At 38.8% G+C, this 106,754-nt stretch overlaps 1 protein-coding gene across 3 annotated transcripts; it reads right to left on the bottom strand.

Moving 5' to 3' along the window:
* Positions 1-2,152: 2,152 nt before the first annotated feature.
* On the bottom strand, positions 2,153-102,585 carry USP3 (ubiquitin specific peptidase 3). 3 transcript variants are annotated; one of them, XM_082619641.1, is made up of 15 exons: positions 102,392-102,585; positions 74,838-74,898; positions 71,413-71,544; positions 57,090-57,173; positions 53,911-53,992; positions 52,297-52,379; positions 50,577-50,690; positions 47,898-48,011; positions 39,189-39,335; positions 35,443-35,549; positions 35,185-35,265; positions 7,861-7,979; positions 6,557-6,670; positions 6,306-6,373; positions 2,153-5,016 (listed from the first exon to the last, which is right to left on the bottom strand). In XM_082619641.1, the coding sequence occupies exons 3-15, from the start codon at positions 71,439-71,441 to the stop codon at positions 4,851-4,853; spliced, it is 1,308 nt and encodes a 435-aa protein (XP_082475767.1). In that variant the 5' UTR covers positions 71,442-71,544; positions 74,838-74,898; positions 102,392-102,585; the 3' UTR covers positions 2,153-4,850. The 3 variants fall into 3 exon arrangements, with proteins under 3 accessions (XP_082475767.1, XP_082475766.1, XP_082475768.1); XM_082619640.1 differs by lacking the exon at positions 102,392-102,585 and adding an exon at positions 101,234-101,521; XM_082619642.1 differs by lacking the exons at positions 74,838-74,898; positions 102,392-102,585 and adding an exon at positions 73,782-73,862.
* Positions 102,586-106,754: the final 4,169 nt, after the last annotated feature.

The raw sequence follows: 106,754 nt of genomic DNA, 5'->3' as shown, positions 1-106,754 counted from the left end.
TTCACCTTCCTAAAAGGCAGAGCCGTGTTAAGTGTGCTGGCCTCAGGGGAGAGTCATTATGGTTCCTCGTGGCTTCCAAGCTGCACTCCCGCAGCTCTGCTCGAACAGCAAAAGGTGGGCAGGGTGAACGTTCAGAGCCTGGCCTCTTCGCTGCTCGTCCCGCAAGGTTGTAGGGAGCACCCCAGAATGCAGGGTGGGTCCCTGTGCCTGCCTGCCTGCAGGGAGGGATCTGGCTTAGGGCCTGGGGGTTGCGGCAGCAGCTCCTCCCAGCTCCTCCCTTTCCGCCCTGTGGAGCTCAGCTCCGCGGCTGCAGCAGTAGCCGCTATGGCCTCTGACCAGCACAGCTGCCAAAAGGAGACGTGTGACATGGGAACTGGAGGCAAAACCATTTGGGCTGCAGGCGCCTTTGTCTTCAGTTTCAGAAGACTGATAGAAACAGGCAAATAAGTAACACAGAAAAACGATGGGTGTGGACACAGGGTGGGTCTTGGTTTTTTTGCTTGTTTGCAGGGGACATGGGGGCGGAGAGGGGTGTAAAGCAGAATATTTTTTAACAATGACACTTGTTTGCCTGTTTGGCTTTAAAAGGCGATCCTTTGCTCGGAGCCCCAAACCTAGTTCCTCAGGGTAGAGTCTGGCTCCAAAGGAGTCAAGTGGACCTCATTTTTATAAAATCAGTGTCACAAGGAAAGACAGGATGAAGTCACTCATTTGCGGGTGAGCTCCCTCAGGACCTGAATGCAGGCACTAGAGGATCTCTCCCACCACCCCCCTCCCCTGCCCCTCCAGGTCACTCCATCTGGGCCCATGTGCACCAGCAGCCCCAGATGGCAAGGGGTCTGTAAAAACCTACTACTACCGGTTGACTGACTCTAACGGCCTGTAGCTTGAGCTAAGTACATCATCACTTACTGTGCTCCACTGAAAGGTGTTCAGAAATAATAGTCAAAAGGAAAGAGGCCAGATCTTTTTTTTTGTCTGATAACAAACGATATAAAGAGCAATTATGAAAAACAGACATTTACATATACTTCTAAAGTCTTATGAGAATATCCTGTTGGCACTGGATAACCAATCATAGGCGCAGCTGCAGTAGCAGGATAGGCATATGCCTGTTGGTTCATACCACTGTGCATGTTTGCAACATTACTTCCATATTGCTGAGTGCTATCAAAACCATTCTGGTGGGCCTCCCTGGTGGCGCAGTGGTTGAGAGTCCGCCTGCCGATGCAGGGGACACGGGTTCGTGCCCCGGTCTGGGAGGATCCCACATGCCGCGGAGTGGCTGGGCCCGTGAGCCATGGCCGCTGAGCCTGTGCGTCCGGAGCCTGTGCTCCGCAACGGGAGAGGCCACAACAGTGAGAGGCCTGCGTACAGCAAAAAAAAAAAAAAAAAACCATTCTGGTAAGTCCCTGTTGGATTACCAGTCCTAAAACTGGAGACCAGATCTTTAACGATACTTTCCATAAAACAGTTCAGGTTGGTGAAGCAGAAAAGGGATGTGATTACAACTTAAATGAAATCAGTCACTCGCACAGTTAATCCTCTCAGCATCATACAGACTAGGCTTTAGTGGAAATGATTACGTCACACACAACCAACCAACAGAGGGCAGTCTGGAGTCCGTCACGGTCAGACCTGAGGGGGAAGGTACTGCACCCAGTGAGGTGATGCACAGACCTTGGACCACAGCATGACGCCACCCACGCCCACCCCTTCCAGTGCTATTGGCACCCTCCTGCGGCCATATGCTCATCCCTTGGGACCCATGCCCTGGATGCAGGAATGGACTTTGCTCAGGAGCTTCTCCAGGGCCTGTGTGAAGAGGCCACTCCAGCAACGGGGGGGATGTGAGAAAGTTTAGGGGGGACGGTGGAGGTGGAAGTGGGATAAGTATATCTAAATAGACTTATGTACATACACTAAACCAGTGAAGAAGAGGTTTGGCTTTAAGAAATAAGTATGTCCCCAACCCCAGAAACCAAGCTGCTGAGCAGGTTCCACAGGTGAGATACACATTTAACACTTAACCAGGGCCCATATACTTTACTGGTTTTATTCTATTACATTTGTCATCACTAGACACTGAGTAGAATACAGTGGATAAGCAAAAGTTTCTCCACCATGGAGAGAGATTTGTGTTGCCACAAACTGTTTCTGTCACCCACCTGTGTGGGAGGACTTCTGAGAAAGTTTTATTGTTCCGAGGGGCCCTGTGACTCGGCGTGAGGCCCTGCCTCAGCGCTGCTCTGAGCGAGAAGCCACAAACACGCTAGAGACAACACGGCACAAGGGAAGAGCCCCGAAGAGCACGAAGTCAGCTTTTGAAATAGGCGTGATAAAGCTGCACAGTTAAATTTTCAAAATACAGATAGGCACATTTACATCACTGGTGTTCAAGTGCACAGTTCACATGGATCCAATCACTTTTCCAAAGAACCTTCATGATATCCTTCAAACATGTCTGCTATAGTAAAATCAAGAAATAAAAACTACAGAATTCAGAGAGATGTGTTCATTTCCTAAGCCAACAGTGTTGCCTGTGTGAGGACCACTTCCCCCAACAAGTAGTCTAGTCTGTTGTAAGTTCCATTTGGTATAAAGGCCACTTTCCTCCATCAACACTGCCCGAGGCTTTCTTGCTGGAGTTACAACTGCTGCCTGTCCAGAGACTAATGATTTAAGTGCAAATGTTAGAAGTTACAGCTGTGTACCTTCTAAACAAAAGAGCCTGGATTCATAGGAGCAAGATCAAAGGAGATGCACGTTTCAAGTTCAATGACATGTGGTGTTAATGCACTGATACAGTAGATCAAATTATGTGAAACTGTCATTTCTGTAGATCAAAAACAGTCAAATAGAATTTCACATGGCTCGACCTGTGTAATTTAACATGTGAACTGTTTTAAATACATTTCCCTCTTAATTCTAGGCTCTCTGTTTCTAAGTTGTAAGACTTAAATACGATGGCAGAGCTTTTTTCTCTGGAGTGGAAGTGCAGACCAGCGCTGTCTGAGAGGGTTCTGCACACAGGTGGAACTGTCCCAGACCTGGGCAGTCCTGTGTCACGTGTGGCTGCTGAGCATTTGAAATGTGGCCAGTGTGGCTGGAGAACTGAATTTTTAATTTATTTTTAATTAAAATTAACATTTAACTAACCATATGTGGCCAGTGACTGCTGTATGGGACAGTACAAGTTCAGACATAATTGTAATTTGCTTCTAGTTAAAGTATATAGCAGATGTGTTCTGCTCTGAGAAAATATGGGATTTATCCGGCTAATATTAAAGTGGAAATAGAGCACATCTGCTCCTGCAACTGCAAATATCCAACCTAGGAGGAGAGCCACCCAACTTTCTTTTACATTCATACACTTAAGAAATTATCTGGACTATTTTTTTCTTTTAACAGAAAAACAAGAATGGCAAAAAGTCTGGTTGGCTGGCTTAACATGAAATACATTCTGCCCCTTGTAACAACTTGTAGAGAATTGGGAAGGGAGGAAAATAATGATTGGGACAAGGAATGAACATGAAAATGTGCATGGTCCTATCCCACAGGCCTAGCTGGAGCTCCTTCCTTTTCTCTAATTTGCACATCATGCCACCAGCACCCCAAGATCCACAGGCTGGCTTGGAGCACTTGCAGAAAGCACAGTTACCTTCATTAGATGGGATTCTGGTTCCAGATTTCAGTTTGAGTTAAATCTAAATAGTGCTGGTGCCTATTTTTCTTGAAAATTTTAAAACAGACTACTAACCTCAAGAATAGAAACTCTACTTATTCAAAGTGAAAATATTTTCAATTGCTCTGCTATGAGGATAGGCCAATGAGAATTGTTAAAAGTTAAGACTAGTAAAGACTTTAGTTTCCTTCTGTGGAAGCAGAGCCCACAGTATTCCCCAGTGCTTAGCTGATGGTCAGAATCAACTCTGGAGGGCAGCATCACAACCTCAGGTGACCGAGTAAGTACGACTACAGTGGACATGAAGTGAATCCCAGTGCTACAACTAACGGGGAGCTGGGTGCTGACTCAAAAAGGCGAACAGAAGCTATGGTCTCATGGCAGTGGATAAATAACACCTGGATAACATGTAGCCGAGTCATGGAATTTTTTAAACACTTAAGTGTATTTGGCCTTACTGGGAGTTTTTAGTACCCCTATCTCTATGAAAATACCCCAAAACCAAAAAAAAAAAGGTAATTCTTGAATTTGCAATATAGTTACAACTGAACCAACAAATTTAGTTAGTTAGTGCTGATAAACAGCAGCTTTGAGAGATACGAAGAGCAGCAATTACCTGGTCTACTACTTAATGATGCCCTTTCAGTTATCTTTTACAAGCAAAAAGAATGATTACTGAGCAGTCACTGAAATCTTGTGGGCCACAAATTACGTGCACACATGATCCTTGATTTTGAGCCAACCTGATCTCCGTTACAGCTGTGAGAAGGCAGCAGGTGGTTACGTTGCTCTTCACCATCAGGAACATATCTTCCTTTCAGCATGTGACAATAACAATGCATTGATGTAAATGTGCCTCAAAGTGAGAACTGAACATTAATATAAGAAAGTCAAATAGAACTAAGTTCTTGAAACTACATATAAAAACTGAATTATTACAACTAAAGCAGCAAATCAAAATATCTGCTGAGGTTTTCTGGTAGAACTAAAAAAAAAAATTAGTTGGTGCCCATGTTCAATAAGTCACTACCATTGACAAAATAAAACTAAACCCAAAATAGGAAACTGAAAAGTGCATAATGAAATTAAATCTTGGATCAAGTATTTATGGAAAATTGGAAATGTTTGTCCGGTATAGTTGACGAATAATGATTTGGAGGAGGTATTAAAGTTTATCCGACCCAGCTTTGGCCTGGCGTTCCACATAAAAAAGGATGTAGGCCTTGGCCTTCACGACGGTGTCTTCATCAGTCAGTGTTACAGTACTGTCATTGAAATGGAACCAGCGGCCTTCGTGAGTTGCATATGCTGTGTAATGTCCAGAACCGACCCTGTAAGGAAAGGTCAAATGATCAAAGAAAAAGACTACAGAAATCACAAAAGAATATATGCAGCCATATAAATTATTAGGTAGACAATAAATTTTAATAAGTACTGTAATTAGAGAATAAATCCTAGAGGCTTGTAATTTAAGATGGTTGCTTGGGCTCATGTGTGTATCTTCTCAAAACTCATTGAAATGACAAGGAATATATTGACACTGGGAAACAGGGAAGAGTGCCATGGACTGACCAGAAATTGAGGATTTTTTAGGACACACAAAGCAGTGTTTACATGGTACTGGATTAACAGAGAAACCAAACAGTGAAGGAGCTCTCAACCTAAACAGCAGAGGTCAAAGCCTATGGAAACATGGAAAACTGAGGACCAGATTTCCTATCAAAGTCTTAGAAGAAACCTGAGCATAAGACAGAAATCTGCCTCCAGGGAAGCACCTTCCCTCCTACTTTGGCCTCTCAGCATGACCCACCCACTCACACATGGAGCCCCAGAGTCAGTCCTCCCGGGTAGGAGAAAGCCTGTAGATAGAATAGAGACCTTCATAAACTGCTAGAAAAACCCTTACAACATTTCCATGAACAGAAGACATCAGACTAAGAGTGCCCCTGTCAACTACCAAAGAGAAATGCATCTGATATAATATCTTAAGTCCAAAGAAAAAAAACAAACAAATGAGCATCAGACACGTAGTGGACTTGTCACTTGTAACTATGAATGGTGAAGTCAGTGGAGCAATGTCTACAAAGTTCAGAGGGAAAAGGATTTTCAACATGGATAGTGGTTTGCCAAGTCTGAAGGTAAAACTGCCATTCTCAAGCGGACCAGAAATAAGGTATATACCCCTAATACAGACTTTCAGGGGAAAAAGTAATCGAGAATGTCATTTAACAAAATAAGAAATGCACCTTTAAAGTAGATGACATGAAGTAAAGTTATTCTAAATAATCCCCCATTTCCCCCCAATTTAAATATCAATTGGCCAAGGAAATCAACAGCTTTGGAGTAAAGACTACTCAGGATTTTGTGAACAATAGACTGGTTCCAAATGCTGGGCTCAAATGAACCCTTCTCCATTTTGGTTTCATGCGCCTTCTCTTCATGCTTTGCAACATCCTCAGGAATATTCTTTCCCACCAAGACTGACGGAAAGTTCTACTTCACCCACTTTAATGAATCTGAATCTAGTATAGGGAGTCTGGGGAGAGTTATCGGGAGTGGTACAAAATTGTGGGTCTTCACTCTGTATTCCCAGCCCTGAGAAGCCTGCTGGCATACTCACCCAGAACCATGGTGCACCACCACAGCAGCAAGGTCATAGAGGCAGTTCTCCGGGCCACTGTTCTCAGGCTACAGAACAAGGGAGAAGGTATCCCAAGACTGAGTTAGGAGCAGTGGTCAATGACATCAGCATCTCCCTACCTCAGTGACCTCTACCCTCTCTTTGTGAAGAGTTAATTTTACTGAAGAGCCATCTTTTCACCAGGCTAACGAAGGTTACTTACCTCTACTATATTATTACCTGCTACTTACCTCTAGTAAGTAGCATTTCATGTCTAGGCCTCTCAGGGGAAATTCTACATATGTATCAACTTTGTTTCTTAAATATGCTGTCCAATGAAATCTTTTCAAATGTAAGCATAGCACCTGGATGAGAGATAAAGACAAAAATTATAAACAATTTACCTTTCAATCAAAATTAGCTACTTGGTACTAATGTCTCTTAAATAATATTTTAGGTGGCCTACCAGTTTTTCTTTTGATTCTTGATATTAGTTTCTTCCATGAATACCTGACTGTGGTACTGTGATTTATAACAGTATGTTTTTAGTCTTTGTCTCCTTTCCTGGCACAGAGCTTCTAAAAGCCTTGAAATTTTCTAAGTGAGGAGAGCCATGAAGGTGTCTTTTTATGTTAATGAGGTATGGGCACTTGTTGCCAAGAGAACCAATCAAGAGATGAGAGAGTTGGAACTTTCAGTCCCACCCCACCCCCGACCCCCAAGAGGGGAGAGGGACTGGAGTTTGAATGATCAGCAGTGGCCAGTGATTTAATCAGTCAGCCTGTGTAATGAAGCCCAAAAGGACAGGGTTTGGAGAGCTTCTAGGTTGGGGAACCAGAGCTCTTCCACGTGCCACCATGCTGGGCCCCAAACTCCAAGAGGACAGAAGCTCCTTTGTTCAGGACTTTGCCCTTTGTATCTCTTAATCTGGTTGTTGATTTGTATCCTTTAACATCCTTTGTCATAAATTGTTAACCTAGTGAGCAAACGGGTTTCCTGCGTTCTGTGAGCTGCTCTAGCAAATTAATAGAATCCAAGGAGGGGGTCATGGGAACCTCTGATTTATAACTAGTCGGTCACAAGTAGGGGTAACAGTGTGGACTTGCAACTGGTGTCTGAAGTCCAGGGAAAGAGTCATAGGAACCCTCAATCTGTAGTTTGTAGCTGAGAAGCATAATGCACAAAGTAACAACCTGGCCTTGTGATTGGTGTCTGATGGGGAGGGTGACCTTGTGGGACTGAGCCCTTACCCTGTGGAGTCTGATGCTATCTCTGGGTAGATAGTGTTAGAATTGAGTTCAATTGTAGGACACCCATGGTGTCAGAGAAGTGCTTGTTAGTGGTGTGGTGGGAAAAAAAACCCTCCACACATTGTAAATAGTGATTAGGACACATTTACTTATAAATTCTTAAAGGTTTAGTTTTACTGAAAACCTTAGAGACCACTGCAGAACAGATTATATAAGTATAAAGTTAGAAAAATAATTTGTCTTCCAGTCGGTCGTAAGCACTTTTTCCCTCAAAACTGCATTATAATTTGAAACTCAACACTTACCTTGGGTAGTTTCTGAATCCAGAACTTTTTGGTGGACTTTTGTTTCTTCTTGCACTTGTGGCACATATATAACTCTGTCTCATCAAGTTCTTCTAAGTCGGTAAAACTGCGAAGACAATCTAAAACCAAAGAGATTTGGGCAGCGTTAAAACAGGATGTCTTTTATGGAGGCAGTGTACTGTAGGAAGAAAAGACTATGGACTTCGAAGCTGAACAACTCAGCTTTATTAGCTGTATGACCTTAGAAGAGTCAGCCTTTCTCAGTTGCAAAATGGAGACCAAAAAAAAAAAGTCTACATTGAAGGACTGTTGTGAGGAAGAGAAATAACATGTATAATGTGCTTGGCATCATGTCTAATAATCTGATGATGATCAATTCATGACAGATGTTATTATTGTAGTTGGGTTTACTATTATTAGTAAAAGAATTAATCTGGATAATTCTGATAAAAATGGTTCCCTAATGAAATCAAGGTTCGAAGAGCAATTTTCTCTCAGTATCTTACATAACAAAGGACAAAGCCCCAAGTTCATAAAAATGTCAAGTTTACCTCAAACATTTTCAGTCATAACTTAATAAACATACATTACAGAAGGCTGCATTATTGACCTTCCTATTATATATCTCCAGTGAATCCTTTGCTTCACACACTACTCAGAATCCCCTAGATAAACCACAGCTATATTTTTTTCTTTTAAAAATTTAACTGTGTAATCTGGGATTTGGTAAACTTTGGCCTCAAGCCAAATCCAGCCACCTGGTTTTGTAAATAAAATTTGGAACACAACCACACCCACTCATTTATATACTCTGTGGCTGCTTTTACACTACAACAGCAGAACTGAGTAGCTGTGACGTAGACCTTATTTGCTGTAAAGCCTAAAAACATTACCATCTGGCCCTTTATAGAAAAAGTTTGCCAAAGCTTGGCAAAATTAGTAATATATTCGGAAGTCCATGTATCAATAAAATGTATGTATTGTTCTGTGAGAATAAATATATTATTTTTTTAGAGAAGAATATGAATGCCTGTGTACTCACCACTCCAGTAAGGAAATGGACTCTCTCTAGTACTTGAGAAGCCAGAGTTTATGTGAATGGCATCCCCTAGAGGTGTTCAGGGGGCAGCCTGTGTGGCAGCCCTGTTAAGAGCTTCCTGAGTGTCTCATTCCAGTCAACCCTCCCCCAACCCCAGAAGCAGTCATTATCCTGACCTCTGTTTAATCATTTCTTGGCTTGTCTTTATATTCCATATATATGCATTTATGCATCTTTAAACAATATACTGTTTGGTTTGAGAAGTTGGGTTGCAAGCACAGACCTAGCGTATAAGGAAAAGCAACACTCTCGCTGTGCTCGGAGTCTTCAAGTCATAGTCAGCCTTGGCACTAGAGATTGTGAGAAAGAGCCCGTTCAGGGGAGTTAGTGGGGCAAGGTCTAGCAGGGATTAGATGTGGGCCGGGTTCTACACAGGCCAGCATGTAGCCAGAGGCCCATGTACTCTTTTCTTTTTTTAAGCATACTTTTTTTTTTTGGTGGTACGCGGGCCTCTCACTGTTGTGGCCTCTCCCGTCGCGGAGCACAGGCTCCGGACGCACAGGCTCAGCGGCCATGGCTCACGGGACCAGCCGCTCCGCGGCATGTGGGATCTTCCCGGACCGGGGCACGAACCCGTGTCCCCTGCATCGGCAGGCAGACTCTCAACCACTGCACCACCAGGGAAGCCCCCGAAGCATACTTTTTAAAGCATAACATGTTATATTAGCTTCAGGTGTATAATATAATGATTCAATATTTGTATATATTGTAAAATTATCACAATACATCTAGTTACCTTTAGTCACCATATACATTTCAAATTTTTTTCTTCTGATGAGAACTTTTAAGATTTACCCTCTTAGTGACTTCCAAATATGCAATACAGTATAAACTATAGTTAGCATGCTATACATTACATCCCTGTGACTTTATAAGTGCAAGTTTGTACCTTTTGACCCATTTTACCCACCCTCCACCCCGATTCTGGCACCCATCAGTCTGTTCTCTTTATCTATGAGCTTGTATTTTAGATTCCATACATAAGTGAGATCATATGGCATTTGTCTTTCTCTGTCTGACTTATTTCACTTAGCACAATGCCCTCAAGAGCCATGTTGTCCCAAATGACAAGATTTCATTCTTTTTCTTTTTTTTTTCTTTTTGGCTGCGTTCGGTCTTCGTTACTGCACGCAGGCTTTTCTCTAGTTGCGGTGAGTAGGGGCTACTCTTCGTTGCGGTGTGCGGGTTTCTCATTGTGGTGGCTTCTCTTGTGGAGCACAGGCTCTAGGTGCGCAGGCTTCAGTAGTTGCAGCAGGTGGGCTCAGTAGTTGTGGCTCTCAGGCTCTGGAGCACAGGCTCAGTAGTTGTGGTAATGGGCTTAGCTGCTTCACAGCATGTGGGATCTTCCCGGACCAGGGATTGAACCCATGTCCCCTACATTGGCAGGCAGATTCATAACCACTGTGCCACCAGGGAAGTCCCAAGATTTCATTCTTTCTCAGGGCTGAATTATATTCCATTGTGCATGTGAGTGAGTGAGTGAGTGAGAGAGAGAGAGAGAGTGTGTGTGTGTGTGTGTGTGTGTGTGTATCACATTTTCTTTACCCATTCACCCATCAGTGGACACTTAGGTTGTTTCCATATCTCGGCTATTGTAAATAATGCTGCAATGAACATGAGGGTGCATATATCTTTTGAAATTAGTGTTTTTGTTTTCTTTGGATAAATACCCAGAAGTGGAATTGCTGGATCATATGGTAGTTCTATTTTTAATTTTTTGAGGAACCTCTATACCGTTTTCCATAGTGGCTGCACCAATTTACAATCCCCACTAACAGTGTATGAGGGTTCCCTTTTCTCTACATCCTCCTCGACACTTGTTATTTGTTGTCTTCTTGATGACAGCCATTCTTACAGGTGTGAGGTGGTATTTCATTGTGGTTTTGATTTTTATTTCCCTGATAATGACGTTGAGCGTCTTTTCATGTGCCTGTTGGCCCTCTGTACGTCTTCTTTGGAAAAATGTCTATTCAGATCTTCTGCCCATTCCTTCAGCTGACATTTTTTAAAATTTATTCTTTTATTTATTTATTTTTGGCTGCGTTGGGTCTTTGTTGCTGTGTGCAGGCTTGCTCTAGTTGCGGCGAGCAGGGCTACTCTTCATTGTGGTGAGCGGGCTTCTCATTGCGGTGTCTTCTCGTTGCAGTTGCAGAGCACAGGCTATAGGTGCATGGGCTTCAGTAGTTGTGGCACGTGGGCTCAGTAGTTGTGGCTCATGGGCTCTAGAGTGCAGGCTCAGTAGTTGTGGTGCACAGGCTTAGCTGCTTCGCGGCATGTGGGATCTTCCAGGACCAAGGCTCGTGTCCCCTGCATTGGCAGGTGGATTCTTAACCACTGCACCACCAGGGAAGTCCCCTTCAGCTGACTCTTGGAACAACGCAGGTTTAAACTATGCAGGTCCACTCATACAGATATTTTTTTGTAGTAAATACTACAGTACTACGTGATCTGTGGTTGGTTGAATCCATGGATGCAGAACTGTGGACATGAAGGGCCAACTATAAATTATATGTGGACTAATCCCCTCATTGCTCAAGGGTCGACTGCAATCAGATTGTTTTTTTCTGCTATTGAGTTGTGCAAGTGTTTTATATATTTTGGATATTAACCCCTTATCAGATATATGATGCAAATTCAGTAGATTGCTTTTTCATTTTGTTGATGATTTCCTTTGCTGTGCAGAAACTTTTTAGTTTAATGTAGTCCCACTTGTTTGTTTTTGTTGCCTTTGCTTTTGGAGTCAGATCCAGAAAATCATCACCAAGACTGAGGTCAAGGAACTTACTGTGTATGTTTTCTTCTAGGGATTTTAGGGTTTCAGGTCTTAAGTTCAATTCTTTAATCCATTTTGAGTTAATTTGTGTGTAAGATAGTGGTCCAGTTTCATTCTTTTACATATGGCTGTCTGGTTTTCCAAACACCATTTATTGAAGAGATGGTCCTTTCCCCATTGCATATTCTTGGCTCCTTTGTAATAAATTAACTGACCATGTGTGCATGGTTTATTTCTGGGTTTTCTATTCTGTTCCATTGATCTATGTGTCTGTGTTTGTGTCAATACCATACTGTTTTGATGACTGGAACTTTGTAGTATAGTTTGAAATCAGGGAGCATAATACCTCCAGCTTTGTTCTTTTTTTCTCTAGATTGCTTTGGCTATTCGGGGTCATTTGTGATTCCATACAGATTTCAGAATCATTTGTTCTAGTTCTGTGAATAATGACATTGGTATTTTCGTAGGGATTGTACTGAATCTGTAGATTGTCTTGGGTATTATGGTCATTTTAACCATTGATTCTTCCAATCTGTGAGCACAGTATATCCATATCTTTCCATCTGTTCATGTCATCTTCAATTTCTTTTATCACTGTCTTGTAGTTTTCCAAGTACACATCTTTTAATTAATTTTTATTGGAGTATGGTTGCTTTACAATGTTGTGTTAGCCTCCACTGCACAACAAAATCAATCAGCCATACACATGCAGATATCCCCTCCCTTTTGGACTTCCCTCCCATTTAGGTTACCACAGTGTATTAGGTAGAGTTCCCTGTGCTATACAGTATGTTCCCATCACTTGTCTATTTTATACATATCAATGATGTATATGCAAGTACACGTCTTTTACATCCTTGGTTGGATTTATTTCTAAGTATTTTATTCTTTTTGATGCAGTTGTAAATGGTATTGTTTCCTTAATTTCTCTTTCTGATAGTTCATTATTAACATATAGAAATGCAACAGGTTTTTGTACGTTGATTTTGTATCCTGCAACTTTACTGAATTTGTTTAATTCTAACAGTTTTTTGGTGGAGTCTTTGGCATTTTCTATATATAATATGTCATCTGCAAATAGTGACAGTTTCACATCTTCCTTTCTGATTTGAATGCCCTTATTTCTTTTTCTTGCCTCACTGCTCTGGCTAGGTCTTCCAATACTATGTTGAATAAAAGTGACATAAGTGGGCATTCTTGTCTTGTTCCTGATATTAGAAGAAAAGATTTCAGCTTTTCACCACTGAGTATGATGTTAGCTGTGGACCTGGCATATATGGCCTTTATTATGTTGAGGTGTATTACCTCTATACCCACTTTGAGTGTTTTTAGCATAAATGGATGTTGAATTTTCTCAAATCTTTTTCTGCATGTATAGAGATGATCATATGATTTTTATCCTTCATTTTTGTAAATGTGGTATAACACATTGATCGACTTTGCAGACGTTGAACCATCCTTGCATCCCTGAAATAAATCCTACTTTATCATTGGTATATGATCCTTTTAATGTATTGTTGAATTGGGTGTGCTAATATTTTTTTGAGGTTTTCTGTGTTTATGTTCATCAGCGATACTGGCCTGTAACTTTCTTTTTTTGTGGTGTCCTTGTCTGACTTTGGTATCAGGTAATGCTGGCCTTATGAGTTTGGAAGTGTTCCCTCCTCTTCTGTTTATTGGAAGAGTTTGAGAAGGATTGTATTCTTCTTTGAATGTTTGGTTGCATTCACCAGTGAGCTGTCTAGTCCTGGACTACTGTTTGTTGGGAGGCTTTGATTACTGGTTCAATTTCCTTACTAGTAATCAGTCTGTTCACATTTCCTGTTTCCTCATGATTCAGTCTTGGTAGGTTGTATGTTTCTAGGAATTTATCCATTTCTTCTGTATTGTCCAATTTGTTGGAATGTAATTGTTCCTGTGGTCTCTTATGATCCTTTGTATATCTGTGGTATCAGTTGTAATGTCTCCTCTTTCATTTCTGATTTTATCTATTTGAATCCTTTTTTTTAATAGTTTTTAATATGTGTTTTTACTTATTTATTTGGCCATGCCACATGGCATGTGGGATCTTAGTTCCCCAACCAGGGATTGAACCATGCCCCCTGCAGTGGAAGCACAAAATCCCAACCACTGGACTGCCAGGGAATTCCCAGTCCTCTCTTTTTGGCTTGGTAGATCATAGCAAAAGGTTTGGAAACTTAGTTTATCTTTTCAGAGAATCAGCTCTTAGATTTATTAATCTTTTCTATTGTCTCTTTTGTCTCTAATTCATTTATTTCTGCTCTGATCTTTGTTATTTCCTTCCTTTTAGTAACTTTGGATATCATTTGTTCTTTTTCTAGATCCTTGAGGTGTAAAGTTAGGTTCTTTATTCGAGATTTTTCTTGTTCCTTGAGGTAAGCATTTATTGCTGTGAACTTCCCTCTTACAACTGCCTTTGCCATGTAGCATAAGTTTGGTATGTTGTATTTCCCTTTACATTTGTCTAAAGGTACTGTTTCTCTTTTGATTTCTTCTTTGACCTTCTGGTTGTTCAGTAGCAAGTTGTTTTCATCTCCACATGTTTGTCATTTTTCTAATTTTCTTCTTGTAGTTGACTTCTACTTTCATACCATCATGGCTGGGAAAGATGTTTGATATGATTTCAGTCTTCTTAAATTTATTAAGACTTGTTTTGGGAATTCCCTAGTGGTCCAGTGGTTAGGACTCCATACTTTCACTGCCAAGGACCCAGGTTCAATCCCTGGTCTGGGAACTAAGATCCCATGAGCCACACGGTATGACCGAAAAAAAAAGACTTGTTTTGTGGCCTTACATATGATCTACCTGGGGAATATTCCATGTGCACTTGAGAAGAATGTGTATTCTGTTGTTTTTGTATGGAATGTTGTGTATGTATCTGTTAAGTCTATCTGATCTAATGTGTCATTTAAGGCCAGTGTTTCCTTATGGATTTTCTGTCTGGATGATCTATGCATTGATGTAATTGGGGCACTAAAGTCCCCACTATTTATTGTATTGCTGTCTATTTCTCACTTTAAGTCAGTTAATATTTGCTTTATATAGTTAGGTGCTCCTATATTGGGTGCCTAAACATTTACAAACGTTACATCCTCTTGTTGTATTGACCCCTTTATCATTATATAATGCCCATCTTTGTGTCTTATTACAGTCTTTGTTTTAAAATCCATTTTGTCTGACATACCTATCCTAGGTTTGTTTTGGTTTCCATTTGCATGGAATATAGTTTTCCATCCCTCTACTTTCACTCTGTGTGTCCTTGTATCTGCAGTGAGTCTCTTGTAGGCAGCATATAGATGGGTCTTGTTTTTTTAACCCATTCAGCTGCTCTGTCTCTTGATGGGAGAATTTAGTCCATTTAAAGTGATTATTGATAGGTTTGTACCTACTGCCATTTTGTTAATTGTTTTCTGGCTGTTTTGTAGTTCCTCTCTGTTCCTTTCTTCTCTTGCTCTCTTCCTTTGTGGTTTGATGACTTTTAGTGGTATGCTTAAATTCCTTTCTCATTATCTTTTGTGTATTTACTGTAGGTTTTTACTTTGTGGTTACCATAAGGCTTACACATTATATTTTAGACTTACAACTTATAAGTCTATTTTAAGTTGATAACAAGTTCAAACACATTCTAAAGCTCCATTTTCCTCCTGCCCACATTTTATGTTTTTGATATCACATCTTTTTATTTAAACATCTTTATTAGAGTATAATTAATGTCACATCTTTTTATCTTGTGTATCTCTTAACTAATTATTGTGTATTTTACTACTTCTGTCTTTTAACCTTCATACTAGCTTTCTAAGCTTTCTAGCTTTCTACCTTTACTGTATATATTTACCTTTAATGGTAAAATTTATACTTTATGTTTTTGTTACTAATTAGTGCCCTTTATTTTCAGCTCAAAGAAGTCTCTCTAACACTTCTTGTAAGGTCAGTTTAGTGGTGATGAACTCCTTTAGCTTTTGCCTGTCTGGAAAACTCTATCTCTTCTTCAATTCTGAATGATAAATTTGCCAGGTAGAATATTCCTGTTGGAAGTTCTTTTCTTTCAGCACTTTGAATATATTGTGCTACTCCCTTCTGGCCTGCAAAGTTTCTGCTGAAAGATTAAGATTCTCTCCTTGTTTTTAACTTTTGACACTTTAATTATATGTCCTGATGTGAGTTTTCTATCTCTTTGTTGAAGTTCTCACTGTTGTTCATCCATTCTTCTCCTGAGGTGGTAAAGCATCTTTATGACCATTATTTTGAACTCCTTATCAGGTAAATTACTTACCTCTGTTTAATTAAGGTTTTTTTCTGAGGTTTTATCTTGTTCTTTCATTTGGAACATAGTCCTCTGTTTCTTCATTTTGCTCAACTCTATGCATTAGATACCACAGCCGCCTCTCCCAGTCTTGAAGCAGTGGACTTTGTAGGAGATGAACCATATTGCTCAACCATGCCCCAGCTCTTGGTTGTCTCAAAGCTTTGTGATTGTCTATGCAGCCGCCTATCTTATTTTCAACAGTTCCCAGTAGTTGAAGGTGTGCCAAGACCTGTCAGTGTCCCAAAGGGAAGAATCTCAGGCAGCAGCTTTTAAAGTATGCAAATATATACAGGCCTATGGGACTGCAAGCATAAGTTTCACTAGCCACCAGAGCTGGAGGTGTCCCTCCCACCAGAGTCAAAAAATTGGGGTCCAGACGAGGGTATAAACTCCTTTCTGGGAGATACCAGTGAGCCGTGGCAAGGCAGAGGGAGAGTGCAAAGATGACCTCCCTGGCCTGTGTTGTCTGAGAGTACCTCTGTAAGCCCCTAAGTGTGTGCCAAACCAGAAGCCTGCCTCTCAGGCCAAAGCTCCCAGATAAGTAAATTGGCCTCTTTTACAGGAAGACTTGGGGTTTTAGTCTGCTGTCTGTGCAGTGCCCTGGAGGTGGTAGCCTACCAAGCACTATCTTCAGTGGTTAGAGTCCTGTGGGACCCAGGAACACCAGTCCCTCCCCCCTGGCCTCCAGAGACAGGCAATCAAGGGGCATCCCGTGGGCTGCAGTCACAAAAAAATCGGGCACCAGACACGTCTAAGCGCTCCCCTTCAGGATATACTGGAACTGTGGAGCATGGCAGAAGGAGAGGACAGCACCCATCCTCCAGGTTCTCTGGAAAGGATTATAGTCAGCCCTTAGGTGTGTGTCTAATTAGAAGCCTACCCCTCAGGCTGCAACTATGATGATAAGCATATAGGCCTCTTTCAGAGAAAGGCTGAGCTCCTAGGTCTGTTGTTTCTTGCTGTGCCTGGAGAGTGATAGCTGTTTAAGAGCTCTTTCTCCATTGGTTACAGTCCTCTGGGGCCTGTGAGCATAAGCCCCGCTGGCCACCAGAGCCAGGTGACATAAAGGTGTCCCCTGACAGCAGCTACAAAAATCCGAGTGCCAGACAAGGGTATAAGCTCCTTTCCGGAAGATACTGGTGAGCTAGAGCAAGGCTCTAGCCTTGCTAGAACACAAAGGTTGCATCTGCTGGCCTCCACTCCCTGAGAGCAACTCTGTAGGCCCCTAGAACTGCACCAGACCAGAAGCCTGCCCCTCAGGCCAAAGCTCCTGGACAAGCAAAGTCTCAGAAAGACTGGGTATGTTTGTCTGTTTTCTATGCAATGCTGTGGGGATGGCAGTCTGCCAAGAACTGCCTCTCCATTGTTATAGTCTCATGGGATGCAGGAATGAATGTAAGCCTCTCTGGCCTCCAGAGCCAGGTGATAAACGGGCATCCCCTGATGGGAGCTGCCAAAACTGGGGCACTGGATGCATGTGAAAGTTCCCCTCCAGGAGATGTTGGTGCTCTGGAGTATGGCAGAGGAGAGCTTGAAGATGGTGCCTGCTGTCTGGAGCAAAACAGAAAAGGAGTGTAAAGATGGCACCAACCCAAAGCAGAACACACACACACAAACAAAACGCGGTACCTGCAGGTTTTACCAAGGCAAAGGGAGAGCATGAAGATGGCACCCACCAGCCTCCATCCCTGGAAGGTATCTCAACAGGCCCCTGCCCCTCAGGCTGATGCTTTAAGGTTAGCAAATAAGCCTCACATAAAGTCTCGGTGCTTTTCAAAGGTCTGCTTCTGCATGGGACCCTAAAGTGAGTGAGTCTGTGCCCAAGCCCTTTAAGAGCCATTTCTAAGTCTCGTGGGTCTGGTGGATGCAAGCCCTGCTGGTTTTCAAAGCTGTTTTGAGGCCTCATCTCTCAAGTGCAGGTCTTAAAAGTTGGGGTGCCTGGTGAAGGGAGAAGCTCTGGGTTTTGAGTTCCCTCCCTATGTGGGTTGCTGCCCTGGGTGTGGGCTTATGCTGAGATTGTGTCTCAGCCTCTCCTACCCACTACAATGTGGTTCCCTTCTTACTTGCCCAATGTGCAGGAGTCGCTGTTAGTTTTTAGGGTTTTTTTCAGAGCAAATTGTTCCATATGTAGCTGTAGATTTAGTGTGTCCATGGAAGGAGTTAAGCTCAGCATCTTCCTATGTCACCATCTTGAGCTGGAATCCCCAGGCATTCTTTTTTCTTCTTTTTTTTTAATTGAAGTATAGTCGATTTGCAATGTTATGTTAATTTCCGCTGTACAGCAAAGTGATTCAGTTATATGTATATATACATTCTTTTTACATTCTCTTCCATTATGGTTTATCATAGGATATTGAATATAGTTCTCTGTGCTATACAGTAGGACCTTATTATTTATCCATTCTATACATAAAAGGTTACATCTGCTGACCCCAACCTCCCACTCCATCCCTCCCACAACCCACTCCCCCTGGCAACACCAAGTCTGTTCTCTATGTCCGTTGAGTCTGTTTCTGTTTTGTAGATAGGTTCATTTGTGTCATATTTTAGATTCCACATATGAGTGATATCATATGGTATTTGTCGTTCTCTTTCTGACTTACTTCATTTAATATGATAGTCTCTAGTTGCATCCATGTTGCTGCAAATGGCATTATTTTGTTCTTTTTTATGGCTGGGTAGTATTCCATTGTGTATATGTACCACATCTTTCTTATCCATTCATCTGTCGATGGACATTTAGGTTGTTTCCACATCTTGGCTATTGTGAACAGTGCTGCCATAGGGGTGCATGTATCTTTTTGGATTAGAGTTTTGTATGGATATATGCTCAGGAGTGGGATTGCTAGATCATATGGCAACTCTATTTTTAGTTTTTTAAGAAACCTTCATACTGTTCTCCATAGTGGCTGCACCAACTTACATTCCCCCCACCAGTGTGGGAGATTTCCCTTTTCTCCACACCCTCTCCAGTATTTGTTATTTGTACAGTTTTTAATGATGGCCATTCTGACGGGTGTGACGTGGTACCTCATTGTAGTTTTAATTTGCATTTCTCTAATAATCAGTGATGTTGAGCATCTTTTCATGTGCTTATTGGCCATTTGTATTTCTTCTTTGGAGAAATGTCTATTTAGGTCTTCTGCCCATTTTTCAACTGGGTTGTTTTTCTGTTGAGTTGTATGTACTGTCTGTATATTTTGGAAATTAATCCCTTGTCGGTTGCATTGTTTGCAAATATTTTCTTCCATTATGTAGATTTTATTTTGTTTATGGTTTATTTTGCTGTGCAAAAGCTTGTACGTTTGATTAGGTCCCATTTGTTTATTTTTGTTTTTATTTCTATTGTCTTGGGAGACTGAACTAAAAGATCATTGGTGCAATTCCCTGCAGGCATTCTTGACTATATCTTTGCTCCCTGATCCCAATACCTGGAATGTACATCCCACAACTGCCTCTCCTCAACTCAACTTTTCACATTTTGGTTTTTTTTTTTTTTTTTGAGCCTTTCCCAACCTCCAGGGGAAGTGACCCTTCCCTCTTAACCTTGTCCTAATAGATTTCGTTAATACTACATTGCCAACTTGCTATTTTATCTCAAGGATGGCTCCTAGGAAAGGGTATATAGTTTTGACCTTTTATTTCCTGAAGCAAGTAACAAATATTAAATTTAGAGTGACGCTGCCCTTAGGGACCTCCGAAGTTACACATCTCTAGCTACAAGAGCACTGATTATACCACAGACTGGCTTGTACTATGAATCCCTTTAGATTGATCACTATGGTCTTGTAATCTCTGAAGCTGAAATTATGAGAACTTCCATCAGCAAGTATTTGTTGCATTGTGTGAAAAGCTGTAACCTTGCAGGGAAGGAGGGGGAGGTGGGGAATGGGATTAGACGTAGGAAAGAAAAATATAATTTTCCACATTTAAAAATCAGCATATAAACACTCAATAAACTAGGAAAAGAAGGCAACTTTTTTAACATGAAAAAGATCATGTATGAAAAATTCAAAGCAAACATCATACTGAATGGTGAAAGACTGAAAGCTTTTCCCCTAAGATTAGGAACAAGACAAAGATGCTTTTGCCACTTCTATTCAACATAGTATTGGCAATTTTAGCCAGAGCAAATAGGCAAGAAAAAGAAAAGGCATTAAAATTGAAAGGAAAAAGTAAAATTATCTGTTTGCAGATAATACAATCTTTTATGTAGAAAACTCTAAAAATAAAAAACCAAACTGCTAGAGCTAATATACCAATTTGGTAAAGTTACAGGATACAGAATCAACACAAAAAATCAGTTGTTTTTGTACACTAACAATGAACAACCCAAAAATAAAATTAAGACAATCTCATTTACAATAGCATTTTTAAAAGGAATAAAATACATAGTAAAACATTTAACCAAGAAGACAAAAGATTTGTATTAAAAACTACAAAACACTGCTGAAAGAAATTTTATAAATACCTAAATAAATGGAAAGACATCCCACGTTCATGGACTGGAAGACTTGATATTGTTAACATGACAATACCACTAATAGAAGTACAAAGATTCAATGCAATTTCTGTAGAAATCCCAGTGGCATTTTTTGCAGAAACAGAAAAGCCCATTCTAAAATTCATATGGAATCTCAAATAATCCCAAATAGCCAAAACAATCTGAAAAAGCAGAACAAAGTTGCAGGACTCACACTTTTCTGATTTCAAAACTTACTACAAAGCCATAGTGTAGTACTGACATAAATTAGTTTTCAGGGTTCTTTCAGAGGAAATTGTTCCATACGTAGCTGTAGTAGTGACATAAAGTGAAAGAGAAAAGAGAGTCCAGAAGTAAACCCTCAAATATATGGGCAATAGAATTTTGACAAGAGCAACTGGATCATTCAATGGGGAAATGACAGTCTTTTCAACAATGGTGCTAGGGAAACTGGATATCCACATGCAAAAGAATGAAGTTAGACTCTTACCTAATACCATATACAAAAATTAATTCAAAACTCTTAGAAGAAAATATAAGGGGAAAGCTTCATGACTTTGGATTTGACAGCGATTTCTTTGATATGATACCAAATGAAGGGGCAACAAAAGAAAAATTAGATAAACTGGACTTTGTCAAAATTAAAAACTTTTGTGTCTCCAAGGACACTAACAACAGAGTAAAAAGACTAACCACAGAATGGGAGAAAAATATTTGCAAATCATGTCTCCAGTAGGGATTAATAGATATATTAAAAACTCCTACAACTCAACAACAACAAAAATAAACCACTTGATTCAAAAATAGGCAAAGGACTTAGACATTTCCCCAGAGAAGATATACAAATGGCCAACTAAGCACATCATTCAACATCATTAATGATTAGTAAAATGCAGTTCAAAACCACAATGAGATACCACTTCACACTCATTATGATGGCTATTATTTTCTAAAAAAACTGAAAAATAACAGGTATTAGCTAGAATATGGAGAAATTAGAATCCTCATGCATTGCTGGTGGGAATGTAAAATGGTGCAGCCACTGTGGAAAACAGTTTGGCGGTACCTCAGAAAGTTAAAGAATTACCATATAATCTAGCAATTCCACTCCTATGTATACACTCAGAAGAATTGAAAGCAAGGACTCAAACAGATATTTGTACACTTACGTTTGCAGCAACATTCTTCATAATAGCCAAAAGGTAAAAGCAACCCAAAGTTACATCAACAGATTAATGGATAAACAAAATGTGGTGTATATGTACAATGGAATATTATTCAGTCTTAAAAAGGCAGGCAATTCTGATACATGCCATAGTATGGATGAACCTTGAAAACATTATGCTAAATGAAATATGCCAGTCACAGAAGGATAATAGTATGATTCATAGAATGTAGAATAGAGGTACCAGGGCTAGGGTAAGAGGAATGGGGAATTACTGTTTAATTGGTACATTTTCTGTTCTGGATGATTTTTAAAGTTCTGGAAATAGTGGCGATGGTTGCATAATATTGTGAGTTTACTGAATGCTACTGAATTGTACACTTAAATTATTAACATGGTAAATTTTACGTATATTTTACCAGCATAAACAAACTTTTTTTAAAAAATAAGTGAATATCAATATCTGCCTGAAGCTTTCATAAACAAATAAAGGGAGTAGGCAAGAATGATGACTCTGAGATGCATGGTCACTCAGGTTCTCCGTCCCATTAACCAGGTGGTGGTATGATTTGCTAGCAAGACATCCATTCCCCAAGTCTCCCCAGCCACATAACACTGAGAAGCAGAAACAACTTGATGTTGGGGAAGCATCTTTTTCCTATATTTAACCTGCACTGAACCACTTTCCTGTGTATGGAAGCATGCAGTCATTCAGAGGGAGTTACTAATGAGTTAGTAGGTGGCATTGTGAAAGTCTCTGTTGGTAATTATTTAGACCCTCTAATTTCAGGAATATGATACCCTTACAAATGTTGAGATTATTGAAAGAATATATCAACATTTCACAGCGACTCAGTTGCATTTTTGAGACCAAAATGTAAAATGCACAGAAGTACTGGAGTGCTCTCTGGGTTTCTTCTCCCTGCTAAGACACGGGTGGGCGCCTCTGCAGCCGCCCTGCAGGACTCCCTCCGTGGGGAGGCCCCGCCCACTTTCCACACACAGGCCTACAGTCACAGCATCTGGTCTTGGCCCTGCATCATCCTGCTCCTTTTCTGAAAACAAAGCCCCTCCCTCTAGCAACCGTCCAGTCCTTTTCTTCTCCCCAACACAGTTTCATCTTCCTCCAGCATCTTTTTGCTTTCCAACATTTTCTTCCTTTGTATTTTTCTTCCTCCCTGACTTTTTGAGAGGCTTAAACTTATGGGGTGACCACCAAGTAAGTGGTCCCACAACTGACTTATGTACAAGATAGTGCAGAGTTCCCTCCTTTTCATGTGAGGCCGTACATGATAAACCAAAATGGAACAGAAGCCATGAAAAGCCCATCAGACAATTCACACGCAAGCAATACAAGCTGAGCCTAGCTTTTCCAACATTCAGTTTTAAAAATGGTGGCCCCCGCTGCCTCTCGGAGCCCTCTCTCTCTCTGTTCTCACACCTCTCCCTGGCGCTGCCACAGGCACAGGAAACCCACACCTGTGGCTGTCCCCAGACAATGACAGGCCAGAAAACTGCTGTGCGGGGGGCAGCCTCTAGGGAATAGTTTCATTGAAGAAACGACATTGTAAATCCTTGCTGGATTTGTAGAGGACTACCCCCACTACCACAATCATCTCCCTATGGGTTTAAAAAAGCTTCTTTAGTTCTCCTGAAAAGTTAAGGCCTATTTGTAATGGTTTCTATGGGTTAAAAAAATATAAACTCACAACAATTCTAAAGTTCCAACTGCTGCCTTTTTATAAAGCAGCTTTTAAAGGAGTTTTTAAATTAAAATATCCTTAACCATGGTATTTCTGGAAATAAGCTTATAAGGGATGTTTCTTTTCCTCTTTGTGCTCTTTTGAATTGTCCCCAAATTCTACAATAAACATACAAAGAATTTTGCTTGTTTGAAACATATGCACACAAACATTTCTTTAAAAGGAGGACTGCCTAGATACAGCATCTCCTTGACATTCACAGATTTGACAACTGCCATCTTAACTATCTGAAAAGTCTGAATGACCCCAAAATGTACTACAGTGTAATATTTTGCAGCAGCATGAACATGAATCTCACCTCAGAGCTCACATGTAGAAGTGAGTCACATGGCCGGTGACCACTCTACTAGGCACCCATCACTCACACCTCAGCCAAGTTTTGTTGTTCTCTACCTACCTTCATTAAGGATCTGAGAAAACTGCTTAACGTTTTCATTTGTACTTTACTGCATTTCATGAGGGAAAAATATATGTGTGTGTGTGTGCGTGCGTGTGTGTATATATATGCCATATATATGTGTATGTGTGTGTGTGTGTGTGTGTACGCATGCCAAGGTGGCTTCTAAAACTCCTAAGATTCTTAAAGGTTTCAGGGCATATATTTCATAAATGTCAGTCTAACACATTACATAAACTGTTAAACAGCATTCTATAGAGAGCAGGGAATAACACTGATTTGTTGAAGTTACTACATCACTTCATACACTATATAAATTAAACAAAGCAGTAATTGGGAAGTATGCATAAATAATCCACATTTTGTTTTACTCCCCGAAAACAAATATATAAAGGTGACACAATAAGTTAAAAAACTCAAACAATATAAAAGAGATGAAAAATAGTCCCAGTTCCATTTCTTTCTGAATCCCACTACCCACTAAGATAGTCACTGTGAACAGGTATACGCTGCTCAAGAATTTTAATGCACGTATTTTTTTAATATTATATAAATGGAAGAATTCATGGAATAATTCTATATATATACTTCCACGGATTGTGTTTGACTCTACAATATTTTGTAGCTTTCTTTCTGTGGCCTAGCTGTTGATCAGTTTTATCTTTCTTAAATGTTACATAGCACAGTGTATTAAACCAGTGCCCTACTGGTGGACATATAAGTTATTTCTGATTTTTTGCAATAGCAATGTTTCCATGAATATCTTTTACATATGTTACTGTCCACGTTCACAAATGAAATTACTATGTCTAAAGAAAAGCCCATTAGAAATGGTGATCACTACCCTCTGAAAACAACTGTACCAATTTATACTCCTAACAGCAATATATGAGATTGCCCACCTTACGAAACTTTCACTAACAACGCATATTATCTGTCTTTATCATCTTGACTAATTTTGCTTTCCTTACACTTTCTTGAATATAAATGAGACTTAGTATTTTTCCATATGTTAAATTGACCATGTGCATTTCTTTCTTATTCATATATTTTGCCCAAGTACTTTTTTCATATATGTTACAAATATTAGTTTCAAGTTTATCATGTTTTCTACTTTGTTTATGGCATCTTTTACCATTATACAGTTAGATTTGTGAATTTCTAGCCTTCATGATATACTTACAAAGCTCCCTCCTACAACACGATCAAAAAGATGTTTTACTATAATGTCCTTGTGGTTTTATTTTTCACACTAAATCCTGAAGTCTTAAATTAATCTGGGAAAACATATGAGTTAGGAATGAAATTAATGATTCCCACATAAATTTTCATTTACACTAATACAACCTGTTGACTAATTCCTTATTTTCTCCACTAATGTGAAGTGTCTCCTTTGCCATGTAGTAAATTCCCATATACATAGTACTTCTAGGACACTACCTATGTCATCTCTGTCCTCCATTATTTTTGTTTTAAAACTTTTTAAGTTCCTCTTAAGAATATCTGCTTATAGAAGAACTTCTGAACTAATTAGAATAAATTTAAGGAGTAATTTGGGGGAAAACTACATGTCTATCATACTGGGTCTTCCCATCCAAGAATATGACATGGCTCTGTTAATTCTAGCTTTTTCTGTCCTTTTATAAAGTTTTATAATTTCTTCATCCAGGTCTTGCATCTTTCTCAATAAATTTATCCTCAAGTACTGATGAGTTTTTAATACAACTGTGAATAGGATCTTTTGCTATGTATAAGAAAGCAGTTGTTTTTTGCCTATTTTCTATTTGGCCATCTTACTAAGCTTTTTAGCTCCACATTAAGCATTTATTTATCAAATCAATATCTGTGTTTATTTTTTGTTAACTGAGGGCTAGAAAAGCAGGTCGCCTGTGTTCCAGAGATAGCTAGGGCTAAACTTTCTTTCATAATTTCCAACTGATTCTCTTGAAATGTTGTAGGATGTACTAATTTGGTCTTTCCTCTTCACTACTTATTCTTATTTCTTTTCCTTGTCTACTGCCTTGTCCCACAGCAGCAGTCCTCCTGGCTGATTCCTGACTGTAATGGAAAGAAGTGCTTCACTATTAACTGTGATGATCACTCACAGCTTTTGATAGATAATCCTCAACAAGTTAAGAACATGTCTATTCCTATAATAATAGGGTTTATACTAGGGTTTTTTTTCTTCTTTTAATCAGTCATGAATTTGCAATTTTATCAAAACCTATTTGGGCATTTTGATTTTTGTTCTCCCAATAAATTATACTTTCTAATATTAAATCAGTCTTGCATTATTGAAATAAATCCTACTTGATCTCTGTATATTACTGTTTTAGGACACTACTGGATTCTATCTGCTAACATTTTATTTAAGATTCTTTAATTTATAGTAAGATAAAGGTACATTTTTTTTCCTTTTGGATGGTATCTTTGTTAGGGTTTAGACATGGGGTTATTTTAGCCTCCCATACACCCTTTCAGTTAAATGATTTCAAATGACAGTGGTCTTTCTCACCATCACCTTTCCTTTTTAAATGAAAACCTTAACAATTACGGATCCAAAAAGCACATAAGTAATTCTAGCCAAGTGGATATCTAAGGATGTAAAAGCAAGATGTATCAGGTGATCACACATCTCCATCCCCATTCAGTAAACAAATGTGTATTACTCAACTAAAATTCATCACACTATGGACTGTCCAAGAAAAATGACTGCCCTTAATTGATATTAGTGGTAAACAAAAAGAGAATGAAGCGTTACCACACCCCATCATATACTTTTTAAAGCTGACGTAAGCTATTTATTTGTTTAATTTTTACTGAAGTGTATTTGATTTACAATACTGTCTGGGTTTCAGGTGCACAGCAAAGTGATTCAGTTATACATACACATATAACGATTATTTCAGATTCCTTTCCCTTATAGGTTATTACAAAATATTGAGTATAGTTCCCTGTGCTATACAGTAGGATCTTGTTGGTTATCTATTTTATATATAGTAGTGTGTATATGTTAATCCCAAACTCCTATCATAATTTATCCCTTGCCCCGCTTTCCCCTTTGGTAACCTTAAGTTTGTTTTCTATGTCTGTGGGCCTATTTCTGTTTGGTATATAAATTCATTAGTATCTTTCTTTTTTAGATTCCACATATAAGCAATATATGGTATTGGTCTTTCTCTGTTGGCTTACTTCACTTAGTATGGTAATCTCTAAGTCCATCCATGTTACTGCAAATGGCATTATTTTATTTTTTATGGCTGAGTAATATTCTATTGTATATATGTACCACATCTTCTTTATCTATTCCTCTGTTGATGGACATTTAGGTTGCTTCCATGTCCTGGCTATGGTAAATAGTGCTGCAGCGAACATTGGGGTGCATACATCTTTTCAAATTATGGTTTTCTCCATATATATGCCCAGGAGCGGGATTGCTGGTCATATGGTAGTTCTAGTTTTACTTTTTTAAGGAACCTCCATACTGTTGTTCATAATGGTTGTAACCAATTTACATTCCTACCAACAGTGCAAGAGGGTTCCCTTTTCTCTACACCCTCTCCAGCATTTATTGTTGGTCGACTTTTTGATGATGGCCATTCTGACTGATGTGAGGTGATACCTCACTGTAGTTTTGATTTGCATTTCTCTAATAATTAGTGATGTAAGCATCTTTTCATGTGCTTTTTGGCCATCTGTACATCTTCTTTGGAGAAATGTCTGTTTAGATCTGCCCATTTTTTGATTGGGTTGTTTAGTGTTTTTGTTATTGAGCTGCATGAGCTGTTTGTATATTTTGAAGATTAATCCCTTGTCAGTTGCTTCATTTGCAAATATTTTCTCCCATTCTGAGGGCTGTCTTTTTGTTTTCTTTATGGTTTCCTTTGCTGCGCTGAAGGTGTTAAGTTTAATTAGGTCCCATTTGTTTATTTTTGTTTTCATTACTGTAGGAGGTGGATCCAAAAAGATTTTGTTGCCATTTATGTCAAAGAGTGTCCTGCCTATGTTCTCCTCTAAGAGTTTTACAGTATCCAGTCTTACATTTAGGTCTTTAATCCATTTTATTTTTGTGTATGGTGTTAGAGAATATTCTAGTTTCATTCTTTTACACATAGCTGTCCAGTTTTCCCAGCACCACTTATTGAAGAGACTGTCTTTTTTCCATTGTATATTCTTGCCTCCTCTGTCATAGATTAGTTGACCATAGGTGCATGGGTTTATCTCTGGACTTCCTATCCTGTTCCATTGATCTATATTTGTTTTGGGGCCAGTACCATACTGTTTTGATTACTGTAGCTCTGTAGTACAGTCTGAACTCAGGGAGCATGCTTCCTCCAGTTCCGTTTTTCTTTCTCAGGACTGCTTTGGCTATTTGGGGTCATTTGTGATTCCATTAAAATTGTAAAATTTTTTGTTCTAGTTCTGTGAAAAATGCCATTGGTAATTTAATAGAGATTGCATTGAATCTGTAGATTGCTTTGGGTAGTATAGTCATTTTGATAATACTGATTCTTCCAATCCCAGAATGTGGTGTATCTTTCCATCTGTTTGTGTCATGTTCAGTTTCTTTCATCATCGTCTTATAGTTTTTGGAGTATAGGTCTTTTGCCTCCTCAGGTAGGTTTATTCCTAGGTACTTTGTTCTTTTTGATGTGATGGTAAATGGGAATGTTTCCTTAATTTCTCTTTCTGATCTTTGGTTGTTAGTGTATAGGAGTGCAAGAGATTCCTGTGTATTAATTTTGTATCCTGCAATTTTAACAAATTCACTGATGAGCTTTAGTAGTTTTCTAGTAGCATCTTTAGTATTTTCTATGTATAGTATGTCATCTGCAAACAGTGACAGTTTTACTTCTTCTTTTCCAATTTGGATTTTTTAAATTTCTTTTTCTTCTCTGATTGCCGTGGCTAAGACTTCCAAAACTATGTTGAATAAAAGTGGGGACAGTGGACATCCTTGTCTTGTTCCTGATCTTAGAGGAAATGCTTTCAGCTTTTCACCATTGAGTGTGATGTTAGCTGTGGGTTTGTCATACATGGCTTTTATTATGTTGAGGTAGGTTCCCTCTAGGCCCACTTTCAAGAGTTTTTATCATAAATGGGTGTTTAATTTTGTCAAAAGCTTTTTTTGCATCTATTGAGATGATCATATGGTTTTTATTCTTCAATTTGTTAATGTGGTATATCACACTGATTGATTTGAGGATACTGAAAAATCCTTGCATCCCTGGGATAAATCCCACTTGATCATGGTGTATGACCCTTTTAATGTATTGTTGGATTTGGCTTGCTAGTATTTTGTTGAGAATTTTTGCAGCTATGTTCATCAGTGATATTAGCCTGTAAGTTTCTTTTTTGTGGTACCTTTGTCTGGTTTTGGTTATCAGGGTGATGGTGGCCTCGTAGAATGAGTTTGGGAGTGTTCCTTCCTCTGCAGTATTTTGGAATAGTTTCAGAAGGATAGGTGTTTACTCTTCTCTAAATGTTTGATAGACTTTGCTGTGAAGCCATCTTGTCCTGGACTTTTGTTTGTTTGAAGTTTTAAAATCAGAGTTTCAATTCTGGTACTTATGATAGGTCTGTTCACATTTTCTGTTTCTTCCTGGTTCAATCTTGGAAGTTTGTACCTTTCTAAGGATTTGTCCATTTCTTCTAGGTTGTCCATTTTATTGGCATATAGTTGCTTGTCTCTTATGATCCTTTGTATTTCTATGGTGTCCACTGTAACTTCTTTTTCATTTCTAATTTTATTGATTATTTATTTGAGCCCTCTCCCTTTTTTTCTTGATGAGTCTGGCTGAAGGTTTATCAATTTTGCTTATCTTCTCAAAGAACCAGCTTTTAGTTTCTTTGATCTTTTCTGTTATTTTCTTCATCTCTATTTCATTTATTTCTGCTCTGATCTTTATGATTTCTTTTCTTCTATTAACTTTGGGTTTTGTTTGCTCTTCTTTCTCTAGTTGCTTTAGGTGTAAGGTTAGGTTGTTTACTTGAGATTTTTCTTGTTTCCTAAGGTAAGATTGTCTTGCTATAAACTTCCCTCTTAGAACTGCTTTTGCTGTGTCCCATAAGTTTTGTATCATCTTGGCTTTCATTTTCATTTGTCTCCAGGTACTTTTTGACGTCCTCTTTGATTTTTTCAGTGATCCATTGGTTGTTTGATAGCATACTGTTTAGCCTCCATGTTTGTTTTTTTAAGTTTTTTCCTTGTAGTTGATTTCTAATCTTACAGCATTGTGGTCAGAAAAGAAGCTTGATATGATTTCAGTTTTCTTAAATGTACCAAGGCTTGCTTTGTTGCCCAACATGTGATCTATCCTGGAGAATGTTCCACATGCACTTGAGAAGGTGTATTCTGCTGCTTTTGGATGGAATGTTCTATAAATGTCAATTAAGTCCATCTGGTCTAGTGTGTCATTTAAGGCCTGTGTTTCCTTATTTATTTTCTGTCTGGATGATCTGTCCATTGATGTAAGTGGGGTGTTAAAGTCCCCCACTATTATTGTGTTACTGTTGATTTCTCCTTTTATGGTTATTAGCATTTGCCTTATATATCGAGGTACTCCTATGTTGAGTGCATATATATATTTACAATTGTTATAACTTCTTGGATTGATTCCTTGATCATTTTGTAATGTCCTTCTTTGTCTCTTGTAACAGTCTTTAAAGTCTATTTTGTCTGATATGAGTATTGCTACTCCAGCTTTCTTTTGATTTCCATTTGCATGGAATAGCTTTTTCCATGTCCTCACTTTCCGTCTGTATGTGTCCCTAGATTTGAAGTGGGTCTTTTGTGGACAGCATATATATGGGTCTTGTTTTTGTATCTATTCAATCTATGTCTTTTGGTTCGAGCATTTAATCTGTTTATGTTTAAGGTAATTATCAGTGTGTTCTTATTGCCATTTTGTTAATTGTTTTGGATTTGTTTTTGTAGGTCTTTTTTCTTCCCTTCCTCTTTTGTTCTCCTCTTGTGATTTGATAACTATCTTTAGTGTTGTGTTTGGACTGCTTTTTCTTTTTCGTGTGTCTATTATAGATTTTTGGTTTGCAGCTACATTGAGGTTTTGATATAGCAGTCTATATATGTATACAGGATTAAGTTGCTGGTCTCTTAATTTCAAATGCATTTGTACTCTCCTCTTCTCACAACTGCTGATTTTGATATCATATTTGTGGTTTGATTATTTCCTACCTTTACTGTATGTTTACCTTTATTGGTGAGCTTTCCCATTTGTAATTTTCTCATTTCTAGTGTGGCCTTTTCCACCTAGAGAAGTTCCTTTCGCATTTGTCATAAAACTGATGGTGCTGAATTCTCTTAGCTTTTGCTTGTCTGTAAAGCTTTTGAGTTCTCTGTTGAATACTAACGAGAGCCTTGCTGGGTTGAGTATTCTTGGTTGTAGGTTCTTCCCTTTCATCACTTTAAGTATATCATGCCACTCCCTTCTGGCCTGCAGAGTTTCTGCTGAAAAATCAGCTGATAACCGTATGGGGATTCCCTTGTATGTTATTTGTTGCTTAAACTTGTTGTTTTTAATATTTTCTTTTTGCCTTTAATTTTTGTCAATTTGATTAGTATGTGTCTTGGTATGTTCCTCCTTGGGTTTATCCTGTATGGGATTCTCTGCACTTCCTGGACTTGACTGTGCATTTCCTTTCCCATGTTAGGGAAGTTTTTGGCTATTATCTCTCTTCAAATATTTTCTCAGGCCCTTTCTCTCTTCTCCTTCTGGGACCCATATAATGCAAATGTTGGTATGTTTAATGTTATCCTGGAGGTCTCTTAGACTGTCCTCATTTCTTTTCATTCTTCTTTCTTTATTCTGTTCCACAGCAGTGATTTCCACCAGTCTGTCTTCTAGCTCACTTGTTCATTCTTCTGCCTCATTTATTCTACTATTGACTCCTTCTAGTGTATTTTTCATTTAGGTTATTGTATTGTTCATCTCTTGTTTGTTCTTTAAAGCTTCTAGCTCTTTATTAAACATTTCTTGTATCCTCTTGGTCTGTGCCTCCATTCTTTTTCCGAGATCTTGGGTCAACTTTACTGTTATTACTCTGAATTTTTTTTTTCAAGTAGACTGCCTATCTCCACTTCATTTAGTTGTTCTTCTGGGGTTTTATCTTGTTCTTTCACCTGGAACATATTTCTCTGCGATCTCATTTTATCTAACTTTGTTTGAGGTCTCTGTTCCCCAGCCTGCAGGACTGTAATTCTTCTTGGTTCTGGTGTCTGGTGAGGTTGGTCCAGGGGCTTGTGCAGGCTTCTTGGTGGGAGGGACTGGTGTCTGCCCCCTGGTGGGTGGAGCTGGGTCTTGTCCCTCTGGTGGGCAGGGCCATCTCAAGAGGTGTACTTATAGGTGGCTGTTGGCTCTGGATGACTTTAGGCAGCCTGTCTGATGACGGGTGGGGCTGTGTTCCCACCCTGTTGGTTGTTTGGCCTGAAGTGTCCCAGCACTGAAGCCTGTAGGCTGTTGGGTGGGGTGGGTCTCTTTGCCAAAATGGTGACCTCCAGGAGAGCTCACACCAATTGAGTATTCCCTGGGGCGTCCGCCACCAGTGTCCTTGTCCCCACAGTGAGCCACAGTCGACCCCCACATCCCCAGGAGACCTTCCAAGACCCTCAGGTAGGTCTGACCCAGGCTCCTATGACTGCTTTGCCCTGGGTCCCAGTGCACGTGAAACCTTGTGTGCGCCCTCCAAGAGTGGAGTCTCTGTTTCCTCCAGTCCTATGGAGCTCCTGCACTCAAGCCCCCCTGGCCTTCAAATCCAAATGCTCTGGGGACTCCTTCTCCTGATTCCAGACCCCAAGGCTGGGAAGCCTGATATTGGGCTCAGAACTCTCACTCCTGTGGGAATCTCTGCAATCTAATTACTTTCCAGCTTGTAGGTCACCCACCTGCCAGATATGGGATTGGATTATATTGTAGACGTGCCCCTCCTACTGTCTCCTTGTGGCTGCTTCTTTGTCTTCAGGTGTAGAATATCTTTTTGGTAGGTTCAAGTCTTTTTTGTTGATGGTTGTTCAGCAGTTAGTTGTGACTTGGTGTTTTTGTGAGAGGAGGTGAGCTCAAGTCCTTCTACTCCACCATCTTGTCTCCAGCCTCTCCCTCATTCTTAAGCAGAAGTTGAGCCCTCACAGGCAAATGTCTTTGATGCTTCATCATGAAAGATAATTGCCACTGCATGCTTCTTGTCTCTCGAGGCAGCTGGTTATATTTTTGATGTTGTACAGTTCAGTTACCTTGTGAAAGTTTCTGAAATATGCTGCCTTTTCATCTGGAAATTTTTCTAGCCCTCTGGGTCCTTTACTAGGTGCCTTCTTGAAAACCACCAGCATCGTCTGAAAATCTCATTTTGTTGCATTTCGCAGCTACTGCATGGTTTAGAAATTCTAAAGCTGACAGTAAGCTCTTTAACAAAATGAAGTCTGAGAATTCAAAGGAAAGCCAGCTGAGAATACAGGAAACATGTTTCTAGCCAAACCCTCAACACCTCAGGATGGTCTGGGCCCCCTGATGCTAGTACCAATCTTTATCAGATTTCAAGGAGCCTATGCCAAGAAAAAGACTACTTGGGATATGAGGCAAATTCCATTTGCCACTATTCTTGTTTATAGTACCAGTCAACCACCTAAGTAAGCTGTGTCATACGCTCTCCTGGATGGTCTCAAGAAAGGAACATCTCTCAGTATTAGGGCATTAAGTTTAAGTGAAATGTTACAGAGGCAATAAGAACCATGTATGACCAATTCAGGAGGGGTGGGGGGGAATCAGCACTGAAGGAAGGAGGAAAGAAACCTGAACAAATGAGTGTCTCTGGGTCTTCTAATCAGTCAAAAATCATCTGGACTAATGGTTTTGTTAAACATGAGGAATTATTATTCAAATATATACCCAGATATTTATTGAGGAACAGTATTTTTTACTACATTAATATTAGTGTTCTTATTGAAATTTTAAGATGAAGTCAATCTACTTTAGATTATATAATGTGAGGCAAATTCCTTTAAAAATTTAACTTTCACTGATTTCCCCTCTAAATGATCAAATATTTGTTTTATGCTTAAGTTAGCCTGTATTCATATGCCATAAATATAAAGGGAAAATGATCTGACAGACACTTGCTATCAAGGATACTGTGATATTTTCTTAATCTCAAATAGGCCAAAAACAGTTTTAGAGAAACATACTATAGCCACATATTTTAGGGGGAAGTGGCATGGATGGGGCTTCCTTAAATTTCTTCGGTACTCCTGTTCAAAAGAGACAATCAACACTGTTGTATAGGTGGAGAACAAACTAAAAGCATCTACAAAGTGTTTTCATATACATTTTACAGGATAATTTGATTCTATAGCAGCACCGTCCAGTAGAACTTTCTGCAACAGTGGAAATGTTCTGCACCTGTGCTGACCACTACCGTAGCCACTGGCCACACGTGGCTACAGAGCACTCTATAAGTATGGTGAGTGTAACTGAGCAATGGAATGTGAAAGTTCACTTTGATTCATTTAAATTTTAACAGGCACATGTGACTTCATGGTTGCACACTGGACAGTACAGTTTTAGACCAACAGAACCTTCTGTTTTGTAAGAAAAGTTTACCTTATATGTATATTAATCATTATGATAATACTCCCTAAAACTTTTAGTCAACATGTAATTCAGGGTAGAAACTTTTTATTTGCCTTCACTGTAGAGGTACTTAATGACAGAACACATACTAGATCCTCTTTCTTTTTTCTATCCTAGTTTCTTCTTTCTATGACTAAAAAGAACGATGAGTCATTTCAGTGGTTGGTCAAGGACAGGTCTTCTGCCTTGACTAAAGTAGTTAATACATCAAGGAAAAAATCTGTTCAGAAATCTCTCAAAGTAAATGTGAATTTTAATCTTGCAATTAAAAGCAAGGCCTCAGGCTTAGCCAACAGTTATGTCATCAAGAGAGCTCTCAGATTATTAGTCATATGAAAGAGTGAATGACACCATAATTTGTAAAACTTTTCTGAGCTTCTTTCTTCCTCTGGTTACTAGTGGAATATCCATAGAATAAATTCTATTTCATTAGATCAGAAAAAGTTTTGTTACAAACTTTCAATTTTAAACTAGTTTTAAAAAGAGGAGAAAGGTGAGAAATAGTTTATGTTTCACCTGGCAGGTCAGTATCTCTGGCAGGTATTCTTGCTAAACATTTTTTTTGTACAAGAAGAGACATTCAGGTTTGACTTTTGTTAAGTTATAACACAAATTCATTAAAACAATTATTTGCTATTTCAAGGGGGAAAAATTCTAGAACATCAAAGTATCTTTACCTCGTAATGAACAAACTGGTCCATTTTCTTGATTCTTAGAGCGCTTATTTCTGAACTGACTTGGAATATCTAATGAAAGGTCTTAAAAGGAAATAGGAAAACAGAACTGTTAAAGGCATATAACCACACTCAAAAAATAATTTCAAAAATTGATGTATTTTTAAGGATTTATCTCTTTACTGTCTTAGTTTTCAAAGGAAATATTACAGTTATTATTTTAATACAATATCATATCTCCATATGCCAAATATGTCTTACCTAGGAATGGATCAAACTTTCTAGATTCTGTCCCACATATGAGGCAGTTAACCTCATTTTGGAGAATGCCTCCGAATATAGCCGTGACAACTGTAGATGCTCCATTTCTAAAGAAAATCACACAGGAAAACATCTCAGTAAAAAACTAAAACACATGTGTGTAAAAGGTCCTATAGGTGGCTCTGTTTGGGGGGTATATATATATATATATATATATATATATATATATATATAATTTATTAATTTAAATTATAAAATAACACAAAAATTTCGAAGCTATATATAGACGTATACCAAATAAAAGGTTTAAGCCACTGTCCTTCCCCCAGCTCCTTTCCCAATCCCACTACTTTGTACAAAAGTTACTAACAAACAAACACTGAACATTTGCCATTACTAACAGATCATGTACATGCCTGTACTCAGGGCAACAGGACCCCTTTCTCCCAATTATACCCCTCAGAAAAGAGGGAACTGCCTTAGATTGGACCCTTTGCAAGACTTCTCATATTATGGGGAGCACTCTCAATTACTTTACTTTAAACAACAACCTTGATCAAAGATAGTTTCAGATTTTTTTAGATGGTCATATTTGGGGAAAATGAGGTAAACAAATTTAATACATACTTAGTAATCACTGGTGGAGATATGACTTCACATTTGAAGTGCTGGATGTTACTACCACAAGCCTTTTAAAAAGCTCACTTAAAACAATATAATAATTCCCTTGTGGAGATCAAAAAATATGTACAACACTTTAAGAACAATAAAAAACCAACTGTCCTAATGTTACTTAACCTCTCTGTGCCTCAGCTTCATCAAATGTGAAACAGGCGTAACATCTATCTACCTTAGAGGCCTGGTGACGATGAAATGGGAATATACGGACAGTGCTTTTAGACAAGTGCTTACCAAAAAGAAAGCCCTTAGAGTGTTGTAAGCATCTTTTATAACAATAATCAGGATCATACCTGTCTTTGGCTTTTCTTTCCTAAGTATGTATCTTGGACATGTAACTCACTCTTTGACAGGTGCACAGCCTGCCACGGTATGGACATGAACAGCATGCACAAGAACATTGCACACGAACAGCATGATTAGCAAGCACTTACATTATTTAGCACTTACATGCCAGGCTCCATTCTAAGTACTTTCCATGTAAATCAATTAATCCTCACAACAACGCTGAGGTAGATAAGATCATCCCCATTTTGCAGACCAGGAAGCTGAGGTTCAGAGGTTAAATAACTTGGCCCAAGTTCACACAGCTGGCCTGACCTGAGCACCTGCTCTGGACACTACGCTCCTTCTCTTAATTTAACTAATATAATATTAATGGGTAAATCAACTATACTTCAATTAAAAAATATTATTTTAAAAACCAAAATGGCTTTGGGTTTCACTGCAACAACAGGAACCCACATAAAATTGTCAACAGAATAAAGATGAATCAGAATTAAAATAAAAATATTAATGGATACTGAGGTTCATTTGTGTACTTTCATTACTAGTACTACAGTGAACACAGATATTAACTTTTGTGCACTTATGCAGTTACTTGAGCCAGTATATTGCTCTTTTTCACTAATAGCAATTTGAGGTGGTTTCTGTCACTTGCAGTCAATAGTACTCCTAATACACTGAACCGTACTTGCTCCAAATTAGACCTACTGCAATGATGAGACAGACAAAACCTACCTGAGCAATTCTATTATTTTAAAAGTTTGCTTCCTTTTCTATGAAAGGGCTTCCTTCCTTACTGGCAAAAGAAACATACTGTAGCTTTTTTGTTTTTTTTAAGCTGTTCATAGGATACACATGGCTTTAGTAAGTTACAAAGGGAAGATACAATGGGAACTGTAGGATATAAATGGCCATTTCAGGTTTTAGACTTAACATCTGTTATCACAAACAAAGGATATACCCCCCCTCAAAAAAAATCTACTGAAAAATTAAGGGACTATGACTGACCCTTTCATACTGATGTTCTCACACACTGCTGCCTTTAATTAAAATGGAAAATGCTTTATTAAAAAGCAGTACATTTAAACTCAATGTACTTCTTCCTTTATAATTCCTTCCTCTGAGGAAAAGATACTAATGAATTCCTGGCTATCTGATGTGTATGGCATTAAGCTTAGTCATTATACAATGACTTAAAACAAGATTCACGAATTATTTCAAAATCACTGTTCCATTTATCTTAACTACACGAGAGAGTTTAAACATTGGCTACTTGGACAGGCTATTATGCTGCAAAGTTCCTTTATATTGGCACTCATGATTTTCTATGTGTTAAAAAGAACACATCCACCATTTATTTCTACCATCCTCACCCCCACCTTCAGTAGGGTTCAGTGTGTTTATACAAATAAATACAAGTACAGGAGACTTTTTTTTTGTAGTTTTAGCAAATATGCTCCTTAGATCCTGAAATGCATCCTCCAGTGAATTTAAGGAAATATAAAGGAGCCTGAGTTTTGAATACTTGATGATAATTTTTTTATGTTCCTAACTAATGGAACTTAAAATTGCTATTATTTAAAATATCATGAAGGGGTATGGATTAATACTGAAAACTCATTAATTACTAAAAGAACATCTTGTATCACACAATGTGATTCCCTAAGGGTGCCCTGGGCATCAAATAAAATAACAAAGACATATATCCTCTCCCTTCACACAGACTATCCTTCATAGAGCCCAGCTCAATATCCTTTATGTATGAATATATCATCCTAAAATACAAAACAGAATTTTTCATTTAATACTATGTTTGATTTGGTGCTAGCAGCAAGATCATTTCTACCAAATCACAGGTCCTTCCCTTTCTGTACTGGATTCTAATTTGAACCATAGCTCCTAGGACCTAGGTTCAAACATTTAAAAAAGTATGGCAATTCATATTGATTGCCCATCTCTGATACAGTCAGATTAGCTGTGAGACTCCGCTGTCATTAAAAAGACCTTATCTTACACAAAATCCGATTTACGGACTGTCAGGCAACATACTACAGCAAACCCTATATATAACTTACTCTTTTCTTCTTTCTTTGGGGAGTTCGTCTTATAAATCCCTTTCCTGCATAGGTCAATATGAAACTTTTCCCAAAATTTGGACAAAAGGAGACAACTAACCAAGATCCAAGCTGAAGTAAAAGTCAGTTATCTCTCCCTCAGCAAAATAAACATTCTGATCTCAGTGTACATTTTGGGGTATTAGTACCTGGGAAAGCAACCCAAAAGGTTTGTTTTGTTCATACTGAGAGGCAAAAAAAATTCTGAAAAGTTACAAATGCCTCAATTTGATCAAAGAACAGACATATTTTTGGAAAATTTAAGTCCAAATGAGGCTTTAGAAAAATTCACATTCAAAATATTTTAAGCCTGTTATTAGTGAACAAATGTAATTATTTTAGTATATGAATATTGTCTCCCATACATTATTCAATACATTTGGAGGAAAATTTCTAAGTGTTAAATTGTACAAAATATTTTCTATTTTTTCAAGTTTAAAAATAATCTATAGCAAATAACAATTAGAACTACACCTAGATGCAAGTACAAGATGCCTTCAATCTGGAAGCAGGAGGCATGTGCTAGTCCACTTGGTCACAAAGTTCAAGTGCACAAAAGTTTCAGCAAAGGTCCAGAAAACTTTCCACCTTCCATTATAAATCTAATAAACAAGAACACCAGTAGAAATCTGAGGTCTTCCCAGAAAACAAAAGGAAACTAAATCTTACATGCAACATTTGTTACTTGCAGACAGAGTAGAATTCTCTTGCAGAACTGATGAGCGGGAAATACCGTTGAAACCGCCCTGGAGTTCCAAGTGCAGGTGGTCTAACAGGTAGCGCATGAACTCATGAGCGTCCTGCTGCTGATAGCCCCTTGAAGCAAACAGAAACAGTCACTGTGGGGCACCGCCTGCCCAGCCCAACATGCAGGAGGGCAGAGTGTTGAGAAGGGCCACAGCCCTGCGCTCAGAGCACAGGGAGGCGCCCTGATCCTTCCTCCTCACTTCCTCCTTGTTTTACACGTAAAAGCACCTTCAAGACAGAATTCCACTACTGAAAAACCAGTTTGAAAACACAGAATAGTAGAGCTAACTGGACTTCTAGTGTTCGCAACTGACCTCACTTAAGAGGAAAACTGAGGGGCAAAAAAGGGGTTGTGTGACCTGCCTGAAGTCATGCAACTGCAACAAGGAGAGTAACATGTCTCCTGGATGGACTGTGAATCTTCCCATTTCCCACATGGCCTCTCTAGAAGATGCTCAAATGTTAAAATTTCACATCTTAACCTGCACCAGAAAACTAGGTCTAAACCACCATTATAAGAAATAAGGAATTTAAATCTTTAGACTGAAAGATACTAATTTTTAAACACTGGCTGAAAGGAAGAAAAACTTTATCTAAAGAGTTAAAGATGTATAGCATTCTATACTTGCATCCTAATCTCTGATTCAAGACATTTTTTAAATAAATAAAAACTTGAAAACGCATTGACTCATAATTATGCTCTAGCCTAAAACTTTAATATATACAGCAACATATTCTGAGGTTACTTCTTACACTATATTCAGTCAGGAAATTCTATGGAATTCTTCTACTAATACAGATCAATGACAAGTGAACAGTAATGAAATCTGACAGAAAATTAAGCTGCTACAGTTGGAAGGTAACAGAGGTTTATGTAGATAAATCCAGCAATGATACCTAAAGTACATTCATAAAATTATGGATAGGAAAGACTACTGCCTACATTTTTACAGGCATGGAAGGTTCTCTTTAATCTTTGCTCTAAGTGGCAAGTTTTCTGGCCTGGTCTTGAGTCAAAACTTCTACCACTCTTCCAGGCAGTGGTTCCATAAACAAAATTTCTTTTAACCAGAGTCCCCCCGCTTTTCCTAAAACTTCTCCTGGAAATAAATTATGGAAATGATCTGCCTAATCAATGGAACTTAAATTGAAAGTCACTTTAGCATTTCACTGTAACTTTTTCTATACTATTTAGCAACTAAATATTAATATATATGTTCAAGTATTTCTTCTAAGACTCTTAAGAATAAAAATGTTAAAATTCACAGTCAAAAGTATTCAAAGTTGGTAGTTCCTTTATATATCTAAGGAGGTGCTTTAAACTTTTTCAACATAACATACATTTTTTTCGTGACTCAAAGGTAAGATCAGTATTTCAGGTCATATTTGAAATTCTATCACATATAAAAATGTTTTATTCTCTCACCAAAATAACCTAATATCTAATCATTATTTTCTAAAATGGATCATGAAAACCAGTACCTTGTAGTTATGTCAATTTGCGTTTTCATCAAACACATCCGTCCCTTTTAAAAACAATCTGCCTAATGTACATTAATGAATATTTCCAACCATACCATGATTCTCTTGATTCTCTTTCCTTATATCAAAATACATTATTTTCTAATGTTCCCTTTACCATTAGAAACACATTTGTTGACCTACGTGAGATCATGGAACACTCATTGTTTTATAAAGATAAGTTATGGGGATCTGTTTCAATTTGTGATCTTTACCAGATAACAAAAAGTCTATGTTTCTTCTAGGACTGGGACATTTTTTTGATTCTGACTAAAGAGACATTTACAATTCCATTTCTAAACATTTAAATAAAACCTTTCATTGATTTATCTGAAAATCTTAATAATTATTATTTAGTACATTAAATTCAACAGACTTAAGTTATCTTTTCAATTATTTCTCAATTATACAGTCTGGGCTTCAGAGTCTCCTCTGCAGTCAACTTAGGTTTCTTCTTTTTGGTAATCTTGTTAAAGGAAACACCCCTCACATTTGGGTGCAGTGTTCGTGTTCTATATACAAATTATTTCAGTGATGTCACCCAAACAGGTGTTTGTGAATTAGTGAGGAAATGAATTTATGAAGAACCAACTGGTATCTCTGTGACAGATCAGAATTGAGAGAGAAAATAAGACAGAGGGAAGGCATGGTGGCTCCAATTTTAACACTGTTCCTATCTTCACTTGTTTGTGACCTTCGATAAGCATTACCTCTTTCTCCTAATGTCTACAGAAAATCTGCGTCATAAAGATGCTGTGAGAAATCATCCTTGGAGAGCACACTGCAAATACAAAAAGCCTAGAAGCTCATGAGGCATCCCTTTTGAATGAGGGGGCAGAGAAGGACAGACACTGCTGAGGCACAGTGTATAGGAACACAGAGCAACTGTCTCTTCACAACAAGTTTTGATACAAGGAGGTAAGCCATATTTATTCAGATCTTAAGAACAAAGAAATGTTCCAATAAAGAATGATCAAGGAAAACATTACTCTGCACCTGCTTAGTGAAAGGCAGACACTGCAAATAATAAAACAGACATCACATAATACAGGCACACACAAGCACTTGTGTGATGCTCCAACATGCGCAACTGTGACACATGCCTGTGCATTACTGACCATTCTCTGTGTTTTGGCAAGACCCGTACATTATGTGTAAAATAGCAAAGACCAATACGGAAAAGGATATGCCTCTACAGAATCAAATTTTATCATACTAGAACAAACTTCTTCTAAAGTACCTAGGACACATTAGAATTTTAGATTCTGTTCATATTTAAAATAAGTTATTGTTTTGTCCAAATTATCTGCAAAACCAAAATCAGTTAAATTTAGCTATTCCTATCCAGTGTGAGGCACCAATCAAGGCCGAGTTTCTTCAAGACAAAAATACCAGAAAATGAAAATGACAAAAATGATGTTTTGTTTACAAACACATGCACAAAAATACAATAGCTAAATTCTTAGAACTAATACAGCATACCTGGTTTTATTGCACTTTGCTTTGTTGCGTTTTGCAGATACTGCCGTTTTTACAAATTTCAAGTCTGTGGCAACCCTGCATCAAAGTAAGTCTGTTGGTGCCCTTTTCCAACATTTGTTCACTTTGTGTCTCTGTATCACATTTTGGTAATTCTCGCAATACTTTAAACTTTTCCATTATTGTTATTATTTGTTAATGTGATCTATGACCAGTGATCTTTGATGTTACTACTGTAATAGTTTTAGGGTGCCACAAACCATATAAGGCAGCAGACATAATAAATGTTGTGTGTGTTCTGACTGCTCCACCGACAGGCTGTTCCTGCCTCTCTCCCTCTCTCGGGCCTCTCTATTCCCTGAGACACAACAATATTGAAATTTGTCCAATTAATAACCCTCAATGGCCTCTCAGTGTTTAAGTGACAAGAAGAGTCGCATGTCTCTCACTTTAAATTAAAAGCTGAAAGGATTAAGCTGGGACTTCCCTGGTGGTCCAGTGGTTAAGAATCTGCCTTCCAATGCAGGGGACATGGGTTTGGTCCCACATGCCATGGGGCAACTAAGCCTGTGCGCTCTAGAGCCCGTGTGCCACAACTAGAGAGCCCGCGTGCTGCAACTACTGAGCCCACCCACCACAACTAGAGAGAAGCCTGCAGGCCACAATGAAGCTCCCATGTGCCGCAGCTAAGACCCGATGCAGCCTAAATAAATAAATATTTTTAAAAAAACAGAAACCTAAAAGGAATAAGTTTAGTGAGGAAGGCATGTCAAATGCCGAGACAGGCCAAAAGTTAGGCCTCTTGCACCAAACAGCCAAGTTGTGAAAGCAAAGGAAAAGTTCTTGAAGGAAAGTAAAAGTGCTGCCCCAGTGAAGACACGACTGATTAAAAAAAATGAAACCCTATTGCTGATATGAAGAAAGTTTTATCAGTCTGGATAGAAGATCAAACCAGCCACAACATTCCCTTCAGCCCAAGCTTAATTTAAAGCAAGGCACTAACTGTCCTCAATTCCATGAAGGCTGAGAGAAGTGAGGAAGCTGCAGAAGAGAAGTGTGAAGCTAGCAGAGGTTGGTTAGTGAGGCTTAAGGAAAGAAGCCGTCTCCTTAACAGAAAAGTGCAAGGCAAAGCAGCAAGTGCTGATGTAGAACCAGCAGCAAGATATCCAGATCTTGCTAAGATCAGTAATGAAGGAAGCTAATAACAGATTAGCTTCCTTCACCAAATAAAAGATTTTCAGTGTAGATAAAACAGCCTTATACTGGAAGAAGATGCCATCTAGGACTTTCCTAGCTAGAGAGGAGAAGTCAACGCCTGGCTTCACAGGACAGGATGCCTCTCTTGTTAGGGGCTAATGCAGCTGGTGACTTTAAATTGAAGCATGCTCATTTATCATTCTGAAAATCCTAGGACCCTTAAGAATAATGCTAAATCTACTCTGCCTGTGTTCTATAAATGGAACAACAAAGCCTGGATGGCAGCATATCTGTTTACAACATGGTTTACTGAATATTTTAAGCCCACTGTTGAGAGCCACTGCCCAGAAAAGATTTATTACTGCTCATGGACAACACACCTGGTCACCCAAGAGCTCTGATGGAGACATACAATGAGATGAATGTTGTTTTCATGCCTGCTAACACAACATCCATTCTGCAGCCCATGGATCAAGGATGACGTCATTTTGACTTTCAAGTCTTACTCTTTAAGAAATACATTTTGTAAGGCTGTAGCTGCCACAGATAGTGATTCCTCTGATGGATCTGAGCAAAGCAAACTGAAAACCTTCAGAAAGGATTCCCCATTCTAGATGCCATTAAGAACATCATTCGTGATTCACGGGAAGAGGTCAAAATATCAACATTAACAGGAGTTTGGACGAAGCAGATTCCAAACCTCATGGATGACTCTGAAAAAAGTTGAGCACTATTTGGAACAGCTTTATTTCTCTATCTGCTAATTTACTGCAGTGGTCTGGAACCAAACCCAAACATTACTGAGGTATGCCTATATTGTTTAAATATAAAATATAAACAGCTTGGTGTTTTTTTAAAGTCCTCTATTTACAGATACCCAAAAAAGATTATTATTAAATTAAATAGGTCTTTTCAAGTGATATTTTATTATCTACAAAGATCTTTTATATTTTCTACAAAGCGAAGCAGAAGACCTAGCAAATTCAAGGAAGATTTTTCAGTCATTTCTCCATCATTTTTAAACATTTAAGAAAACTACAGAAAGCTGTTTTGGGAAGTCAATGAAGATATATTAAATTAAGTTTTACATGAAAGTAGAAATCGCACGTAAGTGACACGACGAATCAAGGGAATAAATACTACGACCTGATATGAATTATCAAGACACTTTCCTGGAGAGTGTTAGCATTAAGCTGGATTCTAAAGAAAGAGATGTGACCACAGGCAAATACCATAGACAGGAAGCAGATGACAGACAAATATATGGAGGCAACAAGATAAAATCATGTTAAGGAAAGCAAGGAGTAACAAAGGCTAGCAGAAAAGACTATCAAAATTACAAAAGCTAATTGTCTTTTGACCCAGCAATTCCTCTTTTAAATACCTGCATTATATGTATGAGATTGCCCACTTCAGCACTATTTGGAACAGCAAAGAAGAAGAAATGTAACCTATGTAATCATTGGTAGGGGACTATTAAACAAATCATGATGCAACCTAAAATGACTGAGAAAGCTATTTATATACTAACATGAATCATCTCAAAGTAGAAAAACAAGATATGTTACCATTTATGTTAAAAATTATGCACATGCTTGTATGTATATACACACAGAATATCACTGAAAGGATACACAAAAATCTGTTAACTATGGTTGCTCCTGGAAAGCAAAATGAAAGGCTGGGGAATAGAGTAAAAGAAAAAAATTTTCATTGTATAACCTTTCTTTACCTTTTGAAATTTTGAACCATGTGTATTTTTGTCTATTTTAAAAAATACACTTTAAGGTATTTTTATGAAAAAAGAAAGGACAGGAAAAGCTGGGCATACTAGGAAGCCATAAGAAGTGTGGTAAGTAGATATATGTATGCTGAGAAGTTCAAACTCAGGAACGGTTTCCCTGCTGAGTGACTGGCTTTTGGTTTGGGTGGGAAAAGAGAAAGAATAGCTCTGATGATTTCTATGTCTAAAGCTGTTGATTACATTTAGGGTACTTTTTTTTCTGCATTTATTTAACAAATGAAAGTTGTTCCTACTTCTACATGCATGATTGTATTTCAGGCTCCTCACTTTTTTTCCCCTTTGGCCATGCCGCGCAGCTTACGGGATCTCAGTTCCCCGACCAGTGATTGACCCCAGGCCACAGCAGTGAAAGCCCGGGATCCTAATCACTAGGGCACCAGGGAACTCCCCAGGCTCCTCTTATTTTATTCCAAGGTATCACACTCCCTAGATACTGTCATATGTTAATCAAGGAAAATGGGCTTTCTAAACTTTAAAAAATTTTACTTTGGGATTATAAATACAAACATAATTCAAGACCCATTGCATTTCCACTTCGGCACGTTATAAGAACTTTTACCCTGTACACATAATAGGAGTAACAATTATGAGAGGAAAACCCTACCTCACACCTGGGCGTTGTGCAGTGACCCTGTACTAAAACTTTATCCATGATATAATCTCAAGATCTATAGCTAACCAAGAGAAAATTATTCTCTGATTACATGAAAGTGAGGAACAATCTGAATTACTACAGAACGAAGAGAAAGCCCTGCTAAGAACACACAGACATCCTATCCTGATCAGTCATTAACAAAATCTAAGAGTTCATATGTAATAGGAATCACTCCGGAAATGCCATCCGAATTTCTCAACCTGGTTACCTATTGCAAAAGTTCTTTCCCTTCATTGGTAGGAATAATAGAATGAGTAAAATTAAGCAGCTAAAAACTAAATCATGCTCACAGATGGGCTAAAGAAACTAGAAAGAGCAGAGATACGGGCAGATTTAGATGAAAAGTAGAATTCTATTAAATGAAGAGGGAACTGAGTCACCATGGGAACCAAGTAGAAGAGTATAAAGGTGGTTGGTGGGCCTCACTGGGGCATGCAGACAAATACTGTTAACACATCTATCGCTGACCAACACCACGAAACCTGGGTTCTAATTCTGGTCCCAACACCTACTAGATGTATAAAACTGAACAAACTACTCTCCTCTGTCTCAGTTCCGTCTTCTTTCAGATGGGGCTAACACTTCTTACCCTGATGGGAATTTTGTTGTGTTTCTTAATGAAGATCAGATATAAATTACCTAAAGTGCTCGACACATAATAGACATTCAACAAATGGAAGCAATTTTTATATAATAACCAAACACAAAGATTAAATCCCCATCAAGAGTCTAAGTAGGTGATAATTAGAAATTTTATATCAAGTCCAGACGTGATTAGCAGTAACAATCATTTCTACCTTTCCTATTTAGAGTCAGGAAATTCTAAAATTCTTACAAAATTATTCTCTCCTCAGGAGAGATTTAAATAACATGAAGTATAAAAGATTTCCTTCAAAACAAAGACCAGGGTTAACAATAGTCAATTATGTCTGATCCTCAAGGCTCCACTCTTTGGCAAGGCAACAAATTATAGTCCTTGGAAGCTGTTACCCTTTAGACATTTCTCCATACTACCAATATATCTAAACCACTCTGAGAGAGTAAAGCAAGATACACTGCTGAGTTTTACTAGAGCGTGCTGGTTTTAAAAAAGGAGGAGAGGGCTGTACATAAGGTGCCAGAATCATGACTAGTAGGAACCATGACGTGCTTCAGAAAGATAAAAGTCAGCAGAAGGTGGCGAAGGCTGCTGTCAAGCACCGTAGTGCTTCAGGTCTGTTGCTACCTACGGGGAGGACTAGCTTAGGAGACGAGGTAGATTTCTCTGACAGCAGGGCTGTTTCCCCACTCAAGCGAGACCAGATAAAGAACACTGGAGGGGTGGGATGGGGAGGGTGGGAGGGAGGGAGATGCATGAGGGAAGGGATGTGGGAACAGATGTATATGTATGACTGATCCACTTTGTTATAAAGCAGAAACTAAAAAAAAAAAAAAAAAAAAAAAAAACACTGGAAACGCTGTGACTCTATAAGCACATTAGGAGATGATGTGTTAATTGTGTTACCTTCTGGAAAGCGAATGAATCCCAATGGACTTAACTATAGTCTTGTAAGGTCTTCAGAACTCAGACCAGAACAGTGAATACAGATACCATGGTTTTCTACTGATTACACTTGGATTTTTTTTTTAGCTGAAATAACAGGACAGTGTATGATGATAATTACTCTGTATAAGATTTTGAAAAAAATCAAGGAAATTTTGTCCAGTATGTTTTCCTAGAGCACGTAAGTTATTTATAAGGGCTTTGTTTTTATAACAACAAAATGCCCTGCCTTTTGTTAAAGAGTTTTCTAAGGTCTATCTATTACTTAAACACATTTGCCTGGTAGGATATATCCAACTTCTGCTCCTCTCCTTAAAAAACAAAACACTGGTTTCATTATTGAGAATACCACCACTCTGTTGGAAATTGTTTCAGGAACACTGTAAAGACTAAAATTAATGTTTTAAATATCCTTCATTAAATAATACTTACCTAAAATTCGGCATTATCTTCCAAATAACATAAAATAAGGACTCTGGGCTAAATGCAGTCTGGCTACCTTGCCATAATGCACAGAGTGTCTTTCTAAACTCTTCCACCAAAGACCTAGAAAAGAGCAGGGGATGATGAGACCCTCAGCATTAGTAAGAGGCTGCTATTTCAATACACAATGCCAAACTGTCTAACTCCACAAATAAAAAATGAAAACATAAGAAGAGTTTGGTCTCTTCTGAACTAAACCTGACAGCTAAGTACAGCATCTCAAAACCCATACAAATAGCAGTAATTACAGACAAAACTAGTTTTTTAACTATATGGTGAACTCTGAGTATGCCAAAGTACTGCCATACTTGTAAAATAAAGCAATGGATAAGTTACAAATCAAATTACCTAAGAATGTAATGTTTCAAAAAAACCCGTAGAACAAGTAATAGAATCTCTTTCTCCATCTCTTGCCTTTCTCCTTCCTGCCCCTCTAGGAGCGCACTTCCCAGACCTTGCTGCGTGACTGTTTGCTCCTCTCTGCCGCAGAGTTCATCTGGCCACAAAGCTTCAACACTCACCTCTATACCAATGACTCTCAAATCCAAATCTAAACTCCAGATTTTTCTCATGACCACTTTTATTCAGCTGTCTCCAGGTTCCAACAGGAGTTTTCTACTGGACTCAGTGTGTCCTAAACCTGCTCTCCCTACTCTCCCTGCTGCCCCTCAGTCTCCAATTGCCCTTTCTCTCACAGGAATACAACTTCCATTTTTTTCTTGGCACATGAGCTCCTGGAATAAAAAAAAATTTGAGTGTGCCCAACTTCTGACAAATTCCCTTAAAGAGAAAGAGTGGTCCTTCTTATTCACCCCTTCCTTCTGCCTTCCAGCTAGAATGAGGACGAAAAGGTGGTGCGCCAGCACCACTGTGCATGATGTGGATAAGAGTCTCACCCAGGGCTGGTGGGACAGAAAGCCAGAGGAGCCCAGTGATCGTGTGAAACAAACCTAGATGGATAACCTCCAACTTTTACATGAGAAGATAAACCACGAATGTTTCAGTCACCGTTAGTTTTGGTCTTCTATGCATGTAGGTAAACTTATACACCTCCTCAACTTCAATGACTGTACGTGTCAATACAGCTACCATACTCGTGGATACCTGGTTGGTATCACAGAGAATCTCACTATCTTCTTTGTCAACCCCTGTTATCCAGTAGGTTCCTGAGATACAAATCATATTTTTTACTTCCTAGTACCTGAACCCTCATCCTATGTTTGAGGAACCCCACCTTAAGAGTCAAAGCCTGCCTCCTACTGTGGAACCCGAAAAGGCCAGGTACTTGCTCTCTCTCAGCCCCCGCCCACTCCCCCTTGAAGCCGGGACTCAGGTACATGGCCTGGGTATGCCTATTTGAAGCTGGAACAGTGCCAGATTGTTTCTGGTGGCAAAGAGCACAGTCAGGAGTGCAGGGGCGGCAGTAACAGCAGCATCCACCCAGCACCCAACTCCAGCAGTGCTGGCAATGGGCACTTCGGCGCAGCATGGACAGCGGTCCTAATGGGACACCCTCATGGATGCCTAGACTCCGGGCCTGATTCTCCCCCCATCCAGTAATGGTAAGCTCACCGACAGACTTTCAATAAATTCCTTTTCTGCCTAAAATGGCCAGTGGCAATTTCTATAATTTGTAACTAAACCCTAAATGACACTAATGCATCAAGTACTACTAATTCTTCCCTTAACTTTTGTGCACGTGTATTTTTTCCTCTTCATTTCATGCCTGTTCCCTCTAACCAATTACTATAAAGTGAAAAGCCTCCTTGAATGCAGGCACGTTCCAGCTCATCTTATAAGCTGCTACCAAAGTAAACTCTTAAAACACCACTTCTAGTGATATCCTTCCATCCCTGCTCCAATGCCTGGCTGCACTGCGTACTCCACACTACACACTATTCTAACACGGCCTATCCTATTCTCCCTCAGACATCTAGGCAGAACACTATCAGATTATAAGACGGCTTTTCAGAATGTGTGGGGATGGGGTGTGTGGGAGCAGGGATGGGCAGGCAGGGAAAACATTACATTAAAATACATACAGATGATAAATCGTAGCCCTATTTCAGTAATGTTAAGATACCCCTTATGGTCATGATAATATGAATAAATCTTTCTGAACCCCAAAGAGAACATGGCTGCACTGAATTTGAATATATATTGGTTTGGTTCTCAATAATCACTTGTCAATTGTTTTCTCCTTCCATATCAACTAAAAATTGACTGTACTGCTCCATAATTAATTTGATAACTACAAATTAATTTAATTATCCAAGACAGGTTTACCTAACGCTATCAGACAAATCAATTCACAAAGACTAATGATATTCATGCCAGTCTATACCTAGAACTGTATTTTCTTCATAGATGCCAATTTTAGAATGCCCAAATCCACAGACTCAACAAGCAGAGTGCTGTATTTTGTCCTGCCTACTAGGTAAATAGAAATGAAAGAATTCTAACAATTATTAAGATTGCTAGCTAGATACTTAAACACAATTGAGAGTTGTTTTGGTGTTTTTTTTTAAAATGCATGTGCCTATTAACTCAGATAATGCAATGGAAATCACCAGTAAGAGTCATTTGTTCTGTAGCTCAAAGCCAGAAAGGACATATTCTTAGACTCACACATTGTTGTCCCCCTGGCTCCTGGTATGGTACGTTCGCCTTCCTGCTGTCTTCCCATTCCTTAACTCCACAGCAGGCAGCTCTTTGAAATAACAGCAAAACTGCTCAATGTTACTATTTTAAAAGGAAGGGAAAAAAAACTATTAGTTTTTAAATGTACTAAGAAGTAAAGAAAGCACTATGAGACCTATACAGCATATGGATTTTGAAAATGTGATATTTCTATTTCTCATTAAAATGGTACTCAATGCCATCTCTTAACATTGCATTTCTTCATTAAGCTTACTCATTTACTCCAAGAAAACAATATAAGGGGGACTTCCCTGGTGGCACAGTGAGTAAGACTCTGCACTCCCAATGCAGGGGGCCCAGGTTCAATCTCTGGTCAGGGAACTAGATCCCACATGCAAGCTGCAACTAAGAGTTTGCATGCCACAACTTAGGAGCCCTGGAGCCACAACTAAGGAGCCCGCCTGCCGCAACTAAGCCCCAGCGCAACCAAATAAATAAATAAACATTTTTTTAAAAAGGGAATATAAGTAGATGACTTTGCAAAAATAAACAAAGACCTTAAAGCAAAATCTCTGTTCCAGAAATCCCCAATTCCCCCTTCCCCTCTATAGATTGTCACCATTTCTTTCTTTTCAGGGTCTTTGTTCCCAAGTGTTCAATAATTTCCTCAAATAAAAGCCATGAAACCAACCATATTGTTTAAATACACTATACAGAGTAACAAGGAGAATTCGGTAGTGACTAGAATTTCTTCTTTGAGCAAGACTAGATAAGCTGAGAGCCAGTACCTTTAAGGAGAGATCACACATGGCTTCTGTTCCTTATTAGCAAGGTGGCCTTGGGAAAATATTTACTGTGGTCTTTGATACCACATTAAAATCTAAAAGTATGCAACTTTCTAAATAATTTCTTCTGTATAACTTAGGTCAGCCTTGTTGTCTATTTTATTTTTCCTGCTCATCTTACTCTTTTTTTTTTTTTTTTTGGCCACGCAGCATGTGGGATCTTAGTTCCCTGACCAGGAATCAAACCCGAGCCCCCTGCAGTGGAAGCACAGAGTCAACCGCTGTACCGCCAGGGAAGTCCCTGCTCATCTTACATTTTGAAGATCTTCTAAACATCTGATCTTATGACCATACTTAAGACTCAACTAATGATTGAACTAAGTTATCTGAACAAGGTTCCTTATAGCCCAGGGGTCTGCAAACTATGGCCCACAGGACAAATCTGACCCTGGGCCAGTGAGGTTTTACATTTTTAAAGTGAGTTTTATATTTTTTAAAGAGTTGTTTAAAAGGGAGAGGGGTGTTGAAGGGAGGAGAAGATGTGTAAGAAAGCCTGGATGTGGCATGCAAAGATTAAAAATATTTATTTAATCTGGCCTTTTACAGAAGTTTGCTGGCCTGTGCTCAAGCCTATTCAAGAAGGAACAGGAACTAAATAATAACAGCTAACAGTTATTTACTGCTAGGCACTGTTCTAAGCACTTTATGTAAATTATATAATATCTTCCCGACTACCCCGTGAGGTAGACTATTATCCCCGATTTCACTGATGAGAAAACTAAGGCACAGGGAACTGAGGTAACTTGCCCCAAGTTACTAGGCTAGAGTTAGTGGCAGAGACAGGATCTGAACCCAGAGCCTTTGCTCTTAACCATTCCACCAGAAACTAACGTCAGATACTTAAGTTCTGACTGTAACAGTACCTGAGTGACTGAAGGATGGCGTTCATGAAACACGTGTTCCCCAAATTCCGAAGGCCTGTGGCACAAATGGCAGTGGTGCTTCCCTGTAAAATGGAACAAGAGGTGGCCTTCAGTAATACCAAGAGAAGGCCAACTGTTTCAACATCAAAGAAGAACAAAGGCCTATATTTGAAACTCTAGCAACAAGCCAGTTCGGAATTGATACTTTTCAGTCCAACAAATATTTCAAATTCTCTTTCTACTCTCTGTAAACGTGTCTGGATATTTTTAGAAGGCTGTTTCTGACCCTAGGATTGTTCTAAATGGAAGCTTATGAGGAAGTCACCATTAATAAGTACTGCGGAGTACACAATGCAAAAACCAGAAGGTCCTTAAAAGAAGTAAGTTTAAGACTTAATGCCGTCATAAGACTCTATTAAAGCTACTACAAATTGGAAAAAATATAAACATGCCAAGTATTTCTGTCCCCCAGCTTTTAACTCTAAGCCATGCAAATGACCAATACATGTTTTCCTAGCAATGGAATATCAATCTGAAAAAACTACCTGAACTTCCCTTAAAGACTAAGGCTTTGTTTTTTGATTAGCTGTACAAATGCACTCTGATGTCTGAATACTACACATGGTTAGTGAATCTACCCATCCAACCCAAAGCATCACTTTAGCTCTTTCTTCCAAAAAATTGTAATACTTAATTAAGTGTGTGTCTAAACACAGCTAGCATGACAGCAGAGAGGTAGATGCAGGACAAAATTACTGGTATATTTTACAATATTTAGTCATCTTTAAACTTTGTTACTCCATTAATGGCCATACATTTGGTAAGAGATAGGTATCAGAATGAGGAAGCATAGTCTTTTATGGTGAAATTGTATTAATGAAGTCCTAAGGAAAAAACTTACCAAAACCTCAGACCCAAAGCATTTTATTTTTTTAAGATCTTTATTTTATTTATTTATTTTTTGGCTGTGTTGGGTCTTTGTTGCTACGTGCGGGCCTTCTCTAGTTGAGGTGCATGGGCTTCTCACTGCAGTGGCTTCTCTTGTTGCAGAGCATGGGCTCTAGGCGCACGGGCACAGTAGTTGTGGCACACAGGCTCAGTAGTTGTGGCTCACGGGCTCTAGAGCACAGGCTCGTAGTTGTGGCGCACGGGCTTAGTTGCTCCACCGCATGTGGGATCTTCCCCGACCAGGGCTCAAACCCGTGCCCCCTGCATTGGCAGGGGGATTCTTAACCACTGTGCCACCAGGGAAGCCCCAGACCCATAGAATTTGCACTAGGGACCTTTAACAGAAGGAAGCAAGGATCTTTGGGATCCTATAGAGATGGAGTAATAAGGTACATGAGTAGGCGTTAAGAACAAATGCCTGCTAAGGCAGAGGAGCACGGTGGTCATCCTGACAGAAGGAAGGCACTGACAGACAGACAGATTCGCTGGGGTATTTAGTCACGTCAAGAATCATTAGTACAAGTGGCAAACATTCTGTAAAATATTCCAAATCCAAGGCATACATTTATAAAAGTTTATAAAGGGCAACATTAATGTTAGAATTGTAATCAAACAGTGACTAGATCTCAACCAATTCTTATATTTGAATACATTTTAATTACTTACATTTACTTTTAGTAACTTGCTGTTCAGTGATGAATTTTCCAAAAGTTTTCTTTTCCTATGCCGGTCAGCTGTGAAAGCTGAGCTATTAAAGCACAAACAGACAGTCAAAAAGACATTCATACATACACAACACTACACAGCAGGACAGAGTAAACATGGCTGTTCTAAGTATCTAGGGTATGGAGCCCTGCCTGGCTGCTTAGCCAGGCCAGGAAGTGACCCGTTAGGCCACTGTGGCCCACAAGTATTTCAAGTAACTGAGGAGTTCCACTTCCCTTGGAAATCCCCTCTGCTCCTCCAGCAGGGTGGGACTGGAAGCTGCCACCCCCGGGCGCTTCCCAGAAAAGCTGGCCAAGTGGTTGTGGTCTGTTGGACAGTCCCTCTCCTCCACCGCTCTATCTACCTAATCAATGGTGAAGCTTCAAACAAGAGAACACCCGCTACTCATAAAAAAGAAAAACACTGGTCTGACATGATTATTCTGAGATTTAACATTAAGTCTTTCTTTCTTAATTTTCATAAAGGTATCATGTTTTGTTAATATGTTGTAATAGATGATGATATAATCTGAGTTTGCAGAATGATAAATAAATTATAGACGCATAGGCATATATCAATTCATTTGATTCAGCTATGCTACAAAGCATATTCTAAAACAAATCCTAATTAGCACATAAATTCTGAATTTAAATTATCTAAATGTTTCTCATTGAAAGAGATATTAAGTTTGAAATTTATTAGAAAATAATTCCTATCTTCAAAGGGTCACTTTAAAATTATTATGTATCAGGGGAACTAATCTAAAGGAAGTGAAAGTTACTATTAAACAACATAGACTTTTTAAGTCTACCAACTCTTTCCCATCTTCCAAAAGTACCAGGCTAATCCAAAGAAAATACATAATTATTTTTCTTTCCAGAATTTCCACATGAACTGTCTTCAGAGCATCAGATCTAGTGACAGTCAGCTGTTTCAAATCTAAAAATATTCTTAGGAAAAATGTCTTCAGAAATGTATGTCCCTCTCAGTGTACTGGTGACTACAAGGTAAGAAGAGATAATCCCATATGTACTACGATGTTAAGTTATTCCTTCACAAATTCTATAGGTAAAGAAGTTCAGTCACAAGCACAATGTACTGTGACAATGCCTAATAACTTTTAGTTTTAACCTATACAAAAAAAGCATTTAGCTTTTTAAAAATGTTATTAAATTTTACCATCAATGATTCTCAAAATGGCAGAATCCTTTAGATCCATGCTATTTAATATGGTAGCTGCTCACAACATGTGGCTAATAAATTTAAATTAATTAAACTTAAAAATGTAAAATTCAGTTCCTTGTCACACTAGCTAATTTTCAAGTGCTCAATAGTCACATGTGTCTAGTGGCTACCATACTGGACAGTGTAGATTAATACAATGTTTCTGGCGCGCAGTGCTTCTCCAGATGATATGCTAAACAGTCTAAAGTAAAACTCAAATGTAATCATAGTTCTTTCATTGTAGCTTCCATTACAGATTAAAGGCTATGTCTGAAAAAATAAAAATAAATTTAGGTAATGTTTATCGACATAGAAAAAGGATTGCAAAGTAGCTTTTTCAGAGGGACCAAGGAGAAGTGTAGACAAGGCAGTCTGTGACATCTTTTACCTGATGAAGAAATAAATGGAAATAAAAGATTCAATATCTGCATAAATGCATTTGATGTCCGGTTTTCCCTTTGACTTAGTTCTAATGAATTTATTTGTCATTGAGATGATAGTCTTTTCTTAGAGAAAACTATAAGTGGCAGGAAGAAATAAGTTGGTAGCTACCTACTTCTATAGCAAAGAATCAAGTTAGTAAGATCTTTACAACGACATCACCACACCAAAGAGTGATATTTACATAAATTACTGCAGGAATCTCCTACTTCACAGTTAATTGTGATTATTTCAGACCAAATTCAATATTCTAGATCTGTGTGTCTATACTTCTGTCTCTAACCCTAGATATGCTCCTGCTGCTTTGTTCAAATTAAAAGGGAGGAGGCGCTTTGAAAAAGTGAGGAGCCCCAAGATGACAAGCCAAAGTGCACTTAAACCCAGACTGTTCTAATTAGCTTAGATTTCAAAGAAATCAATTCTTCCCTTATCAGCTTATAGTCTATTTAGACAGAGACATGCACAGAGGCTTTGGTTAACCAAAGCTAGACAGTGTTTCACTCAAAGAACTTAGGTTATTCCCTCTCAGCACTCAATTTTAAAATACTCTGTTTGCTTCACATGTAAGTTTGCTAAAGGACTCCCACTTGTGGCATGTTCTCACAATACCATTTATACATTGACTGTCAAAATAAATAAGATGTTGTAAAGCAATTATACTCCAATAAAGATTTTTTAAAAAACAACAAAAAATAAATAAATTAGATGGCACCTGACGATTAGGGGTGATTTACACAAATTTCACCTGAGTCAGCGACCATTCCAGGGCCATGCTTCTATCCACTGCAGCTTCAAAGACATTGCTACTGGGGTTTCTGTTTACTGCCTGAATTTTGGGTCTAGTGAGTTTTATCTGACTAACCTATTTGGCTATAGCAAAAAATAATTCTATTCACTTAAGCAGTTTAATTTCTTTATGATGACAAACCATTTCACAGTTTCCTATACTTTCAAGTGATAAATACTGCCCCTAACAAAAAAAAGAAAAGAAGAAACTAGGATCTTGTGCTATCACATAGATGCATGCTGAACAATAATATAATTAAACCTATTTTCCCTTGATACATAAATTTCAGAGTTTCTAAGACCTCATAATACATTTGGACAAGGATTTTCTAATACCAAAGGTAACTCTATAATGATTTTGTATCATTTTTTGCCCTTCCCTTGCACTACCAAAATTCCCCTTGCAAATAATCTGAGGAGCTTATAAGTTGGTGGATAATAACTAAAAAACAGGCTCTGGAGCCCTTGCATATGGTTTATGACAAATATTAAACAAAATAAATGCTGAGCTATGATCACTGACTATGGGCATTTTCAGATACCCAACTCCAAAGTTTATTTTGTTCACATTTCAATCACACTAAAAACGTGATGAAGTTATGGAACTCATAAACAAAAATCCCACTCAGAAATGCTGAAAGACCCCTCAACCCCACTCCATCCCTTCTTTCCCAAGGCCTATTACTTACTTTTCCAAGTTCTGTAAGTGTTCTCTGACTTTCTGTACCAGTCCCAGCTTGGTGTCATTAATCACAAAATCATCACAGCGATAACTGCAAGGAAAATATTAATCAATGTGTGTAAAGAGCTTGAGGAAACCACAGTAATGAAATCACTAAAAGGCCTGTCTACTGCCAAGATGATCACATGCCTCTGCAGGCAGTTACTGTCAGTGGTGAGTTTAAAGAGGACTTGGAATCCACAATGGAATGCTTTTTAAGAGTCCTTTTCAAAAGCCACGTAGGCAATGAATACCAGTTTCTTTACACAGTTTTATTCGAAAGCTCTTCAATTCCTCTTTCAGAAATGAAATATGCTGCTACATCTGTTATATTCTTTTCAGTGGTACATAATGCATGGAACATGGAATACAAAGCACCAACTCTGTTCATGTAGCATGAAGCCTAAATCTTTAATGTGATCCTTCCCAACTCAAATTAATGGGGAGCTAGCAGGGAGGAGAGATTTAAGAGAAAAGCAGGAAAAAAGTAATTATTTGAATAAAAAAACTAAAAGCCATACATTTTACACATAATTTAATTTAAATAAACTGAATTCAGATGGTTGAGAAGAATGAATCTTTTCATTCCAAGGTGTTAGAAAACAAAAGTATAAAACAGTGGCTACATCTTTCAGGAAACCGATAACCGCTCTGAAGAAAGACATTTGAGATGTTCCTTAAAACTGATAGTGTGTGTGTGTGTTTTAGCAAGTCAATAAGCAAATAATATAAGGAATCACACATAATAAACTTTAACTTGTACATTAGCATTCAATTTTCTTCCTAGAATAAGGCCAATTTTAATAAAAACAACTTACAAGCTAGTACCAAAATATTCTTTTGAACTGAAGCTCTGTACAAAACCACTTATTATAACTACTAAAGAATAATGACAATAACATTGCCATTCTGAGCAAACAAAAAACTTTGAATGCATAGCAATTAGTAAAAATTAGGTCATCTCTAGCAGAATCCAAAAAACATTTCTTACATACCTGAAACCAGCCTATAAAAAAATTGTGAATAGGATGGGGGAAAGTAATTTTTTTTTTAAAGTGAATTCATTTTGGCAGTTTCTGCCTTCCTTCAGAGAGGTCCCTGGGCATTGTTGTTTTTTTTTTTATAGTGTTTATTTATTTTTACTTGTTGACAGTTTGCTTTATTTATTTATTTATGGCTGTGTTGGGTCTTCGTTTCTGTGCGAGGGCTTTCTCTAGTTGTGGCGAGCGGGGGCCAGTCTTCATCACGGTGCGCGGACCTCTCACTATCGCAGCCTCTCTTGTTGCGGAGCACAGGCTCCAGACGCGCAGGCTCAGTAATTGTGGCTCACGGGCCCAGTTGCTCTGCGGCATGTGGGATCTTCCCAGACCAGGGCTCGAACCTGTGTCCCCTGCATTGGCAGGCAGATTCTCAACCACTGCGCCACCAGGGAAGCCCGAAAGTAATTTTTTTAAAAAAAGATTACACACAAAAGCATGGCTTGTGTCTCTTATTCACAGAATTCAAAATGTGAGTGCTTTTGAAAACTTTAAGTAAAATATATATGTAATTATTTAACATGCCCCTCCGCATTAATTGACTGCCTATGTTGTCAATCAAGAGTCTCTAACGTATTCTCCAAGCTCCCGTGGTCAATCCCTAATGTTTCTACAAATAGCAAAAGCTACCTTTTACATCCTAGACCGTTTCTCTATGATCAAAGTACCAGCAATGGCAGGAAAATAATTCCTTATCAGTTTTATAACAAAGACATAAAGGAATTAAATTAGTGAAAAGGTTTAATTCCTTGCTTCCTCTCAGCATAAATGTTAAGAGGGTAAGGTCTACTCTGCAAATCTGGGTTTAAGGCACTTGGTTCCTCCATGGACCTCAGGCATTCACTAAAGAATGAAATTGTATTGTTACTCTAATTCCTGCTTACATTTTCATTCTATGTTTGCATAAATATATGCATGTATTTTGGTTAAAAGAATACCCAGTGTTCAAAACAAAAATAACTCCAAATGCTAGTGCTCATCTGGGGAATGAAGTCTAAAAGCAAATTCAGATCATCTTTCATGTATTTACATGCTGCTAGAATATCTCATTGAAAAGTAAACCCCTTAGCTTCTACAAAAAAAAAAAAAAAAGGTTGCTTTGTTTAAAGAAACAAATTGTTTCAGATTATATGAAATAACTGGTTTTTGTCTTATTAAAGTAATTCTTTTTGGTGTGACATGAATTCAGCCTTTAACAAATCTGTTAAAGGAATGTTTTCATATATTGAAATACAGATTCATTTACGGCCTTGCTCCATTCTGAACTAATCTGACTTAACTGGGTCTAGTTGCTTCATCTCTTTGAATGTTCATCATTAAAGTGAATAAGTTTCTCTAGACTCCAGAGCTGTCCTAATGTGACTAATGCAACTGAGGAAATGCATTTTAATCTTTTAAAATTTTAATTGATATAAAATTTTACTTAACTAAAGCAGTATAAAATATATTTCCATTAAATACTTTATGGTTTTGGTAAAACTATATTTCACTTTTATTATGACATCATATAAGATGTACTGCAGTGCACAGTGTGGGTGCACATGTCATTTCTAGGATCACACATAAGCATATCACCAGTCTAGTTTATGTCAACAGAAGGTTTCAGTTATCTTTCTATGCAAGAATGAAGCGCTGTAATGTGCTTATTTGAATATTTTCTGCAGACAGCAGGAGTTACAGTGGTACTTATGTAAATAGTAATTGGTAGTTAAACTGAAATACTTATTTTAATAATTAATATAAATTATTTTTCTGGGTTAAAAACTAACAATGAAAAAAATTTTAACTTCCAAATGAAGTTTGGAACTTTAAAAAAAGATTACACACAAATGTGTAATTGACAACACAGGCACACTAATGAGGCAGAATCGAGTGGAAAAGGTGTATCACAAATTTTACAAATAATGGCAATTACGATTTAATACAGCAGAGCCAAATTAATAAGCTGTGTAAAAAAGTTTTAAGATAATAAAGTAGATAATATTGAGTCATTTTCAGCAAATGCATAATAATTTAATAAGTTGCTTCTCTACAGTCAAAAAATAATCAGTGAAATTTGTCACAATCAATGAAATCAGAATGAAATGTATAACAAAGAAGTTTCTTAGTGATTTTAAGGATTGAGCTTGTAATTCTGGCAAGCTTTAAAATAGCTTGAATTCTTACTCAAGAAAGAAAACAATTTTTAGATGGAGAGATGAAACATTAAGTTATTATTTCAGTTAAGGGAGTTATGTTTTAGAATTTGAGATAAAGATCAAAAAGGATATTTTACAAAAAGTGAAAGATCTTCAGTTGATCCACCAAGCAATTGTTAGTGAATAAAAGACCTTTCTAACATTATTAAAGATCAATTCATTCAACATTTGAAAATTGTAAGTACTTTTACTTTTAGCTTTAGATGAGTTTTAAGATACAATGGCCAATTAATACTTTGGGTACGTTTTGTTTCAAATGACTTCCAAATTGAAATCTCTTCATCTGTTTGCAACCTTAAAAACAATCAACCGCATGCTGTAGATATTTTTTAATCTTTTACATCTGTCACTTTCAGCTAGACAGGAAAAAGTTTCTATCAAGACAGACAAGGACCTGCTACGTGGGATCAAAAACCCGGATTTAATGGAATTATTTCCCTTATTTGATCCACTGCATATTAACATATTGAAAATATCTGTGCTCTAAAGTAGACTGTATCATGGATGCAGTTATTAAAACTGTTCAGTATACATGTGCAAATGCTCTGACTCTTCACCAGTTTATGAAACTGTTAAAAGAAATAGAAGATAATGAATATAATGACTACATGTTCTTTGCCAATGTTCACTGCTTGAGTCACAGAAGAATTTTACAAAGGTTTACTGTACTGTTAACTCTAATTCAAGATTTCCCTGAAACGAAAGGAACACCTGCCAATATTGAACAAAGAGAAAACATCACAGCATGATTTACATTTTTTCAGCTATATCACAGTGCACATGAATGAGCTAAATTTAAAGATCCAAGGAGAGAATAAAAGCTTGTTTGTGACCTAGCTAGACAGGTATGAGAATTTATGTTAAAATTTAAACTATTCATAATACATAATACATAATGATTTTACACATTTCAACATGAACAAATATACAGAAGATTTTAAATGCAATGGCATTATGTAAGTTGTCTGCAAAATCTACAAGAAAAATTGAAGAATGCTTTGTTGATATGGACAAATTTGGAGTTGATTTTCAGTTTATATATGGTCCTTTGAATTTGATGTTGATAATACTGAGTGGTTACAAGAGTTAGTGGATTTACTTAAATTAGATACAGTTTTGAGACTGATATGCTTTTGCTTCGGACTCAATTATTCTAAAAAAGATGAGTCAGTCTTGTCAAAACAGATGCCAAGTATTAAAGAATATGGGGTTTTGGGGTACTTCATTCATTTATTGGAAAATTTTTAATAGTGTTTGGAATCTACATTTTAACTGCAATTTTTATGACTAAATACAGATCAAGCATTTCTGACGAAAAGTTAGCATCTGAATGGAGATGTGCTGTACGTGTAAAATACATACTGGATTTTGAAGGTTTCATATTAAAAAAAGATGCACACTATGTCTAATAATTCTATATGGATTACCATGTTGACATGATAATATTTTGGATAACTGGGTTAAATAAAATATACAGTTAAAATTAATCAACCTGTTTGTCTTTGCTTTTTTAATGTGGCTACTAGAAAATTTTAAATTACTTATGTGACGAATTACTTCTCTTGCACAGCACTGCTAGCCTAGAAAATATCTAAGACACTGGCTGTTCTACTATAATACTACCCAATATTACAAAGAGGTAATAAATGTAACTTTAATGAACTGTAAGAAATCAATTTTATTTTGGCTGAATTTGTTCTCACTAGCTTAAAAAATTTTAAGTTTTCACAATTGTCCTATTGCCGAGAGTCAATTTTAGATCTTCTTACAGTCACTATGAAGGACATTTACTTCTAAGATTCTAACTTTTGTCCTGTCTGAATTCACCACACTATACAAGCGTTATTAGATGATGATGATAAAAGGAAAAAGCACCTGCTTCCTCAGGTCAAAACGTCCAGGGGCGCCTGGCACGTGGTAGAGGGTCAATAAATGTCAGCTTCCTTTTGCTGTGTAACCAGGGCTGCCTCACAACACACCCGTCTCTAGCTGCCCCCATCCCCTGTTCTGATTTCTTCTTCCTCCCTGGCCCAGAGGTCAAAAGAAAATAAGTAACAAAAGTAGGAAGTAAATAAGAATTTAAATGTTGTCTGGTTACCTTAGTCTTTAGCTGAGACACTGCCTTCAAACTGGAAACTATCCCACTAATACTAATATTAAAAAGTCCCAAGGCAATAAGAAGGATTTAAAGTAAACAAGTTCTAAAAATCTCTTCCTGGTTTACAATTGTGTTGAAGGTATTAGGTCAGTGTTATGCTTACCTCTAACACCTGAAAAAAAAAATAAAATTTAGCCACTATTCTTAGTTTTCCCTTCAAGGAGATTACACCAGAATAAGTACAAAAAAGTACATAACTTGTAGGCTGTTTCAAAGCTTCTAGATTGCTCCTCTGAAACTTGGAATGCATTTCCCATTTTGAAATAAATATTGTTATAAAGTATGGTTAAATGCTGCAAGGTGAAAATACACCTGGTTCCCAAAATGTAACTGAAATAATATAAAAAGTTCTACTCCTCTTTTTCTTCTTTCTACTGAGAAATTGGAGCTGAGGTCCAGGTTTTGGCATCTTTTCATATAAATAGGACTTCACATGTCTAGCAAACAAAAGTCAGGAACTACCTATATTAAACAACCAACTTTTAGGCTATTATATTAACACTTAAGCAAATTTAAATTTAGTGATTTTAGGTGATTCTTCAAGTAAAGATGAGCTCTACCTCTAACAGACTACTTGTCAGACAAGGAAAACGTTTACTTCTGTATTTACCAAAAAGAAAGAACTGTTTAAGGAAATTTAAGTAAACTGAACACTAAAGACAAAAAAAAAATACTTAGAAGTCATATCAGGCAACATATTAGAGATGTTAGATAAGGAAATCAGACATAAAAAGGCAGGGAAGGAGAAGGTACTGGTATCTTTCTCTACTTCTAACACCTTGAGACAAAGTATACTATCATCTTAGCTATGTAAAAATTAGTCTCAAACCAAATTCCTTGAACCAAATATGACACTAAAGTAGTTTTAAAGTACTTCAAGCCAATAGTTAATAAACTGATTAAATGTAGAGTAGGGTATTATATATATACTGCTGTTCAGAGCAGAAGATACACAATTAATTTTACTACCTTGCACTGAAAGAACATGTAGCAGGTAGCAAGTAAATTTTCATAAGAAATACCAATTATTGGGACTTCCCTGGTGGCGCAGTGGTTAAGAATCCGCCTGCCAATGCAGGGCACACGGGTTTGAGCCCTGGTCCGGGAAGATCCCACATGCTGCGGAGCAACTAAGCCCGTGCACCACAACTGCTGAGCCTGCGCTCTGGAGCTCGCGAGCCACAACTACTGAGCCCGCATGCCACGACTACTGAAGCTTACGCACCTAGAGCCCGTGCTCCACAGCGGGGGAGGCCACCGCAGTGAGAAGCCCGTGCACCGCAATGAAGAGTAGCCCCTGCTCGCCACAACTAGAGAAAAGCCCACGCACCACAATGAAGAGTAGCCCCTGCTCGCCGCGACTAGAGAAAGCCCGTGCACAGCAATGGAGATGTGACGCAGCCAAGAATAAATAAATAAAATAAATACATTTATTAAAAAAAAAAAAAAAAAAAAAAATACCAATTATTTATACTAGTGTAATAATTTGGTAAAAAACTGATAATATCACAGCTCAAGTTATTTCAAATTCTGCTTATTCTAATAAATAGCAAAATTGTCCAATTTCTTCATTACATTGATTCCTTATGTGTACATTTTTAAGATTGTGATTTTTTTTCTTATTTCTAGTATTTAATCATGCCTAATCCTTTCTAAATATTTTTCTCTCTATAATCTCCCCTAAACCCATCTTTTTCCTCCTCCATCTCAACTAATATTTTATTCTAACCCTTGGTTATTTCCTTTAGTATGATATTCCCCTCCACCCCACCCAAATACAGTGACTTTCAAATGCACAGATATCTGTAGCCGAATTAAACTATAGTATTTGATGGTCCCTGCAATATCAACCTTACCTAAAGTTTCTTCTCTCTCATCTTTCCCTCCCAATCTTCCCTTTCATTTCAGTGTTACCTGCTTTATGTTTAGATTTAAGCTTTCATTCCATACACCACCAACTCCCTTACCCTCCCTCAGTATTTTCCATGTAGCACCATTCACTTGTTTAACAGCAAAAAATATTCCTTACTTGGTCATCCCTATCTGTACTTTTTCCCCATTCTCCAAAAACTGAAACATGCAGCATGGCTCAATTATTTTCTCATCCTAAAATTTAATGTGGGTTTACCTCCTTTTAAAAATTCTAATTTTAGAAACACTTGTTTCCTTCCTAGTTCCAGCCTGCGCCTCATGCCCTCTCTAATTATAAAAGGAAAAACACCAGTCCACTAAGACGAAATCTTCAAATTATTTTCAATGGCTCCTAATCAGATACAAAATACGCCACAAAACTGAGCATCCATCACCCCCAACACATTTACACAGTTGTACTAATTATATATGCAAGTAAATCTAAATTAATATGCATATAGTATAAAAAGAGAAAAATTTTAGAAGAATGAGCTAGAGATGAAATAAACTTTTTAAATGTCTTCATACCATCATTAAACTAGTATCTCAAAGTACAATATATACATAGGGTGAGGTTTGACATTAATGATCATGGATATAAATTCATACTTCACACAGTCTCAAACGTTTTGTCCAATTTATCAGATCTGAGTAGTCTGTGTTTTTATTAGATAGCCAATATTTTTACTTTGTAATGTATTTGATGAGCTCAGAGTAGGAGTGTATGTCAGCTTACCTTTTCCTTGTTCACCAATATTTGTCTTACTATTGTTACTGTTATTATCTTTGAGGGCTTTTTCTCATAAAAAATCTTTAAAATGTGTATCCATTTGAATCTTGGTAAAATTAAATAAATCCATGTAACTAGGCAGACAAAAACCGTTAACATACTGCACAATGCTAAAAGTGAACACGGGAGAGGACGCCACACGTGAGGCTGATTCAGGACACTCCATGTGTGGTTCATGACACATAACCGCCTAGTCTACAGACCACTGGCAGTAGGTATTTTAAATATTTGCCAATGATTTTATTTTTGCCAGATAAAAAGTTTTAATAAAAGTTCTGCTATTTTCCTCCCATACCTTCAAGTGCATTATTTTAGAGACCACTGCACTAAAGACTAGGTTCCTAACATACAGCTGGTTCTCAATGAATATTTATGTCTTGAATAAAAGCAATATATCTGCTATTTTGATTTTTTGGATGTTGTGCACATTATGTTCGAGGACCATCATGTTCATTAGACCCTGTCTCCAGGAAAACTTTTGAAGGTAAAAATTTGAGGGGGAAATGAACTGTTTACAATGTCAAGTTTTCTTCACAAAGGATCCATATCTTTGCTTTGTATCTTTCTGTAATACTTATCCCTAGATTTAGTTTATAATTTTGGTCATTATGTTGAATGTTTGTTTTTTTGTTTGGTCATTTCCATTTTTAACTAATGACTGCTAATGAAGAGAAAGCTATTAGTTTTTGCATATTTATTATGTATCACCATCTCAAAATTAATTATTAATTCTACTTGTTGTTTTCTACTGAAGTCCCCCTGAGTTTTCTCAGCATTATATAATTTGAAAGCAGAAATAATTTGTTCTTTTCTATTATTTATACCAACAATTTATTCTGTCTTATTTCAATGGCTAGAACTGCCAAAGCAATGTTTAATAATAGTGACGATGATGTAAATGATGATAGGAAGTATTTGTCTTTTTTCTGATGTTAATGGAAATAGCTTTAGTATTTCATCAATTTGCATAGGATGTCTGCTTTCTTTGGGGGGAACTATCATATTTTAATAGTTTCCTTTTATTTCAATGTTATTAGCTTTATAAAAATCAGAAATGGCTTATTTATAAATGTATTTTTGCTTCTAATGATACAATTATCTGGGATTCCCTTTAAAATGAATATGTTGGCAGACTAGTGAAATTAACTCAGTAATTATATAATTTTTCTTTTTGACACATTTTACTGGGTTAGATTTGCTTTAAGTTATACTTATTTACAACTATTTTAGTTCGTGAAATTGACTTATTTTCTTTTTGGAGTTTCTATCAGATTTTTGTCTTAAGGTTTTTAAAGTTTCATAATATTAATATACTCAACGTTAAATTTTGAGTGTGAGGCTACACTGTCTGATATAGTAGCTAATAGTACATGTGGCAATTTAAACATAATCATTAAAATAAAATAAAACATTCAATTCCTCAGTCCCACTAGCCGCTTTTAATTGCTCAACTGCTAGGATATTATATGGCGCAGATGTCACACTGAAAACAAAGAAAATCTCTCTTTCTCAGCTTTAAAATTCTAAAGCTTTTTCCATTCCTGTTGTAAGTCCTATTGAAGCTACCCAAGTCATAAGTCTCCACATCATATTCCTGAAGCACTAAGAAAATATTCCCAGACCAAATCATTCTTCACCCACATGAAACAAGAAGCAATCATCATACAAATGAACCTGAATTTTTTACGCAACAGTAAAGGAACAAGTCCTTTAATCTACTGGCTATAAGGCAATCTTTATATAGTAAGTCATGTATAATACTAATACCAAAGAAACAAAATCAAAAAACTTTAATGCAAAAAGTACCCCTCAAGAAAGGGCAATGGCAAATCAATCATTAAGTTTTAAATTCCTTTTCATTCCCTTGTATCATAGATAACATCATAATAGGACACCTAGAGTAAACTTTGACCTCCAGTTTTATTATAAATGACAGATATAGCTATAGAAAACAAAAAACAAAACAAAACCAAAAAATCTGGTATTCCAGTGACTTCATATATTTCAAACCAAGAAAAGTTAAATCCAAAGACTCTTTTAGAAAACAAGCTTATTTTTAAATTATCTTTTATTCAATTCTAATGCACGGCCATCAACTTAGCCAATTTTGGAAAATTAGAATACTTGCAGAGAAAACTAATTTCCTTTGTTAAAAGCAGACAAGTACCAGCTTATTAAGAAAGAGCCTTTTGTGGGCTTCCCTGGTGGCGCAGTGGCTGAGAGTCCGCCTGCCCATGCAGGGGACACAGGTTTGTGCCCCGGTCCGGGAAGATCCCACATGCCGCGGAGCGGCTGGGCCCGTGAGCCATGGCCGCTGAGCCTGCGCGTCCGGAGCCTGTGCTCCGCAAAGGGAGAGGCCACAACAGTGAGAGGCCCACGTACCGCAAAAAAAAAAAAAAAAGAAAGAAAGAAAGAGCCTTTTGTTTTCAGACCACGTGCTAAACAGTTTCTTTTTAATAAAACTTCAAAATACTGTTTTTAAATAAACAAAATTCTTCCTGCTCTCTAATCTTTACAACACTGAAAATTTGTGCCCAAAAAGTTTATAAGGATAGTCAACAAAAGATCTTCCCCTTTTTAATTTTTAATCACAACTGCCTTTGAAAATGATTCAGCATCCATTTAAACCCACAAATAAAAGCTTTATTTTTATTAGTTTTAATTAAAACTGCTATTTATTATAGGTGTTTAAAATCTAAAATACAAGTCTTTTTTCTAGACAAATGAATTGACTCACATTTCATAATATTTGTTTGAAGGAGTGCTTTAAAACATTACCCTGCCAGGAAGGAAAAATTCTAGTAATTTAGTTTTAATACTCCTTTCATACTTTTGAATTCTCAGAAATTCAGCTATTGTTGATAAGTTGACAAGACTATGTCAGATGTCAAAAATTATCTGTTCAGTATTTTAAATCTATTAACTCCAAATGTCTATCTACATAAGAAGTCAAATAAAAGTTCCTAATTTTAATCTTTGTTTCTTCTCAATTTTAATCTCTTTTTTGATACAAAAATATATACCACATACAATTCCATTTGTATTAACTGGGGGAGGGAATTTGGGGTAGGAGGAAAGGAAATATTACTGAACACACACACAATAATCTGAACACTTGCCCTTGTGTGAAAATCTTAAGATTTTCATTTTTATTAAAATCTTCATTTGTCTCCTAAAGGAGTGGGTTTGTGTCAAACCAAAATGATTCTCTCCCTCTTTTGAAATAATGACCCGTTTTATGTTCTGCTTGGTTAATATGTGCTTCTCCTGGACGCCCAGTTTATATCAGAAGTGAAAGGACCTGCTCTACAAGGGTGTCCCTCTCGGGAGGCAAATGGAATAGCTCACATATGCTGTGATTTGAGTCTTCTTCAGGAAAAGGGTTCTGCAGCTCTTCAGTCCTCCAAAAGGATCAGGAGGGCACAACAGTATAGATTTGGTATAACCTTCCCCATTTTTGGAAAATAGTTAACAAAATTCAGTCTTTCAAACATCTACTGCCTACTCAGCACCAGACACTGAGTACTGTGGAGGATACAAAGATCTGACATATGGTTCCTGCAGTCCCCAAGGACATTTACAAATAACTAACATGCAGCAGGAAATTATAAGTATCCCAAGGACTGTGAGTTTAGGGGAGATTACATCCAGCTACAATTGGAGCTAGTTGGGGGAGGGGGGAGTGCTAAATGATAACCTCATAAAGAATATGCAAAGACAGGACAAGGCAGGGACTCTTGGAAAAGGGAAAATACGGATAGAAAAACTGTAAGCCTCGGAGCCTGTTTCAACTTCTTCAGAGGACAGAGCACATGGAAAAGGAGCCTTAACATTAGCTACAGTCAAAATATTTTGACTACAAGCATAATAATTAATAATCAAATAGGTTAAACCTAATACACCTCTAAAGTAAACCAATTAGTCTAACCACAAGAAATTTACATACAAGGAAAATTTACAAACTGGAGTGAAATTACTAAGGTGCACTGGAAAATAACACACACACACACCGCATACAGAAGAAGAAATCCTTTTTTGTTTCTTAATCATAGTGAGGTGTGGGGAAAATGTTAATTTAAACCACAGCTTCATCAGCTTACTACCAGCACAGTTTCCTTTTAGGCTGTCAGTATAATGCTGCAGGATGATTCCCTGGCATTTTGTTCTAAACCCACAAATGAGATGGTTATGTGACCAGCTGCAGCTCCCTTCCTGCATTTCAGAAGCTCTCGGAGTCCACACACTTGGTCTCTGTATAACTTCACACAAAAGACTGGCAACTGGCCAAAAAACCCCTGCCATGGTGTATATTCCCCCAAGGTCCAAGATCTGCCATTTAATTCCAATTCAGCCGTGAAATGACTTGTACTTTAGCATACTATACCAATATAAAACAAATTAAATTCCAGTCCTAGTTAATAAAGGTATTCCTCTAAAATGCAATATACAAAGACATTAAAGTATATAGTCTATATTTTTAAAGAGACCTATGAATATAATTCCACTCCATTAAGAAGATTCCAAGATAATTCTTTAAATTTCCTCAAAGAGTTGCTACTTCCTCATAATCTTACCAACAGCAAGAAAACCCACTGCACACAGAGATTTAATTGTACTTCTAAATTTCCCCATTAAATATTTCATGCACATTGCTAACTAAAAGTCAAGAAGAATGAACGTTTTCAACATCTGGTGCGTACAGGTTGACATGACCTGCAATGATGACTGTGAGACAGATACCTCAAGAATGATCTTAATTCCTGCTGTTTAAAGAGAAATACTTACAACCTTACAGAAACACATGGTTCTGTCAATTAGATAGCTGCTGTGTCATTCTAGTATATAAGTGTCCTGAGGGAAACGGGGGGAAACTAATGAAAACACTTTAACAGCTTGGCTAATGCTTAATTTTTATAGGAAGGAGTGTTTTATGAGAGCAAATAATAATAAACTGAGCACTAGGCTCAGAAAATCTTCCCAAGATTTTCACTTTTACTGATGTCTTCATGTACCTCTAGTTTGTCTCTCTTCCACGTCCGGTCATCTTCCACACAAAGGATCACTGAAATACTAGTGATCTACAGGACTAACCCTTACAATATTTTATTCAATAGCCACAGTGTAATAATGTTAAACCTGTAAAAATGTAAACTTGGTAAGCCACTGACCTTTTTTTCTTCCTTTTGATGGGACACCTTTCTACAATACAATAAGCAGCTAAGGATAATGTAGAAAGGATTAGCACACAACTTCAGTAGAAAGTGTGACTCAAAAGCAATATTTGGACTTTAAATCCCCATCCCTGCCCAGTATTGCCTTCATGTAACATTCGAGGGCTATATGGAAAAAACAAAAATAAAAGGGCTCCTTTAAATGGCTTTTTTTCTTTCAATGTCAAAAACCTTTCGAATTCAGTAAAATGATTAAAGCCATAAAGAATTATTCATAATTTACTAGTCAAGGAAAGAAATTTGCTTCACGCCAAAGTTAAAACTGTAAAATACACTGACTCTTTGAGCATACCGAATGGATATGGATTGTTAAACATCACTTGTAACCTGAATAACCTGTTCAAAGTAGTCAAATTCTTACTTTATTGTCATTTATATGAAACAGACATGTATAGTATATTACAAAGAGAGAACAGGGCCTCCAATATCCTTTTAAAGGATGTGACACTTACAAAAAAATTAGCCTGAAAGGCTACACACAAAATTCTTGATGTCTATCTACAGAGTAGAAGAGGAGGAGTGGAACTGTGTTGGGACAGGGGAGACTGTCAAAATAATTTTTTAAACAAAGAAGTTAAAAATTTAAGATTATATAACAAAACGTTAACTGGACAGTAGGAATGTGGGTTTTTATCATATTATTCTTCAATTAAAAACAAAACAAGAAAAAGAAAAGGAATTATAATGAACAACAACAAATACTTTTCACTTCCCTGAAGCTTAGCGGGATGGGAAAGAAGAGGAGACCTAGAGGTTGAAAGGGCAACGCAAATTTACATCTGAATGAATAAGGACAAGCATTCCTGATAGCCCCAGTCCTCTGTGAATTCCAGCAGGACTCAAAGGCAGTAATGTCAGTCCCCACTGGCTTAGAGACTGGGGGGAGGGGAAAGAGCGAGGAAGATGAGAAAACGCCTGCGCACACACAGTAAAGGAATGGCATTTTCAGATAATATTAATACTTACCAGTATGTACTGTAGCTACTGCAATCCATACACACTGTGTGCTGAGCTTTTTCTTGCTTTTCTGATTTCTTATGGTTGGTTAAGGGTATTTGTGCATCTTCATAATGTTTTTTTGCATGGCCATTCACATACCTTACAAAAATCAAATGAAAATATATTTTAATCTAAATATTGCTTTGGAAGTTAAAGTAGCAGGAGATAATAAAATTATATGGTTATCAAATCAGAATAAGAAAGAATTCCTTCTAATAAAGAGCATTCAATCCTGTAAGAGCATTCATCACTTAGTGATTTATTAAGCTGAGTACTTAAAATATGCTCCTTTTTTGCAATCAAATACAGTCTATTTATTATTATACACAAGACTAGGACCAGGCAAGGAAAGGTGTTATCTATGCAAATCAGTTTCAATACCATTGAGATTATCATTTATCAACTCCTTTGCTGATACTTTTGCTATATAGCCTTTTTCTTTTTTTAAGTTTTCTTAGGCTGCTAACTCCCAACTCAGCTATTATCAAAGACAAGCTTTGCAAACTAAATTACTCAATCACTGCCCACAGGGCCGTAGGCTCTGCTTAGGTTGCTGCTTAATATAAAACATTCGAGTCAGATATGGAAACAGGATAATCTCCCATCTCTTTCTCATCAATATGGCTTCAGATCTTTCATTTGAATGCCTGAATAATCACACCACTAATATGGAAATAGGTTTGTTTAAAAGAAATCCAAACAAAACAGAAATTATCTTAAGCTTATATAAACTGTTATTTCTTACTACATGGGCAAAGATAATCAAAGGTTGACTACAGTCAGAAAAATTTTCTAACACTTTCCAACTCAGATTTAATAAATCATTTTATCACAAAAAGCAAAATGAAACTGAAGTAAGGGTTCGTCTACACCTTCACCTCAATACTGTACAGTGCCGTAACCGACCACTACGTGAAGACCCTCATAAAACAAAAACTTCCCAGGTCCTGGAAAGCTGCCAGTTTATAGAAGGTAAGGCCTAATTGTAAACTCAGAACAGTCAAAACAAATGTCGGTTAAATAGCGCCAAAGTAAACCTGCTCAGAGAGTTAAGGTGACATTTTTGTCATGATGTGCCTTAACTGTACAAGGAGCAACACTTACCTTAGGGGAAAGTAGGATAGTTTGTGCTAAGTAAGGAGGATCAACTCCAAGCCTGGCTGCTCTACCCCAGGAAACCTGGAAGCATCAGAGGCACTACTAACCTCAACTCAGAGTTTGATCACGTTTTTCCCCCTTTTTTTCACTGTAATAAACATAACCAAGACTTGTGTGTAGGGTCTTCTGTTCATAAAAGTGGACTAAAGTGAATTTTTAATTCCATTGTATATATGGCTGAGTTAAAATAAAAATAATGATTAAGAGTATAAACTCAAAAATTAGATAGCCTAGGTTTTAGCAGGCGTTATCATATGCTGGCCTGGTGAGCTTGGGTGAGTTATTTAACCTCTCTACTTCTGTTTTCTCATCTATAAAACAGAGATAATAGTACTTATATCTCATGGGTTGTTAGGTGATTAAATCATCCATGACTCAGAATGCATGAATGAATGAATAGTACATATAGTTCCTTTAGCCACCATACTGTAGCCTCCAAATGTACTAGATATTTCCATGGTTACTGTAATAAATGTCAGTGATAAAGTAAGAAGTGTATTACTGCTAACATTAAGATTAGCAATGTTTTGGCTAATATTCAAATACATGTCAGAAGTTTTAGATTTTAACCAATTTGGTCTAAAAAGGAAAAGTGTCAATATACATGCCACAGATTTTTTAACAACAATCAAAAAATTGGAAAAATAACTTAAAAGGGATGGTGTCATGAAGACCAATACAATACATAACTCAAATATACTACTGATAAAGTGCATTTCCTAGTTTGAAAGAGTATTCAGTTTAAGACTCCCCTAAAGACAAGTGGTCTAAATTACTAAAAAAATTGTCATTCTTGGCAATCAACACCCAGGATTACATGGCAAAAGAAAATTAGCCAATCAGCTATGTAAAAATGAAGATCCAAATGCAGGTTACTCTCATTATCTGTGTAATCTACTTAATTATATTTCTCTGAAACCATGTCAGATTTCCAAATTTAAGATTGATTACAATTGGAAACATACTACCTACAGAGCCTAGAAAATTTTCAATTTATTTTTCCAATACCTACTTAGAGAACTGTTTGTTGCTTGCTGTTAAGAACACTAATGTCTCCACTTTTTGAGAGTGTGTCAGGTCTTTTTGTTGACATATGACCTTGCAGATTTAGGCTGTAAAGCACTATGAGACAACTGGAGGATAGAACTATATAAATTTTATTGCGTTATAATTCTCACCTCTCAAAATCTAGGAGAGGAATCTGTCTCTTCAAGTGCAGAATTTAAGTGCTTCTACTTTTCTTCTTTTTTTAAAAAAATGTTATCTGTACAAAGTATTTTCAGGTTCCCCAAATCCTAGAGATTTCAAAACCACAATAACCACAATTAAGATATGCAGTTAACATTTTCCAAAAGTACTCTTAAGTGTACATGGAAAAATAGACTCAATTCCAGGACTGAAAATGTGAAAAATCAAAAGTTAACTGAACAAAGATGCTCTCTTCATGCAATGAGGGTTTACGAATAACGATGGGGAAACCGTCCAAATAAATACAATATAGATTTCAGCCTGTGTGACTCAGTATGATTTCCCACCTCCTTGCTGCTAAGCTACTAACTTCTGAAGTAAATTCAAAGCAGATTTTCTAAGCTAAAAGAGCCATAGAAATAAATGTGCTACTACCAGACACACAAAGTTTGATATTTATTTGAGTTTGTGCTAGAAAAAAGAGTTACTAAAGTATTTAAGTAACATCATTTTGAAGCCAAGAACTGGGAGGAAATGCTCAGGCTTGAACTGGGTTTGGGAGTGTTAAGTTCCTAGAAAGCAAAAATGTCTTAATGGAACAATGATATATTTGGTACATCTTAGCATAAATAATGAACTACACTGTGAGACCATTTTTGAGGGAATTCCTTTATCTGTTTTGTTTTCAGAAGAATGATGTTATATCTGGGATTTGATTCAAAAGTCAGTAAAGGTAGGGAACGGTAGGTAACAGGTGAAACAAAATTGGCCACATGTCAATCAAATATTACTAGTAGATTGTCTTGATCATCAAATTAATTCTTCTGAGTATCAATATAAAGGGGTTTCCCCCCCTAGATTTTCCTCAGTTCCATCACTGAACAAAGGGATTCTATTAGGAGAGGGAAGCCCTACAGAGAATTACGTACACGCTATAATTAAACAATGGTGCTAAATAAATCCAAATCAATAACACTTTGACATAAAGCTTAAAGGTAAACTGAAAAAAGCAAGTTGGGTAGTGAAGTAATAAGCATGTCACCTACCTTCCACAGTGGACACTTGAACAAGTCAAACAGACCCAGGGGCTTTTGTTGGACCGGCACACTAATAAAAAGAAAAATACACAATATGCCAATTGTATCACGTTATTTCCCAGTTTCTCCCCTAATCTGTAATACCACATCCTGTGATTAAGTTATAAATTCCATGGCTGCTTAGGTGTACTGAAATCACAAATCCTTGCTTTGTGAGTGCATTTACACAAAACGGCTGCCTAATTAATGTTATACTGAAAGAATCTAAACGCATGTCCACAACAACTGCTCATATTAATTGCAGACTCAACTCAAATAGTTTAACCACAGGTTAAACACTTTTCTCCTTTATTACTTATTCCTTTTTTTTTTTCAACAGTCTCTGACAAGTTAAGGACAGTCTATTTTCTCATCAAAAGCATTTTTAAGGGAATTCCCTGGCAGTCCAGTGGTTAAGACTCCACGTTCCCAGTGCAGGGGGCACGGGTTCCATCCCTGGTTGGGGAACTAAGATCCCTCATGCTGCATGGTGCAGCCAAAAAATAAATAAAAAGACAAAACATTAAAAAAAAAGATTAAAAAAAACATTTTTAAGGCAAATTTTTTAATCACATGTCTTTACCATACAGATCATATACTACTATAAATGACAACTCTTTTAGTTTATATAGTGAGAAGCATAACCTAAGGATACAATTCGGAAGACTAAGCCCAGTTCTTCCCAAATTAACGTCTCAAATGCATTAAATATAATTCTAAATATGATGACTGCATGTAATTCTTGCTGAGGGTATAATCAGGACATTAATTACTTTAGTTTGAGTATTATAGGGACGCAGCAGGCAAAAAGGGGAATGAAAACTTTTAAAATACTGATTACAATTTTGCTTGCTGTTTACTTATTCAATTTTAAGCCCAATAAACATAACAATGATTTTAAAAGGGAGGGGATATAAAAATCACGAGGAACAAGCTTTTTCAAAACACATATGTTCTACTCAGGCAGAGACATCTACATTGGGGTGGGTACAGAAGGAGAAAAGAACTTGTCTATTTTGAGAAAAGCAACTTCCCAGGTGACTCCCTAATACAACCACTTGAGAACCACTAGTCAGCCTCCTAGGGGCCATGAGGGGGGCATCGCAGCACATCCACACACTCAGGATTATAGTAAATCCACTGCCTGGCACACAGTATATGCTCAATGAACAGTTGTTGAAACAAAGTTTACATTTCTTAGTTTAAGATACCAAGCTCTTCCAAGATCTGATCCCTATTATATTATATTGGTCCTGTCTAATCATACAACACAATCGGCCTTTCTCATTGTTAAGAAAAATTAGCCAAAACTGGAAATAAAGTGAATCAAGAACTATAAACCCTTTCAGTGTATAATAAAACACATTATACCATGAATATCCCAAAGATATTTAATTATAATACCATTGTTTGACCTGCTGTTTACTATTGATTAGGACCCAAATTCTATGAACTTGTAGGTTTTTATTTGGTAGAGACAATATCTGTCTGGCAGACTCCAAGGGCTATGGTTGTACTACCCTGAAGTACATTAATGGGCTTTATATCTAGCCTAGCAATTTACTTCAACATTCATTCTTCAGTGTCTGCATTCACTCAATTCCTCAAATGCTCTTGGAATCAGCTTTATCATCCTGCTGGTTCCCTTATTAATGAGTTAAATAAATCTTTGACACACATTCATTCTACATTTGGGAGGGGAGGAGAAGGCAAGGAAGAATAGGAGAGTACAGTGATATACTGCCCAAGGGCCTCTGCCTTTCTGCCCAGCACAGGGCTCTAACTATTTTTGAATGAGAAAACTTTCAGTGGTAAAAAATTCCCTTCCAGTTAGCCAAGGGCTTTACCTTTCCTTAGTGCATTACATTAACTGCTAGGGCCATCCTGAAGGCATTTTAGTTTTTTACTCAGTTGGGTCCAATTTTGTTATATGTGCATGTAAGTCACATGACAAAGGCTAATAAGAAGAACGCCAAACTGCTAACAGCAATTATTTTAGGCAAGTACATGAGAAGACTATTGTGAGGGGAGACTGCTGGCTTTTTATTTGTACACCCCTGTGGTATTTGATTTGTATCAACAAAAACATGACATTTTTATAGTTTGAAAAGCAAGTCCTATAAAGTATATTTTTAAAGGGAAAAATAAATTAGAACACAGTTTACTTGAAACAGATATTCCTGGTCTGCGATATAACTTGAAGGATTAAAAAACTACAAATATTATATAGTTTTATTCCTCCAGCAACTCTTTTTCTTTCAGTAAATACTAAGAAACACTGTACTCAATCTGGAAGAAGTTTAATATTATCCTGAAATAAGTAATTATAATAGTAAGTTTAGGCCCAAGTTTTTAGTCATTTACAGGTTTTTGTTTTTTGTGTAATTATGGGAAGATTTTTCCCCCTCCTTTGAATGAGGAAAAAAAAATCTAGAACAAAATCACTGTTACTTTGGTGCGTTTTCTACCAAGTGTTCATTTTTTCCCCCGATGGCTGTAAAGTGTGTGTATGGACAAAAAGTACATACAATTTTGTGATCTAACTTTTCCACTATCAGTATATTAAATGCATTTCTTCATGTTACTGAATTAGAATAGTGTACTCTAAATCTAGTCTTATAAAATCTCAATTACCTCATAAAATTTTATCAGTTTTTTAATTTCTTAATTTCAAATTTTTGAAAAGATACCCTAAGCCTGAGGGGAAGAAATGGGAAATAACTGCCTAATAGGTACAGGGTTTATTTTGGGGTGATGAAATGTCTTGGAACAAGATAGAGGTGGTAGTTGTAGATGTACTAAATGCACTGAATTGAACCATTCACTTTAAAATGGTTAATTTGGGGAATTCCCTGGCAGTCCAGTGGTTGGGACTCGGTGCTTTCACTGCCAAGAGCCCAGGTCCAATCCCTGGTTGGGGAACTAAGATCCCACAAGCTGCATGGCATGTATATAAATAAATAAATAAGTAAATAATATTATGTTATGTGAATTATATCTTGATTAAATAAATAGGTGCTTAAGACAGGGATGAGGAGAAAGAATAAAAGGAAATAAAATAGTATTGACTTTCAAAAACATCGGAAAGAAGTGACTGTGCCTTTTACTAAATATCAAAAAAGACCTCACTTTCTAAGTTAAGAAATCAAATTTCTTTTATCATGAATGTTTACAATAAGAAAGTTAAGACTTAATGTGTGATAAGACAGTTGGTCTTGGCTATTTAAATGACAGTACTCTCTGAGGGCTTAATAGTTTCACACCAGAAGAACATTTGAAGGCTAGGAAACTACACAGAAAAGGGTATTATGGGGCATTCTGAAGGCATTTATTACACTGCTTCAGGGAATATTCACTCTGTGTATATATACCTTATCTAAATTATAAACCTCTAAAGTACCCAAGACAATTAGAAAACAGAAGGAAAAATATTGGCTTTAAATTAAACTCTCAATTATTGCTACAAATAGAACAGGTCATAGCATGAGTAAAAGAATACCTGCAATAATCTTAAATTCATTTATTTAAATTACCTTAAGGGGACATATTTTATTTTAAAAGGTAGTCTCTCAATGTATAGACAGATGGGTTTCAAGTTTATCTGTAGGAAGAACACATTTCCCATGGAAACTGCATTAGAGGTTTGCAGGCTATTTTATAAAACTCTACAAGAACCGTAACAAAACTGAAATACTATATTGTGTGTGTGCATGTGTGTGTGTATAAAATAAAACCATACACAGTCAATAAAAAATGTTTTTTAAGCTATAAATATACTATCTATTCAGCAGAACATAAAAATATTAAACTGAAGGGTTTTTATTTTTTTAATCTTAAATGCCGGTACTTGAGAAAGAGAGGTTAATAAGGTTGGAAACTTGTAGGAGTTCAAAAAGATAAGTCTGGAAACTTATAAGGGCACTTTTTATTATGCCTAATTACACTTCAAGGTGACGTCATGGCAGGGAAGCCATGCAGTATATTTCTCACACTGTTACACATGGCCGCAGCAGGGTCACTGGATGTCATAAGCAGAAGTCTGGTCCTCTTTCACTCAGATTATGAAATTTCCTCAAAGTTACTCTCCTCCAGCAATCTGTCCCATACGCTCAGATTCTTCCAACCCCGAGCTCGGGTTTCCTCTCTCAGCTCCTGGGCATCTCAGCCTGGGGGCCTGGTACTATCCAGCTCCCTTCACTCTCCTCCTGCTGCTATAGCCTCAGAACCCTCCTCTGGCCCTGTCCTCGCCCTCAGCCACGAGCTCTGCAAGTTGGCAGCAGCAACCCTTTGCGGGGAGTGGGGAATGTCGATCCTCTCCTAAGCTAGGGCCATTTCCCACAGGGTAGAAGCTCTGACACAGGTTGGGCAGGGGAGACAGGTGAAGGAGGCCCAGCCTCTAAAACATGCTCGCATTCATGGCTTCTTCCTAAAGCCCCCAAAAGCCTTAACCCTCCTGGAAACTAGGAAGGGACAACTGATGGAGCACAAAGGCAGAGGGAAGGCATCCAAGTGATCTACAAACCAAAGTGGTTTTACTCCCTGCTACTTCTATGCAGGGAAGAACAGTCTGCTCCTTTACCAAGAGACAAGAAGGGCAGAAAACTAGGGAGTTCTAGGGGACTTTCCTGGTGGCGCAGTGGTTAAAAATCCACCTGCCAATGCAGGGACACAAGTTCAAGCCCTGGTCCGGGAAGATCCCACATGTTGCAGAGCAACTAAGCCCGTGAGCCACAACTACTGAGCCTGCGCGCTGTGACTACTGAAGCCCGCGCGCCTAGAGCCCGTGCTCCGCAACACAAGAAGCCACCGCAATGAGAAGCCTGTGCACCGCAACTAAGAGTAGCCCCTGCTCGCCACAACTAGAGAAAGCCCGCGTGCAGCAACAAAGACCCAGTGCAGCCAAAAATAAAGAAATAAAGAAAAAAAAACTAGGGAGTTCAGGGCTTAAAGGGGCCTATTTATACACGAATATCTTTAGGTTGTGTTCAGAAGGCAAAATGGCATCCACAGCGAATATAAATTTCTTCCCACTGATCTTCAATAGCCTTATTATTCACTATACAGAACCTAATAAGATAGAATACATTTGGTATCCAAGCCCATCAACAATTCTCCTGGAATTCTAAATTTTTTATAAAACACCATGCACTAGTGTTTACGATACAACTTAGTCACTGTCTCTACACGCAAAATAGTTCAAGCACTCAGCACTGACAGGCAAGCCATTTATAGTGCATCCATTATTCAATAGTTGCTTCAACTGGCAGAGAGGCTCTTGAGCTTCTTAAGAATCCAGAAAGGTGAGGATCCAATGACTAGGATTCTAGTCCTGGCCCTATCATTACTAGCTATAGAACTGAGAATGTCACTACTATTCTGAGTCTATGTCTTCACTGTAGAATAAAAACTAGATGATGAGCACGTCCCCTCTAATTATAAAATTATTCAAAGAACACAAAGCAAAAAATAGATTAAATAATCATATAACTCCCTATAGATAAAATTCTTCCAACTCCACTCTCCTCCTAATTTTCTTAACAAAAAGATTAATTGCTAGTGTAGTATAATTTTCTAAATCAACAGGCTTCAGTTTTTTTCCTGCTCCCACAACCCTTGAGAGGCAAATACATTCCCAGCACATTGCCTGTCAGTAACAGCAGCTCACTGCAACAGCGAGGTCAGAAAGTGTGTGGAATCGCTGTCCAAAACCATGGTACAGGGGCTTCCCTAGTGGCACAGTGGTTAAGAATCCGCCTGCCAATGCAGGGGCCACAGGTTCAAGCCCTGGTCTGGGAAGATCCCACATGCCGCAGAGCACCTAAGCCAGTGCGCCACAACTACTGAGCCTGCGCTCTGGGGCCCACGAGCCACAACTACTGAAGCCCATGCACCTAGAGCCTGTGCTCCACAACAAGAGAAGCCACCGCAGTGGGAAGCCCAAGCGCCGCAACGGAAGGTAACCCTGCAAGCCGCAACTAGAGAAAGCCCACGCGCAGCAACGAAGACCCAACACAGCCAAAAATAAAATAAATAAATAAATTTATTAAAAAAATAAAAACTGTAGACAAACATGCTGCTCCAATAGTAAAACTCAGAATATCACCCCCCTACCAACAACACACAGTTTTTAAAGTGCCACACTAAAAAACCAGCAACCAGCAAATATTCATAACGTGTTTTTTCAAAGAGCAAGTTCTTAAATATTCTAGTACATACTATGTGCCAAGCACTATTGCACTTTATTGGGCCACTTTATAAATATTACTTCATTTAATCCTCTACAGTCCAATGAGGTGTGTACTATTATTGGCCTGTTTTATAGATAAGGAAGCTGAGGCACAGAGAAGTTATATACCTTGCTAAGTTAGTAAGTGACAGAACTGGAACTCAAACTCAGTACTTGAAGGTATGGACTGTCGCAGAGCAGTAAGTCCAGAAGGTTGTCATTTTTGCTTTAGAAAGATTACGTTCTACGTGTTTCTGTGTATACATTATACCTGTATATAAACTGCTTGAAGTCTAGAAGGGTACATAGTAACTGTTAACGATCATGTAAAAAATATGGGATGGGGGATTAGAGCCACATGGACCTACTTTCAACTATACTGTTTGAATTTTTTCAGAAAGCATTACTTCTTTTATAACAAAAATAAAGTTTAAATGTCTTAAATTTAAAGATACTGGTATTATAAAGTTGTCCTAATGAAATAAACTTATTCTAAATTATTAAGCCTAAGTAGTAAGTGAAACCAAAATCCTAGATTACAACTCTATGGGTGTGTAAACATACGATCAATGAAAAATATTTGCAGCTGTTATTCAAAACACACACACACACACACACACACACACACACACACACTCCATAGAAGTATCAATAGTAAAAGTGTTATTCCTCTCGAAATTGGAGAATAGGGCAGAACTATCATTAAAATTCTATAAATATTCCAGTACATATACAAGTAGAAATATACTCTAGGACTAACCCAGCTTACTCTCCAACTGATATATTCTTAGATGTTTAGAGCAAGGCGTATAATCTTCTTTATACCATAAATGCTCTTTGAACCACATACTCATGAGCCTATTCTATGCTAAAAGTTCTGAAGCCTCTTCTATCTTCAACTTGAATCCTCTGAAATTACTGGGGGAAAGAGTGGTAAAGTCACATAAAGAAAGCAGGAACTGGGCCTTCACGTAGTCCAGAAAAGAAGAAATCCAGCGATATTAAGCAACCGCCAGAGGTGCCAGAGCAGCCTGAGCATAGCCAAAATCACTGCCTGTGTTCCCATACCGCCACCTCCCACCCCGGCACTGTGGCTCATTCTGGGAGTGCACACTGGGTTCCCAGGGAGCAGGGAAGCAGGACAAAGCAACAGGCAGCGCCCAGGGCTAAAGAAGTGAGCCCATGCAGAGCTCAGGAGACTAAGCGGAGGTCCAGATACTGAAGGAGGAGGAGACCGAGCATGAGCACCAAATCCAAACTGCTCAGAAGCAGCAGGCTGGGGCTCACAGAAGATCACGGAACCAAGAGTTCAGGGCCAAGGCAGGGAAGGCAACTATGAAGTAAAGCTTACCTCGGTTGCCTTTCCTCTTTGCCCCATGAGAATCTTTCCCACCTTCCTCCTCTGGCTTCAGTCCCATTCTTATTCAAGGCTGGCAATCAGTTAATCTCTCCTGAGTCATTACATAAGTAAATTTCTGATCAGTTTTCTGATAAAGTCACAGTTCAGTATTTCTCACAACCATTCTCTCCTTTCTGCTTAATGGCCCTATGATAGATTAAAGATGAGCACTCCTCCCATTAAAAGGCAGGTCTATGTCCTCTTTCCTTGAATCTGGGCAGGCTCTGCAGTGCCTTGACTAATTGAATATGGCAGAAGTGACTGCGTGTCAATTTGCAGGTCTGAGTTTTAAGAAATTGACAGCTTCTTCTTTTTATTGCTTGCTCTTGGGGAAGCCAGCCACCATGCAAGAAGCCTAATCACCCTGAGACCAACACACTGTGAGAAACCCAAACGACACAGAGAGACCTTGCAGAATGTGACACCATGGGGGATGGGGGGGAGGGACAGAAACAGAGAGCAGGAGCACAGAGGCACAAGACATGTGAGTTAAGAAGCCATCATGGAAGCGGATGCTCCAGCTTCAGGTACGCCAGCTGTGACAGCCCCAGCCAAGTTCCTCCTGAATTCCCGACCCACAAGATGATAAGAAAAATAAAATGGTTGTTTTAAGCCACGAAGATGTAAGATAGTTTGTTATGCAGCAATAGATAATCAGAACACTACTTGTAGAAGGAGGGGTATCAGCGATACAGTATCTACCATTCACCCCTGCCAAACGACTCATGGGAATGACTGACATTGTTGTTTAGTAGAAGTGAGGATGAGACCCTTTGGGAGGTTCTACTCCATAGGAATCAAAAACTATCCAAAGACTAGACTATCCCCTCTGTAACGGGGGTAGTAAGACAGTAAAAACACTGCAGTCTGTCATCAACTAAGCTGCAATCATGCTTTGGAGTGGCTCTTTCTGTATCCCATTAATATTTTAAATCCAGGTGTGCTGTCATTACCATAGACAACCTAATTCTTGAGCAAAACATCACTCCTAATGTCGTCCTATATTGTAAAAAACGACCTTCAGAAATCTCAAAACCAGTATTCCTGTATTCTACTCTAAATAATTCAATTCTTCTTTATCTAAGATAAATAAGGATTACCTGGTTCTCTTTAAGGGGCACCATCCTTGGCTCTCAAAGGCTAATCTTGAGACTGCTCTAGCCAACTTTCCTAATCTTTTTCATGTCAGGACATGCATGGAAAATGATAACATCTGTATGGTGCATGCACATAAACTGAAGAGTCATCGCAGGGCCAGAAGTGATCTGTTTGGAGGCTCCAGTCACCCTTAGGCTGAGGGGATCGTTATCTCAATACATTATGTAATCCTTTTATGGCCCTTCTGATGGAAAGCTATGTGGTCAATCTTTATACCTGGTTATCTAGCAATGCAGGAGGAGGTCGCCCTTCTACTTCAATGCCCACTTGTTGGAACAAAAGACTGGAAGTCATCAACCAGCTGCATTATCTAGGAATCCAAGATGCTCCTCTGAGTTTATACTACTCACTAATGCGCTGAGACCTGTAGGAGAAAATAAATGGATGCCCAAATCCTTATTTCTATCCTATGTATAACCGTCTTATCCTACTACCATTCTATAACCCAAGGGAGCAGCCAGTTAACAGTATGACACAGGAATCTAACATGGATTAAATTAAGAGAAAACTACAACAGCTGGGTCTGAGTACTTAGGTGGTAAAACAGCATTGACGAGTATGTAAAAGGAAAAGTCAACTGCTTAAAATGAACCTGAACATAGACTAAAAATGTTTCCAAGGCCACTTCCAGCTCTCTGATTTCAAGGTTTCCCAGACAGAAATATAATTACAATAAAGTATTTCACTTCCACAGCCTTGAATGTATTTGTAAGATCACGGTAGATGGGAAGATAGGAGCAGGCAGACAAATAGTTTGAAGTATTATTATAAAAATCACACATTATTGCTCACATGATTAAAAAGTTAAAACTTTTAATCTTCCCTGAAGATACCCAATAATACAAAAATATATTTGTACAAGGCTGTTAGTTGCAGCATTATCTGAAACTGCAAAATACTGGAAACAACCTAAATGCCCAAAGATAGGAGAATGTTTGAATTCACTGTGACACATCACAAATGGAGTACTATGAAGTTGTTAAAAAATAATAAGTAAAATTTCCACAAACATGGAGTGATATCCAGAACACACTATTAAATGAAAGAAGCAAATTCCAAAAGAGTATACTTAGTTTGCTACCTTCTGTGAGAGAATATAAGAAAATACTCATGTACCTGCTTTTTTCTTTTATAAAAGGAAACAGGAAGAATAGATAAAAATAACTGGTTGTCTACATGGGGTGGATAGGAATGAGTAGAAGGGTTAGGTAGTAACACTTCTTGGTATGGCTTTAACTTTTGGAACCATACTCATGTTTTATATACTCAAAAAGTAAAATAAAATCAGCAAGGATGAGGTGGAAAAAAATCTAAAATGAAGGGCTTCCCTGGTGGCGCAGTGGTTGAGAGTCCACCTGCCAATGCAGGGGATGTGGGTTCGTGCCCCGGTCCGGGAAGACCCCACTTGCCGTGGAGCGGCTGGGCCCGAGAGCCATGACCGCTGAGCCTGCGCATCCGGAGGCTGTGCTCCGCAACGGGAGAGGCCACAGCAGTGAGAGGCCCGCGTACCGAAAAGAAAAAAAATCTAAAATGGAAATCAAACAGAAAGAAACGAAGCTAACTGTAAATCAAATAAATCAGTGTATTAAAAGATGGAAGGAAAGGGAAGGAAACAACCGAAGCAACTTTTGAACATAACACTTCATATTTTGTGAGTATACAGACAAAAAGAAACTGTAAACAAATAGTGAACTCTAGTTATAAGGAGTTTTCTTTGCAATGGTATGGGTTAGCAGTTTAGAACTACTTTCTCTGATTATGGCATGGGGTAAACAAGTACATATGCTGAGATAATGGGAACCAGATTCTCTGTTAGAGAAGGGCATTACAAATACAGAAAGGGCAAGACTAGATCTGTAGTGCTGAACTGGAATTAAAGGTATCAAAATGAACTCATGGTTACACACACACACACACAAATATAGACATGTTTATTTATTTATATATATTTATATTTCTTAGCTCCTATTTGCTGAGAGATCTTAGTTTATAAACCTTATTCCCCACTAAAAGGAATGATGGCTACTTGGAGAAATGGCTGATTCCAGGACTAGGGCAGGCTGAGTACAAGATGAGCCTGGAGCACCTTGCCATGCCAGAAAGTAAGAAAGGGCTCCAAGAACAATAGGGGCATGTCAAAATTATGGCCTAAGGAGGCTCCCACTAGCCAAATCTAAGACAATGTGAGCTTCAAAATAAATAACAGAATGTCACAAAATAAAATAAAAATCTATGAGTCCATGTTAATGAAATAAATGAATAAACAAGTGGGTGAGAAAGGAAAGCTCTTCCTTGTATATACTTGGAAGAAATAAGTTAGAAAATCAACATCTTGCAACCATCCTAGTAATAACTGATTCAGTCAAGAATCATCAATGGATGCTAAATTACTAGATGAAAGTTTGATGAGAAATAAAACATCTATACATAAAATCTCAAAGCATCTCCTACAAATTACCTATTAATAACAAAGGGAAAATAGTAACTTTACAGGAAATAATCTTGCAAATATCACCTTAATAAAATAATCAAAGTCAACATCACCAAAATGAGACAAACCAACCTCACATACCTCTTGATATGATGCCCTGAGACTACACATTGCTTCTGCAGTATTCCTACAAAAACAACGCACAGCCTGAATCTAATAAGGAAACAACAGAAAAACTCAAACTGAAGTACACTCTATAATTAGCCTGTTTTCTTCAAAAATACCAAGATGTGAAAGACAAAGACAGGATAAGGAACTGTTCCAGACTGAAGGAGACTATAGAGTTATCACAACTAAGTGAAATGCATGATCCTGGATTAGATGTGGGGGGCAGAAAAGCGAAATAGCTACATTATATGAAGGACATTATTGGGACAACTGGAGAAATCTAAGAATGGAATGTGCATTCGATAATACTATTATCTCAGTTATCAAATGTCCTGATTTTGACCAATACCTTGTGCTTAGTGAAAAGAAAGTCCTTGTGCTTGGGGAAAAAAAAATAAAGTATTTCTGGATGAAGGAGCATTAGGTCTGCAAATTACTCGGTGGCAGGGGTGGGGGGGGTGCATAAAAAGAAGGTTCAAACGTGTAACACAAATGTAGCAAAATGTTAACTGATGAATCTAGGTAAAGAGTACATGGGAGTTTCCGTACTATTCTTAGCAATGTTTCTTTTCTTTTTTTTTTTTTTTTTTTTTTTTTTTTTTTTTGCGGTATACGGGCCTCTCACTGTGGTGGCCTCTCCCGTTGCGGAGCACAGGCTCTGGACCCGCAGGCTCAGCGGCCATGGCTCACGGGCCCAGCCGCTCTGCAGCATGTGGGATCTTCCCGGACCGGGGCACGAACCCATATCCCCTGCATTGGCAGGCGGACTCCCAACCACTGCGCCACCAGGGAAGCCCAGCAATGTTTCTTTAAATGTGAAATTATATCAAAATAAAAAGGCTTTCTGAGATTAAAAAAATTTTATTCTTTACTTCCAATTAAGAACATTTTTTTAAATTACTAAAACACAAGGGAAAAGGTTAAATTACCATTGTGCAGAGCCAAACAGTACTATAAACCTGGCGGTAACTTCCCTTTATTGATGGATGATAAATTAATCCAATAATAGTATTACAAGATATTAATTGCAGTGGTCCAAGTGACCTTACAACTTTTTCTTTCAATGTTTCTTTTATATATCCAAACTCCGGCTTGTATTTGGCTTCCCAAGCAGAGTCAAACCCCCAGGCTTATCTGCTCTCTCTGCTGACTCAGGTAATAGCGACAATATTTTGCTCTGTTCATTAGGGAAGATAAATCTGAGTTTAAACTTTTACTCAAAAACTGTCCTGCAAAATTTCAGTTTTAGTGATTTAACTCTCTGGATAATGACTAATAAGATCCATTTCTGATGGGGCAAAGCATTTTTTTGCCCTAAAAATTGGATTTTAAATGTCTCATTTAAAAATAAACACCAGGGCTTCCCTGGTGGCGCAGTGGTTGAGAGTCCGCCTGCCGATGCAGGGGATACGGGTTCGTGCCCCGGTCTGGGAGGATCCCACATGCCGTGGAGCGGCTGGGCCCGTGAGCCATGGCCGCTGAGCCTGTGCGTCCGGAGCCTGTGCTCCGCAACGGGAGAGGCCACAACAGTTAGAGGCCCGCGTACCGCAAAAAAAACCAACCAAACAAACAAAAAACACCAAATTAAGCATGGCAGACCAATTTCTCTCTTACCTCCTCTCTATCCTAACATCTCACTAAAATAACAATAAAGAAATTAAACTGACATTAACTCACAAAGATCATGTGAGACAAGCACATTTCAACACATTTTTGGGAGTCAAGAAGAAGCTGGAGGAGCAGTACTGATCTTCGTAGCATGAAGGAAGCTACAGCCTAAGTGCCAGCAGAGAAGAGTGCAGACAGGAGGCAGCTCTGGGCTCAGGGACACTGGGCACAACAGACAGCAAAGGTAAGGGTGGCACTGAAAACAAAGGGCCAAGGGCTGCAAGGAACAACAGACTCATGGAACTTACTACATCCTGATGTCAGAACATCAGTGGCCAGGTGTGCAGCTCCCAGGGGGAAGACTGAAAAACTAAATGGTGCTAAAAAATATATATCAGCCATACAGACATCTTGAGCGTCTTCCTCCAATAAAGAAGGTGGCTTGCCCCCAACCTTAGGATGAGAAGCCCACTACAGACAAGCCTCACTCACTTACAAAGCTTTTTAGTGCCTCACTCTTACATGAAAAAACAGACAAAGACAAAACAAGATCCTTGAAGAAAACCTCTAGTCTGGGAGAATCATTTTGAAAAGAAAAAGAGGAACTCAGAGGAAACAGAAACAATGCAGGGAGCACAGAAAAACCTCAAAACCAACAAAGTCTAAAATCCAGAAGTAATGAGAGAAGATAATATAAAACAACAGCAACAGGATGTATGAAAAAGCAGTGGTCAGAAAAATGAGAAAAAGCTCTTGAAAATTAAAAATATTATTATCAAAATTCAATAGAAGGGTGGAAGGGAAAAAAAAAACCACCTAGGAAATATCTCAGGAACTAGAACCAAAAGGCAAAGAAATAAAAAGATAAGAAAATTACAGGTTCTACCCACAGTGCTCAACATTCAAGTAACAGGAGTTGTACAAAGAAAAAAGTACAAACTAGGAGATTTAAGTATGGGAGGATGAGTGTTCTCTCAAATGTTTAGATTGAAAAGTCCCCTGAGTACCAATTGCGATCATTGCTGCTTTTGTTGTGGTCATACGTTTACAATGTTTGGTGTCAGTTTATTTATCTCTTGTAAAAATAAAATACAGTGTGTGTGTGTGTGTGTGTGTGTGTGTGAAAAACAAAAAAGTCCCCTGAGTACCCATCACAAGAAAAAAGAACAAAACTAACCATGCCAAGACACATCATTCTGAAATTCCAGAACACCAAGGATAAAAGGAATATCCTGAAAGCTTCCAGGAGAAAGAAGAAAAAGATATATATGAAGGAACAGTAATCAAAAAGGCATCAGGTTTCTCGACAACACTGGAAGCCTAAAAACAAAGGAACATTGCTTTCAAAATTCTAAGAGAAAAATCTTTTCTAACAGTCTATAGTCACCCAAGCAGTCAAGTATAAAGGTAGAATAAAAGTGTCTGACTTGCGTGGGATCAAAAATTTGCCTCTCCTGAGACGGGAGCTAGATGATGTACCCCAGCAAAATGGTCTAATAAACCAAGGAAGAGAAAGACCTGGGATCCAGGAAATGAGAGATCTAATACAAAAGAATAGCAAGGGAATCAGGATAAAAACTGTCGAGTTGGCCTAGAGAACAGTCAGTTCAGATGGGAGCAAGAGAGCTCTGGGAAGGAAAGCTTCAGGAAAAAATAATACTAAGACATTATGTGTTTAAGTGCTTGGAAAATAATATTCATAGACATTTAACAGATTTATAGGTTACATTTGGGAGAAAACGTACAGAAGGCAAAGTAAGCAATTTTTTTTAAAAAGGCAATTATTAGCTCAAAGAAAAATAAAATGCCAGACAAGAAAAAAAGTAATCACCATATTAATCAAAATTTGTAGTCTAGTTATATTGAGAAATGGAGAGAGGGGCAGAGGGGAGGGTAATGCAAACACTAATGTCCTCATTTACCATAGCAAGATGTCAAGAGATGATACCTAAAATGGATAAATTAAGAAATAACAGTGTATTACTTAGAAGTATGTAGGTAAACATGACAGAGAAAGCTAAATAGAGCTGAAAGTGGTGGTCTGTGGACAGAAGGGCTGAGAGCAGAGGGGAGGGAGGCTGCTGCTCTACTTTAACCCTTTTGTACTACACTGTACGACTTAACTGTACATGTATTACTTTTGATACTGCACTGTACGACTTAACTGTACACGTATTACTTTTGAGACTGCACTGTACGACTTAACTGTACACATATTACTTATGATACTGCACTGTACGACTTAACTGTACACGTATTACTTTTGATACTACACTGTATGACTTAACTGTACACATATTACTTTTTGAAAACATGAATTAATCTTTAAAAGGTAAATTGTTATAACAGTCATATCAATTCATGAAGTTGCCTAAACCATTTTCTTATCTTTAAAAAAATGCCTATAATCTATTACATGAAATAAAAATTACAATAGCACTTTATCATTTGGGGCCAGGCACCTACTGAATTCCCTGTATACTACAAGGCTAATTTGCAGAGCCAATGGTATATGTGTCCTCTACTAGAGAATGTAATTTCAAAGCTGGCCAAAATTTATCATCTATATGTTAACAGATCCAGATACCTACAGAGCCAGAAAAGAGAGGGCATCTGGTCCTGCTGATCTCCTACACAGAGGCAAAGTCTGATCCATAAGACTGGTCCCCTCACTGGCTCAAGCATTTCACTGTATTTTGAAATGCATTTCTGAAATCAGTTTTCAATGTCAAATGAAAACAACATATGGAAATAATGTATGTGAAACTACATATTCTCTAAAACTAACATACTAAACACATTTTTTTATTATTCATTCTGTCACAAACTCAGACTTGTTCAGACCTACTTTGGTGAAAAACACCTAATGAAGCTATTAGGCTTTATCTATTCTACAGTCTTCAGCTAAATACTGGCACTGCGCTCCTACCTCCAAATGAGAAGAAAGGGTAGTGGGGAGAAGGATTAGAACTAATGAAGTCAAAGAAGATTACTAAATCAGAGTCAAAATGGTCCACTTTTGCCTTGGAAGACCAGAGACAAATAACTACAGAAAAATTATCCGGGGTTTATATTGTTTCAAAAATAACTTTCCTTAAGAAGTTGATTATACACAGAATGAACACAAAAGCCATGAATCACTTAAGAAAAATTCTGGCATCCAATATTCCATTTATTTAATATAGCAATATCTGATGCAATTCCACGCCTTTGCCAGCAACCTGATAAGCAAATCCATGGTTAAACAGTAGAGGGATTTTCAAAAGAAATGAATCAAGTCATAAATGTAAACACCACACAACTATTATTTCAAAACAAAAGTGTATGCAAGATAAGAAAAGGTGCATATATATATATATTTTTTATAGGAAGCACTCTCTCCCATAAATAAATGAAACAATTAAGAGGTTAAGGGACCTCTTATTATCAAAGACTTTACTCAGAGTGGAGGTTTAGTATCTGCACTGTACAATTCTTTTCCTAGTTTTTGTGGTATATAATATAGGTTAGCACTAAAGCACAAAGTTGGGCATGGGGGTGTGTGAAATTACAACAGTTGTATTTACTGGTGTGCTGGGCAACTATTCTTTTAAAATCAACAGGACTTTTTAGGAAGAAATGGAAAGAAAAAGCAAACTGGGCACATACTTATACTCTGCTTAAAGGGCTAGATACCCAAGATTACAGAAAATAGGAATCTGTAAACTCCGATAGCCGCTCTAATTATTTAACACAAACCAAGAGTTGGAAATTTTTTACAACCAATAGGTCCAATTTTAAAATCGGACCCACATTTCCCCAAAAATCTCTATTAATTATTCAAAGAAAAAAGCCTGAAAAATATTTTTAAATGAGGTTCTAAAAAGACTATACACAAACAAAACACTTAAAATAACTGAAATGAAACTGATGCAGTTAAATTAAATTAGAATTAAATTCTCACAGCATGAACGTTGAGCTCTGGCAGCAACTTCATACCCATAAGGTGAAGCTTGAGCCAGTTGTTGCAAACAATTTCTCCAATGTTAATACAGCTCACAATTAACATTCAAAATAATTCAAATGGAAACTAGAGTTAATCTCAATTTTACTGTGTGACACTAAAACTTAAAAATCACTCAATCAATAATATAAGTGTCGGCCCCAGAGTGTCTAAGTTATATAGAAGTTCTTTTTCAAAAATATTATATTAGAATATATCTCTAACATGTTATCTATCAATTATCCCAAGGAAACATTCCATCACAAAAAAAATTTGCTCCCTAGAAATTTCAGCAGGATCTTCACAAACTTGGACCAAAATCCTACCATCCCAATATTGTACAACAAATGTTCAAGACAAAGGAATGGACAATAATCTATTATCTAAAAAAGAAAACCTGAGTGTGGTCAGTAAGGACAAAAATTTAAAGAAGCTAAATCAACAAGGGTACTATCCTACAATCAGTTACATTAAACCTGCAAGAACATGACAGTTAATCACTAGCCTGCTCTTCCTGGTAATGAGAATAGTATAAGAACAGTCCATAAAATTAAGGGTCTTCAGGGCAGGTCAAGGATAAACAGGCAAGCAGATTTCTACAAGGCTGCCTTAAACCCAGCTAGAACAAAGAAAAAATATCAGGAAAGAACATCTACTCAAAATGGAAAACAGCCCACTGATAGAGCTATTCAATCCTAAAGTACAAAGTCTCCAGAAAAAATCCAGTTGGTTATAATATCTTTTCAAAGACACAAGCTGGTTCATATTCAAAATAAACTCTCAATTCCCTCCTCAAAAGAGTCTTATAAAATTTAATTAGCTAGCATTGATTAATGGTGAAGTATTTAGATAAACACAAAGACAACTACAAACTTCATTTTCCAATGTCCAAGTTTAATTTCAACAATAGTTTTCAAAATCTGAAACTGCCATCTTAAGCTTATCTGCATTTTATGTATCTGTAAATAGCACACATATATACCTAATTTTCAGTATGTCTTAAGAAGGGGCGGGGAAGAAGGGAGGGAAATCTGTTTTAAGCCCTGCAGTCTGAAGACTATAATTAATTTTTACAAGAAATATAATTGGAAAATCTTAGAATATAACTAGATGGAATCAACAAAGTACCCTGCCTAAAAGCAAAGATTCAAATAACCTCTGAGCTACCAGAGGCAAAAGCAAAATTCCCTTTCTTAGGAATTCTCTCCCTCTCCCACCCCACAACAAACCCACCTCCAAAAAGAATCTCCTCCAGCAGAAACAAAATGAAAAAATGGGAGGGGGCAACTTCAAGAAGTGAAGCACATTTATAAAATAACCAAAAGCTAACTGCATTTTATCCATAGCTATGGTGAGAAGGCTGACTCATGATATCTGAGCTAAAGTAATGTGAATTTCAGCCTACAAAAAAACTAGACCTGAACCGAAATTCAGACATTCAAAAACAGTGTTTTTCCAACTGTATTAACAATCGAGTTCCAACTTGGTGGCACTTTAATCAATAAACAGGGGGAGGAAGGGCTAATCAAATACAGAAATCTAAAATTATTTTCAAAAGGTAGAATTTAAAATGTACTTTCACATCAAAAATCTTCAAAGGAATTATTCAGAGTATGTTTCCAAACACTTATAATCCTTTAACTTATCAAGCAGTAAATGACTAGATGGCAAAACAAAGACCCTGCTTTTACAAAGGCAAGCCAGAAGTATGGTTTGAATGGTATTTGAATTTAAACTTTCGGCTATCGCTAATGCCCCCAAGCATCTTGAGCAACTCTTGTTAATCTTTGTCTCAGCTTCACAATCTATGAAACAGGAAAAACTACAAGGATGGGTAGTTAATTAAATTAGTCAGGATTAAATGCTAGCCAACTGCTTTGAAGTTACTTTATGTTGTTCTCAGTTCTCCTCCTACTGAGTAAAACTAATAGATGAGAAAACATCTGGAATTACTATATATACTAACATCTGCAGACTCACAGCAGTTAAAAGATGATCTCTGTTTACAAATTTCTAAGCCAAAGATCATTCAACAATCGGAAAGATTTCAGGATACAACTGCAATGAACAATTTTTAGGTAAATTTCCTTTCATTGTGAAAGATACCTACTCTTAGCTACATTCTCAAAACAGACTGTTACAAATCACAGAACATCTTGAGAGGTCTTGGCACAAAACAATTCTAGGTAAGATGAACAAGCTGTTCCTGTTGTTAATGGTATTCTCAGCATTCTAAGCTGTCAATCAAGGTAAGCTTCATCACAAATAAACCCTCCAAAAAGTACTAGCCCCTGCTGAGAATCTAAGTACTTCCTCCTAAGCCATCTGTCCAGGAAAGCTCTATTAATACACCTAGAATGCAGTTGCTCTCATGTTTAAAGGAGCTATGAATAAACATAAAACACTAAAATACATTAAACAGTATATATTTTCCACTTCAAACGTTAATAAACTACTACCCAAGTCTATATGGATGCCTAGGTTGAACACAAAACCCATAGGTTGGACACTAATTTTTTTTTTCAAAGAAGGAAAATATATAATACAGCTCAAGAAGGGGGAATGGATCAAAAAGAAAAAACAAAGCAGGTTGGGGGAAATGTACTGGTATTTGTAAATTACTCCCTGATGGAAGAGGGACTCAATTAAATTTTAAAACAGGAATTTAAATTACTCAATGAGCTACAAACTAAATTACTCACTGTTCTGCTTACTGAGCTAAATACTAGAAAAACGTAAGTATTACCAAATTGAGTTTAAAGGATCCAAAATTAATCTATTATATTCCAGTAAAGAAGGAAATTGCATAAATTTCAAAGAGGAAAAAGTAGGCTGGTATAAGAGCCTAAGGCTAATGCTGTAAAAGCAAAGAATGATGAGAATGAGTTATTCTGAGGATAAATGAATAACAAGAAACAGAAACAAAGAGTTCAAATTCTCCCATCAATCCCATCCTTTCTCCTGCTTAGGCCAAGGATATTCTTTGTATACTACTAAGAATACCATCAGAAAATAACTTTTGATCCATGTGTCAAAACTTCACAACAGCAAAATGTTAGGCTTAATCCCTAGACTTCAGCCTCTTCAAACAAACACATGGAGCACATTCTAAATTCCAGGTCCTTCACATGTACTACCAATTATTCAGAGACTTTGGAAATATGCTTAGGCTGCTTTAAGGTTCTGGGGGCTGGGACTGGGGGTGGATACTGCCAGAAAAACTAGAAAGACAATTACATTTGACTTAAGCGTACAAATATATTTTTTAAAAAGTTTAAATTCTTCAGAAAAGCATAGAAAAATCAAATGTTGATCTTCAAAATTAATGTGAAAAAAGTATCACCTGTCCCTTGATTTTTAACTGCCCCATCCACATTTACTTCTAAAAATGGCCACCTGCCCACCTATAAACACAGAATGTCAAACGAATACAAATTCGTTGTGGTAACAACATTGCAGATGGTCCGTTGCTCACAATCCAGTCAAAGTTTACTTTACAGACTAAAAACTGGAAGTGAGGACTGGTGAAAGCATTCTGGGGAGAAGCTCACTTACTTTCCATTTATTTTAAACATAAAGTTTAAGGCCATTCCAGCCACCATCCAAGTGGAAGAAAGTTCCTTCATTCATTAAGCAAATATTTACTGAGTGTCTTATTATACACTAGGCACTTAATAAATATTTCATACAGGGTTATTACTAAAAAGCAGTAAACGCATTTGACCTTATGATGAACAAATGACTGGTCCTACCTAGAAAATTTAGTCTACTGGGCATACAAGAGTCTTCTTTAGATTTAGGTTGTGAGAGAAATACGATACAAAATAACCCATCATCCCATCAAGGTGATTTCTCACCTTTATCACAAGCTTTATCACAAACTACAGATTTATTACCAATGACAAGGAATCAATAATCAGAACACCATCCTACTAAATGGATCTTCAAAAAAGGTTTTATCTCCAATATCCACCCCAAACTACAAAACATTTACTTAATCTACACTTACTTTTCTTTTTTTAAAAAATAAATAAATTTATTTATTTATTTTTGGCTGCATTGGGTCTTCGTTGCTGCACACGGGCTTTCTCTAGTTGCTTGAAGCGGGGGCTACTCTTTGTTGCGGTGCGCGGGCTTCTTATTGCGGTGTCTTCTCTTGTTGAGGAGCGCGGGCTCTAGGCACGTGAGCTCAGTAGTTGCGGTGCACGGGCTTAATTGCTCTGCGGCATGCGGGATCTTCCCGGACCAGGGCTCGAACCCATGTCCCCTGAATTGGCAGGTGGATTCTTAACCGCTGTGCTACCAGGGAAGTCCCTACACTTACTTTCCTTAGGTAACGTGAGGGCAAGCATGTACTAGAAACTTTAAGAAGCCTTCTCGGACTTCCCTGGTGGCGCAGCAGTTAAGAATCCGCCTGCTGAGCCTGCACTCTACAGCCTGAGAGCCACAACTACTGAAGCCCCTGCGCCTAGACCCAGTGCTCCGCAACAAAGAGAAGCCACAGCAATGAGAAACCCGCGGGCCGCAACGAAAAGCAGCCCCCGCTAGCGGCAACTAGAGAAAGCCCGCGTGTAGCAATGAAGACCCATTGCAGGAAGACCCAATGCAGCCAAAAATTAATTAATTAATTAATTAATTTTTTAAAAGAGAGGCCTTCTCAACTCTTTGAAGAATTAATCACGGAAAAATTCTCATGCCTATGCTATTAAAATATCTCCAATTTAACTGGCTACTTAACCCAAACGTTTGAAGTCTTTGGCTTTCCTTAGTTATTAAAACAGTTGTGTTTAGGGCATCCTTTTAAACAATTTGGGTTTCCCCCCCAGTATTTTGCCACTGGTTTAACTCTTTTACCCACAAAAATATGAAATGCCCAAGCCTCCAGCTTCTGAAAATAACCTCTGGTATGTGCACTTAACAAAAACCTTGAGAGAATGTCCTAGTTTTTTTTTTTTTTAACTTTTTCATTTAAAATGAGAATGCCTAGGGACTTCCCTGGTGGCGCAGTGGTTAAGAATCCGCCTGCCAATGCAGGGGACATGGGTTCAAGCCCTGGTCCGGGAAGATCCCACATGCCGCAGAGCAACTAAGCCTGTGTGCCACAACTACTGAGCCTGCGCTCTAAAGCCTACGAGCCACAACTACTGAGCCCACATGCCACAACTACTGAAGCCCATGCACCTAGAGCCCGTGCTCCGCAACAAGAGAAGCCCCCGCTCACTGCAACTAGAGAAAGCCCGCGTGCAGCAATGAAGACCCAACGTAGCCAAAAATAAATAAATAAATATGAGAATGCCTTTAGCAAAATTAGACATAAATCAACTTTTAACCTCATTAGGAGATTGCTATTTTCAACATTTACCTTAAACCACAACATGGATTAATCTTCTAACCAGTTAGTTTCCTCTCTCTCCCCAACTAGATTAGACTGTAACTTTTTTGAGAGCAAGGGACTGACTACTGGACCCCATGGTCCCAGCTAATACATTTTATAAACTCCGTAAGTCTCCACACAGACATAAATGTTGCTAGTTTTAAGGCCTTAAGGGATTCTTTAATATTTTAAAGCTATTTTGATCAGAGCAGGTGTCCTTAACTGTTACTATCGTTGTATACAAGTGGGTTCTCAAAGTGTGATCCTGAGGCCTGAGAGTTTCCAAAACCCCTGCATGGGGTACATGAGCTCAAACTATTTTCATAAATAACATTGATGTTATTACTTTTATTCTTTACCCTCATTCTCTCACTAGCATGCAGTGGAGTTTTCCAGAAGCTACATGATGTATGATATCTCAAGACTGAATGCAAAAGCAGATATGAAAATCCAGCTGTCTTCTATTAAGCCAGACAACAGAGTTGCAAAAATTAAAATAATGCCAATCTTCTCACCAATTTTTTTGTTTTGAAAAGTATAGTTATTTTATACAAACTATTAACAGGTAATGGATTTATTATTGCTAAATAAATATATATTAAAAAATTTTTCTGTTTTAATTCCTAGTACAGCAAATATCGATATAAGCTGTACAGACAAAGGCTCTTTGAGTTCTTAATAATTTTAAGAGGGTAAAGGGGTCCTGAAGACAAAAAGCTTGAGAACCACTGTGGTAGGTACACAATTATAAAACATATACAATAATACATACCAAGGGCTTCCCATAGATAAGAAGCTCAAGTTAATTGTGAAGTATAATTACTTCTTACACCCCTAATCTTGTTGAATAATATATCTCTTTGAAAAGCATAATTCAGCATAAAGCCAGTCCATCCCAGGCCCTATCTAAGGGGCTTTAGATAATTTATTGAGAGTCCTCTTTATAAAGATGTTCTGGCCTATAATACCACCTATTACTTGAATAGTGTTTGGAGTTTCTCAAAGTTTTCACAAAAATTACCTTGTTCATCCTAACAACAACCTGTGAAGTAAATGTGAAGTATTACTCCCACCCCCCCCTTTTTTTTAACAGATGACATAATGAAACCGATGCTCCAAGGAAACAGGACTACCTTCAAGGATGTATTGCTACCTAGGAGAACCTAGGATGTTGGTCTTTTGCAATTTCCTTGGCTGCCTTAAGGCTGTTTCACTGCAGTGTAACTGCAAGTTCCCAAAGAAAACAAGGCAAGGGCATTAATTTTATTGTCCCAGTGCCAAAACAGAGATTTTTCCCTCCCTAATAAGAATGTAATCAGACTCAATACTTGGTCACCGCATTATTCCACACACTGGCTACCCAAAAAGAAAGAAAAAGAAAGAAAGAAATTAAGGAAGAAATTCGAGAGTGCTGGAGAATAAATGCCAGAATACATAACCCTCCAAGATGATGAATTAGTCAAGGACTCACAGCTTTTTTTTTTTTTTTTTTTTACCCCACATTTGTTTATTTATTTATTTTTGGCTGTGTTGGGTCTTCGCCTCTGTGCGAGGGCCTTCTCCAGTTGCGGCAAGCGGGGGCCACCCCTCATCGCGGTGCGCGGGCCTCCCACTACCGCAGCCTCTCCTGTTGCGGAGCACGGGCTCCGGGCACGCAGGCTCAGCAGTTGTGGCTCACGGGCCCAGTTGCTCCGCGGCACGTGGGATCCTCCCAGACCAGGGCTCGAACCCGTGTACCCTGCACTAGCAGGCAGACTCTCAACCACCGTGCCACCAGGGAAGCCCTCACAGCTTTAATAATCATTTAATCACTGAAACAACAGGCAGGCAAGAACAAGATCAAGCTCAATACAAAAACATGAGACTATATCAATGAATGGATGCCAAGAAGTTAAAGCGGAAGGCCCACATGAAATGGGTTCAACTCATAGAACATGAGCAAAAGGAAAAAACCCACATAAAGTTGCAAAACTAGATTTATTGGTTCTACAAATCCACGCACGTGACTAAAATCACCCTTCCAAAGCAATGTCAGAGACAAACTTCGTTGCAAGATGCAAAGATGACATCCTAGCCCTTGGATAGAAATCACCCCTCCCTTAGGACTACACATACTAGTTTGTTCTTTTTATCAGCACAAGCCTCTTAGTTATGCTCCAATTTAACTTAAGTTCCTCAAGAGATGCTCAATTTTCTGCATCTCTTTTCCACACTCAAGTGGACGCCCTGACTGACAAAGGCAAGACTGACTCACAACAGGATATGTGCCACTTGCATAAACTCTTTTCCTTTTTTTAGAGGCACGTGACCAATGAGGCCATTTTAAAATTTGATGTGATTTTACCTAGAAACAGCCCGAAGTGTGCTGTCTGCTTTGTATCTATCCCTGTAGTTTACCACAGATGAGCAGAAGTAATTTCATCATTCCTCATGAGGTATGCTTTTCCTAGTGTTTACTTTGGTCCTTTTTTTTTTCAATCCCTGGGGCGGGGGTTACAGTCACAGCACCACAGCTCTAGCTACAATTATAGGTGATACAACACCAACTAGTTTGTAAAGCAATTTGACACAGCTTATTTGTTGTTTCCTACTCAACGTTCACTGTAGAAGAAACATTCGTAGGTAAGTTTCTACACCCTCATAAAAGAACTGCAATACGGCACCATAAAACCAATTAACCGGATAATCTTTATGGGCTTTATGCAGAAAAAAAAAATCTGACTTCACAAAGGCAAGCAAAGCATCAAACCTCTGGGAGCTCAAGGAAACCGCAGTTATTTCCATTCCTTATCCCAGGGTACATTTTTCTTTGTGGCCTTACCTGGGTTTTTCTCCAAGGACATAATCAACATTTAAGAAGTAATCTGTCAAAAGTGTCAAGGCATTCTCTAAACTATCCTCCCAGCTCCGGCCCACAATGAGAAATGTCACACAGCTAAGTCGTACCATTGCTGTTTTCTTCCTTTTATTTCTTCAAACGAACTTAAGATTTTTTGAAATGCACAATTCAAATTCTACACTGCAACGCAAACTACCACTGATCATCTCAAAGCTGATAAACAAAGACTCTATCGGCGGCACCAGGGCCCTACCAGGAAGTAATCAAAGCAGTGTGGCCGGTGCGATCTTAAGTCGCTAGAGCAGACAATAAGAGGGCACTGGGGCTTCCGAGGGGCCCGGCAGGAGGAGATAAGATGCTTAAGCAATGCAAAAACATTACATAAACCTAATAACCGTCCTACAGCACATGGACTCGGAAATCCCAAAGCAATTTCAAACAAACAAAAATATCTGTAAGGCAACGCGAGCCGCCCCTCCAAAGCAGCTGCTCTATCAGCCTTCTGAGCTTTTTCAGACCGCAGCCTGTTTTCAAACTTCACCTTCCCTGGCTGATGAAAGACTCCGACCTCGGCCGCCCGAGTTCTGAGCACCTCTCGAGGTCCCGGCTCCTGCTCGCCCGGCGTGGATCTGGTCGCCGGAGCATGGGGGGAAGCGAAAGGAAGCGGGTCCGGGGCAGGTAGCGAAGGGCCCCAGCGCGCCCTGCAGCCCAGACAAAGCTGCGCCGCTGAGAGGCGCTTTTCCCGTCCGGTCTAGGAGGGGACGCAACTAGGGCCCCGCCACACGTGCGGCCGCCTTGTGGGGGCCGGACACCCACCCCCGCGGCCCCCGACCCGGCGACACAGACCAGCACAACCCCCGGGCACTGCAGGGCGGCGCGGGGGCGCAAGCCGCAGGCCAGGGTCCCCGCTCGCCGCCGTCCCCACGAGCTCGTGGCCCCCGCGGTCTCTATCCCTCGCGGGCCTCTCCTTCGCCGGCCGGACCGTCGGGCCGCGGGAAACAAAGGAGCCGCCGCCGCCGCCGCTCCGCCCGCCTCGCCGCGTACCCCTCCCCAGCCGCCGGGCCCGGCTCGCCCGCACCGCTCCCCGAGTCCGCGCGCCGACTGCCCGCGGCCCCTAGACGGCAGGCCCGGCAGAGCCGGGGCCTCGGGTGCGCTGCAGGGCCGCCTGGGGCCGCACTCACCGCTGCAGCACCAGGACGACGGGGAGCCGTTGGGGAACTTGGCTGAGTCCGGGGCGATGCAGACGCTGGAGCTCAGGTGCGGACACTCCATGGCCACGAGGAGGGCGGCGAGGAGGACTGAGGCTCCGAGACCAGGCGCGGGGTGGGGGGGGGCGGAGGAGGGACTCCGAAGGCTCTGCCTGGGGTCGCTCCTCGCCGGGCGCTCGGCCGACGGCGGCTGCGTCCCGAGCCCTTGCGTTAAAGAAAGCAAAAGCTTCCGGGCGCCGGGTTTTCCCGCCCGCCGTCTCCCGAAGCCCGGCTCCGGAAAACGTGGTGCTCCGGGATCCGGGTTCTGCCGCCACCCCTAGGCTGGGGGCTTCCGTCTTCCCAGGCCGGCCCCTCCCCTCCCCTGGGCAGGCCCCGCCTACAGGCCCGGCCCCGCCCCCGTCCTCTCCCGCGGGGTGGGGTCCCCGCGCTCGCAAGCTGGTGGCCCAGAGTCGGACTGCGCTCGGAAGTGACTTTCCCAACTCCGCTGCCCGCGGCAGCCGCGGCTTCCCCCGGCCCCGGGTAGAGTGGGGCGCCAAGCCGGGGCACGCCGGGCCGGTCCGCTGCTTTTACCCTGGCCCGGCGAGCGCTCGCAGTCAGAGAAGACTGACCCTGCGTAGTGTGTGGAGGCCTGATTACACTGCGGTAGAAAATCTGGCCACACAAGAAAGTGTGAAGAAGAAAATAAAAGCCACCCGGGCAGACAGACAGCCCCCATTTTACGCACGAAGGCACAAGCTCAGAGAGGTTAAGGGCCTGGCCCCCGGTGGCCCAGCGGGCTGCATAGGTCCCAGAGCAGTACTGGTTTAGTGGTCTGCTCCCTGCGGCAGGTACGATACTGACTGGGTTCTAGGTTCTGAACACGTGGCCTTTGCCAGCCACCTGGGTGCAGAGTGCGGGGGACGATCGTGAATCTGGGTTCAAACCCCGTCACTGTGACTCACCATCTGCATTACCTCGAGCACGTGATCGGACATTCATACCTCACCCTCCGGTGTAAGTTTAAATGAGGTAACTGTAACCTGGGTGTGCTGAGCGGGGCGGTCCTGGTTACCAGGTGATAAAAAGGGAAGGGATCTAACATTTGTTAAACACCTGCTGCTGTCTCCTAGCCAGGCACTTAACACACAGTACCTCATTTAAACCTCGCTCCACACCGCCAGCTGCTGTAACCATCCTCTTTTTTACCGCAGGGGAAACCGAGCCTGTAATTGGTTAATCCGTGCCGGGATTGGATCCCCGCCTCTCTAACTCCTTCGTAGAAAAGAGGATAGGGCAAGCCTCCAGCGGCCGCTAGGGCAAGCGTTACACCCTAGCGAGCCTGCTATCTCTCCGGGGCACGGCCTTGAGGACGTCCCGGGCTATTACGAACATTGCCTCAAAGTTGAGGCTCCTTGTAAAACCCGGCGAAGGAGCAACAGGGCCAGGAGGCGAGTAGGGGGAGGGGGAGGCTGATGTGGCAATCCTGCGGGCTGGGCGAGAGGAGGAAGGAAGGTCAGGAAATGATTAACTGGGCCGGGCCGGGTAGTGGTTAGAGCAGGACACCTCCCCGCAGTGCAGTCCTGGAGCAGTCCAGGGATGCCCTCTCAGTCACTTAGGACGCCTCGCCATCCTCCCCACCACCCGCCACCTCTCGGTTTCGGCCGCGCACTCCTCTGCCTAACGGTGTCCACTCACCTGCGGCCTCTCTGCCGACACTTTCCTCCCCCCCCCACCCCCTTCACCAACTCCCGGAGTATTTCCAGTTCCTCTGTCAACGCTCTTTGATTGCTCCCCAAGTTTTACTTGACTGCTTTAGAGCAAGCCATCTTGAGGTTTTATGGCAGTGACGAGTTGTGGAAAGTGCGGCTGCTCAAATCCTAGCCCTGTTGCCTACTTGATGACCAACTTTAGCAAGTGTCTCTAGTCCTCCCAAGCCTTTTTTATCCGTAAAACTGGGAAAATAATACCTATCTCTCAAGGAAGATGCGAGAATTCGTGAGAATTGCCACCCCGTAGTAGATAGTCAATAATTTATAGCTTTTTTCTTTTTTTCTTTTTAATGACAGCAAGTGAGAGAATAATTCCTAGGAAGAGGGAGGATAAACAATAAATGTGACCTCTGCCCAGGCTGTCCCAACCCTCTCCTCCTATCAACCGATTCTTTTTCAAGGCCTGGCTGTATTAACCTCTGTTTCCTTCCAGAAACCTACCCCCCATTTACGATCCATGCCCCTTCATTTAGCCATGAAACATGCCCTGAACTCACGCCGGTCTTTTATCCTAGCATGTAACGGTTCCTTTTTCACCCTCGCAAAGACTCAGTTTCCTTATCATCTAGACCTCAGCTTAAACATCACTTCCTTAGGGAGGCCTTTCCTGACCCTGCCCCAACTCCAGGTTACCTCCAGGTGTGTGATGCCCTTGTCTGCCCCCATATTCTGCCTTTTTAAAAACACTCTTCAGGCACGTAATTATTTGTTTAATGTCTGTCTTCCCCTTGGAGGTCCATAAGGGTAGCAAAAAAGTCTGTCTGGTTTCCTGCTGTATTCCTAACATAACATGTGGAACATGGAGGGCATCCAATAAATGTGTTCAGTCATGAATGAGTGATCGATTAGCAATGTCTATCATGGGCAGGCGGTTAGGAAGTGGCCCAATATACGCCAGGTAGTCATCCCCTTCTCCCCCACTTGCTCTGTAAACTTCCCTTCAGCTCTGACTTTATGATTTTAACGGCATCAGGAATGTGAAAACACCTTGTGAGGTGTAATCTGCCAGGGGAGAAAAAAAAAAGGAAAAATAGTTTTTATTAGAGTCTCCTCTCCCTAACTAGAATAAAAACCCCTCCGAGCAGGGCCCCTAACTTAGTCCCCCGTGACTGGTATAGACCGCAGAAGGCGAACTATGACTATCAGGCAGTTCAGAGAAGCTGGGCAAAATCAGAAGTCCCTCCTGGGACTTTTGCTAGGTTTACCTAAAACTTTCCTGTGTCTCTGAAAGTTTTCATAATTAAAAAAATTTTTTTCTTTGGAAAAAAAACCTCGTGGTGAGTAAATGTGTCAAACGGGGGAAGACCACGGGGCACACTGGGAAATCTGCTTTTTTAGTCCCTCGTTTCTTCGGCTACATTTATTACTACGTTTGCTTTTTGGTTCTCGGCCCACATCCCTTTGGCGCTGAGGAGCTCTGACTTACACAAGGGTGAGCCCTGGTGGTGCTGAGCCAGCCTCCAGCACGGGTGCCGGGTGCCGGGTGCCGGGTGCCGGGAACGCGCCGCCTCCGAGAGTCCCCGCCCAGCCCTCGGGAGTCCCAGGGGGTAGGGATGCGGGAGGAGGGCGGCTCTTGCCAGCAGAGGAGGGCGAGTTATAAAAGTTTGCATTTTTCAGAGGAGAGGAATGCACAATTTCAACCACACTATCAAATGTTTTTCTTCTAAAGGCTATATCTATATAAAGGGAGGAGGGAGGGTTGAGCCAGGAGCTGGGAGTGGAGAAGTTGGGGGTTATAGGTTGCGGAGGGAACCATGATCAGGACCGGTCTCAAGGTTGTTATGACCCTCCCCTAACTTTTAGACTTGAGACTTGTGGCAGAATTCGTGGCCCCGACGCAAGGATTGCAAGCTGACCAGGCCCAGGGGAAGAAGCCTTATTGGAAGCACCGAGAGAGCTAGGTTAATTATTTACCTTAGAGATTTTTCTAGGAGCAAAACCTCCTTGGAAAACTCAAGAGGAGGCTTGGTGAGTTTTCGGAAGGAGGGGGAGAGGGTGAGGAGAAGCCGCTCAGGGACTCTTTTATCACCTTGTTTAATTTTCCAAGAGGCACTTATCTGATACTTCCTTGCTTGTTTACTTGTTTATCTATTGTCAGTCTCCTCCATGAGAACAGAGACCTTGCTAGTCTTGTTCACTGCCTGATTTCCAGCTTCTGGAATTCAGCCTGGTGCATGGCACGTCTTCAGGAACTATTTGTTGAATGATTAAATGAATGATGGGGCTGGGTGTGGGCTTCAGCCAGCCAGCCCTCACTGGCTGTCATTCTCCCAGTTCTTTTCATTCACCCCTTCTGCATTATCTCCCTGCCCCAAATTCTTCAGTGGCTCCCTATGTGTGGCAAGATAAAATTGGAAACCCACTGCCATCACAGTCACCTGTTCCTTCTCTTTTGTTAAAGCTTTAAAAAAAACACGGTTCTAGCAATATCTAAAATAGCTCCCTCATTACAGAAAATGTGCTTCCTCACACCTGTGTCCTTCCCCTCCATTCCCTTTTACCTGCCCAGCCGTAACTCCTCCCCCATGAAGCATACAGCCTCCTTAGGGAAGCCCTCCATCACTCACCCAAGCAGACTTCTAAGCCCTCCCCTCACACCATCACTCTTTCTGTTCCTGCATCTTGTCACATGGTGCTGGGCTTTTCTGTTTACATTTCAGTCTCCTTTGGGAGCAGATGCTTTTCTTCAGTTGTGGATCCTAGGCAATGAGTTCAGAAATTGAAGATATTGGGAAAAGATTATATTATTGATTAAATGTTGTTGGAAGTGCCCCTTTCAAGAGCGATTACATCAATCATTGTGTGTAATGTTCCCCTAGGTATTCACAGAAAGGACCTCAACTCTGCAAGAAGAGAAATTTACATTAAGTGGGTCCCAACTGGGTGCAAGATACTATATCAAGTGGTTTTCATTTCTTCTTTAATCCCCACAACAAATCTTAGTTGGAAGTATTATCATTTCCTTTTTACTGATGAAAGAACTAAAGCTCAAATAAGATATAAATAATTGCATAAATTTACACAATTAGTAATTGCTCTTTTATCAAAGGTGGTTTTCACCCCTCACACACATGGCCAGCTAAATAATTTTGCCGTATTTTATAGGGGTAGCTGAAGTTCCTAATAAGGAAGAAGACTCTAGGCCTTCCCTGGTGGTGCAGTGGTTGAGAGTCTGCCTGCCGATGCAGGGGACATGGGTTCGTGCCCGGTCCGGGAGGATCCCACATGCCGCGGAGCGGCTGGGCCCGTGAGCCATGGCCGCTGAGCCTGCGCGTCCCGAGCCTGTGCTCCGCAACAGGAGAGGCCACAACAGTGAGAGACCCGCGTACCGCAAAAAAAACAAAAACAAAAACTCTTAAGGACCACAGGACACAGAAGAGCCTTTTAAGTAACTAAAGAAAGGATCATTTATGTTCAGTACCATTGTAACAATCATTGTATCATCAACATCTTAATTTGTATTGCTTTTTTCTATTGCTTTTAATGCTTTCTTCTTTATCATTGAAATGTAAACGTCACAGCACTTTTATGAAGGAGATGAGAAGGTTTTCTTGTTTAAAGACCCACTTTGCAGCTAAAGCACTGACCAATTAAGCAAAACCAAATGGCTCTAGCACCAAACAACTCTTTGACAAGTTAAGGAGTCACTTTTCTCTCTGGGCCCCAGTCTCCCATTTGTAAAATCAGGGAGTTGAATCTGGATGATCCCCAAGGGCCGTTCTAGAGTGAACATCCATTTATCCTGT

This window comes from Mesoplodon mirus (genome assembly GCF_964341445.2).
Source record: "Mesoplodon mirus genome assembly, chromosome: 4".
NCBI classification, from domain to species: Eukaryota; Metazoa; Chordata; class Mammalia; order Artiodactyla; family Ziphiidae; genus Mesoplodon; species Mesoplodon mirus.
The sequence above is the reverse complement of the archived record's forward strand: the minus strand, read 5'-3'. Positions and strand labels throughout refer to the sequence as shown.

Bases quoted from the DNA above. Each gene is read 5' to 3' on its own strand.
- USP3 (XM_082619640.1), bottom strand. From the start codon at position 101,324: ATGGAGTGTCCGCACCTGAGCTCCAGCGTCTGCATCGCCCCGGACTCA. The intron at 71,545-74,837 runs GTAGGTGACATG...GATTTTTGTAAG, and splicing joins TCAAGTGTCCACTGTGGAAG to GTATGTGAATGGCCATGCAA. The intron at 6,671-7,860 runs GTAAGTGTTGAG...TCTCTCATCCAG, and splicing joins GGATTCAGAAACTACCCAAG to GTGCTATGCTTACATTTGAA.